We start from the raw sequence: 106560 nt of genomic DNA, 5'->3' as shown, positions 1-106560 counted from the left end.
CTTCAGTGGGCCAAGTCAAATCTGATATTGTTTTACCTTTTATTTGGTGTGTGGAAGGTGTGCGGAAGAGGGGGTAGTCTTATACGGCGAGTATATAGCAAACTCTGTATTTTGAGTGGAAATGTTAGGGGGTCATCTTATACGCCCAGTCGTCTTATATGCCGGCAAATACGGTAATTTTATACCAAAGATTGCCATGTATATATACTTATGCTTTAAGTTAACATAAAATGTTTGATTATTTTATACACAAATGTGCCCCTTTTGTCCTTAACTAACATTTTGATTACCTGTCCACCTACTGGTCCCCATAACAATGAATGAGAGAGCATGTGCTCAAATACTTTGCCTACCCTTTCGCATAGCTTCAGTTATCATGAAAATATTGATGTCTTTCCAAACCTCCTTTTTTAAGACTGCTTATGGGGTGCTTCTGTTTTAGTGTACAAAAAATAAACTTAATATCCCAAACCGTATTCTTCCCCTGCACCCCATCTCAAGCCTCCTCCTGCTCCGGCATTTCTTATCCCAGTGGGCCCATCCTACCCATAGGAGGACTTTATCCCTGATTTCTTCTTAGCCCACCACCACTAATCAATTCCTGAGGGACATGTGTGTATGAGAGAGAGGACTCTGATCTCTTAAGAACCTTTCACATCTATGTACTTCTCTCTAACCACAACATCACCCTTGACTCCAGGCCACTATCAACCATCTCCTAGATTATGACAGTAAGCTCCTAATTGATCCCTCTGCTTCAAGCTTGTTCCGGTTCAATCATTCTCTTTCCCACAAAGTGACTTTTTAAAAATGTAAGTATGATTGTGCGAATTTTAATCTTGATTAAAATTCTATGGTGTCCCTTTGTTCTTATAATAAAGTCCAAACTCCTTAACATGGTTACAGAGTCCTGCAAGATTGATTCTCTAATTATGGCTCCAGCTTCAGATATTACAATTTCCCTTTTACACTCTAAACTCCAGCTAGAATAAACTTCTTTCCCTTCTAGAGACACACTAAGCGTGTTCTCACCTCCTGGGCTTTGAATGAACTCTTCCTTCCTCTTGGTACACTCTGCTACCCATCACACCCCATCCCCCCAAAGAGTATCTTCTCCTGGATTTCTTCCACTCCTCCACAAAACACCTTCAGGACTCCCATTGCATCCTCATAAAAGTTCCCCAAACACCCTGCACCTTCTTTTCCATGGCACTTGTCACTCTGTGTTGTGATTATCTGCTTATAAGGGCCAAGGCATTGTCTTGTTTGTTGCCATACTCCCAACCCTGATAAAAGAGTGCTTTCTTAGTAAAGGCACGTTGAATGCGTGATCAAAGGAAAGTGTCCCCGCAAGTAGCCCAGTCTAACAATGGAACCTCTTTTCCTGGAGGACAATCTCCTCACCTTCCTTGAAATCTTTACTTCATTATTGCTCTTAGGACTGAATACTCTAGTACTAAGACTATTCCCAAGGGCTTGCAAGGGCAACATATCCCGAAATTTCTCCTCACAATCTACCATTCCTCCTACATCAAGAGAATAGCTTTCAGCACCCTCTTTTAGCATATCATTGAGCCAGCCATGACCTGGAAATGACAAGTTTTTATTTTATAGCCCTACAATAAAGCCATCTGTCATCAATAGTGGAAGGCATAGGATTTCATCTAATCCAAAGGATTGTATTTTCTGTGAGACATAAAACATTCTTGCATTCATTTATTTATATAGTGTGAACTAAGCACCTACTATGTGCCTAGTCACTGGTCCACAGTCAGACAAAAAAAGAGATTCATTATAAGCACTAGACTTACTTTTTTGATGAGACACGGCATATTGAAGAGAAACTGAACAGTTTCACCAGGCTGGGAACTCAACATTCGTCATCCTGAAAATCTGACATTAAGTGAACTAATCAGTTGTGATGACTCCAGGGACAAAAACAGCAGAGATGGGTTAGCTTTCACTGAGCAATTCCTAATCTAGGCCCCCTTATGTGTCTGTTCCAATAGCTTACTAACTGGTCTCACAAAGTAGCTTAAACTGTGGGGGTTTTAATTAATTGCCAAATTTTTAAAATACAGATTTATTTGAAAAAAAAATTTGCACATGGCCACCATTGGCTGACAATACTGTGGTTGACCCTTTGAATGGGTCAATTTCTCTCCTATCCCCACTGAACTGTTTGAGTCACTTTCAAATCTACTTGAACCATGCAGGCTTTTAAGATTGTGACTCTTTGTCTCACGATAAAGTCTAAAGTCAGCATAAAAGGCCTATTCAGCCTGTACCCAGCTCACCTCTCCAGCATCATCTCTCGTGTATCCCAGTGTTCTAGTTACTCTGAGTTCATGGAAGATTGTCACAACATACCCAATGGGTTCCTATCTCTCAACCCATGAGCATGCTGTTCCGTCTGCCCAGCCAACACCAGTTTTTTAAGAGTGATAAAAAGGAGTTATGGGGGCGTGGGGAGCAGTCATGAGAGCAAGCTGTAGAAAAGGCTGCAGACTTTCTCCCCAGACAAGGCACTGGAAACGCTATCCTGCATTAGGAAGCCACAGAACTTAGCACCCATCTATGCTGAACCCGTGCGTAGCCTGAATCAGCAATCGAATTGGATTGAGAATGAACGTCTCCATTACAGGACCAAGTGAAGGACTCATTGGCCTTGCCTGCTGGCTTTGCATCTGTTTTTCTTATCACTGCACTGAAAAAGCTGACAACAGCCTGGTGTTTTTTGGGTCATTACCATGATGGGTCACGGCAAAACTCTTTCGGCTATTTTGGGCAAAGGATAAAGGAAAGCAGAGAAGGAGCAGAGAATAGGTGACAATTCATCCCACGGCAAGATCAACTGCACCATTAAGCTTTCTTTCCTCTAAAGGCACAAATTATTTTCTTTGTTCAATATACAATGTAAAAAAGAGTGTCCTTCATTCTAAATGTAGGCAGCAGTTGTGAGTCTGCCCAGTAGAGGGAGGTCTCTCACCTGCTTACAAAGATAATATTCATTATATAGTACACTCAGATTTGCAGGGGAAAAAAATGAACTTGAAAAATGGCTTAGTATAAAACCACTCCAACTAGGCTTATTGTTGGCTGAAGTCTACCTAAATAGAAAAGACAGAAAAGGGAAGCAGAGCAACACAGCACTCAAGCTCCTGGAGAGCCTTGCAAAGTTCTCTTCAGTCCAAAGTACCTCGGCTGCAGGAAGATATTAACACATAGCCCAGTCTGAGGGTAGAGTGGCTAACAAGGACCCAGGTCTCCAGCCTGGGTCCAAGCTAATGAAATACAAAAGGATTTCTATGTTCAGGGATGGTGATCAAATGCATTATTTTACTGTGGGATATATCCTGTGAATAAACATTTTGAATAATAACATCCTGACTAGCACCCAGGATTCCGAACCTACACAACCTATAGAACACCACCTCCTAATCATATGAGTATTTTAATATTGTCTCCTGGTGAATTAAGCTGACGTCATGAAGTCCCAAGCCAAGGTTTAGAACAAAAACTGGCCTAGTGGCTTTCCTAGTCCTTTTCTCCACAGGTTTTAACCCTAATTTCAGCCTCTTACATCTTGTTTCTCTGATGGTGAATAAATGTGAACCAAAAAAGAAGTAAACTCAAGAAAACATGCACCAGAATAACAGAGGATCGCTGCTTCCTAAAAATGGGCACGGCTTTTCTACACTTTTAGGTGCCACAGTCACAGTGCTTGAGGCCTAAAGGACTTTCCAAGGGCTTGTTTCAAAAAGTGCTTGATCATTATCTGCCTTTAAAATCCTTCCTCTCCAGCAGCCGAGTGGCTCAGTTGGTTAGAGTGCTTGCTCTGAACAATAAGGTTGCCAGTTTAACTCCAGCATGGGATGGTGGGCTGCGCCCCCCGAAACTAGATTGAAAACGGCGACTGGACTTGGAGCTGAGCTGCACCCTCCAGAACTAGATTGAAGGACAAAAACTTGAATTGGAGCTGATGGGTCCTGGGAAAAACACACTGTTATCCAATTAAAAAAAAAAAATCCTTGCTCTCTTTTTTAATGATGGGGCTAAGTTATACCCAAAACTCACTCTACAGGCTGTTTCCTCAGGACCTATCAAAAAACGTCACACAGAAATACCATTTTAAAAAAGGTGTATTTTTTTTCTTTTAGAATGAAAACTCCTCAAGAGCAGGGACAACGTTTTCTTGCATGTTCTGTTGTGCCTAGTACACTGTAAAGGCTCAATAAACATTGATGATGATGGGAAAAAGTGCTTGAGGACAACTTTAAAAACTTGGTAGGCTCTGAAATATGAAAAGAGAATTACAAAACAAAATCGAAATTTCTACAAACACCGGTCTAGTCCTTGCTATATTCCAGGCTCTGTTCTGACAGCTTCTCTCTTATTAACTCATTTGCTCCTCAGCCATCCTTCTGTTACTGTTATTTCCATTTCCATGCTACATTTGGGGAAACTAAGGCACGAAGAAGTCAGTCACTCTGACAGTAAGTGGTAGGACCAGGATTTGAACCCAAGCATCTGGTTTCTGAGTCCTTGATTCTGAATCTCTAAGCCAGGACATTCCTCTAAATAATACATCTTTAATTCAAATAGCTACAAAATGGAACATTTTGTCACCTAGAAAACTGCTCCAACACAGTTCTCAAGCTGCATATATATTATATTTATTGAGGGATGTAGTACGTTTACCAAAGTTTGATGTGGTAAAAGTAGGAGGGGATAAAGACTGCAAAAGTCTTTAAGTGGCTCCAACCCGAGGCACTGAGAGCCCTAGGAGCCTCCGTGGAGACCTTGAGTAGAAAGTGGCAGAGTTACAGGAGAGAATCACTGCTGAGACTCGAGCCTCTGTGGAGGCATCACCCCTTGCTCCGTGGCTGAACAACAAACTTGTCAGTCACCCTAGACTAAGAGTTGGCAAACTACTTCTGCGAAGGACCAGACAATAAATGTTTTAGGCTTTGTGGGCCATACAGGTTCTGTTGCAAATACAATAGTCCTCCCTTATCTGTGGGGGATACATTCCACGACTCTCAAGGATGCCTGAAACCACAGATAATACTGAATCCTATGTATACTATGTTTTTTCCTGTGCATACATACCTATGATCAAGTTTAATTGATAAACTTTAAGCAATTCCATGGCTAGAAGATTCATTTTTACCGTAGATCTTAGCAACCTCAGCATAAATTCTTTTCTTTCCTGATTAAGTCAAGGACTATATGACCTTTTCACTTAAAGAAAGGAGTTTCTCTTTGGCATGTCTGAATTGCTAGCATCACTACTCTTGTGAGTTGGGGGCATAATTAAGTAAAATAAGGATGACTTGAACACAAGCATTGCAATACCACAACAGTTGATCTGATAACCTAGATGGCCACTAAGTGATGAATAGGTGGGTAGCATAGACAGCGTGGATATGCTGAACAAAGGGATGGGTCACGTCCCAGGTGGGATAGCAGCATGAGATTTCAACATGCTACTCAGAACAGCGCGATTTCAAACTTACTCATTGCTTGTTTCTGAAATTTTTCATTTAATATTTTCAGACCATGACTAACAGCAGGTAACTGAAACCCTGGAAAGCAAAGCCACAGATAAGAGCAGAGGACTGCACTCAACTCTGCGTTTGTAATGCAAAAGAAACCACAGATAATATGTAAATGAACGGGCCTGGCTGGGTTCCAACAAAATCTTATTTATGGGCACTTAAACTTGGATTTCCTATAATTTTCATGTGTTACAAAATATTCTTCTTCTTTTGATTTGTTCAACCATTTAAAGTTCATTTAAAAACCATTCTCAGCTCATCGGCCATGCAGACCGGCGGGCAGGATTTGGCCCTGGCGTTATGGAGTGTTTAGCAAGTCCTACTTGGAAATCAGGAAGGGTGAGGTGGTAGATGGGGAAGGGAGAGGCCTGAGCACCACCTAGAGGCCAGAAAATCTGATGTCACTCCTAGGATAATGACTCATTTTGGTAAGCTAAACTAGTACTGTGCTTCTCAAACCTGAAAGTACAACAGAAATTTGCAGGGTACTTGTTAAAAAGACAAAGTTTCAGGGCTCATCTCCAGAAATTCTGATTTAGTCATATGGTGGTACCAGGGATCTAATATTTTAAAAGAATATGAATGGGTAATTCACAGAACTCTAGATGGCTAATAAACATGTGAAAAGATGCTGAAAATCACTAGTAATCAGAAAAACGCAATTTCAAATAACAAGGCACCATTTTATATACCAGGGTGATAGAATTAATATAGCTGATAATACGATGTGTTGGCAAGGATGGAGAGAAAGGGTGATTTTTCTGTGCAGATGCTCGGAGTGTAATATTTTCCATTCTCCAGGGAACTCTGGTACATGAATCCACAGAATTTTGTACTGAATACCAGAGCTCTAACAGTTATGCTATTTTAAATAATAACTTATTACTGATAGCTGGTCTTATATATTAAATTTAAGTCCTCAGGTGTCTGTCATAACCTACCCTCCTCTCTTGCCTTAATCGAATGGCTTTCCAGTCTCATCATATATACAGCTTGCAATCAGTCCCTTCTCTTAGCTGGGTGAAAGTGGATGGGTCTCCACTATTAAAAACTATATGGTCACAAGATGTAACATACAGCATAGGGAATATAGTCAATTGTATTGTAATAGCTATATATGGTGTCAGATGGGTAGTAAATTTGTTGAGGTTATCATTTTGTGAGGTGTGTAAATGTTTAATCATTATGTTGTTTTGTACACCTGAAATTAATATAAAAATATGGGCTGGCCGAGTGGCGCGATGGTTAAAGAATTGGCTTGGGATGCCAGAGGGCCCCGGTTCGGATCCCACATATGAGGGCCAGTGACACTGCCCTCTACAGCTAAGATTCTGAACAACAGCTCAACCTGGAGCTGGGCTGCCATGGGTCGCCGACGACAGCATAGGCTGCAGCCCCTGCTGCAGTAGGTTGCCATGGGCTACCGTATGTAGCCAGCAGCCAGCGTGAACGGCCAGCAGCCGCCGTGAGCGGCTGTCCAGAAGCCTGTGACTAATCTGCCTTGCCCAGGAAGAGCACAATGATGGTGCCAACTTGGGCCAGTGAAGCAACGTCCTCCACAACTAGACTGAAGAACAAAAAACGACAGCAACTTGTCTGTTCTCCTTTCCCCAATTCCCCAGTGCTCTTCCCATCCCCCCAATTCCCCAATAAAATAAAAATCTTAAAAAAATTAATATAAAAATAAATAAATAAATGAATAAACAAATAAATTAGTTAACAATAATAAAAAAAAGAATTCAAAATGCAAAAAAAAAAAAAATTAAGAGAGAGCTGGGACCCAGGATCTGGAACATGCTTACAATGTCCCTCCTAGCCTTGCTGATGGGGTATGTTGGCACGCACTGAAAACAATGCCAGCTCAGGGAACACTTGACACTCTGGCCCTGGTCATTGACACTCTGGCCCTGGTCATTGGCTAGATCAGTTGCCAGCAGTCTCTTACTGTCTGGATGACGCAAACCAGAGTGGACTCCTTTCCCAAGGCCTCATGCCGGTTCCTATTGGGTTGCTAAGAGAATAAGCTGAAAACTAGAGGAAATTCACCAAAGTTGCAGTAAAACTTATAGAGAAACACTAAAGGATAGGTTTTTGGGTTTGTTTTTATTTATTTTTACTTTTTGCATTTTCCGCTCTTAATTTTTTTTTATTTGGTTTGGTTTTATTTATTTATTTGTTTTTTATTTAGTTTGACGTTTATCCCCAAAAGCTTGGATTTTTCCAAGGGTTGCTGGGTCTGCTTTGCATATATCGAAGGATCTCTGAATACAAGGAGAATATGGGTCGGTGGCTGGTGTGCTGCAGTCAGGAGTGGAAGGTGCTCACCATTGGAGCACCAGCTGAGCCTGGGTGATAGCCTTTTCAGTTTGAATTTTTAATTCATTGACATTAGATTCTTGAAAGACCAGCTGATATTGTATAAGATACACGGACTCCTAGAAATTGTTCACATTTAATTGTCGGGAATTGTCTAAGTGCAATGTGAGGTGTATTAGTATGATGATTTTAGATATTTGATATCATTGGATTTTCTCATTTCCTTGTTTGGCTCTTTTTTATTTCTTGATGACTGGGAGAGTGCTAAACCATAAGCAATGTATTTCCCACAGGCCTCTGAGACATTGGGGTCAGGCTAGAAATCTATTAGAGGACACATCATGTCCTAAGAGAATCCTTTTTTCACTGGCCTGATGCAGTGTGGTCTTCAGCCTTCATTAAACACCAGAACCACCTTGGGGGGGGGGGATTTTTAAACAGCACTGATGTCCAGCCCCCACCCTAGGCCAGTTAAAAGATAATGCCTGGAGAGGGGCCTTGGACATCAGTGTTTTTATAAGTTATAGGGTGACTAAATGTCCTGGTATGCCTGAGACTGAGGGGTTCCAATACTAAAATCAGGAACGTCCTGGGCAAACCTTGGTCACCCTGGATGAAGTTATGACTCCCTTTGGGACCACTGCCTAGGGGTTCTCACCACCCTATTGCACCCAGTATAGACCTTTCCAATCTTTCTCCCTCATGGGATTCAGAACACCTGGGGGTGAGGATAAGGACCTGGAACCTTCTGATGCTGTTAACTGTTACCTAACTAAAGGTTGGGAACAAGATATTGGAAGAGGCAATAAACCGCCTAAGGAGATTGGAAAAAGAAAATGGATCCACAATGCCTGTGACGAGAGAGCAGGGGCAAATTATTTGAGATTACGTGGACAGGAGAGTGGTGAAGAGAGATTCTTAAAAGAACACTTTTTCCTTATTCTTACTTTTTCTTACTGCTTTTTATTAAGATTAGGGACTCCCTTTGCAGATCGGATACTTTGGGTCTCCTTGGTGTTGCCTCTCTCGGGAGAGTCAGGATTTGTTTGCTTTCAGGTGTTCTGTCCTCGTGTGCTCTGTGTGAGGTAGACAGGGGGGCCAGCTTGTGCGTGTGGTGGAATCAGCTCTGTGCCACATCTGGGCTCCATTATTTGTACCTCCCGGTGGGTCACTTTGGTCTTCCCCGAAGCCAAGCTGGACTGTTTGGAATTTATTGCACTTCAGTGTGCCATATAAAAACTTTCATATGAAAACAACGTGTACCAATATTAGGAAGATTTATAGAAAACATCAATGCACTTGAGGCGAAAGTGAGTTGGACGAGGAACTCAAATTTAGAGCCATGGCTCTTGCTGTCAATGGATCGTGCCTGCCTGGGAGGGCATCCCCCGTCCCTTAGAATAGAGCCTTTGGGACGGTATGTTGGCCATGGGCCATGTTCTCCTCTTGAGACTTGAATACATTTTCCTAAGTATTTTCTGGGCATTGGGAAAGGAATCTTCTTGGTACAGAGACATTAGAATCCCTGGGATCCAAGTAGTAGATTTCCCAGAGCTCATGAGCAGGTCCTGTATGCCACAAAATGCAAAAATTACACCCCTGAGGGCAAGCAATTCTGAATCAGGGCAAAGACTGTATTTGCAGACACACTTCCCAGTTTTCCTAAAAATTTCTCTTGTGCTTATTAAGGGATACAAATTGTTAGAGTGAAAGAAAAGGGTTAAACTGGGAGGGGATTATGTAATGGGGGGATGGTTATTAGCACAAGCTTTTGTACAAATTTCCTGTGCCCTGCACTTAAGATGTCACATGGCCTGTTCATGACAAGTGCATGGTAAGTGCAAACGCAGATAGAGCTTCCTGGTATTCTGCATAGATGAGCCATATCTGCCCTCCACCTTGAAGGTTCTATATCTGGAAGCCCAACAAAGTTGAGTTTATATCATATTCCAGACTCTATTCTTATTTTCTTATGCATTAACTCATTTGACCCTTAGAATAGCCCTACAAAATAAATGTTATCATCTCCATTTTACAGAAGGAAACTGAAGCACAGAGAAGAAAAAAAAAATTGCCCAGAGCTAGATAGCCAAGTGGAGGGGCCCAGGTTCAAACCTAGGCAGCTCCTACTTCTGGTCTGTACCTGTTCTTGCTAGACTCCAAGGCCCTACCTCTTAGTAGAGCATAAACTCATCTTCTGAGAATGAAGTGAGGCAGGCTAACTAATTTGGTGAATGTTTGGGATGAGAGTGGAAAGCTGAGAGAGGGGGAGATCTAACTAGTGTTGTTTAAAAAGATTGTGGGGCATCTGGAGAGCAGGAGTTTGCATGGAATTGAGAGGCCAGGACAGGATGGCCCAGGAGAGGGCTTGCATTACAGGCTTTGGGGGCATTTGGTGGGGGAGACAGAGGCACCTGCTCTACAGATCCCCTGGGTTTATCCTGGTGAGTTTAGACTGAGGTTCCAGAGTACTAGCCCCTGGTCCTCAGATGCTATGATATGGGTTGGCTGGGGCCAAGTGGGAAGGGGGAAGATAATAGGGAGGGAATGGTTCTTGCCTTCATTTCCAATGTGTGTTCTTACCAAGAATTGCATGAAGGATTGAGCACCAGTGAGGCAGGAAAGAGGCATGGGGTAAAGAAAGCCCCAGAGATAATGATGCTTTGGGGGCTGCCCACCAACATGCCTCGAGTTTCAAAGAACATGTTCAGCACGAAAACAGATTTGTTCTCTACCCACCGTCATATATGTGGGAGTTGAAAGCAGAAGATTTGAGCCAGACATTGGTAGGAGCACCCCGGCCTCTCCATAAAGTATGGTGCAGGCCTTTTGTGTATGTCCTCCCAGCCTTCTCTGACACCTGGCTGTTTATGCCAGCAGAGATGGCAGTGTGGGTCTGGGTTTGGTTAATGCCTCAGGGCAGGGGTTCATGTGGTGATTTAGGGCAGGAGTCAGCCAGTCTTTTCACTGGTGACCAAAGACAGCCTTAACTGTTTTATTATTATATTTTAACCATGTCACAAGTCAGTGCCCTGTCAAGAATGTCACTTTTGACCTGAATGTGAAGCCTGACCCCATTCATCAAGATCCCCCTTCAAGCTTCCCCCCACCAAGAGGCCAGGCAAGATTTCTCCAAGTGTGGTCTGAGGACCACCCACAGCAGAGAGACCCTGCTCCCAGCCTCGGGCTCCCTGGTGCTGGGCCGGGAATGTTTACCGAGTCCCCCCGTACGCTCCCAGGCACATTCCAGTTTGAAAACCACTATTGGAATGTCCTGACAACTCTCCTTGTTCCTTAATGGATTCTTCCTTATTTCCTCCATGGCCTGTAGTCATGCACTTACCAAAAGCCGTAAGAATGTAAGATCTACAAGGAAAAGCAGATTTGTCTATTTTGTGCACTACGTATCCCAAATTCTTAGAAGAGCTCTCACATAGTGGTTGCTTAATAACTGTTGGTTAAATACATGAAATGTTTTTTGAATGCTCACTCGTGCCAGGCAAAGTGCTGGGAATGCCTGAGCAAACCAGACAGGCACAGGCTGGCCCGTGTGGTTTATGGCCCCTTGTATTTGGGGAAGGCTAGTAGGTGGACAGCAGACTCGGCTGACTAAAGAAACAATTATAATAAAGCGTGAAGAGTATTATGATAAAGGGTGGTGAGAATAATAGTAGGGTTTGTGGATGTGAATCTGAAGGCTACTGAAGAGAGGGAACGGTCTGACACCCCCATCTTCATCATTCAGGTGATGATAGGCCCCTCCTCGTCCTAATACAGACACGTGGGAGCTCATAATCTGTCAGACCAAGAAGACTCAGAGGACAGGGAAGGTGGAGGTGGACTGGGCACCATCCATGGGAATAAAAGGGATACAGCAGAGTGTGTACAACGATACACAGGATGCGAAGGTGAGGGCAGGAGTCTGGGACCATTTCTGCTTCAGTGTCAGTGGGAGGTGGGACACTTTCCCAGTCTCCGTGGCATCTGAAGCCTCACCCAGAGTCACAAGCAGCAACAGCCAGAGAGCAAAAAGGAGGTGGGCTTGCTCAGCGTGCAGCAGAAAGGGGAGTGTGGGAAGTTTAGATTCCCACGGTGCAGCCAGCAGCTAGACAGGTCGAGAGAAGACAGGCCATGGGTGACAGTTTTATGGCCAGAAATAAGCGCGAGTGTGGAGTCAGTGTCAGAGGGAGAAAGAGACTTCAGCATGGTGTGGCCTGTCCACCTCACCCCGTTTTCCCTTTTGCCTTCATCTTGGTGTTCCATCTCTTCCCACAGGCAGGTTCCCTTCTCTTTATTTTGAATAAAAAAGAAAACTGACATTTTATCCTTTTGCTCTCTTTTCTTTGACTGTCAACTATGAGAAATCCTCTTTTTTTTTTCCCCCTTGGCTGCTAGGAAATTCAGAGCTAAAGTCAATGTCCAGTTAAAATAAAATAACAAGATTTTTCTAGGCATTTTGTAATTTTTTCTGTTTCTTCTCTCTCTCTCTCTCTCTCTCTCTCTCTCTCTCTCTCTCTATATATATATATATATATATATATATATATATATATATATATATATGAAATTTCTATTTTAACAGCTGCACTGCAATTGCTTCTATTCCTGAAAGCTGCCTTAAATTTTCTGGCAGTTTTATGCAGATATAAATTACGAATAAACAGAACACATGTGTCTCTTAACCCTCGCCGTGACTACAGTCATACTGCTGTGTAATCATGGCCTCTTCCTTTGGCCTTTCCCCAGTCTCCATAATCCTCCTTGGTTACGAGTCACTGCAGGCACCAGCATACTCTTGGAACCTCTCACTTCCTTCATTTTCTCCTCCGTTTCCTGGCCTTCCTCTGGGCTCCCACCCCTGCCTTGACCCCGAAGTTTAGCATTTAGCTTTCTGCCCTGGCTCTGATGCCTCACTCTGTCTCCCAGATCTTGGCCACCACGACACCTGTTCCACTTGAGTGGGATCAGAGTCACCTTTCTGTCCACGACAGGTTCCCCCAGGGAAATCAAGCATTCAGTTAGGGGAGACCTAAGTGGGCCTTAGTTCAGGGATTCTTACGCTCTGGCTCCCAACCCCAAGCAATGAAATAATGTAACCAAGGTCTCCCTTTGTGTATTTCTGTCCTGCTGCTTGGCAAATGCATGCTCCCTCATTCATAACTAAGGCTTTCAAGCCCAGCATCGCTCATCTTGCTGTTTGACAGTTGTGCCTTCCAAACCCTTTGAATCTTAAATTAGTGTCATGACGATGTTATGATTCATTGCTCTTAACTCTCTCTCAAGATTGTAGTTGTTTTTTTAAGCAGCTTTTCCATTAAGGTGGGAGAGCCAGCAGAGAACACACACATGTGTCGGCCCAAAAACCTCAGCTCTGTGGGTGGTCCAACCTTGTGTTCCAAATACAGCCCCTGAGAAGGGGAGAGAAGGGAACTTGTGCTTGTTTATCCTTTCCTAAAACTTAATTTTCAACGGATATCAGTATTTGTACATATGGGTTATAGAGGCTCCACTCTTTTTCCTTTCACTAAAAGCACAGTAACAAGTTTTTGAAAGGAGTGCAACTGTCTGTATGCTATACTATTCTCTGAGTTCTCCGATCTCAAAGATAAACTTTATCTTAGACCAGTTGGACTATTGCTATTCATTTATTCAACAATTGTTGAGAAGGTTCTGTTTTAGGAACTGGGAATACGGCAGTGAACTCCTTGTGGATCTTATATTCCAGTGAAAAGAATACAGGCAATAAAACATGTATACATGATGTAATATTGGATCATGCTTAGTGTTATAAAAAATACGAAGATAATTTTAGAAAGAATAATCAAGGAAGGCTTCTCTGAGGAGGTGCCATTTGAGCAGAGAACTGAATTAAATGGCCCTTCCCCCTTCTTTTGTTCATGGCAGACATTGATAAATCAGAGCCATCCATTCTTTTCCATGGAGCCATATGCGCCTTCTCTCAGCACTCCAGGCCATCACTGCCATTGGGTTGATGTTAACATGCATGCTTGGGCCTATTTTCCATCCTGTTCCAAAACACCTTCTTTTCTAAAGCAAGGAGGAAAATGTAAAATAGAAAATGATCTAGGGACCAGATTTTACCCATCCTTGCTTAAGAGCCTGATGATGTAGGATCGATTGTCTTCTTCCCTTTTCTTGTCATAAATACAAGATGTATCTATCTCTTTGTAGTGTTCATTTTGTATGTTTGAGCTTATAACACAACTGTCGAGTGTTCTGTGACCTGTTCACATTCACTGGGCTCTGCAGCTCCCTAACTACCAGCCTTAAATCATGGATGTTGTTATGCCAGGGGCATATACTCAGATTTCAACCTGAAGCACATTGTAAATAGCATGTTTTCCCTGGCAAAATCCATTTTCACAAATAGAAACATTCTATACATATATTAGCCAATTTTCATTTTATTCATTCATTTCTTAAGCACCTACTAGGTCCAGACACAGTGTTAAAGATGGATAAGATAATATCTTACTCAAGTCTTACACAAATGCCAATGAAGAATAAAGTGCTCTATAGGGGGAGACCCAAATCTTATCTTCTTGTAGTCACTTTTAAGACTATAATCCTACAAATTGCCACCTTAATGATAGCCAATGACTTCCAGTTGCCAACCCAGTGGCAGTATTCATTCTATTTGACTTCTACTTGACACTAAGAACCATTTCTTTCTTCTCTCCAGTTGCCTCTCTCAGTTCCTATGACTAAGCATTATTCTGCTCTTTGTTTCCTCCCATCCTTTACATTTTTTCTCTTGGGGATCTCAGTCACTACCAGAAGGTTAATATAATTTTTGTGCAAATGAGTCTCAAATATTTATCACTGGTTATAACTTCTCTTCTGAGTTACAGTCCACAAATATATCATTCTGGAAACTGAGATTGTAGATATTTTAAGTCAAACACATCACCACTGTATTTACCAGGATCTTTTGTATTGCAAATGACAAACCCAACTTAAAGTAATTTAAGTGGGGGAAGAGCAATATATGTCCATATGTAACCAAGAGAGAGCTCAACCCAGAAACTCAAATGGTGTTGTCTGAAATTGAATCTCTTTTCTTCCCTTCTCCCTTCCCTTCTCCTTCCCTCCCTTTCTTGTCTCTCTTCCCCCATCCCTCTTGTTTGTGTGTATATGTGTGTGTTTGTTGATTTCATTCTTTCTGAGTCAGAGTCTCCCTATTATTATTATTATCTGTTTATATCACAGCTGTCTTAAGCATTAGGCTTATTGCTACTGCCTTAGTAAACTTACAGAAAGAGAGAACTTCTCTTTCCCAATAGTTCCATCAAAAACCCTACAATTGAATTTCATTAGGCTGACTTGGGACACTGGACATTCTGCAATCAATCACATAACTGAAGTGTGGAAATAAGCTAATTATTATTTTTTTAATAGAACAAGGAGTTTATTACTCCCATTCAGTAGTTCCTAGGGGCTTTGATGTTAAGTCATACATAATTCAAGAAATACCAGGAATCTTAATCTCCATGACCATCTTTAATACCACCTCTACAGGGATGGAAATATACTAACTATTGTTCTAAATCTTTGGAAGCTGTGGATTAGCTTCAATCACATAAACTGTAGTCTTCTATAGAAAAAAATTGAAAAAAAGGAGAAAGTATGTTGAATTAGCAAACACAACAGATATCAACTGTAATCCACCACCCCTCAAAACCAAATATCTCCATTGATTACCTTGTTTCTGTTAAACAAGATAATATATATAAACCATTATGTAAAACTAAACTGTACTCCCCAAATCTTGCTAATATCACTACTACTATTTTAATACTATTACAAGTTTAAATAATTCAGACTTCAACCCTCAGACCCTTCTTTGATTTTATCTTCCTCTGCATTGTCCCCCATCAATGTTTAATCAGTTTTCAGATCTTCTTAATTATGTATCAAAACTATTATAAAAGTCTTCTACCTAAGCCCCTTTCCACAAGACTCTACACTTTCTAATCCAGATTAACATTTTTTGAAGCATGTGCTGATCATATAACTTTCTGGTTCATAAATCTTTCCTTGCCCTCCATTGCCTGAGGACAAATAGCCAATCTTATTAGCCAATTCTCAAAGACTAATCTTCCAGAAACTAGATCTAACCTACTTTTCCAGATTTACTCCCCACCACTTCCCTAAATATGTCCCATGCCTCTAGCCAACTGGAACTATTCACCACTCCTCATTCTGCCTCTGGAACTTTCTCTGGCTGTTTTCTACAAGCAGGATGCCACCTCTTCCTTCTCTGTCAACGTCTTCACCACTCTTGGAGCCCAACTCTAGGACTTCTGTGGGTATTTCAAAAAGGTGTTGTTTCGTAGTCATGAAAAATGATTTTGAATAGATGGAAAGCCTGGATCAGGTGGGCATTTTCTGCTAACCTTGAATGACAGATATCTATCTTATAAGATTCTCTCATATTTGAGAACGCTTTATTTACCCGCAAAGAACTTCGGTAAACAAGACATAACCCAGCATGCTGGGTGTATGGAGCACCAAAAAGACATGGAGGTAAGCATTACTGATAACTAGAATGTACTGATAAGGCTGCCCTTCCTATGAAAGAAAGCAAATACTATGAGCATATGCTATTCCCAAACTGGCTAGGAGGTGTCTGCTTTAAGAAAAGATGGCTAACGAGTGTGTATTTACTTTGAATGTGTATTTATTTGGCCTTCCTGTGTCATTCTCCCTAAGACTGAATACATCAGGTATATAGAGATAGCTCCCATGGCCATTTTCCCTAGCTGCCAGTGTTCTCCCCATCCTTGAAACTTCTAGTACTTTTCATCTTTTAGTCTTATCCTTATCATATTATACTTTGCAAAGTGCTATTATGTACTTTCTTATCTCTTCTAGCAGACTGAGATAGAGGACACAATTATCCTGGTGTCTTGAACATAGTAAGTCCTTAATAGACACTTGTTGAAATGATGACAGCAAAAACTCCAGAATCTATGCCAAGGAATCTCAGGGGTAAAAAAAAATATGTTTTATAAACATTCCACTCTTTTATAGGTTTTCCTCATATTAATAGAATCTACAAATATAACCAAAGATTATTTTACTTATGTATTCATTTTCACCAAAAGAAGACCTTTCCCCCCATTGGCAACTCAAATAGCATGGCAAAAAATAACTCAATAACAATACAATTAGTATTATTGCCTTGTATAGCAATAGCAACAACACCAAAATTGCCTCTGAGTTTCAAAAGAGCTTTAGGGTGCTAAAACTTAACATTCTTTTATTCAACACATATTTACTGAGCACATATTAATGCATGGCATTGTGCTAAGAATACTGAAAAGACAAATTTATTGACCTCATAGAACTTAGACTCTACTGGAGGAGACAGACAAACAAAAAATTACCTGCCAAATACCCCTTTAAGCAGTGGGCACATAGAACAGTTAAACTCAATTGATAAGTTGCCTACCTTTCTATCTGCAGTATCTCAAGATTGGTCCTTGGGGCTCTGTTTCATATCCAACTAGGGAACACCAACATTCTTACAATCCTTCACTCTTTCAGAGTTAAGTGAAGGGGCAGAGTTGGACACCTGCATATCAAAGAGGCCTTTAGCAGCACCTGCTGCCTTCCTGGTCCCTAGAGAAGTCTTGCCTATGGTCCCCATCACCTAGAAGGAACTGGGGATTGTGGGCTGCAGGCATCTTGGGAAAAGCAACATTGTGGATCATTGCACCCACATGCAAGTTGGTTCAAAAAGTTTAAAAACTAGTCAGATATTTGGAGAGAACCTCTAAAAGCAGCTTTGTGTTTTCATGCTTTCATATTCATATTGTTCATAAATAATTTTAAATTATAGGATCTGTTCCAGGATGGATCCAAATTTCTGAGAAAGCCTCAGGAATTCCATGTACTGGTATCTCTTCCAAGGCCTGGAACACAAGCAGGAACTGAATCCAGTTTAAAATTTCAGTTTTAATCTGTGTTTTGCATTCAGTTTTAATGATTTAAGGAGGTGCTCCCCATACTAGATTCTACAGAGTCCTTGTTCCAAGGAATGCTAATTGGTAATCTGCAGGACATAATTTGAGAAATGTTGTCTTAAGAGACATTGGTCTGTTTAGTAAATAGTTTCTGGAATATGGACATAATTTTGAATTCTAAGGGCTGTATCTGCAAAAATGACTGGTTGCCAAGGATACCACTGTGTGCAAATTACAGAAAACACAATGAACAGATGGATTCTTAGTCAGAGGGAGGAAAATTCACCTGAACTTAAGAGGCAGGTAGAGATAAGTATTCTGATTGGAAGGGAACTACCAGGGTTTATATGATTGACAAAAACACACCTTTATAATATTAAGGGCTTTCTTTCTTTCTCTTCTTCTGCCAATGGAGACATCTTTAAAGTTCAGATAGATAGGTACTTGGGTGGAGGCCATTTGAACCCTGAGGCTAGCTAATGCAACTGTGACTCATCTCCCAGGTCCTTCCTTCACTTCCCTTCCCTTGACTTTCAGCCTCATTTCCTTGAGCAGTTCTTCTTTCCCTAACAGGTTACAATTGAGCTGTCCTTTGGGTGCCTTTTCCAAATGTTCTCTAAACCATCAGTCTGCAATCAGCTGCATGTCCTGCCCTCTAAACTTTCTCTCACAACTTTACCTCTCCATCTTACCCAGCTTGCCTATAGGAACTCACTATATTTTGTGAGATTCCATGGTGAAGCCTATGATTCTTCTACAACCCAACGAGCACAGGAATGATAAATGAATAGGTTTCCTGCTGCTGTTATATTGCTGCTATAACAAATTACAAATTTAATGGTTTCAAACAACACAAATTTATTATCTTATAGTTCTGGAGTTCAGAAGTCTAAAATGATTCTTATGGGGCTAAAATCAAGTTGTCGGCAGGGCTGGTTCCTCCTGGAAACTCTAGGGGAGAACCTGTTTCCTGGCCTTCTCCAGCTTCTAGAGGCTGCTCAGGTTCCTTAGCTCATGGTTGCATCACTGAAAGCTCTGCTTCCATCATCACATATCCTGTCTGACTCTGACCCGCCTGCCTCCTTTTTATAAGGACCCTTATGATTACATTGGGCTCACCCAGATAATCCAGAATAATCTTATATCTCAAGATCCTTAATTTAATCACATCTGTAAAGTCTCTTTTGCCATCTAAGATAATATATTCACAGGTTCCAAGGATTTGGACATGGACCTTTGGGGGTCATTATTCAGCCTACCACAGTAGGGAAAGAGATAGAGTTCTGCACTAATCCTATTCTCTATTGATATTTCCAGGCCATCACTCTACAACAGGTGTCAGTAAACTTTTTTCATAAAGGGCCATATAATAAATATTTTAGGCTTTGTGGGCCCTGAGGCAAAATCGAGGCTGTTGTTTAGGTACTTATATAACCATTTTAAATGTAACTATTTTAAGGTGTAAAAACCATTCTTAACTTGCAAATGGTACATAACCAGCTAGTGGGCTGGATTTGGCCCATGGACTGTAGTTAACCAAATTCTGCTCTCCAATCTCTTATAAAATACTTCCCTAGAAGCTCGTACCATTCAACTAAACCATTTTCACTTTAACTTGCCTTTGTCACTTATGGATATCCTGGTGACTCTTTCACACATATTGATGAATCACTCACTTGGAGAAGTATCCAAAAAAAGCAGGAGCAGCCTCTTGAGTTCTGGATATGCAAAAGTTTAATTCTGTAAAGTAACAGTGACATCATAAAGAGAAAATATATTTCTGTTCATGCATTTCTTCTTTCTATCAAAAGTTCCCCATTCAGGGGCCGGCCGAGTGGTGCTTTGGTTAAGAGCTGGCTTGGGACACCAGAGGGCCCTGGTTCGGATCCCACATATGAGGGCCAGTGACACTGCCCTCTACAGCTAAGATGCTGAACAACAGCTCAACCTGGAGCTGGGTTCCCATGAGTCGCTGGCGACTGCGTAGGCTGCAGCCCCTGCTGCAGTGGGTTGCCATGGGCTACCGTGTGTGGCTAGCAGCTGCCATGAGTGGCCATCCAGAAGCCAGATACTGATCTGCCTCGCCTGGGAAGAGTGAAATGATGGTGCCAACTTGGGCCAGTGAAGCAATGTCCTCCACAACTAGACTGAAGAACAAAAAGGACAGCAACTTGTCTGTTCCCCTTCCCCCAATTCCCCAGGGCTGTTCCCATCCCCCAAACCCCCAATTAAAAAAAAATTCTAAAAAAAAAATGTTCCCCATTCAGAAATATATTCTTCCCATTCAAGGAATTCACTTGCAAATATACAGATACTACAAAGTGTTTTCCCTTTCAAAGGCATATGTAAGATTTGGTGTTGTAACACAGTATAAGGCATCAGATACTTTCCATGGAAAGACCAGAGACTGTGGAAAAAAAAAAGAAAAGATTTTTCAGGAGTACAAAATAAATTCTTTAGTTCATCACTTCGTCTTTTTGACTATACGGAATTAGCGGTGATTGCATAATCCTGAGTCTGAATGGACTCCCACATGTGGAGCCTGGCCTTGATCCCAGGGAAATTTTTCTTCTGAGAGCCTCAGAGGCTCCTTGTGTTCTTCAAATGGGAGCTGGAGGTGCATGTAGGTCAGTTTTAATTTTCTTGTTGCCACTGTGAGGCCCAGATCTCTTCCTACTGCTGAAAAAAGAAAACCAAAAAGGACCAGACGGCTAGGAAAAGAGACTTCCATCCAGAAGTTCCCTCTCTCAGTGACTGAATGATGTTTTTTTCCTATAGAAAGGAGATTTTAAATACAACTGAGGGTCAAGTGCCTCAGATCCAGTGAAACTAAGATGATCATGAAAGTAGGAATAATAAAGAATATATGTTGTGACTATTTTGGAAGCACAAGAGGCACAGTCCAATGGTTAAGCTTTAAAACTTTTTATTTGTTCAAGCCTGAGGGACTAGAAAATTGGTAACCAATGAGGTTAAGAACAGCCATTATAATTTCAAGAATGAATATCCATTCCTTATAAACTTATAAGAACTTTGTAAGACTCAATGCTGAATTGAACTTAGAAAATACAGTGAAAGCCCGACCACATGGTCACATATGAGTTAATGTAGAAGATGGGAAAATCTAAAGTTGAAAGAGACAAGGAAATGGTTAACAGTAAAGAATAAATGAAAGTAGACCTTCATAAACTTAAAATCATCTTTGTCACAAATAATTAAGGCTTTGGGGCTCTGTAGAACAGCACAATGTAATAGGCTCTGTCTCCGATGGCCTGAGTCTTTGTGTTACTTTATTAATTCAAAACTTAAAAATATTCATGAATTCTTTTTTAAAGATTTTATTGGGGAATTGGGAGGGGAACAGACAAGTTGCTGTCCTTTTGTTCTTCAGTCTAGTTGTGGAGGACATTGCTTTACTGGCCCATGTTGGTATTATCATTGCGTTCTTCCCGGCTGAGGCAGTCGCCATTGGACAGCTGCTCACGGGGGCTCATGGAAGCTCAAGAAAGCTCACGCCCTCTGCTAGTCAGCCCCACTGCAGCCTACGCTGTCACCCATGACTCACAGCAGCCCAGCTCCAGGTCGAGCTGTTGTTCACCATCTTAGCTGTACAGGGTGCAGCGTCACTGGCCCTCATGTGGGATCTGAACTGGGGCCCTGCTGCTTAGAGCTGGAGTACCAAGCCAGCTCTTAACCAATGTGCCACTCAGCTGGGCCCTCATGAATTTTTAAATCAACAATTAATGATAAAGTGAAGTCATGATGCAGATTTTCAAGAAGACTTAAAGAGACTACCACCTTGCAGGTTGATACTTCTGATGTTATATATTTTTTAGTGTTAAGTCTAATATTTAGGGTAAGGAAAAAATGTATCCTGATCTGTAAAGACTGATTTGAACTGATAAACAATAAGAAAATTGACATCCCTTTTCTGATCCCAATTTTCAAGAGGAGTCCATTTTTCAATTTGTGCAGTCTAAAAATAGGTTGAGAAGATGAGGAAAGGCATTGAAAAAAGAGGCGAATTTTCCTCTGCTCCAGGCTGATTAGAAGAGTAAGTTTAACTGCTTTTATCTGCTAGAACTACCCCTTTGATAAGAATGATGATGAAGCTTCTGTGAAAGCTGTGACAAAAGGCAGGAAGTATTGCCTGACCCATTTTACTTCAACAAAGTGGATACAAGAAATGTTTACATGCAAATAAAATATTAGAATGAAGGGGAAGAAGTACCATGAGAAACATATAAATAACTTTGAAAATTTTTAGCATGAAGAGAGAAAAGGCAAGGAACATGTCAGCTTTGAATCTGTTATGAATTATTGAAAAGGGAGAGAGATGAATATCCTTGATGACCATAAAGTAACTCCAAGAAGCATAAGAGCTTAAAACTATCCTTTCGTGACAAAAATTCTCAACAAACACATAATAAAGGCCATATATGACAAACCCACAGCTGATATCATACTCATTGTTGAAAGGTTGAAAACCTTTCCTCTAAGATCAGGAACAAGAAAAGAATGCTCCTTTCACTACTCTTATTCAACACAGTACTAGAAGTTCTAGCCAGAGAAATTAGAAAAGAAAAAGGAATAAAAAGACATCCAAATAGAAATGGAAGAAGTAAAATTATCTCTGCAGATGACATAATCTTATAGAAAACCCTAAAGACTTCACAAAGAAACTGTTAGAAATAATAAATTCAGTAATGTTGCAGGACACAAAATCAAAATACAAAAATCCATTGTATTTCTATACACTAACAACTAACTATCTGAAAAAGAAAAAAAGAAAATGATACCATTTACATTAGTGAATTTTATCAAAAGCAATAAAAATTTAGGAACAAATGTACCCAAGAAAGTGAAAAATCTGCTCATGAAAAACTAATAAGACTTTGATGAAAGAAACTGAAGCAACAAATGAAAAAATAAAATAGCCTGTGTTCATAGATTGGAAAAATTAACATTGTTAAAATGTCCATACTACCCAAAACCATCTATAAATTCAATGCAATCTTAATCAAAATTCCAAAGACATTTTTCACAGAAATAGAAAAAAAAATCCTAAAATTCGGGCCGGCCGAGTGGCGCGATGGTTAAGAACTGGCTTGGGATGCCAGAGGGCCCCGGTTCGGATCCCACATATGAGGTCCAGTGACACTGCCCTCCACAGCTAAGATGCTGAACAACAGCTCAACCTGGAGCTGGGCTGCCGTGAGTCGCCGGCGACAGCGTAGGCTGCAGTCCCCTGCTGCAGTGGGCTGTCATAAGCTACCATGTGTAGCCAGCAGCCAGCGTGAGCGGCCAGCAGCCGCAGTGAGCGGCCGTCCAGAAGCCGGCGACTGATCTGCCTCACCCGGGAAGAGCACAATGATGGTGCCAGCTTGGGCCAGTGAAGCAACATCCTCCACAACTAGACTGAAGAACAAAACAACAGCAACTTGTCTGTTCCCCTTCCTCCAATTCCCAGCGCTTTTCCCCTCCCCCAATTCCCCAATAAAATCTTAAAAAAAAAAATCCTAAAATTCATATGTAACCACAAAAGACCCCAAATAGCCAAAGCAAGTTTGGGCAAGAAAATCAAAGCTGGAGGCATCACACTTCTTGGTTTCAAATTATATTACAAAGCTATAGTAATTGGAACAGTATGGTACTGGCCAATGGAATGGAATCAAGAGCCTAGAAATGAACCCAGGCATATTTGATTAAGTGATATTTCACAAGGGAGTCAAGAATACTCAATAGGGAAAGGACAGTCTCTTCAATTAATGGTGTTGGTTAAATTGGATGTTCACATGCAAAAGAATGAAATTGGACCCCTATCTTATACCATTCACAAAAATCAACTCAAGATTAAAGACTTAAATGTAAGACCTGAAATGGTAAAACTCTTAGAAGAAAACATAGGGGAAAGCTTCTTGGCACTGGTTTTGACAATGAGTTTTTGGATTTGACACTAAAAGCACAAGCAACAAAATACAAAAGAAACAAGTGGGACTACATACATCAAACTAAAAGCTTCTACACAGAAAAAACAATCAACAAAATAAAAAGACAACCTATGGAATGGGAAAAAATATTTACAAATCATATAACTGATAAGGGGTTAATGTCTAAAATATCTAAAATACTCATATAATTCAATAACAAACAAACAAATAAATAATCTGATTTTAAAATGTACAGAGGACTTGAATAGACATTTTCTTTCCCAAGGATATACAGATGGCCACAGTTACCTGAAAAAGATGTCCAGCATCACTAATCATCAGGAAAATGCAAATCCAAACCACAATAAGATGTCATCTCACACCGTTAGAATGACTATTATTAAAATGACAAGAGATAAGTGTTGATGAGAATATGGAGAAAGGAAAACCTGTGCACTGTCAATGGGAATAGAACCTTGTATAGCCACTTTGGAAAACAGTATGGAGGTTCCTTAAACAGTTAAAAATAGAACTACCATACGCTCTAGCAATTCCACTTCTGGGTATATACCCAAAGGAAATGAAGTCACTATCTTAAAGATATATCTGTACCTGCATGTTCATTGCGGCATTATTAACAATAGCAAAGACATGGAATTAACCTAAGCATCCACTGATGGATAAAGAAGATGTGGCATATACTATGGAATATTGCTCAGCCATGCAAAGGAATTCCTGCCATTTGTGACAACAATGGGTAAACTTTGAAGGCATTATGCTAAGAAATAAGTCAGACAGAGAAATAGAAATACTGCATAATCTCACTTATATTTGTAATCCAAAAAAGTTGAACTCATAGAAATAGAGTGGATTTGTGGTTCCTAGGGCTTGGGGTGGGAAAAATGGGGAGATGTTGGTCAAAGTACAAAATTTCCGTTATAAGATAAATATCTTATATTCATCTGCATATCTGATGTACAACATGGTGACTATAGTTAACAATTCTGTGTTGTATACTTGAAATTTGCTAAGATAGTAGATTGTAAATGTGAATGAAGGATGTGTCAACTAATCTTATTGTGGTCATTCTTTCACAATATATATGTATATTAGATTAAAAAAAAAAAGGAACTTAGAAGTAGTAAAGGAAAATGGTTCCCAAAATAAGAGTGTTATTCTGACCTATAGAATTCCCTCTAAAGATTTAGGATCAATTTTACTCATGAAGAATGAGTTAGGAGTAAGCCTATCTAGAAACAGAGAGTTGGAACCAGCGACTCAAAGAGTCCTCCAGGAATTAATTTCATCAACATTTCTCTACTCACACAAAGCACAATGTACAAGTTCCTGGTCAGTGGGTGGTCTTTTGTGTGGCCATTTGAAGCCCAGGGTCTTTCTATTTTATGGTTCCACCATCCCCTTAAGCCACAGAATTCTCTGCTTGATCTAGTGCACCAAATCAGCACATAGGGAGAAAGGGAGTATAGGGGGTCATGTGGAAGGCAAATTCAAAATACAAATATCATTTAGGGAAGCCTGCTACAGTCCATTGGGCAGAACTTGATCACATGGCCACATCAAACTACAAGGGAGACTGGGAAATGCAGTCCATTTATGTGCCCAAGAGGCAGAAGAAAGAGTGTTTGGTGAATACACCATAGTCTTTACTACAGTTCAATAAATAGTTGCTGAAAGCATATGATGTGACAAGCTCTGTGCATCCTGCTGGGACCCAAGATAAACATAATAGATTCCCTGCCTTTGAGGCACAGATGGATAATTTCACAACAAGGTAATGAAAGCAATGATCATAGCAAGCACAGGATATGTGAAAACTTAGAGGATGATATGTAGCGCAGCCTGGAGAAGGCGTGGAAGTCTGAAACTCTTGTGCTGAGCCTTTAGGGTGAGTAGAAGAGGGGGAGAAAGAGATTGGAGAAAAGATATTTTAGGCAAAGCAACGATATGAATAGATCATTCTGTGTGGAAGAGGACCATAAGCAATTGAATATTGTTTGAGTGAAAAATGGGCACAGAGGGGCAAGAGTCATGAAGCTTCGGGGCCCTTCATGGGGAGCTGGCATGCTCTTTAGAGGCATTTGGACATTTTAAATAAGCAACAGGAGAAACTAGGGGTTTAAAAGAGAGATAGACACATGGAGAGCTACACATTTAATAGAAATCACTGTAGTATCAATATTCAGGATGACGCTGAGGGAGGCAACACTTGGAGAACAGTTTGAAGGTTTTTACAGTTGTCCAGATAATAAGGGCTTGAACTAGGTTGTAAAAGAAAGACTGATGCAAGAAATATAGATAACTTAAAATTGGGAAGATTTGTTAACTTAGTTATATGTGAGGTTTAAAGGAAAATAAAAAACCTGGAATCAGTCCCAGGCTTCTGACTTGGGCAACCCTGTAACTTGTTTTGTCATGAACTGACAAAGAAATATATGCCTATAAAAAACATAGATACAGCAGTAGGTGTGGGAGAAAGTGAATGCAGTTTGAAGAATTGTACAGTGATGTACTGTGTAACAAACCACCTCTCAAAACTTAGTGGCATAACCGGTCAAGATGGCAGAGTAGAAAAACACTGTGCTTGCCTCCTCTCACGACCACATCAAAATGACAACTGAACTAAGAGCAATCACTGAGAACCATTTGAAGTCTAGCTGAACGTAAGTCCTATAACTAAGGATATAAAGAAGCTATGTAGAGACTGATAAAAGGGGCAAAGATGCAAAAAGGGCTGGCCCCACACCCATATATGGTGGTTAAAATTTGGGAGGGATACCTTGGTTGCAGAGATCCTGTCCTGAGGAGTGAGGTGTTACAGCCCCACACCAGGCTCCCCGCCCAAGTTTCCAGTGCTGGGAAGAGAAGTCCCCACACCTTCTGGCTGTGAAAACCAGAGGAGGTTGTGGCTGAGTGACATGGAGGGCTTCTGGAGTCCCAGGCATTCATTTTAAAAGGTGCACACATAGATAGACTTACTCGCTGACGGGCTTACTCGCCCTGAGCTTTAGTGCTAGAGTAGCTGCTCAAAAGGCATCAGGGACATATGGGAATGAACTGGCTTCAGGGTGAGGGCACCTTTCAAGGTGGAGAAGCACCTTTCTCTCAGACAGAAGTGCTGGCAGAAGCCTTTGTTCCTTTGTTGAACCCTCCCTTGCACCCTATGTGCAGACGCAGGTGGGCCCCATATTGGAATCTCCATCAACCCTGCTAACACCATTTGCTTTGTCCTTGTGATTCCTGAAACCCCACTCCATCCAAACTTGGGGCTCATCTAAGCCACTTCCAGTGGATTTTCCATAAAAAATGGCACATCCTGCAGAGTTACCTAAAATGTGAAACTGCTTGAGTCAAGATAGAGAAGGTAACATTGGAGGTGTTCCTATCTTTGGCTGAAAAGCTAGAATCCTTGGTATATGGAAGTGAAGCACTGGGTTAAACTGTTACCTACTGTATTTTGTGCCTCAGGCAAAGCCCTCACCACCCTAAAAATGGGAACTTCATGAACTTGGTAGAAAGGTATTGGGATATTGGAATGAGAATTGGGAAAGCAGCGTGTCCCAGAACCTTCCCAAACACCTCCCCCACTGCAGTCCCATAGTCCCCGCCATGGGGATCAAATCCCTCCCTGTTGCCTGCTTTGGATGCATCCTGGGGATGGATGAAGGCAGCTCCCTGAAGTTTCATTTTTCAAAGAAACAGAGACCAAGATAGACAGTATTCATCTAAAGCCCAGGGGAGTGGGATGATTCCTGAATTGCTGTCAAGGGACTGAAACCACAAGGGTGGGAACCCAGATTCAGAGACGCTGATTTAACAAGATTTTTGGCAGTTATTACAGTCAATGAGTCTGCCCCAAAAGGTGAGGCCAGCCGGTGGGGGTTTCAAGCAAACTGTATTGCCCCCTTGGCAAGTAGAGATTTGTGATTGTTCACATCTTAAAACAGTCCTCCAAGCCCCTATCTGAGGGAGTAGGTTGCTAAAGTAGTAGAGACCCCAGCCATCTCCCGGCCATCCTCTCACCCATGGTGTCAAAGCCAGTGGACAGGGAGACCCTCCCAGTAGGCAGGCTCTGGAGTATCCGGACAGGCTAAGAGAAGGGAGCTGACAGATAAAACTCACTATTTCTGTCCTATTAGGCTGGAGGCTGCTTCCTCCTCTGTAACCCATTTCTAAATGTGGTGCAGCCCTGTTTCTCTCTCTTCCTTCCCTACCAACTTCCCCTCTCCATATGGGGCCACCATATTATTTCTAGCTTTGGGTAAGTCTTCTATTTTTCTATCTGCTTAACAATCACTCAGCTGTACTATGACCATAACATACAACATAAAGAAAATGAAAAGTCCCTAGTCACACCAGGGCCATTTCTCCATTCCCCAGTTTTTCCTCTTCCAATTCTCCAATTATTTGAAAGTCCTGACAAAAGGCCAAGTGCACATATATAAAAGGGCTGCTGTTTATGGTAACCAGAGAGACAGACATGAAACAAAAAAGATTTTATGCAACATTTATTTTTTTATCCCATCCTAATTTTGGCTTTATTCCTCACCTCCCATTCCCATTCTTTTCTAGGCAATCCAAACTTGGATTTTTCTTTTTTAAACAAAATGTTTGAAATCATGATTATCTAGAGTCATAACAAAATTTTCTTGTCTCCAAAAGGGAAAAAAAACACAGCTTTTATTCTTATGCAGCATGTTCAAACATGCATATTAATAGATATCTTATAAACTATTTAAAATAAAACCCTTCATCCTTTGAGGTTACTGTCATTGTCTAGTTCACTGACACATCTCCCATAATACATTAATTCTATTCATTTTCATGAATGAGGTGGGAACTATATTAAAAATTGGATTTTAATCCCTGAGGTGCCAGTTCAAATGGACGAGGTTGCCATTGCAACACAAGATTTTTAAAAATCAGCCTTAAATAATAAGCATGGCTCATGCTATTTGGATCAGAACCACTTCCACAGCATGGAGTCACTTAGAAAATTGCATTTACTGGGTTAAGTTCACCCTGCTGTTCCTAGCCGCCCTCACGCTATGACCACCTTTCCTTTTGTAAAGGAATAACACATAGCAATGAAGTCTGTAGAAACTCTGAGATCCTCAGAAATCAAGAGAAACCATAGTCCTGTTTCTCTACTCTCCATCCACATGGTGGGAGAGGGTTTTTCAGCACCATTCCAAGGCCTGGAAAGGATGATGAACCAACTGGGTTTTTCTACTGCTCCATAAATTTCATCACAAAGGAGACAACGGGGGTGGTTCTGCTTATCAGAGGAGCCAGCAGTAACCTTAGCAGAACTGCGTTCAGCTCTCTGTGCCGACCCTCCCTGAGGCCCCTCTCCCTTCCGGGGGCCTTCCAGCAGTCCTGCCCCTAATAGTAGCGGTTCAGGCTCCTGGTCCCCGGCACCTCTGGCTGGCCATTCATCCAGATCTCCCTGATGATGCGCTCCCGCTCCTCCAGACGCTGCGCGCGCTCCAGCTCCTCTGCAGATGTGAACACGTTCTTATTCAAACTCCTCTCGAAGCGGCGGTGTCTCCGGACAGAGATGTCAGATGCTGTGTCCGAGCTGCCATCCTCGCTGTCGCTGCTGTCGCTGCTGCTGTCTTGGTCCTGCAGGTACTTCTTCCGGGGACGCCGCCGGCAATCCGTGTGGCAAGAGATCCTCATCACCAGGGCAGCCAGGGTGAGGACCAGCCCGATGCACACGCCAGAAACAAAGTACAGAGCTGCTCGCTCAGGGTTTTCTGGAGGAGGAGGCAAAAGAGAGCATTTGAGAGAGGACAACTCCATATGCAGAGAGAGACTATGACTCCAGCCTACCTGGACCTCTCTCACCAGACCCCAAAGCGTTGATGGTTACAAATAGTGCCTTCCCATGTGACAAACTGCAGAATGTATTAAAAAATGTAACTATTCACAAATGGCAAATCTGGGTAAAGGATGTATGGGATTCCTCTACTATTCTCTCAACTTTAAATTTGAAATTATTTCAAAATCCAAAGTTAAAAGAAAAATAGCACCTATTATAAGCAAGCAACTATGCTTACATGTCACCTGATTACGAGATGCATCTGTCTAAAGCCTATTTTTGCCTATACTAGAAAAATCTTTGCTTCTGAATTTGTACCCACAACTCCTTGAATAAACTTTTAACCACAGTTGTAGGCAGCTTCTTCTTCTCCTTCTCCCCCTTCCCCTTCCCTTTCCCCTTTCCCTTCTCCTTCTCCTTCTTCTTCATGACAAATTTATAAATAAAACCAAGGACAATGGTCTCTTTTATTCTAAATATACTATCACAGGCCTTGTTAACAAATGTAGGCAGCTTCTAAGAAGCCCCCAAGTCCTGGTATTCACTCTTATGCAAGCCCTTCCCCTTGAGGGCTGGACCCAGTGACTTGCTTCTAACAAATGGAATGTGGCAAAAGTGATGGAGAGGTCCAAGGTTAGGGGACATAAGACTGGCTTCCAACTTGCTCATGTTCATTCTAGCTTTTCTCAGTTGCTTGCTATGATGAAGCCAGCTGCCATGTTGTGAGCTGGCTTTACATCGCAGAGAGGCCCACATAGCAAGGAACTGAGCGTGGCCTGTGCTTAACAGCCTGCAAAGAACTGAATCATGCCAATAGCCATGTCATTGAGCTTAGAAGTCAATCATTCCCTGGTGAAGCCTTGAGCTGACCAGAGCCCTGGCCTTGAAGCAACCTTGTGGGTGACCTTGAATCAGAAAACCCAGCCAAGCCAAACCCAGATTCCCTACCCACAGAAACTGAGAGATAATAAATGTATATTGTTTTAAGTCACTAAGTTTTGAAGTAATTAGCTATGCAGCAATAGATAATTTATACAATCACAGATTGAAAGCCAAGGTAGGCATTTTGAAATGACCTCATCAAGTTAATTTGTGGGTAAGGAATTTGAGCTCTTTCTTGGTGAGAAAAAACAATCATTCTGTTGATGAGGAATAGGCTTAGTGGGCCCTGTGATGATCTCTGTATGATGTACTCAGTAGAATGGAAGCCTTTGGGTGAACAGCTTTCTCTTTGTAGGTAAGCGTGAGAACATGGTGACATGCCTAGCTTTGAGTCACAGGGCATTGTCAATCTGACAGGACCCACGATTGACATGAACAATTTAGTTTTCCATAATCTATATTCACTGATAAGTATGAATTAAAATACTCATTGTTTTGTGGGTTTTTAAAGGATATAAGTGGGATCAGATATGACACATATTTGTTTTTCAAATTTAAGAATATTTCTTAGAGAGATTTCCAGATATGTCAACAGCATTCTTTTTGCCTGCTGCATAGTGTTCTGTAGCATAAACCTATCAAAGTTTATTCAATCATTTCTTTATTGATAGCCTATAAATTGCTTCCAATTTTTCACTATTATGATCAATGCTAGAGTCAATGTCCTTGTGTCCTTGTATCCATCTCTTTATGCACACCAGAATTATTTCTACAGGTTAGTTATCTAGAAATAGAACAGCTACATCAAAGGGCATAGGCATTTTGAAGTACAATGTATTCTAAATTATACTCAAAAAGTCTCTATCGGTCTAAACATAACATATTGAATGCATATGCTTATGATCCCGTCTTCTCTCTGAAACCCCCACCAGTATTACAGGGATGTGAATAAATGTAAGTCATAGGTACAAGGAGAAGAGTAGAAAAGAAAAGAGAAAACATGAATAGTCAATAAAAGAGTAATCAACATACAATGTAAATACTGTGAAAGGGAGTGACATTAGCATCACGGCATGTTAGATATCCCCACCTCTTATCCCACCCTTTTTTTAAACAATTAATTAGGCACCCATCCATAAACAAAAGCATCCCTGTGGAAGTTGTATGATCCAACAACATATGCCAAGGGACCTGGGAGGAGTCTCGCCCACCTGTTCATCTGATAATAGGCAGAGAGAGAACCTGCCCCAAACCTTCCCAGAGCAGTTGGGGAAAAAACTAGAGTGCTGACTTGGGCAGATGCCCACAGAAGAAAGAGAATTTGTAAATCCATCCCTCCAGAGTAGAGATTCCAGCACACCATTGGAGCAAACATACAAAACGAGTTGGGATTCAGCAGAAAAGGAAAGAGAAACTGCCAGCATTGCCTCTTCCCCCAAGGTGACACAGCAGAGGACGGAACTATCCTGTGGTGATCTCTCCACAGGGGGAAAGGAGAGCAGTGTGTGAGTGCCCGGCTACCCCAGCTGTGCTGGATGCTTCAGGATGAGCCCATTTCTCTCCAGTAACACCCAGAGTGCTGAAGCGGGACCGCCACCACTGGAGGTAGGGAGGATATTGAGAAAGAGGCAGATAAGGAAATCAAGAGGCATTAAAGTGACATGATTCCTGCTGACTTCACCCACAAACCTCTGAGAGGACCTCAGCCAAGGATCTACCCACTAGCTAGTGGGCACCCCCAAAGCCCCAAGTGATAAACTCACACCACCCCCAACTCTGCAGTGGCTCCTTGTATGAGCTCTAAGGTTGGCAGAAGAGTGAGTTGGGTAAATGGAGTGCCATCAGAAAAACAAACCAGGATCTGTGGGCAAGAGAAAAATCAGAAACTTGAGCTATAGCTCCACCTTCTGGGAAACAAGGAAGAGTTTTCCAGCAGCCAGCCAGGTGAGTTCTAAGAACCAGAGAAGACATAAAAATGTAAGAATTCTGCCACAAAAGGGAACAAGAAATGCAGAGCAGGTATAGAAATACAAGATCAGAGAGAATCCCAGATATAACAGGATCAAGTTACTCCATCTGAAGGCAACTAGTACAAATTTGAGGAGGGGTCTGCTCCATCAAAGGCAAAATCAGCAAAATAAAACTACAAGCAACATAAAGAAAAAAAAAGTCATTGCCAAAAGATAATAATCCTTCAAATAAGTGAGCTTAAAAGCACAAAATCTTGCAATATGCTGGATAATGAATACAAAATAGCTGTTTTGAGAAAATGATAAACTACAAAAAAAAAACCCAAAAGACAATTCAACAAAATCAGGAAAAAAATACATGAACAAAATCAGAAATTTAGCAGAGATAGAAAATAAGTAAATAAAAACCAAACAGAAATTCTGCAGCTGAAAAATTCAATGAATTAAATGAAAAGGTCAGTAGAGGGAATCTTAATTGGGATAGACCAAATGGAAGACAGAATAAGTGACCTAGATGACAGGAATTTTTGAAATAACCCAATTAGAGGTAAACAGAAAAAATGAAAAAAAAGTGAAGAAAGCCTACATATCTAGAATTTAATCAAATGTACAAATATTAGCATAATCAGGGTTCCAGAAGGAGAATGAGGAGGAAGAGATGAGAATGTTTATTTAAAGAAATAATAGCTGAGAATTTCCCAAACCTGGGGAGTCTTAGACATTCAAGTTCACAAAGCTAGTATATCACCCTTTTATTTCAATGCAAAAAGGACTTCTCCAAGATGTATTAAAATGAAACTGTCAAAAATCAAAAGGAAAGAATCTTAAAAGCAGCCAGAGAAAATATTATATCCTCCAAAGGAACCCCCTTTGTGCTACTAGCAGATTTCTCAGCAGAAACTCTACAAGCCAGGAGTGGGTGGAATGACATATCTTAAGTGTTGAAAGAAAAAGAACTGCCAGCCAAAATAACTCTATCTGGCAAAGTTATCCTTCAGATGTGAAGGAGAAAGAAAGACTGTTCCAGAGAAACAAAAGCTGAGGGAGTTCATCACTTGCCTTGCAAGAGGTGCTGAAGGGAGTTCTTCAAGCCAAAATGAAAGGATGCTAACTAGTGACATGAAAACACATGAAAGTATATACAACTCACTGGTGAAGATAAATACAGAGGGTGCCAAAAAAAAGTATACACATTTTAAGGAAGGAAAACTGTATTAAAATTGTAATACTCAATATATACTGATAACAAAAGATGAATACAAGTCACATTTGACTTCTGCAATTACAAGAGGTGTTCAAAGTGGTTACCATCAGTGCCCAGACATTTCTGATTATGGCGAACTACTGCTTGAGCAACATTGGCCGAAGTGTCCACTTGTATACATGTTTTTTGGCACCCCCGGTATACAGTCAGATTTAGAAAGCTCTAGTTCTGTAATAGGATGATGTATTATCCACTTAACTATAGGATAAAGGTTAAAGGAAAAGAGTATTAAAAATAACTATAACTACCATAATGTGTTAATAAGTACACAATATAAAAAGGTGAATTGTGACATCAAAAATATAAAGGTGGAGTAAAAGGGTGGAGCTTTTGTATGCTACAGAAAAGCTTTCAATATTTCACCAATGAGAGTGATGTTAGCTGTGGGTTTCTCATTTATGGCTTTTACTATATGGCAGTACATTCCTTTTATACCCTGTTTGTTCAAGGCTTTATTGTGAAAGGATGTTGTATTTTGTCAAATGCTTTTTATGCACCTATTGAGATGATCTGGACAAAGAAGGATATGAAATCACTATCTGAAAGAGATATCTGCATTCCCATATTCATGGCAGCATTATTCACAGTAACCAAGACAGAGAAACAATCGAAGTGTTCATCAACAGAAGAATGGATAATGAGAACACGAGATATATATTTGTATATGTGTGTGCATATATTGGGTTGTCGGAAAAGTCATAATGTATTTTTTCTATGTTTTTTGTTGCAAAAATGCATCATGACTTTTCCAACAACCATACACACACACACACACACACACACACACACACACACACACATATATATATATGTGTGTGTGTGTGTATATATATATATGTATACACACACACATACACACACACACATACATACAATGGAAAATTCAGTCATTAAAAAAAGAAGAAAATCCTGTCATTTGCAATAATATCAATGGAACTTAAGAGCATTATGCTAAAATTGAGATATATTAACAAATACAACTACTGTATTATATCACTAATATGTGGAACATAAAAAAACTGAACTCATAAAAACAGAGTAGAATGCTGGTTACCAGGGGTTGGGGGTTAAGGAATAGGCAAAATGTTAAGAGTACAAATTTGCAACTCGTAGATAAATAAGTCCTGGAGCTCTCATGCACCGTGTAGTGATTATACACAACAACATTGTATTATAAACTTTAAAGTTTCTAAGAGACTAGATTTTAATTGTTATCACCACACAAAAAAAGAGATAATAGTTATGTAAACATGAAAGAGGTGTTGCCTAACACTATGATGGTAATCATATTATAGTACATCAATGTATCACATTAACACATTGTTACCTGAAATCAACAGTGGTATATGTCAATTATATTGTAATAAAAATAAATAAATGAATGAATGCAGTGAAGAAGGCTGAAAGTGAACTCTGTCCAGTTGATACTCAGCAAACACTGAGAGGACTGAGGGAGCCCAACAACCCAGCAGGGAAGCTGACACACCACCTGTTTTATTACCAAAATTAAGTACTACTGCAGAAGCATTAAGGGGAATCTCTAAAAACACAAAGGTGATTGGAAAAGCTAAGTTCAGATATGGGGATCTGAGAAGGCTTTCTAGAAAAAGATTCCCAAATCTCTTCTTTCCTTCCTTCCTTCCTCCCTCCCTTCTTTCTTTCTTTCTTTCTTTCTCTCTCTTACCCTATCCCTCCCTCCCCTGCCCCCATCCACCCATCTAGTCTACCTGTTTTCCTCCCTCTTTCCCTTCTTTCCTTCCTTCCTTTTCTCATCCCACCCTTCCTTCCCTGTGAGTGTGTCTCATACCCTGCCCTCACCCCCACACAGGTTATCTCTGAAGATGGTTACTGAACTGTCTTGGGAACCACTATTCTCCCTCTAGCTTAACTAGTCCACCCTGTCCTGATACCTGATCAGAAAACATCCTCTTTTGCCTATAGGAGCCTCAGACATAGATTCCCAAAGATGCCCCATAGAAGCAAGCAGAGATGGCAAGGGAGTTTACGGGGCCACGCCAGGTCCCGAGCAGGTGAGTCAGGGCCGATTTTCAGAGCTGATATAATTTGTGCTGTTCCTCTTCATAATGCTTCTGCAAAGATCAAAACTGTAGCTCTATCATGGTTGTTTTTTCTCTCCTCTGCTCCAGTCATTTCCTCTTGGCCAATGATCCGCCCTGGTCTCCAGCAGATCCAGACAGCTGTTAATTGCCCAGGAAGCAGAAGGGGGAGGGCTATTGTCGGTTGTTTTCCCTCAATAAATAAAAATAAGTGTATTGCTGTATCTTGCTTCCTGCAGGGTCATTGTTTTCCTGGGCAGGAAGAGGCCCTATGTGGAGGTCCGGGGCTAATTTCATTTGCACCCTTGGAGGTCAGATCATGCCCAGCAGATTCTGCAGGACCGAAGAGCAGGTCAGCTGGTCTCCATGCATATGGAACCTTTCTCCTGCCTGGACTAGTTGGCCCCAAAGCTTGCAGTCCCTTCAATGAAAAGGAAAAAGTTTTAAAAATAGGCCTTGGGGCCAGCCACGTGGCGCGTTGATTAAGAGTTGGCTTGGGGGTGCCAGCCGAGTGGCTCAGTTGGTTAAGAGCATGAGCTCTGAGCAACAGGGCCGCCAGTTTGATTCCTACATTGGCCAGTGACACTGCGTCCGAGCTGAGCTGTCGCTGAGCTGCCAACAGGTGGCAGGATGGCTCAGCTGGTGTAACAAGATTGCCTGTTCGATGGTGGGCTATGCCCACCCGCAACTAAGACTGAACTCAGCACCTTGAGCTGAGCTGCCACCCGGATGGCTCGGTGGATAGAGCATGCACTCTTAATAACAAGGCTGCCAAGTTCGACTCCTGCATGGCATAGTAGCTATGCCACCTGCAACTGAGCTTAGAGGCCACTAGCTGCCAACGGGCAGCCAGATGGTGACTGGCGCCCTCCACAATGAAGATTGAAGAACAACTTGGCTGATCCCCTTCCCCAATTCCCCAACACTGTTCCCCTCCCCCTAATTCCCCAATAAAATCTTAAAAAAAAAAAAAAAAAAGAATTGGCTTGGGACACCAGCTCTGAGCAGCAGGGCCTCAGTTCGGATCCCACATGAGGGCCAGTGATGCTGTGCCCTCTACAGCTAAGATGGTGAAAACAGCTCAACCTGGAGCTGGGCTACCATGAGTCGCCAGCAACAGCATAGGCTGCAGCCCCTGCTGCAGTGGGCTGCTGTGAGCTACCATGAGTGGCTGGCAGACAGCGTGAGTGGCTGGCAGCCGAGTGAGCTGCCGTGAGTTGCTGTGAGCGGCCGTCCAGAGGCCGGTAAGCGACTGCCTCACGGGGGAAGAGCGTAATGATGATACCAACATGGGCCAGTGAAGCGACGTCCTCCACAACTAGACTAAAGAACAAAAAAACTTGTCTGTTCCCCTCCTCCAATTCCCCAATAAAATCTTAAATAAAAATAAAATAAAAATAGGCCTTAAAGATAGTAACGGGGCTTGTGTGGAATAAAGGAGTATTCAGCATAATCTCTTCTCTGAAATCTTAAAGCACTGCAAGGATGTCTCGTTAGGGGATCTGCCCCTCCTCACAGAAAAGCAAAGACTCCCACTAACACTTCTGCCTTCTGTGAAATGCTGGAGGAAGTTTCCTTCTTTGCCCTCCCATCCCTGACTCATTCTTCCTCAGGAATAAGGAGCATTGGAAAATCATTGTCCCCACCAGGCTGGCTCTGATATATGTTCCTTTGCTTTCACTTCTTTCATCTTCCCTTAGCCCTCTGAGCTGCAGCAATAAGCATCCCAGAAGAGGCCTTCCATCACCCTACCAACATCCTAATCTACTCTCTTCACTTTTCTTCACTTGTAGTGGGACAGACCTGCCGTCCTATAGTCCTAGGACTCAAGGGGAGCTAGGTAGAAGCCCTGACCCATTCTCTGATCTGGCTTCAACACTGCAGACGTTGATACTGTACTGACGCTTTTCCAGCACCTTGAGTCTAGAAGGGAGGAAGAATATGATTAATTAGCCCTGCCAATTTAGGCAGCACTTTATGTAGTTGTATTATAATTTGTTATGTAACCATTATCTTTCCTACATGACAGTGAGAAATTTGAGGGCAGAATCTATGAGTCACCGGATTTCCAGAGCATCTAGCACAGTGCCTTGCTCATGGTGCATAGCTCACAAATGTTTATTGAATTAAATCATGAATACACAATTTCTAAAAGTCAAGTTAATAAATTTATTATACATGGACAAATATGTATATAGATGCATATATGCGTATATATGCAAGTGTGCATATAAATATGCGTGTGTATGTATATTACAATGTCATAAAAGGTGTAACATCTTTCTTCATTGGTCCATCATCTTCCCCTCAATCAGCCTAACAATGGCTACAAACTATTCTATCCCGTGAATGCACCACAGATTACAAAAACAGTTTCCTACCTTTGGGTATTTAGGTTGACGCAAATTTATTTAAGTGCAACATTCAAATAGTAGGGATGGAAAAAAATTTATAAAACCGCCATAATCTCACAACCTGAATATGCAGTGTAGTGAGGTGAGTTTTCTCCTGTTCCTTTTTTCTTTCATATAAATATGTAAATATTTATATTTACTTGGTTATAGTCAGAATATATACGCAATTTATATATTTTTCATCTGGATATACATTTTGTCTGTTTTGAAGACTATTTTTTAGAGCAGTTTTAGGTTCACAGCAAAATTAAGAGGAAGGTACAGAGATTTCCCATATACTACCCACTCCCACACATTCATAGTCTCTCTCATTATCAACACCCCCTGCCTGACAGAGTGGTACATTTGTTTAAATTGATGAGCCTACATTGACACAATATACTCACCTGAAGTCCATAGTTTGCTAGGGTTCATTCTTGGTGTTGAATATTCTATGGACTTGGACAAATATATAAGGACATGTATCCATTATTATAGTGTCACACAGAGCATTTTCACTGCCCTGAAAATCATCTGTGCTCCACCTATTTGTCATTCCCTCCAAGGATACATATGTCATACTATGTGTAACATCTTTCTTTATTGGTCTATTGTCTTCCCCTCAATCTGCCTAACAATGGCTAAACAGTATTCTATCTAGTGAATGCATCACAAGTTATAAAAAGGTTTCTACCTTTGGACATTTAGGTTGTTGCACATTTTTTTTAATTAAAAATAATGATGGAAGAAATACTTCTGTGCTTAACACTACTTCCTTCCTTTTTTGCTTATTTCTCTTTCATTTACTGCCTTATCATGGATTCTCAGAAAAGGAACCTCTGTGTCAAAAGGATACATATTTTTATACCTCTTGATACACACTGAAAGTGGCTTTTCAAAAGTGGTACATTAATTAATCTTGTCATTAGCTGTGTACGAAAATATCACTTTCATCAAACCCTCTCAAGGAGAGGACATTCCAACTGCTAATTTTTCCCCCAAATTTTATAGGTCAATAGTGGTTACTTTATTTATTCCACAAAAAATTTACAATGCCTTCGGAGCTAGAGATATCAAGGTTCTCAGCACTCACAGAATTCCCAGTATAAAGGGGAATAACATAAAACAGAAACTACAGTGCTTTCTAAAATCCCCAAATTTGTGACTATCAGCTGGGTTAGACTCCCTCGCTGCTGAGACACTTCATTCATGGCAATCTCAGGAAAAGTGATTCATTTTCTGGCTTACTACTACCCGATCAACACCACTGTACTTGCAAAAATATTGGTTAAATAATAATGAAAAACTGATCCCCCAAAACTTCTGCATTGAAAAAAAATTACTGTAAGCAAAGTCAAAAGCCAAATTAGAAAAAATATTTGAAATATATAACAGAGACAAAAAAAAACTAATATAGGGCCGGCCGAGTGGCGCGATGGTTAAGAACTGGCTTGGGATGCCAGAGAGCCCCGGTTCGGATCCCACATATGAGGGCCAGTGACACTGCCCTCTACAGCTAAGATGCTGAACAACAGCTCAACCTGGAGCTGGGCTGCCATGAGTCGCCGGCGACGGCATAGGCTGCAGCCCCTGTGGCAGTGGGTTGCCATGGGCTACCCTATGTAGCCAGCAGCCAGCGTGAGCGGCCAGCAGCCAGCGTGAGCGGCCAGCAGCCACAGTGAGCGGCCGTCCAGAAGCAGGCGACTGATCTGCCTCACCCAGGAAGAGCGTAATGATGGTGCCAACTTGGGCCAGTGAAGCAACGTCCTCCACAACTAGACTGAAGAACAAAAAGGACAGCAACTTGTCTGTTTCCCTTCCCCCAATTACCCAGCACTGTTCCCATCCCCCCAATTCCCCAATAAAAACCTTTCAAAAAAACCAAAAACCTAATATATAGAGAGCACCTAGGAGGAGCATTAAGAAAAAGGACAGCAACCAATAAAGAAAATGGACAAAAGATATAAACAGTTCACAGAAAAAGATATAAATGGCATTTAAACATATGAAAGGATGCTTATTTAAAGCAGGGGTTGGCACACTATGGCTTCCAAGCCAAACCTGCCCGACTACTGTTTTATTATTGGCACAGAGCCAAGCACATTCATTTATGTTTTGTCTATGTCTGCCTCATGCTACACTGCAGAGTTGAATAGTTAAAACAGAGACTATACAGCTTGCAGAGCTGAAAATATTTGCTATCTGACCCTTTACAAAAAAAGTTTGCTGACCTATGACGTAGAGAAACAGAAATTAAATGACATTTAGATATTATTTTTCATCTATCAGACTGTCAAAAATCCAACGGTTTGAAAATACTGTTGCAGAACTTTCTCATACTTCTTATAAAGAATAAATTGATAAAACTCCTTAAATTGCAAGTTGGTAATATTTATCTTAATTAATAATGTATATACACTTTGATCCAGCAATGCCACTTTTGGGAGTTCATTCTACGAATGACTTGAACATGTATGTATGTGACGGTTATTTATTGCAACAACTCTGTTGCCTTGTTTGAAAGGGTCTGAAGCATTTCCACTGGCCATCAATAGGAAACTGGTTAAATTGTGGTTCATCTATACAGAGGAGCAATATGTAGTTGTCTAAAAGAATGAGTAAGTTCTCTAGACACAGATACAGTATATCTGCATGATACATTGTTCAGCGAAAAAAAGCAAAGTACAAAACAGTATGCACACGGTGCTATGTTAAAAGGGGAGAGGATGAGATTAATCTTTATATTTTTTTACATCTGCACAAATAACTCTGGAAGGATGCAGAGAAGCCTGGTGATGGGTCAAACTTGGGGACTGAATGGAGGGGGCAGCTCTGGGGTAATACTTCTCACTATGTGTCTTTTAATATTATTTGATCATTGAGCCATGTTCATGCAGTAATGTATTCAGCATCTAATATGTGCCAGGCACTGTTCTAGGTGTCGAGGATATAGCAGTCAAGAAAAGGAAAAAAAAAAAATCTCTGTGCTCCTGGAGCTTACATTCTAATAGAGGAGATAGATAGTAAACAAGATAAATAAAATAGGTAGTATGTTAAATGGTGATAAAGAGAAAACAGGAAAAATAGGTAGGAGGATATGAAGTGCTTAGTGTATGCTGGAGGTGAGGAGGAAGAATGACCAGAGCAAGTCTTGCGGAGAAGGTGACTTTTGAGGAAAAATCTAAAGAAAATGGAAGAGTGAGCATGGAGAATGTGTTATCAAGTCAGGACATTAAATTAAAAAGAGCAATCATTCCATTTAATCTTTCTAACAACCCTATTAGAAGCTTATTAAAAGAATTATTAATATTAATGAGATTATGACCCTCATTATAAATTATTATATTATGCTCCCAAGGAGTTGCTTGCAAATAGTTGAAACAAGAAATGCTAACTCCTCCAATAGAAGCGCTGAGATAGAGGGAAACAAAATATGTGTGAGGAGAACATGGATGGACACCTAAGCTAAGGTGCAGAGTGAGGGGAGAAAATGACACTGAGAGAGTTCTGAAGACTGGGAGGGAGTTCATCAGTCGAGGACTGGAGGGAAGAACTCTTAGAAAAATAAATGGATGTGCAAAAGCAAAGAAGTAAGTGAGAAAAGGCCTGGCAAGTGGTTTAAAAAGACTGCAGTGAAGTCTTGGTCAGGGACAGCTATAATTAAATAAGGGCATGAAGATGTTAAGGTCAGACACTAAAAGCCCTGGGAAGCACATAGGAAACGACAGATTGGCGTACCTCAAACCATCCCCAAGGCCCTTCTCTCTTGCTTCCTTTACTCTAGAGCATGTTTTGTTCAACTTTGGCACTTGATATCTTGAACCAGTTCATTCTTTGTTGGCAGGCGTGGGGGCATGGGGGGGGATGAGGAGAAGTCATGTGCATCGCAGGATGATTCTCCACCAGCTAGATGCCAGTAGCAGGCCCCCCATACCTCAGTTGTGACAACCAACAATGTCTCCAGATATTGCCTGAAATCCCCCTGTAGGGCAAAATCACCCCTGGTTATAAACCACTGGTTTGGGGGTTGAAAAAGCTAAAATTCTCATTTTTCCAGCCTCCCTTGCAGCTAGAGATGGCCATGTGGCACAGTTGTGACCAGTGAAATATGAGAGTAGATCTGCAGGAAACTCCTTCCTTTTACTGCCTTCTTTCGATCTTGAATGAAAGCAAGAACAACAGCAGCCCTGTTGCAGCCATGAGATGACAATCAAAGAAGAAAGGCCATGAGAATCACAGAGATGTTGGTTCCTACCTACTTGAGTCAATGGACCAATGCTAGCAACCACCTACCTCCACACTTCCTATTATGTGAGTAAGATCCTATGTGTTTAGGCCACCAAGCTGAGGTTTTCTATTGTTTGCAGCTGAAAACAATCCTAACTGTGAAACCATACCAAAGCATTTCGATTTTATCCCAGAGATAATGAGAATCCACTAAAGGATTCTAAAAAATAAAAAGAATTGGATTATCACATCCATAGTTTGGAAAGATCATTTTGCTACAAAACACAGACTATGAAGCAAGATTGGAGGCAGGGAGACCATGGAAAATGCCATTATAGCAAGGCAGGCAAAAACATAACGGGACTAAACCAATTCAGTAGTGGTAAAATAAAGTGGAGGGGACACATTTGAGGGACATTGAGAAGCAAAATGGACCAATCCTAAGCAATTGGATATGGGCAGTGAAGAAGATGTATCAAAGGCTAAAAATGATATCTTTGGTGTAGGTGATGCCCTAGGTGGTACACAAAAAAAGGAGCAAATTTAAAGAGAAGGACAATATTCCATTCTAGGCCAGGTTGAATTTGAAATGCTTATGACACATCCAAGTGGTAATGTTCAAGGCATTTAAACACATGGCTCTGAAAGTTAGAAAACAGTAGGGTACTGGTGATTTTTTAAATACATGTGTGATAGATTTCAAAATTTTGTATTCCAATAAAATAACATAACTTATTACAAAAGTAATATCAATGAAGTATAGAATACTTTAAAACATAGTTAAGCACAAGAAAATTAAAAACACACACTATACAACCCCAGCATCCAGGTATCATTTCCAGTAAAATATGGTTACATATACATGTGAATACACACACATAAATGGGATACTGCATATGCTGTATGGTAATGGGCTTTATTCACTTAACCGCATATCATAAACATCTTTCTACTTCAATTAATATTTGCCCATTTTTCTGACTTTTTTACTATTATAAACAATTCTGATGAGCTCAATTGTCCTCATAGTAAATTTTTTGCCTGTATCCCTAATTATTTCCTGAGGATAAATTCCTAAATGTGGAATTGCTGACTAAATGGCATGTGTGTTTTTAAGGTTTCTGACAAATGTGTCTAAGTCATTCTCTAGAGAGGTTGTAGCAATTTACAGTCCCATCAGCACTTAATGTGAGTATTCATCTCCCCACACTTTCTCCAAAACCAAAGTTATATACTTAATCACTTAAGAGAACTTGGTGAAATAAAATGTTAACCTCATTGTTGTTTTCATTTTGTATTGGTTTAAACGGCTGGAATTTGAGCTGTTTATGTTTTATCAGGGATCTGTATTTTTTCTTTGGCAAACTGCTGATTCTTGTCCTTTGTCCACTTTTCTTTTGGTATACTTACCTGTTATTGATTTGTAAGAACTCTTTATATGTTATAAACTTTAACCCTTCTTCATCACTGCTACAATTTTTCTTAGTTTGCACTTGTCATTTAATTTATGGCTACATTTTGATAAACATATTTAGAACCATTGGAATGGTCATGGTTTGAACTGGCTATTGTGAAGAATGGGAACAGGATGGATCCAAAAGCAAATAAGAGGAACCGAAGCACTATTTGAAAGGTTCAGCTGAGAATGAATGCCATGAATTTCTAATGACTTTAACCTGTAAAGATGTAGCCATATTTGGCTATTGGAGTGCAGAAGGAGAAAGCAGGATTCACTTAGAGTTAGGATTTGCCTGTTGGTTTAATCAGAGGCTGGACAAAGGAATAAAAGAGTTATGCGTATGTGTATTAGCAAGTGTGTTGCTGAAATGATGGGCTGCATGGAATAAGATAAGAGGTAACTGCTGTGCTGGAAAGAAATAGGCGGGGTCATGAGCTTCCATGTAGTTGAAGACCAGACAAAGCCTAACGAGCATATGAGGGAGCTACAAGATTAGGAAATTTTCTATAATTTTCTTCTAGCATACTTTTTGTTATTGTTTCTGATCCATTTATTCTGTTTTCTTCTTTTAAAACAATGATTACTTTTATCTGTTATATTCACATTCATACTTTAACAATTTCTTTATTCATTTTCTTTACAGTCAGGCAGTGTTCCCTATCACACTCAGAATAAATTTTCAGTTATCAAGTCTATTGATTGAATCGAACACATTTTATTTTACCCAATCTATTTTCCATTTCATTGCATTCTCTTTTAATCTTAGCCCATGCTTAAGAAAAGCATTGTCTTCCTACACCCCAAGAAATATTTAATTCTAGAATATGGAGCAGGAAGGAGAAAGGTTGGAGTGGAGAGAAAAACAGAGCTATGCACTATTTCAGCTTTAACAAGATCACAAGACACACAGTAAACACCAGACCATTCAATGAGTTACCACGCTCAGCGGTCACAACTCAGAGTCATGCTGGCCAAAATGGAAAACTGCCAGGTACCTCCTGTGCTGAGTCGAGTTCCAAAGTCCAGTACCCTATTTGCTCTCACAGGAGATATTTTCTTGCAACAGCTGATTTATAAGTATCCTTTGAGGCCTTGGAAACTTCAGACCCTCCCTGGCACTCCCATTTCATTTGGGGGTGTCTTCACTGTAGAGTTGAGGGAACCATCATTCAACTGCTTGTGAAAACATGATACCAGAGTGTCAAACGTCTCTTTTCCAGTGCCAGTGTTCTTTCTCCCAAGAATAGCTTTGAAGAAAACACAAAGCTGGGATTTCTCTGATGGATGGGTGCTATCTGCTCCCCTGCACTGATAGCACCTGAGGAAGGAGGCCCCAGGCACCAGGCTTCCTGTGGAAGGTGAGGAGCTGACTGAGGACCTGGGCCTTTGGTGATCCAAGAAAGGAGAAGCCTGGATTTGAGACACGTGCAGACAACATGTTGCATCTTGCCAGACACAAAGGAGCCAGCCAGGTATGCCCGGAGAAGTCTTCCTTTCTAAAATCAGGTTGTACGGCACACAAGATCCTCTCACAAAGAGAAGCCATGAGCTTCCCTTATCTTCGGCCCTGGCTCAGATTTTCAATTGTAAATAGAAATGCCAGGTTTTGTGTCTGAACTCTTAGGTCCCCGCATATGAGCCCTGCCTAGAGAACTAGAAAGTAAAAACGTAGTCCTCGCCTGGAGGCAATCTAATCAGATCTTCAGTTCCTTCCTTTTCATATAACATGTAGAGAGACATCAGGTGAAACAAGCAGAGTAAAAACAAACTCTCAAAAAATTAAAAATTCCACTCCTGTAGCAGAAAATCAGTTTGGTCATTCAAGCAGGTGAGCATTTGCATTTTTCTTTATTTTTTTATTTCAGCTTGATTGAGGTATATTTTCATGTATTTTTAAATGGCTCCTCTTATATGAAGAATATCTGTTCTCAAGAAATAATCTTAAGGAGAAAGAAGGCTATCTTCCTAAAAGAGTACAACTTTGGACCAAGGATGGGGCAAATATCAGACTCTCCCAGACTCACATAGCCTGTCTCCCCATGTCTCCCAGAAGGTTATCAAACACCTCACACAGCCCCAAACACAGGCATGCCCCTCCCTGCCACACACACAGGATCTGGATGGGGCTGAGATAGTCCACTGCACAGATAGAGCCAAGCTGAGGATACTCAGTCCTGGCCTTTCACATCAGAGTTAAATGCATAATGACAGAAGCAGACCATAGCCCCAGGCTACTTCATTCACTCACTTAAGCCCAAAAGGAAACCAAACATTTTCAGCAAGATAAAGCTCTTAGAATCCCTAGCCCCATTTGCCAAATTAGAGAACCCATGCTTAACTCTCAGACCCCACGACCTTTCATCTCAAAACTCAGCACATCAGAGCCCATCAGCATTTCTCTCCGGAATGTGTCCCTGGCCCCAGCCCCAGGCCTCAGCCCTGGCCCAGCCCCATCCAGACAACTACCTGAGACAAAGGAATAGGCTGCTAGGATGTTGCTGAGTAAAGCCATTTCTGCAGGCTCCCAATCACCGGCTCCGACACCGTGCTGTGGCAGAAGCGCGGCCTCCACGTGGCATCCGGAGCGCCTCCTGGAGAAGCTGGAGCTGGATCAGTGGGGCCCCTCCCTCTTCTCTTCTGTTTGGGAACACAAAGTGAGTGATGAGAACACATTCTGCTTCCCTGCAGCTGTGTGCCAGGTAGCCTGGGCTCAAGACTGGGAGCCAGCTTCTTAAATTCCAGCCAGCCTTCCCAGCCAGGGATCTGGGGTCTGATCCTCTCTGCTCCACCCAGCTTCTTGGCTTTCAAGGATGCGGCGCCTCCTTACGTCTCTGTTTTTCCTTTCTCCTTTCTCTTCCCCACATCCTCCCAACTTCCCATTCAGCACTTCTCCGGCACCTTTTCCTGCTACTTTTTATTGCATTCTCCCTGTTTGCCTTGGAGGCACAGCCCATTGTCCTGTTAATCACTGCACTGTAACCCCAAGCCCGGCCTGCTCCTCACCTGGCTCTGCTCCCATGCACTGATAGCACCTGTGTGCTTTGATCCCCTTGCCTCATCCCACGGGTCACCAAATGTGTGCCCTTGGCAATGGGTCTGAGTTGGCTACTCCAGCCCTGCTGACATGGCCACAAGGACTTGGGAGGTCAGACCTGCTCCCTGCCCCCAGCTCCACAACTCCACCTGTGACTGCAGTGGGCCAGCCAAACACATCTGCATCGCCGCAGACTGCCCACCGGCAGAACTATGCCACCCGGGCTCAGACCACAGACTTAGAATCTCAGTGTTCAGTGTCTGGGGGGGGGGCACATTATCTCCCTAGCTGCAGGATTATCAGTACTCAGTTCATTCAGAGAAGCCCTCACAGAGAGATCCTGAGGATGGAAGGGGAGACAAGTGGCAAAGATCTTGATGACACGTATTTAGTTCAGACCCATTCACTCCTAACTATCCCCACTCATTCTACCATAGAGCAAATCTCATTACTTCATTTCTGGAAAATTTACAACAGTCTCCTTCCTGGTCCTTCTGCCAGCATCTACTTCTTGCTCAATCTACCACCCACTCTCATCAACAGGGTAATCTTTATAAAGTACAAATTTGATCACCTCACTCCACAGCCCAGTTGTTCAACTGATCCCCATTAAACTTCTTAATACAACACATACCCACTTCCACAATATCTGACTCTTACCTTAGCTCCTAATTCATCTCCTATCTAAGTCTACACCCATACACATACACAGAGATACAAGCATGCTTAATGTTCCAATAATATCAGATTTTTTTTAAAGATTTTTATTGGGGAATTGGGGGATGGGAACAGTGCTGGGGAATTGGGGGAAGGGGAACAGACAAGTTGCTGTCCCTTTGTTCTTCAGTCTAGTTGTGGAGGACGTTGCTTCACTGGCCCAAGCTGGCACCATCATTGCGCTCTTCCTGGGCGAGGCAGATCAGTCGCTGGCTTCTGGACGGCCGCTCACTGTGGCTGCTGGCCGCTCACGCTGGCTGCTGGCTACACATGGTAGCACACGGCAACCCACTGCCACAGGGGCTGCAGCCTTGGCCGTCGCCGGTGACTCACGGCAGCCCAGCTCCAGGTCGAGCTGTTGTTCAGCATCCCAGCTGCAGAGGGCAGTGTCACTGGCCCTCATATGTGGGATCTGAACTGGGGCCCTCTGGTGTCCCAAGCCAACTCCCAACCAACACACCACTAGGCCGGCCCCAGATTATTTTTAATTCCCCAAATACACCAAGCCGTTTTATCTGTCCATGCATTTGATTTTGCTCTTCCTTTTGCCTAAAATGCCTCCCTCCCCGTATCTGTCTGGCAAGTGCGTCCTTTAGAGAGAATTCAAAAGTCCTATGGCAGTCCCAAAATCCCAATGACTTCTTTTGCAGAAATAGAAAAATCCATACTAAAGCTCATATGGTGTTTCAAGGAATCCCAAATAGCCAAAAGAATATTAATGAAAACCGAAGTTAGAAGTCTCACACTTCCTGATTTCAAAACTTATTGCAAAGCTACAGTAATCAAAATAGTGTAGTACTGGCATAGACAGACATACAGATCAATGGACTAGAGAGCCCAGAAATGAACCCTTACATATATGGTCAATGATTTTCAACAAGGGTACCATGACCATTCAATGAGGAAAGAACAGTCTTTTCAACAAATAGTGTTGAGAAAATTGGTATATATCTACATGCAAAGAATAAAGTCGGACCCTTACCTCATACCATACTAAAAAATTAACTAAAAATGGATCAAAGACCTAAATGTAAGAGCTAAAACTATAATACAAAACCCTTAGAAGAAAACATAGGAGAAAAGCTTAATGACATTGGATTTAGCAATGATTTCTTAGATATGCCACCAAAAGCACAGGCAATATAAGGAAAAATTGATAAGTTGGACTACATCAAAATTTAAAAGTCCTGTGCATCAAAGGACACAATCAACAGAGTGAAAAGGCAATCCACAGAATGACAGAAAATATTTGCAAATCATATATCTGATAAGGGGTTAATATACAGACTATATAAAGAACTTCAACTCAACAACAACAAAAACAACCTGATCAAATAAATGGGCAAAGAACTTGAATAGACATTTCTCCAAAGAAGATATACAAATGGCCAATAGTACATGAAAAGATGTTCAACATCACTAATCACTAGGGAAATCTAAACCAAAACCATGAGATATCACCTCACACCCAATAGGATGGTTACTATAAAAAATAAAATAAGGGCCGGCCGAGTGGCACGTTGGATAAGAGCTGGCTTGGGACTCCAGAGGGCCCCGGTTCGGATCCCACATATGAGGGCCAGTGACACTGCCCTCTACAGCTAAGATGCTGAACAACATCTCAACCTTGAGCTGGGCTGCTGTGAGTCGCCCTGGACGGTGTAGGCTGCAGCCCCTGCTGCAGTGGGTTTGCCATGGGCTACTGTGTGTAGCCAGCAGCCAGCATGAGTGGTCAGCAGCCGCTGTGAGCAGCCGTTGTGAGCGGCCATCCAGAAGCCGGTGACCAGCCTCACCCAGGAAGAGCGCAATGATGGTGCCAACTTGGGCCAGTGAAGCAACGTCCTCCACAACTAGACTGAAGAACAAAAGGACAGCAACTTGTCTGTTCCCCTTCCCCCAATTCCCGAGCACTGTTCCCAGCCCCCAATTCCCCAATAAAAATCTTAAAAAAAAAAAGTAAATAAAATAAAAACATCCCTCCAAACAAACAAACAAAAAAGAAAATAACTGTTGAAAAGGATATGAAGATACTGGACTCCTCGTACTGTTGATGGAAAGGTAAAATTGTGGAATCGCTATGGAAAACAGTATGACAATTTCTCAAAAAATTAAAAATAGAATTACCATAAGACCCAGCAATTCCACTTCAGGGTATATACCCAAAAGAATTGAAAAGAGGAAGTTGAACAGCTATTTGTACATCGATTATTGTGTAGCATTATTCCCAGTAGCCTAAAGGTAGAATCAATCAAAGTGTCTATCCACAGATGAAATAATAAATAAAATGTGGTAGATACATTAATGGATTATTACTCTCAGCCTTAAAAAGAAAGGAAATTCTGACACATGCTACAACATGGATGAACCTTGAGGACATTATGCTAAATGAAGTAAGATATGACAGTCGCAAAAGAACAAATACTTTATGCTTCTACTTATACAAAGTATCTAGAATAGTCAAATTCAAAGAGACAGAAAGTAGAATGGTAGTTGTCAGTGGTTGGGGGAATGGGAAGTTATTGTTTAATGGATACAGAGTACAAAGTTTCAGTTTCGCAAGATGAAAATTATTCTGGAGATGATGCTGGTGATGGATTGCACAACAATATAAATGTACTTAATGCCACTGAACTGTACACTTAAAAATGGTTAAAATGGTAAATTTTGTTATATGTATTTTATCGCAATTTTTAAAATTAATAATAATAAAGTCTAAGTAAAAGATGTTAGTATACTTATTAAAGAAATTAGAAAGTAATTGTAATCTATTACCTTTACAGATTAACAGGAAAAACATATCACATCAATAGATGAAAAAATGTGTTTGTGTAAAATTATATAAAAATCCACGATTAAAAAAAAAAAAGTCTATTGCAATAAAGCTCCAAATCCTCCAGACTCTTTTCTTTGTCTATCAAAGTATCCAAATATTCTTTTAATATTGCACCTGTGTATTATAATTAGAATTAACTGTTTACATGTTTGTCTCCCAGACTGAAGAGGCACCTTATAAATCCTTGTTACCCCAGCACCTAACATGGTGCCTGATGAAAGGAGATTCTCAGTAAATCCTGGCTGACTGGCTAGATGAAACAAAAAAGAATAATTAGACAAGAGCTTTGTATGCATAAGTCTCAGAGCGTATTTCTGAACAGGTCTGAAGGTGAGCCACCTTGAAGATGAAAAGGATACCAGGGCTGACTGGCTCTGAACAGGGTGCCAAGCAGAGTAGGACTAAGAAAGGGCCACATGCAAGATGGAAGCTGTACTGTGGCATGGAAGCTTCCTGCAAGCTGCCTCATGCCCCCAGGTGCTAATGGAAAGGGCTCCAGAGGCAGAGGCGAGAGGTAGAGTGAGAAAGAAGGCAGGCCGAGGGTAAGGAAAGACAACATTTGGATACTCTCTATCCTAAACAGCAATCAGGAAGACTCTCCATGGCCCACGTGGCACAAGTCAGCCTAGAGCAGGGGTCAGGGCATCTTTACTATAGAGGCCAGAAAGTAAATATTTCAAGCTTTGAGTCACTATCTCAACTACTCAACTTTGCCATTGTATAAAAGCCACCACAGACAACATGTATTGGGTTGTCAGAAAAGTCATGACGTATTTTTTCTCTGTTTTTCGTTACAAAACTGCATCATGACTTTTCCAACAACCCAACAAACAAACAAGTGTGACTGTGTTCCAATAAAACTTTATTTCTGAAAATAGGTGGTAGACCCAGTTTGGCCCATGGACCATCGTGGGCCGACCTCTGGCCTAGTTTTTATTACTCAAAGTATGGCTCAAAAACCAGCAGCATTGACATCACCTGGGAGTTAATTAGATCTGCATAATCTTAGGTGCCACCCAAGACCTTCAGAATGAGATATACTCATTTTACAAAATGCCTACTAGAGTTTGCAAAGTTTTGTGCGTCACCTCTGTGACCCCCTTCAGTCTGAGCATTAAGATACTGGAGGGGGTTCACGCAGTGTCTCCTTTATAAATCTGATCTGGGTAGGACAGCAAGGCCTTGCTGGCCTTGCCAAACAGTCATTTCTCCAGGTTACAGAGCACCTTAGTGAGGACACAGGGACCGAGGTCAGGACTCGGCAAAAGAGATTGTGTTCAGGATAGGTGCCAATGAGACAAGATCTGCAGAAGTTAGAGCAGTGATGAACCCCAGAGCCAAACTCTTGTCCCGAGTCCTCCCTTAATAGTGATGGATCAGCTCCAGGTAGCTGTGGACACTTTCCACTGGCCTTCTGATTAAAACATTTGTGCATCTCTTACTATGATGGTTAATTTTATAAGTTAACTTGACTGGCCACAGGGCATCCAGGTTAAACATTATTTCTGGGTGTGTCTGCGAGGGTATTTCCAGATGAGATTGGGATTTCAACTGATGGACTCACAAAAGTAGATCACCCTCCCCAATGTGGTTGGGCATCCTCCAACCTGCTGAGGGCGTGAATAGAACAAAAGGTGGAGGAAGAAGGAATTTGCCCCTTTTTTCTGCCTTACTGTTTGATCTGAGACACCCCATCTTATCTGATCTTCTCCAGCCCTCAGATGGGGCTTTACACCATCCACTGCCCTGGTTCTCAGGCCTTTGGACTCAGTCTGAAACTACACCACCAGCTTTTCTGAGTCGCCAGCTTGCAGATGGCAGATCCTAGGACTTCTCAGCCTCCATAATCGCAAGAGCCAATTCCTCATAATATGTTATTTAAGATGTTATCTTAAAATGTGTATACATTTTTTGGCACCCTCTGTGTGTGTGTGTGTGTGTGTGTGTGTGTGTGTGTGTGTGTGTGTATACACATATATATGTGTATATATATGAAAAACTATATTAAAATTGTAATACTCAATATATACTGATAACAAAAGATGAACACAAGTCATGTGTATACATTTTTTTGGCACCCCTGGTATGTGTGTGTGTGTGTGTGTATATATATATATATATATGCATTCCATTGGTCTGTCTCTCTGGAGAAACCTGACTAATACATCTACCAATATAAAGGTAAGGGGCCTGAAGCACTCATGCACCCCCAAAAACAATTTTGTGTTCCGTTCCTCAAGGAAGCTCCTTATTACTGGCTAGCTCCTATAACAGTGATTCTCCACTCTGGGTATTTTGTCCTCCAGGGGACATCTGACAATGTCTGCAGACATTTTTGGCTGTCACAGTTGCAGTGGGGGTTGATATGACGTCTAGTGGGTAGGGTTCAAGGGTGCTTCTAAACATCCTACAATGCACAACAGCTCCCTACAGATAGCAAAGAGCTATCTGGCCCAAAATATTAATGTATTGAGGTTGAGAAACCCTGTTTTAGAACAAACATCATTACTTCACTGACCAGTCTAAGCATTCTCAGTGTTTATGAGCCTCATGCACATCACCAATATAATACACTCCCAGCAGCCTTCATCAGGACACCATAGGTCCAAGGCCTAGGCCAGCAACTTAATGATCCCAGTGATCAGAAGTGAATGGGCTCTGGGAGAACAGCCACCTTAACCAAGCCCTCAAGAGAACACATCAACCACTATCAGCTCATTAATTCATAACTAGAGAGCCACCTGGCACAAGATCTAGATCAGATCGTCTTCTAGACAAGTTGACCCTGGGGATTATCTTGATGAGGACAAAATTAGGACGAAGGAGTTGTATATTCTCAAAGCCTGGCCTTTCTTCCAGTGATAACCCATGGGATTATTAATCCCACATTATTCTAGGGAAAAATCATGTCTTAGAGAACACTCCAGGGCCAGTCAATCAGCATTGCAGCACACTCTTTTTGAACAGAGCCTACCAATACTTATTAATTTTACTCTCCAACAGCTTTCTTTCATCCATGACCCAAAGCTCCTTTGCCGAATTACTGACAAACTGCAACACGACTGAAAAGAGATAGCTTCTTTCCATGATTTACATCACAGAAATTTGTCTTCCTGAACACATGCTGGTCTCTTGATGAAGAGAACAGCCTGTCTTATGAGCACCACCTCTTAGGCTGAATAGCTAATTGCATGCATTGTACGCTGTTTTTCACTAGCTTTTATTTTAGGGGTAACCTCATTTCCACTGCTGCAAATTCATTTTCTCTGGAACCCATTTATACCAAGTGGAATCACTGAATGTATAAATGAAATGTGCCTGGTGATGATACATTTCATTTTAAATTGCAGTAGCAGCAGTGAGCATTCCTGGTATTAAGCGCCCATGCAGGGAACTATCTTATTACATAGTATGCAGAAAGTGGTAAAAAAAAACAAAACCCAAAAATCTCATTATTTCCTTAGCTACCTGGGGAGAGGTGTGCTGTCAGGAACAGAGGAGTCTCTGGCAAGAACAGTTCATCCCGGGTGATGTTGGTCTCAGGCAGTACAGGTTTTGAATCTTGGTTGGCTCAAGTTGGCTTCTTAGGATCTGCAAGAAAAGAGACATGGCACAAAAATCATCAGAGGGCATCACAAGCCCAGATCACATCATGCATTAGACCTGGTGTCGTCATGAGTGGCTAAGGAGATCAGCCTTGGTGACATTTATCTGGATCCCTGAAGAGATGGAATACCATCCCCGGAGAGGATACAGCCCGCTGCCAGAGTATAATCTGGAACTGGAACCAGCCAGCCAGAGAAACCAGTCTTCCCAGGTCATGGCAGAAAGGGAAGCAAGGGGTAAAGATCAAAGACACATGCTTCCGTTTCCCCCCAGTCAGCCAAAACCCACAGAAGAGCTAGAATGGGAAGTGTCCACATGGCCCCTCTTCAGTGAAGCTTTCAGGCCAGCCTTTCTGGAACAGGAAGGGAGGGGATTTGGTTCCCAGACATCAATGCCCAGATGAGCCATGAAATGAAGTCTCATGAAGTCTGTGTGGGCACCAAAAAACCTGGAAATGCTGATATGTGGATTCCCACAGCCAGTCCCTTTCATTGAGAAATTTCAGGGCTTCTTCTTACTCAGCTAGGGAAGCCACTGGGGCCCCTGAGAGGCCTGGATCCCACACAGCTCCTTTATGTTGCCAGCTTCATTTAGAAGTGTGTAGAAATCAGTCACAGAGCTCACAGAGCCCTGAGCAGTCCCTCTGCACCACACGTACACACTCATTCATTCATTGTCACTGCTTCCTGCTGACTCCTGCAGCATCCGACTGCTGCTGGTTTATTTACATCTTTATAGATACTTATCCCAGCTGCCTCTGCCTCACAAAGGACTTGAGACACCTTCCTATCTTCATTTTACTGGTGAAGAAATTAAGGGCAAGAAAGAAAAGGAAACTTGAAGCACAGGACCAGTAGTTCTTTAGAGACTCATGTGCCAAAGCATGAAAGCAGCTCTTTGAGATGCATGCACCCTCCACTCTACACCAATTAAAACCACCCTAAGGACTGACCCCAGCATGGTCACACAGTTTGAGATGCAAAGGCGTCAGTGGAAAATAGCTCCCACATCACAGGATGGGGAGAGGATACACATGGCCCAAGAGAAATGACTGAGCAGAGAGAAACTCAGTTTTCTCTGAAGGACTGACAAACACCTGTGAATGACATAGCCAACATACTGGCCTGCCAGTTGATGGGCTTCCTTTACTCTGTCAACTTCCCCTCCAACCCACGGCAGCAAACCATTTCCAGAGACATATCCTTGATCTTGTAGTCACTTGCAAAGTATCAACTCTGAAATCTGGGCTGTGAACTCTCTAAGGACAGAGACTATGTCTTCATTCTCTTTTTTTCCCCAGACTCTCCCACAGTAAGTGCACAGAGCTGACAATGAGTGACAGCTAGATGAATGACTCACACTGAGATATCCCACTCTCCAACAGAAAGTTCTATCCTTCTAGAGGAAATTAAAGAGAAGACAATGTTTCATCTGGGGAAAACTTGGAGGAGATTCTGAGAGTTTTCTTTTTCCATAATATGACGAAATTATACAAGAGAAATTGGACTTTGTGTGGCACCAGGAAACAGAACACAGGTTGATGTAGGGAAAAGGGCACAAGCTTCAGCATTGAGTAGATGGGAGCTTAAACCTGAGCTCCACTCTTTCCTATCTTAAGACTGGACAAGTTAATTGACTCTCTGACTTTCTGTTTCTTCATCATTAAAATGAGGCTTAAGATGCCAACCTCAATCCATCAATCAGCATCTAAGCAGAGAAACAGAAGCTGCTTCAAGTATTTGCAACAGAAGGAATTTAATGCGGGGAACTGGTTGCATTGATAAAGTAGAAATAGAAGTTGAAGGTGATAGGGAAGCTAAGATTTGCAGGCTACTGCAATAGATGACAAAGCCAAGAGTTTGACGGAATGAAGGGAGGAAATAGTGTTAGCAGAGAGCCAGGATCACCAGGACAAAGGAAAGAGGCAGTGTTACCCAGGAGCCAGGGTCATCAGGAGGAATCTGGAGCCATGGAGGACTCAAAACAGTGGGAGCTGAAACCATGGAGAGGCAGACACTACTGGAGGAGATGCTTGATGAAGAGAGAGGGAAGATATACTATGGTTTCCTCCTTTCCACTCTCCCCAATTTCCCACTGGTGCCTCCATTGGCCAAACCTAGAAGGAAGTCAGAGCATCCTTGAGCCTGCGAAAGGCAGCCTCCAGGTCAGCCCCTCTATCCAGGGCAGAGCAGGAATCAGAGACAAGCGGACCGAGGGCTGGCATACTCACAGGGCATCTGAGGATGCAGAACATGTAAGGCCTAGCACATAAATGGTAATCCTTTTATGTGCCAAAGTTATATGATGGTCATTTTGAATGATATTTTCTCACTACTTTATATCTGAATATATAGAAACACAAGTTTGGCTCATGCCACATGGACTCTGCCAAGAATGCTTATTTTTTTCCAAATGAGCAGCATATCTGAGAAATGTGAAAAGCAGCCCTGTCCTAACATTTCACTGTATAAAGCAAATGTTGAGTTTCCACAGCTGCTGGCTTCAGCCTACCCAGAGGAATAGTTTTAGTGAAATATTAATCTTTGAGAAAGACACTGGGGTAAGACTACACAGTAATCCAACCAGCATGTGCAAAATTTATTTAGTGTTGGCCAGGAATGGATTTAATTATGTGAAGTCTTCAGAACGAGAAGAAAGTGATTGAAGATGTTTGACTAAATCACAGAGGCTCTGGATGCTACCAGCTCTCTCCCCAGTTTCAGTGTATTTCCACAGCCCTCAATCCATAAACACAAAGAAACTCTCAAGGAATGGGAAGATGGCACTGTCAGAACCAAGGTGTGACCAGCGGCAAAAACAACGAAGACAAGAAATATCAGCACCACCGGTCCAAAGACCCCCAGTGTAGTATGAAGGTCAGGTGTCCAGTTGTGGAAGAACAGCCAGGGTAGAAATGAAGAAGGGGTGAGACTCCAAAGGAGTGTTCAAAACCTGGAAGGCAGGATGCAAGATGCTTTCATCAGTGGTCATAGGTGAGTACAAGGTGCAGTGTGTGCTGTGCACCTGCTGGACAGTTCACGTTTCCAGGAAGTTATTGATGCGGTCTTAGTGTTGAATTTGAAGTAGCACCTGGGTATAAGAAGGAGGCCAGGGCCCATCCCTGAGGATAATACAGGCACTGGAGACGGGGCCTTGCAGGAAAGAGTTGAGCCAACCCTATGGGACCAGAAGCCACAAAGTGTCCCCTAGGTTGGTGGAACAGATAGAAAAGCCAGGGAGTTATCTTTAAAGACTAGCTGTTAGCCTTTGGGTTCTGTCCATGGGTATCAGAGCCCTGGCACCAGCCTAGGGGCAGGGGTTTCTGTCCTGGAAAGGCCTCTACAAGTGAGAACATCAGAAAGGGGACACAAATTTGAAAAGAAGACAAGCAAAAGCTGGTCCTGTGAGGCAGAGCACATGGCTGGGGATGGACAACAATGGCCTCATGACCAGCCCTAGGTTGGCCCATCAGGGCTGATCCCTGATATCTATGCCCAGAGGGTCAGGTCTCAAGGATTTAGTGCTTCAAGTCAGATAAGCCTGGGCAATAGAGGAGGGCTGGTCCTAGCTGAAAGGGGAGTCTGGAACACTGAGGTTGGATGAGGGCAGAACGGGATTCTCCATTTGGATTTCCCAAAGATCTCTCCAGCCCAAAGTGTCCTAAGTTCATTCCCTCCACCAATATGCTTCCTTTTAATTTCTAAGCCTCCCAATCACTCCAGCTCAAAGTTGGGGGTCACCAGGGACCCTTCCTCTCTCTTGCCCTGAAAATTCAATTCTCATGTCCATTCTAACTCTCCATCCCCGCTACCACTCACCTAACTCAGGAGTTCCTCCCTTTGCTTCTCCCTCTACCCCAATATCATGTATTGGTACCAGATGGAGCATTCGGAATCTCCTCTAATAATGCCACACCTCTGTTCTAAAATTGTCACCTAACAGTAAAATTCAAATATGAGCTGTAAATGTTAGCTCTTCATGGGTTCTTCCCAATTCTTCCAACACAGTCCAATGTCTAAGCAAACGGAAGAGCCCTCTTCTCCATACACTTCCTACCTGAGTCTACCTCTGGGTTTTGCTCTTCTGAATGCATTTCTCTACATGATTGCATTTCTGGGTCCTACCCGCCCTTCAATATCTGTGTCACATCCTATCCTGCAAGAACATTCTATGATCCCCCCCTGCATACATAATTGTTCCCTCTTTTGGACTCCCATAATCCTGTGTGCGAATCTTTTGCAGACAGTAAAAGTATGTGCTTTATACATATATTTGTATTGGGCTATGGGCTCTCTGAGAATAGGGGCCTTACATCAGATTCTCCTTCATGGAGGAGGCGTAGGCAGACCCAAGAATGCTGAGTTTGGCCAGCTTGAAAGAAATGTGAAGAAGTTTGGGAGAATAACTTGGGAAAGGGAGATTAGAGTAATTTGAGATCTTGGAATGATAATTAAAGACATTTCAGAGTCATCAGCGGAAGTATGAAAATAGATGAGGTAACCCTTACAAAGAATAACAAATATAAAGGAAAGGCCCATGGCTGAACCCTGGAGAAAACCAGTGTTAGCCGCTGGAGAAGGAAGAAATTGTCATGGAGACGGGCAGGAAGTGGTCAGACAGAATCACAACCTTCATACCACACTGGCATGGAAAGAATTTCTGCCCTGTTGGTCAGCAACATCAACATGTGCTTGAATAAGTCTGACAAAATCCTGTGTGGCTTTCTCTCTAGAGCTGCATGTAGGGCAGGACATACTGGCAGACCAGTGGATCCTTCATCCAGGCCCTTATAAAGGCGATCGATCCGCTTGCCATTTTATCCCTAACCAGTGTTCAAGTAACGGCTTCAGTCTACTATCAGTGGGGCCTCCCAAGTCCAGCATATCTGGGGCATCTGCAAATGTGGACTCACAGAAATAATGCCCAACTGAGGAACACGCAAATGGGAACAAGAAGATTCCTGGTCCCTGATGCTTTTCTGTTTCGGCCTACGAGCCCCAAGCTGACTTTTAAGTCTATTACAATTACTAAAACCAGAGCATAAGCACAGGGACCCTGAGGAAGTCAGAAGGGTGGATCAAAAGCCCTGACTACAGGGAGTCTGAAAGCCCAGCGCAGTCCCTCCTGGAACGGGAGGAAAGAAACATTTTAGTTAGTGGGGGTACCAGCCTTCCTTGGTGGGAACTGTGTGGATCCTTGAGGAGGCAGGCAGCTTCCACTTGAGACCTTCCTGATGTCTCCTTACCAGGGGGACCTACCATATTTGCCGGCGTATAAGACGACTCAGCGTATAAGACGACCTCCTAACATTTCCACTCAAAATACAGAGTTTGTTATATGGTCGGCTGTGTGCGATTTTGCGAGTGTGGTAAAATCGCATAACAGCAAAATCGCATAACAGCAAAATCGCATAACAGCCGAGCATACACCCAGTAGCACTGCTGATGCCTGAACGGTATGTGGAATGAAGTGGGCGGGCATCGGGAGGCCACTATGGCATGGGGCAAGCACTATGGGCAGTCTATCTGAAGTGTACCTGGCGTATAAGACGACCCCCCACTTGGAGGCATATTTTTCAGGGCCAAAAAATCGTCTTATACGCCGGCAAATACGGTAGTCCCACAGCCACACTGGACCTGCTCTGTGCTCATTCAATTCAATTCAATGCAGACAAACTACTGAACACCTGGGACGTGAAAAGCCCTGAGCTGGGCAGACATTCTTCTAACAGGGAGGCCCTCCCAAGCCAGCTCTGTGACTTTCCTGAAACCACAATTGCCTTATACCTTACTCCAATACAATGGAGCCCAACCCATTTGTTTCAAGGGTTCTACAAATGTTTGATTTAAACTACATTTAAAAAAAATACTTTTTAAACTGTAAACAGACCCATTTAAGTGTGGGATATGCCAAATTTGAACAATCATAGACCCCAGGAGCTACAGATTAATATACTCATACCCACTTCAGAATAAAGGTTCTGTTGCCAGCACCGTGAATATGTTTGAACACACATAGATATGTCAATAGCTAGGAAAGCTATAGTTCCAAAAATGTCGTTTAACCATTCAGATCCATGCAAGTCTTCTCATGCTGTGAAATCATACGAGCAAGTAGCCAGCACTACCCTAGCTCAGCTAAATGCCAAGCAAGGCTCAGGGATCCCCATGCTCATACAAAGATGAAATAATAAACTGTACAGTAATAAGTGGCCACATAACACGTGGCACCATGGAAAGTATTACTGGTAGCTTTCACACTTGTTTTATTCTTAGAGTGCTTGGCAGGCTTTCAAAAATTCAAACAAGACCAACTCCAAAATGCAGGGCCATGCTGTTACCACTCCTCCTATAGCCGGTAAAGTGTCAATGATGAAAATGACAACTGAATTTTTGACTCAACATGCCAAATTAAAAGGTTTTTTTTGTGTTTTATTTTTTGCTGTGTTAAAGGTTTTAAGTGATTACTAGAGAGAATGAGGCACTGAAGTTTTTAAAAATAATTTCAATAACATAATTAACATCTCATAATGGCACAATCTATTTAGGGAAGTATTATTCTGTCAAACAAAGATATAACTTGGTTGAAAAAGCTGTTCATCTATTCCTTTCAATTAGATCCTTTATAATTAAAGAATGCAAACAGTAGTTACATAGTGTTAGTCAGTCAACATTAAAATCAAATTTTCCTATATTCCTCTTTCAAGTTTCTGGATCTTTTAGTCAGAATAACCTGAACCTGGAAGGTATCCTGTTTAAAAGTGCTGTCACTTCCAATGTCTAGCTGTCACAATTCCCTCAAGGCATCCAGCCAATACCAAATACATGGATGCATTCTGAGTAAGGATGCGAGGAGGCTGCAGCTGTCATCCCAAACCCTCAATTTCAAATATTCATACTCGTCATAACAGTCGCATTGGTTTAAGTAACTGTAAGTTATAAATTAGGATTAACAAATAAAATTATAATATATGGAACAAAATATTGGTTTCTTCTGTTTTACTCATTGATACTCCATGTCTGATTTCATTTGGAGTTTTAATGCTAAAAAAAATTGAAAATCACTATGTTGTTCAATACATGGGTGAAACCCAATGTATTGAACAGGAAGGGGTTAAAAAAAACCACATCTTTTTGGTTATAAACGAAGAAACTAGATAGGAGTTAGTGTGTTTCACTCATAGCCCCAGGTATAAACTTTGGGCTCAAACAAATGCTGGTTGAATTAATCAATAAAGCAGAAATAGCATGTCCTTGCTCCTAGAATTGAGAGAAAGGAAACTTTGGAAATGGGGACACAGGGCAGGCCATAGAGGAAGTTTTGCTTTTCCCATGAGAACCATCTTCCTATAGGCAAATGAGGCCTTTCTTTGTGTGAAGCGGGACAGACCAGAGATGCTGGCCAGTGGACAACCACATGTGGCCACTGACCATTAGGGCCAGCATAGCTGAGGTGTCAGCATAACGAAAGAATGTCATGAGCAGTGAGGTCTCTGGAAAAGTTAGAGAAAAAGTGGTGACCAGGCATATGATTTTGAGGGCAGGAAGCCAAGGGAAAACTGCACCCTAGAGAGCAGAAATAAAGCACAGACTGGGAATCATTCATTCATTCATTCATTCACTCATTTATTGATTAAGCACCTATTAATACAGGCATGATACTAGGTACTGGAGTTATGAAGATGAACAAGCCTCAGTCAAGTGTCTCTTTGTGTGTGTGTGTGTGTGTGTGTGTGTGTGTGTGTGTGTGTGTGTGTGTGTGTCGGGGGGGAGGTATTGTTCAAAGGGGGGCACAGGGAACGAGAGAAAATTTGGGGGGTGCAGGTGCAGTCGCTCCAGAAATGAGTCTCAAAGAAGAAACAGGACTTAATTGAGTGGATAATAGCTGAGGATGGTGGAGGGGGAACACATTCTAACAGAGGGAGCATTCGTGCAGAAAGACAAGATTTGAGGCAGAAGACCGCATAGTTGGGAAAGAGCAAGCAGATAAAAAATGGGTGTAGCACAAAGGGAAAGGAGCGAACAGCAAGAGATGAAGCTGCTGAAGGGGCCTAGTGCGCTCTGCTAGGAAGCTTGGACGCTTTCCTGTCAGCACTAGGGAGCCAAGGGGGACACTGTGCTGGGGACAGCGCAGTAAGAATCTGCATGCACACTCCCCTTTTCGCTTGTTTCACACTATTTTCTTGTGAGGCCTCCCACGAGAACTCCCTGAGAGCAGCAAGGGTCGTTTTCACCTTTTCCATCATTATATCCTCGGAGCTTAGCATATTGCCGGAATGCAACAGGAACTCGACACTGACTGTCATATGAACTAATAAATGAATGAGCGAAGGGCGAAGTAGGGAAAGGAGAGGCTAGGAGCACAGATGCAGTGAGTGTGGCCTAGAGAACACTGGCAGGTGCACAGGCTAAGTTATATGATAAACTATGAGTAAACAGACACAGAATCGCCATGTCCCAAGCAGCACATGGAGGAACTGGACAGGAAAATGACCACAGATGAAGAGGCCGTGGAGTAGGATCTGGACTGAGTCCCCATTTTGTCACCTCAGTCTGAGGAAGCCATCTGACTTCTTGAGAAAGGGCTGTGCTATGGGTCGAATTATGACCCTCCAAAAAGATGCTGAAATCCTAACCCGAGTACCTCAGCATGTGACCTTATTTGGAAATTGGGTCTTTGCAGATTTAACCAAGTTAAGATGAGGTCATTAAGAGTGGGCCCTCATCCAAAATGACTGCTCTCCTTATTAAAAGGGGGAATTTGGACACAGGCACAAACAGAGGGAAGATGATGCAAAGAGATGCAGGGGTAAGACAAAAATGCCTAAGGCGACCACAAGCCAGAAGGGAAATGGGGGACAGGTTCTTCCCCAGTGCCTTCAGAGGGAGCCTGGCCCTGCTGATACCTTTTCTGGCCTCCAGAACTATGAGACAATAAATTTCCGTTGTTCTAAACCACCCAGTTTGTAATACTTTGTTATGGCAGCCCTAGGAAACTAATACAGGCTGGTAGTTAAAACAGATCAACAACTGCGGCGGACGTTGATATTTAGCTCCTCAGCAGGCATTCGTTCCTCTGTGCTGGAGGAGCCTCACGTTTGCTGTGTGTCTATCCTCCTTGGCCCAAGGTGTGGGTCATACGATTGATTCACATCATTCATGGGGGTCTCTTTGCCATTCCATTTACCAAGTGACCCGATCCTGGCCAATTAGGGCTCACTAAAAGTAATGCTATATCCATGATATAGGATATTTCAATGCCTCTAAAGTCCTGTTTAAAATATTCAGCACAGGGGCGGCCGGTTAGCTCAGTTGGTTAGAGCACAGTGTTCATGACACCAAAGTTGCCGGATCGATCCCCGCATGGGCCACTGAGTTGCACCCTCCACAACTGGATTGAAACAACTACTTGACTTGGAGCTGATGGGTCCTGGAAAAACACACTGTTCCCCAATTCAAAAAGAAATTTTTTTAATTAAAAAATAAAATAAAATATTTAGCACAGAGGCAGTCTCTATTTGAACCTAAACAGACACTAAATTAATGATCAGTGGGGTTACTAGACAATGTCATGGAGAATGGTAACTGAGTTTCTTGATCACACTGGTCAGATTTGTCCTTTCAGACATTAACCTTGACCTCCAGGGTTTAAACCTACACGTTTCCCCTCATCTGATACTATTACTTCAATTTGACAAACATCTCCTGGGCATCTATGTTAGGCAGTGACTAAGATAATGTTCTGATCCAGGCACTTAAATTCAGGGATTTCCTAATCCATAGCGTAAGACCATACTGTCTTCTCCATATTGTAACATGAACAAAAGCATCAGGTTAGAATGGTAAGTCCAGGTCTGAGTTTTGCTGCATGTCCTTTGTCAAACACAGAATAATGTCACACCTAAGAGCTTTTGCAGCTAGAACTCAGGTCCACTCCTTGCTATGCCAGAAATGTACTGGAAACCTTAAAAGGCTAGATGGGTCTTAACAGGGACAGAGGGGAAGGAGAGGAGCTGTACAGCAAGGAGGGGAGAAGACTCTACATTTTAGGAATGGCACAGGCGTTGACGCCAGACCTGAACTCAATCTCAACTTCGCCATTGATCAGCTATGTAACTTTGGGCAAACAACTTACCATTTAAACTTCAGTTTGAAAAATAGGAAACACAATTTAATATTCTTAAGAATTCTGAAGAATTCTGCTTAGCGATATGATAATCTATGTAATTCACCCAGCATGGTGTCTTGTGACCAGCAGGCAACCTCCCAGGATGTGTGTGTGGTTCTGACTCACACGTCCAGAATGGTCACAATTTTTTTTCTTCAGTGGAAGAATAAGTCCATGGAGCATGAAGGAAACAACTAGACATCTTCCCATCAAATTGGTCATGTAATTCCTGTCATTTTTACCTTGGAGCATGTCACAGACCATTTCTCCCTATGGTCCCTCCCTTAGTTCCCCTGAATTAAAGCAACAGCTCCTAACTGGGCCCCCTACCTCCATTCTCTCCCCATCCTCCAATCCAACCTCCACTGAGGCCCCAGAATTATCATTCTTGAGCAGGGCTTGGTGAACTACAGCTCACAAGTAAATCTAGCCCATTGCCTGTTTTTTGTATATAAAGCTTTATTGAAACAGGGCCACACTAATTGATTTACATACTGTCCACGTCTGCTTTCACACCACAGTGGCAGAACTGAGTAGTTGAGACATAGCCCGCAAAACTTAAAACATTTACCATCTGGTTCTTTACAGAAAATTTTGCTGGACCCTTGGTAACTTGTTCTAGAACGCTCCCCTTGGTAGCTCATCACCCCCCCAGTGCTTGTCTCACAGATGAAGTCTAAGCTGTGTCCGTTGGCCCTTGCCTGTCTTTCCTGGCTCATCTCTCACTACTCCCCTGATGTGCAGCCTAAACACCATCCTCAATGAATGAGAGTCCTCCAAACACACCTGGTTCCCTTCACCCAGAACACCACCGCTCCGTTTCTACATACACAACTCCTATTCATCAAGGTTCTTCTTAAATATCCCTTCCTTTATGAAGCCTTCCAGAATTGCCCCCTCAGCCCTAGCCAAGGATCAGCCACCCTTCCCTTAGACGCGATATCTCACCAATAAGTGGTACGGCCTATACAGTAGAGACGGGTCTATATATCTATCTTCCTCAATAGACACTCTCACTCTAGCCTGCCCTCTTTTGTTCCCTTCCAGGGCACTCTGATCTGTTCCAGCAGAGCACCTACCATAGTTTGTAATCATGTGTTTCTTTGTGTATTTATTTCTTTAATGCTTTTCCCTTACAACTGTGAGCTCCAAGACGGCAGGAATTAAGACTATTGGATTCACTACCACATTACCATCACCTGGCCTAGAGCCAGCCACATAGTAGTTGTTAACTTTGGTGAATGAATGAATGATTAGATGAATGAGAAAAAGAAAGATTTTATGAATGAATCAAATACAGATGAAAGAAACTAAGGTATCAAAGATGTTACTTTCTGAGCACGCCAGATACTGTCTCTCAGACCCTTTGACAGCCCCATAGTCCAGAAGGTTGGATGGGCATAAGCACCACTGATAACTTTGGAGCATGTATGAGTTTGCAGGCCTATGCACTCATTCTTGGAATCCATGTGGAACGTTTACATAGCCCTTTCCCCTGAGAGCAAATTCTGATCCTGTGGAATTGGAATAAAGCCACATGTAGGATTATATCACTGAGTCCACATTTGCACTGACCCATGCAATGTCCCACCATGCAATCCTGGAGAAGGACATCCTCCACTCCTGGTCTACTAAGGAAAGATGGGCAAGACTCCTGCAGCTTCATCCCTCTGCCCCTAAGGAGAGTATCTGTCTGTCCATCACACCCACACCCAGCCAAAGGCACTCCAAACCATGCCGACATCCAGGTGAGGGACCGTGGCGAGGTGGGGTGGGGAGAGGGTGAGGCTTGCCTTGCACAGCATCCAGTACCAGGGGAAAATTGAAGCTTGAAATGTGATCCTTGAAAGATGCACTGTTGACTTTTCCCGATACCCAAAGCTCAAGATCAAGTAAATAATTCAGCTGAGTTGCTGGTTCATATGGAAAATTACATTAATATATATCCTAAGGCCATTTCCTGTGTGGCCTTTCTGATTCTGGTCAGTCTTTTTAGGAGAGCCCCATCCATAAAGGCCCTTTGTGAAGGTGTGCGCATTTCATGGGATGTTTCCAAGAAGAGCAGAGATGTCCCTTCAATCAAGGGAAATTTATGAAGTTGGCAGCCAACCCCTAATTCTAGCCCTGAGCCTCAGGGATGTCAGCATGATAAACAAAGGAAAGCTGAGTTTCTTGTTTAAGTCAAGCATTGACCCTTTGTGGTATCTATCTCTTGTCCTAAACAAAAGAATCTTATGTATTAAAACACAGAGAGATTGTCTTTGCACTAGATAAATACATCTTTTCAGAGCCTGTTGGACCTATGTACTTTATACCTGGTAATAAAACATTTATAAGGAAATGCCAATCTTTCTATTATTAAGAACTTAAATGACAGCAGCTAAATCATGTAGGGTCATTCTAAACACAGGTTTGTCACCCTGCAAACCTCCTTATAATGTGTCTTCCATTTCCTATAAGACCCAAGCAGCTCTCTGTCTCTTTCTACAGACTCACCTTCTCCCCAGTCACCTTTCCCTCTGCTCAGAGGATCAGGCGGCATGTCCAGTTCAAGGCCAGTGTTCCCTCTCCTCCCCCTACCCACCTGCAGCCCACCCTCCACTGTGCTCTGTTTTCTCTTTCTCTCCTCTCAAGTCTTTGTGCCACCCATCATCCTTACCACCCTGGTGTCTGCAGATCACCCAGCATGCTGAGCTTTCTCAGACAATGTTTCAAAGACAAATTCAGAGGAGGGCGCACTGTACATGACTTGGATGTGGTCTGGATTTCACATGTGATAATTCACCATTGGGCACTGTGAAATCAGTGTGTTTCTACTCTACTTAATAAACGCTGAGGATCCAAAACAACTATGAGGTGCTTCTTAGTGACTTCCAACCATCGACATGGAAGCTGCCTAGAACATGGGAAGAAATATTTCAAATCCGTGTGGAAGAAGAAAACGAACATAGAGATACTTCTCCCGGTGTGCACAGCGCATTGTGGCCCCTTTGTGGGGGCTCCTCTGGCTCTGCCCCTCCCCATATATATGAGTGTATTAACAGGTCTTTACCATCTCCAAAACATTCCCTCTGCCTAATACCTCTCATTACCATCTTCTCTCTTGTTACTTTCATAGCCAAGCTTCTGGAAAAAATTGCTTATGCTTGACATCTCTACTTCTTTACCCCACCTGTGTTCCTCAACCCACCTCATCTTTTAGACTCCCCTCACTAAGTCACCAACAGCTTCCTCATTCCCAAGTCCACGGATATTTCATTTCTTAGTGGATCTCCACATCACTTAATGCGACTGACTCCTCCCTCCTGGAAACGCTCTTCTCCCATATTCCAGCCTCCCATTTCCTCTTACTTTCCTGCCCAGCCCCCGCCCTTCTTGCCTTCACCAGGTCCTCTCCTTTCACTCCCTCAGGGGTCAGTGCTGCACCCCTACGTCCCGCACTCTCAGAGGAGGTCTGGCACAGACACTGATCGCACAGGCCCTGGATCCTGACTGCCTGGGCTAAAATTCTAGGTCTATCACTTATATCTGTATGACCCTGAGCAAGTCACTTACTATAGCTGTGACTCAGTTTATTCACTTATAAAACAGGCATGATAATAGTCTTTCCTGGCCATGATTATTGAGAGGGTTAATACACACACAGAGTATTTAGAACACACAGTACACACTCAATTAGCATTAGCCATTATAATTGCTCTTCCCATGCTGCTTCTTCTCCTTGAACAACTGAGCCACACCATGACATCATCACCTCTTGTTAGAAGTTTGCATGTGAATCTTCTTTAAGACCGCTCTCCTGAATGTCAAACCTACAAAACCATTTGCCCACAAGTCATGTCTCTCTGGCCATCCCAAAGGTGTTTCAAATTCACTGTGTCTGAAACTGAGCTCATCATCTCTTCCTGTAAACGCTCCTCCTCCATTACCTCTTCAAATGAATAGCCCTTCTATCCTTCCTCATGGTTGCCCAGGCCAAAATTCCAGAGTCATCCTGACTCCGGCCCCTCCTTTACTCCCCCGCTGGATCAGTGACCAAATCAAGTTGACTTTATTGACAAAGTATTTCTTGAATCTGTGCCCAATTCTCCACCCCTATTACCAGTGTCTTAGAACCTCATTATTTCTCACCTGGGTGAGCTAAGTGATCATAATATTAAAAATAATATTGGCCATTATTATCACATGCCAATTATGGATCAGTCACTTTAGCAGACACTTCACTTACTTCACGATAATCCTGACCACTGTCCAAACCATCCATTAGTGGGGGAATTAGAGTCCCTAGTTTCAGATGAGAAGACAGAGGCTCAGATACATTGAATTAACAGCCTAAGTTACACAAAGACATTGTGGGGCTGGGATGTAGACTGGGGTCAGTCTGACTCTAAACCCCAGGCTTTCCCCACCCTATAAAGTGCAATGGTGTCCTGTCTTCCTGCCACTTGTCTTATCCCTCTCCGATATCCACTCTTTTGCCAGAGGGGAGGTCTATTTTTATAATGAAATTCTGACCTAGTCTCTCCTCTGTGTGAAACCCTGCAGTAACTCCCCAGTGCCTACAGAATAAAATCCAAATGCTTCAGCTAGGCTCTTCCTCATGTGGTCGCTTCATCCATTTACAGATCTGCTTCCCTTCTCTCCAAGCACACCTCACTCCCTTCCTTTCTAAGAGCACACCATGCCTGCTCACCTAGCCGTGCTGTACATCTTGCAGGTCCCTTGCCTAAGATGTCTTTCTCCTCTCATCAGCCTGGATGCCTCCATTCCAGCCTCCTAGACCTGGGACCCACCTGTTGTCCAAGCTGAGTTTAGTTGGGTGTCCCTCGTCTGGATACCCATGGCATTCTGTGATTGTCTCTAGCATAGCATTTTAGAGTGGGGCCACATTCCTCGATCAAGCACCTACTATGTGCCAGGGTTCCCAGTAGGCTCCAGTAATTTGGGTATCAACAAGATATATGCATATATCCTGCTTTCAAAAAACTCACTTTAATGAGAGAGATGGGTAGCAAATTACTTCATTACTATGTCTGATTCCTATCTCCACAATGGATTGCTGAGGTTCTTGGACAGGAAGAGTATCTCGTTCATTTCTGTGTCCCCAGGACCTAGAACTGTGTTTGGCACTTAAAGGTGTCAGTAAACACTGACTGACAGCTTGAGCTGAGCAGACACACAAGACCAATAAGCTATCCCTGTGAGCACACAAGCCCACCCACAGGGACACTGCACTTTCATGTGTGTCTTTAACAGGCTCTAAATGTCCAAGTCATTGTTTTCTGCATTTTCACAAGGTCCTCACAGTGTACCCTGCAGTTCTGACATGCAGCAGGCTCTAATGTTGGAGAATTTGCAGGCCAACCACTCCGCCCACATAACTGACCTGCTGAGAAAGGAACGAACCAAGTCCTCACAGCAGGTAAGTGGCAGTGTTGACACCCCTTCCAGTGTTCATCCTGCCCACCCACAGGTTCACTGTTGCATTTCACAGAAGCAAAGGAGGGAGCCGCTGTCAGAGGTTGCTCAGCCATGTGGCACAGGGGACAGGAGCTGCAGGAAAGTAATGCGCACGTCCTCCAGTGAGAGGCCCTTCCCGAACCCTCCCATGGGTGGCTGTGGCCTGTCTTGTCCTAACAAGATGAGCTAGTGAAAGGACAAGCCAGTCATGTTTGTTTCCATGCCCAGGGGAAGACGGCTTTGGGCAGCCCTTTTGATCGGGGTCCCTGCAGAAACAAGATCCCCTGAAATCTGTTCCCTGCAGCGACTGCCCATCTGAGTGACACAGACAGGAGGGCACAGGACAAAGGGAAGAGGCTTAAGTTACAGCAGGTGTTTGGTAAAAAGCCTTCTTTTCCTCACAAGTTTATGGTGACTTCTCCGCTGAGCACCATTTCCGCCTCCTGTCACCGTGGAGGACAAAGTGCAAGCTGTCCGGATGATCAAAGACGGGCGACAGGAGGAAGGCAGAGGTGCTGAACCTCAGAGTGGAGCGCTCCTACCTGCCCAGGTCAGGGCCTCAGACACCAGGCAGGGGCAAGGGGAAGGGAGGGGGGACAGGAAGGAAATGGCAGTTCCCACCCAATCCCCACCCACCCACACACCTGTACTTCCCTCTCTGAAAACTAGATTTTCTAAAGAGCATCCTATCTGATGATGATAATATGACCATCCTGAGAAACTCTGCGGGAGGGGTGAAGGGCTCCGAGTTCCGTGGCCTAGATCTGATCCCAGGTCAGCCTTTCTGCTGTGGTTGGGACCCTGTTTCTTCCTCTGATACCACCTCAGAGGGTGGCTGTGGGGACCAGTTTGATAAAGGTACATAAAGCCCGTAACATGGGGCCTGGCACCTACCCCCAGTTTTATATTATAAAATATAAAATGGCCACTATTACAATCTGCCATGAGGAACCAACTGTAGGATCACGTTCCCTGGAGGGAGAGTGTTCAGCAGACACCACGCCTCCCTCTGCCTCCATTCCTGACTCCTGGCTGGACTGGGTCTTCCTCTGTACCCATATCTTCTCTGTCATGGCACTAGCCCACTGTGCTATGTTGGTCTGTTTTCTTATTTATCTCCCCATTGAGGCCATCAGCGCCTTGAGGGTCGGAAAGTGACTTTCATGCTAGAACATTCATTCACTCATTTGTCAGTTACTAAGCACCTCCTATGTACCAAGGGCTCACTAAGTGGTGAATAAATGAGTGAAGTATGGGAACAACCTGTAGAAGCACCTGTATCGATCAGCCAATCAACCTGTGGTGAACCCTATGCAAAGGTTTTGGGTTCAAAGAGAAGGGCTACAAATGTGAACTCAATTCCCAGGAAATGTGTCTATCTTGACAGTTGATCTGCTGGGTCACATAATGGAGTTCATGTAAAACAGAATTGATCAATATCTAGCTCTCTCTGTCTCTGTCTCTGTTTCTCTCTCTCTCTCTCTTTCTTTCCCTCCCTCCCTCTAAGTCCTGAGAAACTTATCAATTACTTAGCAATTCACCCAGACTTTTGAATGCTCTAAAGGTAATGTTCAAAACCCTAGACTCTGAAGGGGTCATCACAGTTCATCTACCAGGGCTTTGAAAAGAAAACAAAACAACAGCCCCCAACCACTGAGCGCAGCTTTGTTTGTGACGGGTTTCTTTGCTTATTGGAGACAATGTCCCTCCCTAGGCCCCTGGACTCTAGTTCCACTGACCCAAAAGGAAACAGGCCAGCAAAGACAGGAGGCAGAGCCACCATTTGAAGAGCTTGGCACACCTGAGCTCTAAACGCCCACCCCATTGTCTCCCAATATAAGGAGCAGACCCCTGGACTGCTGAAAAGTCCAAGTCCCCTTGCTAGGCCCAGCTCCAGTCCCACCATTTACGTCCTCATCTGCCAGGCCCTTTCTTGGCTCTGCACCATGTGCATGCAGTTTCCTGTCTGTAATAGCCATGATCGCCAGTCCTCCCAAACCCAGCAAGCTCCTACTTCTCCATTACGACTCAACTCAAACATCCTCTTCCCTCTGAAGCCCTTCCTGACTCCTCCAGCAGGGGCAGTGGATGGTTCCTTTGAGCTCCCAGTTCTCCGCTCAGGCCTCTCCTATTCCCTTTAACACACTCTGATGACCTGTTCACGTGTCCATCCCATGTCATGGACTGTGACCCTGATGACAAGGACTGTGCCTTCTTCATGTTTGTGTCTCTGGCACCCAGCACAGAGCTACTCACCTCCCATGTATTCTAAACCCTCCCTAATACCTTAAGATCCCATCACCACTCTAGTCTAGTCTGGTCTAGATCACACGCCCCTGATAGCACCAAACAGGATTTCACATAGAGTCAAACAACAGAAGTCCATTTCACAGGAAACACAGCCCAAGATCTTACAGGGTAAGGTGTCTTTTCCTAGAACCAGACACACAAGCAGGAACCAGCTTCATTAAGAATCTGGTCAGTTAATGGGGCGGCTGGGTGGCTCAGTCGGTTAGAGCACGAGCTCTGAGCAACAGGGTTACCAGTTCGATTCCCACATGAGCCAGTGAGCTGCGCCCTCTGCAACTAGATTGAAGACAACGACTTGAGCTGAGCTGCTGCTGAGCTGCCAGTGAGTGGCTGGATGGCTCAGTTGGTTAGAGTGCATGCTCTTAACAACAAGAATGCCGGTTCGATTCCCACATGGGATGGTGGGCTGCGCCCCCCGCAACTAGATTGAAAATGGCGACTGGACTTGGAGCTGAGCTGCGCTCTCCACAACTAAGATTGAAGGACAACAACTTGACTTGGAGCTGATGGGTCATAGGAAAAACACATTGTTCCCCAATAAAGTTAAAAAAAAAAATCTGGTCAGTTAAGAGGTGCTACCCAAGATGACAGTCAACAGAGTATGACATCAGAAGTGTGGGAACCTGGCCCCAGGCATGACATTAACAACTGGGTCCTGGGTTAGTTTATCTTCTGGGCCAGGCTATAAAAACCTCAGTGAAAATGCAAGTGATGCCCACAGATCTTGGGTCTTTTACTCCAGTCATTAGCACTCTAGGGGAGTCTGTTTCTCAGATCAGGTAACTGGTGACCCAGGAGACAGGATGATGCCAGCAGGCAGTAAGAGTCTGGGTCTAAGGGGGAACGCAGTGCTACATGGGGTCTGAAGGGTCTCTGATATGTTGATGGACAGGGAAGTCCTCACCCTGCTCCACTCTCAAAAGCAGCCTTACTAGAGTACGTCTGCAACCCCTAACAAAACCGAAAGGCCTTGCACACACCAGGTAACCTCATCCCACTGAAGTTTTGGGGACAACCTGCCAAAATAAGCTAATTCAGGGGATCACAGCTGTGCAGAGCAGCTGTGGAGGAAGCCAGAGTACACAGATGTGCAGGTATTTGCACAAGGCAGTCTGGCCTATTGAGCAAATGGCCAAGGGACCAGCAAGGAGTGGGCTCAGCTTTCAAAGCCAGGGCTGCATTCAGGAAAATAAAAGATTCCAAGTTGGTGAAGTGATCAACTGTCACCTAGTATCCGGTGTCACATAGAGGATCAGTGACTGGTTCCAAACTTTGTTCTCCAAAACCTCATATGGGTCATTAAATTCTCTCACCAAGGTTTGTCTTTAATTTACGAGTGTTTCTCAAAACACTTGGTGAGAAGGCATAGTCTACATCTGATCAAGTAAAAGGTGGGAGGCCCAGCTGGTGGCATTCATCCATCCATCCCACATTCACTGATTGATTTCACCAATATTTATGTGCTAGGTGTACGCTGAAGGGGGCATGTGCTTGGAAAGGACAAAACTGGAGTCAGGTAGCTCCTGACCCCAACTCTGCACCTCTCTTCTCCAGGCAGTTGTGTTGACTCCATACCCCATCCCTAAATGGTTAATACTGTTCTGACCCTGACCAGGCACACGTAAGGCTCCGTTTAGCATCAAGTTCATTGGTGCTGACCTGGCACTATGACAGGGGACTGGCCCCAATGTCCTGTCCCCCTGTGGCTAAGGGCAAGGTCAGGAGGAGAGGAAAGGAACAGGAGTTGTACAAATAATGGCACGGGCTTAGATCACAAGCATTGCAGGTAGAAAACCCAGTGGACTTTAGCTCTTCGCAATTCAAACAACAAATCTCAGCTCACGTTTACTGAGCACTGGGCTAAGCCCTTTATCTGCATAGTGTGAAGAGTGTATGTTCTGCAGTCCAGATGTCTGTATGAATCCTGGCCCTACCCCTCATTAGCTGTGTGACTTTGGCCAAACTGCTTAGCCTCTCTGTGCCTCCATTTCTTTTTCTGCAAAATAGGGTTATACCAGTACTAACTTTAAAGGGTTGTTGTGAGGATGAAATGAGTAAAAACACAAAATGCTAAACCTGAACCATGTCCTAGCACAGAGTAGGCACTCAGTACTAAAATGAATAATTAGTATCCCATTAATTAGTCACACTAGTGTGCAGAGAAGGCAGGCTATGTCTTCCTATTTTACTAATAAGGCTTTGAGAGACTGAGTCAATCTGCTCAAGGTCACAGCGTTAATAAGTGGCATCGGAACGCAGGCAACCTGACTCCAAAGCCCACAAGCTTAAGCACCACCGCGAGCATGGCACAGTGCTAGGTTTCAGGGACACAGAGACCCACGGGGCCGTGACGTAGAGGTCCCTATACAGTGCAGTACACACTGCAAGAAAGATATATTGAGAAAAAATGGAGGGAGGAGGCTTGGGGTAGCAGGGGGCTGTCTGCAGGACCTGAAGAATGCTCCACTCAGAAGGGAACTGGAGCTCTAGCCTCCAAAAATGATGAGGAAGTTGCCAGCCAAGGAGGAGGAAGGGCATTCCAAAAAGTCAGGACCCAGAATACCCAAAGAAGAATGAGTTGGATGGTATGGTGGGCGCATAGAGGAAATGGCATAAAGGGAGGCTGGTAAGATCAGGTGAGGCCAGTCATGAATAGCTGTGTGTGTCCACGTCGGAGGTTAGATTTTCTTCTGTAAGACAGTGATTGTTGAGCTTTAATACGCATAGGATCGACCTTCAGTGTTTGTAAGACAGGTGCAGATTCCCATCCCTTCTGCTGGCACTGGGGGACAACAAGGGTATTAAGGCAGTGTAGCAGCATGGCCTGCTGGGGTTTTAACAGCAGAATTCTGGCACTGGGATGAAAGGAGATTTGGGGACAGAGGCTGGTATAATTGGTCAAACTGGAGCAGATAAGAGGATGAGAGTTGGAATAATAGGACTCTTAGTGAACTGCTACACAATACCAGGGTTTCTCAACCTCAGCACTATTAACATTTGGGGCCAATCATTCTTCATGGTGGGGGGCTGTCCTGTGCATCATAGGAAATTGAGCAGCGTCCCTGACCTCTGCCTATCAGATGAATAGCTTCCTCCCCCACCTACACACTGACAGCCAAAAATGTCTCCAGACATTGCCAGATGTCATCAGTTGGGACGCAAAATCAAAACCCTAATTGAGAACCATTGCTTTAAATCCTCCCATCCCCGCTTTAGAGATGAGGAAATCCAGCCACAGAAAGGTACAGAAAGGCCTCAGTCAGGATTCACACCCTGGTGGTCTGGTTCCAGGGCCCCGGCTCTTAGCCATCTAGCTTCACGGTCCTTCAGGGAGAGAGACTCAATCCAGCCTTCTGGGGCAGATTTGGTGACAGACTGGATGAGGGGAGGAGGATGAAAGAGTGAGGTTCGAAGGTGAAACCTGTGTGCTTGCCATTGAACTGGGAGAATAGAGTAGGTACTAAATAAAGCCTCTGGATTTGAATAGCAGCAAGATGTACTAGCTCAAAAAGAAAAAAGCCCGGTCCCCCAGAAGTATAAGCCAGCAGTTGATGGTGGGTTCCTGCTCAGACTGGACAGAGGAGCCCTCTGTAGGGCTTGACATGGGATGTGTTGTACAAACCAGGTGATACCCAAATCCTGGCTGGCCCCCTTCCCAGCTGTGTGGCCCTGAGCCCTTTACTTAACCCCTCTGCATCTCATTTTGCCCATGTGCAAAATAGTAATAGAAGTGCCTACTCATAGGCTTGATGTGAGAACTTTGGCCGTTAACATAAGCAAAACGGCAAGCTAACTCGATGTGGTTGGCCCTCCTCGCCTTGGAAACCATCTGTAGTACTCCACGCCCCTTGTGCGACTCTTAACAAGTGCTCCTCCCCCCAGCCCGAACCCAATCTTTGGGAACCTCAGACAGAGCGGCAAGGAGCTGACTGCACCCCTCTCCACCAGCAGAGAGTCCCACTGAGGCGTTAGGGGGCGCCAACAGCCTTTTTACTCCCAGTCCGCCCTGATTTCGGGGTTCTGGAAGTCGCTAAAAGCTCGCGGCGAGCTGGGTGCCTTCAAAGGAGCCAGGTAAAAAGGAGTTCAAAGTGAGCCGGGGACATTTCAGGCAGGTCCGCACCGGGCAGGCCAGGGTTCAAAGCCAGTCACGGCCACAGGCCGGCCAGCTCAGCCCCTTCTCCGGGAGGCAGAGGAGCGGAGAAGCGCCGAGATTTGGAAAGCACTCACTCCCGAAGCCAGGCTGCAGAGACAGGGAGCTGAGAGTTGTAGGATATAGAGAAAAAAGCCGGGGGCGGAGGAAGCAACAGCAAAGTCAGAGGAAGAGGAGGCAAAAAGAAAGCGCTGGAAGTGGAGTTCTCTGGGGTACCCAGCCTACAACACCTGGGCAGGGGTCAGAAACAAAGCAGCGGATTCAGGTCAGAGTGCTCTGGCTGATTCTGCAGAGGGGGCGCTGCGGGGAAGACGGGGCCCGCTTGGGGTGCCGGGCGCCCCTGCGCCCCAGGCGCGCTCTCGGGCGCCGCTTACCTTCGCCGGGGCCGCCGGCACGCACTTCCGGGGACTGTGCGCGGGGTGCGCGGGGCCGAACCGGGGACCTGGAGCCGATCACTCAGGGGAGGACGCGACAAAGCGATGCCCTGGGCTTAGGCCGGCGCTGGCATTTAGGAAAGAAATCCCAGGGGAGAAGCTGCGGGGGTGGGGGAAAGGGGGCGGCACGGGGCGCGGGGTCCTGGCCTCGGAGCTCACGGGCAGCCGCGCCGAGCCCCACAGACGCTGGAGGAGCCCGAGTCAGTGGGAGGAAAAGGTTGTCTCATTTCCTTCGGTCTCCCCGCTCCTCCGCCCCCTCTGCTCCAGACCTGCCCTCCCTCTCCCCCGCCCCCTTCCCCAAGCCAACGGCCCATGTGGGCGCTGGGAAGACGCGAAACCTGAACGGCTGCAGCGTGCGGCACCTCCCTCCGCGCCAAGTTAGTTCACGCTCCTTAAATCCTGCCTGTCTCCCGGTGCTTCCGACTGTCTCCAGCGCCCCGGAAGGCTCCCCGTTGGCGGTGCCCACCCTGTCCCAGAGCTCTGGCTTTTCCCCCTGCTGGGACAAGCCCAGATTTTAAAAAGCAGACCTTCAAGCTCCTGCCAGCATCCATCCTCTCATTCCTGTCCCGTTGCCTACTTTTGAGCCTGTATTAAGCCATCCGACCCAGACAGGAAGTAAGTACTCACTTGGCTAAATTTGATCAACTTTTTTTTTTCCCAGTAGCGAGTTTAAAGCCTGATGCATAATCTCAAAGGAATGTTCATTTTGATCAGAAGGAGAGCAGCTGAGGTCTTAGTTTGGCCTTGCTTATTCAGAGTTAGGGTTTTGTTTGTTACTTTAGTGACTTTTCTGAGAGCATGATAGGCGCTGAGCAGGGCAGAAACGAACCAGAAGGGCATATTGTTCCTAGACAATCGTCATAGGTGATTGGTGCAGGCAGAGAGGAAATCCAGGGATGGTGTGGTCTCTTAAGAGATCAAGGACTGGAAGGACTTTCTTCGGAGTAAAAACAACATGGGCAGAGGCAAGAAGGAATGAGAAAGCCCCATCAGGAGGCAGTCTAGCAGAGAACACAGCCAGGATGGGGAGTGATGGTGGGTGAACAGGGAGGAGAGTGGCGAAACACTGCATCAAGAGAGGATAGGAGCTGTAGGGAGCCAGCCAGCGGTGGGATGGAATTAACAAGACCTAGTGACCAAGAGTCTGTAGGGTGCCGATGAGGAGAGAATGAAGGGAAAAAGTAACTTCCAGGCCTCTGGCTGTAACCGGAGTAACCAGTGACCAGCGGATGACCAGAATCCCAGAGCACCTCCGAATGTGGTCCAGGGATTGGCAGTATTAACATCAACTGGGAGTTTGTTAGATATGGGGACTTTCCAACCCCATTTAACGTATTGAATCAGAATCTGCATTTTATCAAGATCCCCAGATGAATCCAGTGTGCATTAGCATTTTGAAAGCACTGCGAGGACACTGCCTATATATTAGAGTGTCTGTATAGTAGAAACACCTGGAGAGCTTTAAAAGACACTATGAGGCCTGTGTTCCACCCACATAAATGCTTACTTAATTGGTCAGGGGCGGGGCTCCAACATCAGTATTTTTGAAATGCTTTCCTGATGATCTAATATAGTCAGAGTTGAGAACCACTGTTCTAGACTTATTCAAGAGCTACTTTATTAAACCTTGAAATACAGCTCTTCAGAAAGGAAAAGAGCACCTGTGTGTGGATGAAACCATACTGACAAGTTGTATCCCTAATACAGAGGCAACTGTGGGCTGGAAAGGGCCTCTGTTTCCTAAACTAATCTGGGAACTAGATTTTAGTCTCTGATGGCCACGAAATGACTCTCCCAAACTTGGGCAAGTACTCCCCACAGTTTCGGAGGGAGAGGCAGTGTTGAGAAATGGGTTTTCCTGGTGTAGCACTGTGTGTGCTAGTGCCAGCCTTGTACACAGACATGCACGAACACCCGAGATCAAAGGATTATGTGCTGAACACAGGGCTACACACATAATTGATGCTCGATAAATGTGTACTAAATGAATAAATAAATAGTGCACAGATGCCAGTAGGTGACATAGACTTTCCATGGACTGGCCCAAATCCAGAACCTATTCATTTGCCCCTTAAGCCAGAGAAAGAACAGTGCCCTGGCCCACGCACATTGCTTTAAAACTATTGATTTAAAACATTGATTTAAAACTATTATGTACTATTAAGAATTGCTAACATTTGTTGAATGCATAGTACACACCTGGCATTGGGCTAAATGCTTTGCTTAGGGTCTCCTCATTTCATTATAATTATGAAGATACTGTTGAACCCTTACACTCCAGCTGGTTTCAGGAATCACAGATATGGAGGGAAAGAGCTGCCGTCTAGGGCAGCCTCTGCCTCTGGTTGTGCAGCTGGATATAGGTGGCCAGAGAGAGACCTCTTGGGGGTCTTACAGGTTGCTCTCTAGAGCATGCATCCTTGCACAGAGACCACTTTTGAAAGAAGGGTTTTGGAATGACTGTTCCGGGGTCCTACAGAAATAGATGTCCCCAGAAGCTATCTCAGAGGACCTGTGGGCTATATGGTTAAGCCTTGGAAAGGGACGCCTCAAAGCTACCCACTTTGTGGGTGCATGTGCATGTGTGTGTACATACTGCCTTTTAACAAGAGCCTCTTAGGTGTCAAACCCTGCGCCAGTCCTTTACACATATATTTCTTTTAATTTTCATAGCATCCTGACAGGTTAAGTACTTTCTTCTTATTTTATAAATGAGAAAGCTGAGACATCTGTCATGAAGCAAAGATCTGTTTGTCCCTGCATCCCAAGTTTCTTAAATGGCACGCTTTACTGCCACCACTGTCCACGCCTTTCACCACCCCTGCCCCCCCCCCCCACCTTGCCCCTTCCACGGAAAGGAGAGCCCTCATTTCAAGTCCCATTCACTTGTTTATAGTTATACAACATCAAAACTATGCCCCATTTCCCCACCTATAAAGTAAGATGTCCTTGATTGCCCTGTTCCTCAGCTTCTGTGTGTGGCGTGACACTCCATAGCCTGAGAAGAGATGGGAGGAAATAACACATAGACTGTTAAGAGAAACTGAATGTACTGGGGAGAGTTATCCCAAGATGAGGGGGTCCAGTACTTCACTAGTAGCACAGCTATCATAAAAGAGGAAATCATCTATTTTCCATCTCTAGGGGGACATAATTAAAGAATAACATTACATAGCAATTCAGACTTTAGGTCAGATGTGAGAAGGGACCTTAAGCCCCCTGAGCCAGAGCAGGGTAGATGCTCAGTCCGTGGCTCCCTTGTGAAGCTGCTCCCCACCCCATGGTCCCATAGAGTCTGCTGGACCAGCCTTAAGGCCGTGGTGGATGGGAACACAAGCAGGGTTGAGATCCACAGGACAAGCCGGGCAGGGGCAGGGGCAGCAGGGAGACATGCGCACACAGCATGCAGCTCCAGTTACAGCCAGGGCTGGGGAATGAGAAGCGGAAAAGCGTTCATCCTAGGAAACCAGGATCTGAAGGAATCCCTCCATGCCTGTGAGCTGGGCTCGGGTGTGAGCGCTCTTGCTAATGTGGATGCCCGCAGGCCTGAGCCACCCACAGAGTGTGCAGGGCTCCATCATCCCCCACCCCCCACCCCAACGCTGATATCCTGGCCAGCAGCACTTCCAACTCATGGAAAAATTCTAGTCCCCCGAGCCCCTTCAGTTAGCACAAATCTGGATCAGTACTCCAGCAAGTCAGAAAGCCAGAAAAAGACACAAAGGTGACATGGTAGTTTTAACTCTCAGGGAAGGGAGGCTGTGGCATTCCTTCAGCAACACAAATGTCACGATGCCAGGATTTGATAGGAGGATTCCTATGTCCACATCATCGCTGAGCTCCATCAGCCAGCTTTGACAAGGACCCAGACACAGTTTTGTGGCTTCCACTTCCCATACTCCCACCCATATTTGCATGACAGTAACTTGATGGTTTTACACAAAGCTCATGGTGGCAAATTCTTACTGGTACTGGTTCTATGCCTTAAACAAAAATACAAACTCGGTTGTGGGAACTAAGGCACAACACTCAAAGGAGGACAACAAAACAAAGTGGGGCTACCAGCCAAAGTAAAATGAGACCTTCAGACCCCTATGGTTTTACCTCAAAATGATGAGCTGCTGAAGGCACCCAGGATGCCTTCGATGAAATGTCTATCAGTGCAGTTCAGTGTAACTGCCGTTTCCTGGACACGGCCTGCCCTTCCCAGGGAATTGTCCTATACGCCATAGGCAACCTGCATATTCCACTCAGCCCTCACCTGGGGAGTGTTTTGAAATAACAAGTTGGGCTCCAGACCAGATCCACTGAATCAGAATCTCTAAGGGTGGGGCCTTTTTTTTTTTTTAACGTCTGCAGGTAATTAAAACATGCAGTCAGGGTTGAGAACCACTTCTGTAGGAAATGCAGATGAGAGGTTTACAAAACAATAAGGCACTCAGTGCAACAGTGGATGATCTCCAAAAGTCATTAGGAAAAGAAAGGTATCAAAATCGCTCCCTTGTCCAAAGCCTGTTAAGACAATGCCAGGCTGACAAAAATCCTTGGATTTATCTCAGCCTTGAGTGAGTGAGGTCATCCCCGCATGGTCAAGGGTTCGGAAATCGTGTTCCATCCCAAGAAAGTACAAATGATTGAAACCAGAATCCTTGCCCTTCTCCTGTGGCACTGCTATTTACAAGAAGCCTTCAAACATCCAGTGCTTATGAATTCCAGAAGCAGTAAATGCTCTCCAGGAGCGTCAGAGCAAGGCAGTCATGTAACCCGAATAATGAAAGACAAAGGAAATTGCCTCATGGACCGATGAGAGGCTAATGGATGTGCAGACAGAGACACCAATATGTCACCGTTAATGATGTCACTTTAAGAAAATCAGGAGGCCAGGAATTTTTTTTCAATGTTTTGCCCTATGGTTATTTTATATTTATATATCTTAGCAAAAATAAGCTTGAAAACAAAAATGTGTACTTGTTTAAAATATTAGTTTGGGGATGCAGGACAATTCCTTTCTTTTTTTTTAACCCACTGCCTCACTTTTGCTATTTTATTCCCTGGCAAAGTAATGGGATTTCTGTTAAAGCCCATGGATAGCCATTAACCAGGTGGCATTTAAATTCATTCATTCCACAACATTCATTCCTGCTGAAGTGAGACTAGTCATTTGATAGTTTTAGCTACTAACACCTCCTAGACACCAAAGGTCAGAACGCAGCACCGAACATGTACAGCCCAACCTGTCACCAATTTGTTTGTTTGTTTGTTTGTTTTTTGTTTGTTGTTTTTTTTTTAGCTGAGCCATCCTGCCACCTGTTGGCAGCTCAGCGGCAGCTCAGCTCGGGCCGGACTCGAACCGCTGTTGCTCAGAGCTCAAACCTTTGAGCGAGCTCTTAACCAACTGAGCCACTCAGCCGGCCCTTGTCACCAATTTTTTACAAGGTCCAATGGATGCCTTTAATCACCAAGTAAATCAATGTTGATGGTTATGCCCCCTCTGAAGTTCTAGTTTCCAGATGTAGACAACTAAAGTATAAAATCCATGTTCACCAGACATTCTCTTCCTTTTCAGAGAGCAACATTGTACCTGTACGAAGGAATGTGAAAGACTGCTGGGAGCACCATTCAGTTGTTCCAATGAAATTTTAATAGAAATAAGCCCAGGGAATATAAGCACACTGCTGAGGACGCCAATGTTCTAACCACCTCCCCAACCTTTCTTAAAATGTTATGTGCCCAGGGGGACTGCGATAATGAAGAACAAGCATTAATTAAGTGTGTCTTCAATGTATTGCAAAGTGGAGGCTTATCTCATTGAATTATTTCCTCATGGTCCCAGTCTGAAGAGTAGAGATCTAAATACTCTGGCTCAACCACTTTGTCTTGCTCAGGGTAATAGAGTAGAGATCAAAATATTTCTCTAGCCAGTTGCTGCTGCCCAATACAACATTACCTTTGATTAATGACAGGTTTTAAATCAACATATTCACCAGTTAAACTATAAACATAGCTGAGTGTAAATTTTGCTGCTTTTCTTTCCCCTCCATTTTCCGTAGGGAGATTTTCATGCCCAGCTGGACACCGTCTCTGCTTTTTCATCTTGGCTAATGAGGTTAAATAAGCATGAACAGAACTTTAATAAATCAACCACACAAAATGTAAAAATGAGAGGTTTCAATTATAAAAAAAATTGCTAGTAGTTGTTCTTTAAGAAAACACAAGTTAGATTCCTGCCACAACATACAGGACCTTAAATAGCTGTCTACAAGATAACTGTCTATTTTTATATTGAAAATACCATTGACTGTCATTACAAAATTGAGAAATCCTGCTGTAAGTAATTTTAGTCCCATGACTTTTTAAAAAAATTACACTTCATATGTAGTAAACTATTAAAAGACATTTTTTAGGGGAATAAGAAACATGAGTTCAACAGAAAGTAAACTTTGAATTAAAGTAGCCTCAACCTAGCAGCATAATGGAACTGAACACTGAGCTGTATCTCAGTGCTCCATGATCAGGCTGACTGCAACCCATCCAAATTCCTCAGAGACTTCTTTCCTGTAACTCTGTGAAAGGTGTGAGCTCGTGAAATTAATAGAGTGATTTGTTCTGGAAAACAAATGGGCCAACACAGAAGAGAAGACAACACATACCAAACAATTCATTTCTTTGAAGGGTGTTCACTAACTAAAACAGATGGTCGTGGCAAGGGGTGAAACTTCTGAAAACCCCACAGAGCATTCATTTAATCAGTTCTTTAATTCATAAATGTTATGGTAGCAAGTGCTGGAACATGGTGTCCTTATGCACAGGTGGGCTAGATCTGATTAAACCAAATGGATGCCAATCTTTCCGTTACCCCAGTGCCCAAACTGCAGTGATTTCCATTCCTTAACTGGTATCTGCTACCAGCAACCTGTCAGCCTCCTGTGTTTGGACACAGCTAATGGAGTTTGGGATCCACTTTGGATGTGAACAAGGAGTCTAAGATTATGGACCTAACAGAATAAGTCATAAATGAAAGTCTCATTCATTTGCTTCACCAAAAGGTCCACACGGAATCCTTCCAATTAACCAGTATGGTTAATGTAGTCACCCTGTGATCCATTGGATTTATTCGTGATGGTTTACTATATAGGAGCTCCCCTTTATCCAGTTTCACTTCTGTGGTTTCAGTTACCCGAGGCCAACCATGGTCTGAAAATAGTAAATGGGGAATTCCAGAAATAAACGATTCCTAAGTTTTAGATTGAAATGCCATTCTGAGTAGGGTGATGAAATCTTGCCCCTTCCTGCTCCATCCCACCCAGTTAGGTGAATCATCCCTTTTCCCAGCGTATCCATGCTGTATACACTCCCAGTCCATTAGTCACTTAGTTATCAGATTGACTGTTTTGGTATCACAGTGCATATGTTCAGGTATCTCTTATGTTACTTAATAATGGCCCCGAAGTGCAAGAGTAGTGTTGCTGGCAATTCACATATGCCAAAGAGAAGCCATAAAGTGCTTCCTTTTAAGTAAAAAAATGAGTACAGTACAAGATATTTTGAGAGAGACCACACATTCACATAACTTATTACAGTGTATTATAATTGTTCCATTTTACTCGTTGTTAATCTCTTACTGTGGCTAATCTATAAATTAAATTCTATCCTTGGTATGTATGTATGTACAGGAAAAAACACATTGGGTTAGGCACTATCTATTATTTCAGACATCCACTGAGGGTCTTGGAAAGTATCCCCCACTGATAAGGGGGGACTACTGTAATGAGATGTACAAAGTGACAAAATTGCCACACAGATGTGTGACCTCAAACCCCCAGGGCACACGGAAGTTTGGTCAGGTCAGAGGGTCTTCTTTATGCCTCAAGCCCCTGCTTGCCAGACCTTTCTTCCTTCCTCCACTCCCTCTTCGCTTCTCTTTGATCTTTTCACTGCCTTCTTCCCCTTAACCTTGAACATGCCTAAAACTGCCCCATCATTTAAAACACATTAATAAATTATTATTAAATAAATCTTTCACGTGCTGTACACATTGATAGATATTCTTCTATATCTTTCTTTTCGTAACCAAACCTCAGACAACAAGGTGCACTTGTCATCATCACTTTCTAAGCCCCCATTCAATCCTCAGCTCACTGTAGTCTGGTTTCTGTTCCCAACACTCGACTGAACTGCCTTCATGGAAGTCACTAATAGCCTCCAAATTTCGAAATCCAGAGACTGTCTCTGAACTTGTGTGGTGACCTCTTGCAGTACTTTCCGCTGCTCACCACTTCCCTCTTCACAAGCTCTCCTCCCTTCCCTTCTGCGCTTCCCCATTTCCTAGCTATGCTCCTACCATTGTGACCACTCCTCCTCTGTGACCTTCCTTAACTGGCTTTGCTTCAAAACAAATGCATCTGTTCATGTCACCTCCTACAGGATAAAATCTAGACGCTTTTGCATGGTATGCTCAGCCCTTCGCCCCTGCCTGCCTCTCCCACCCATCCAGTAACAACCTGTCTGTCTTCTGCTTCAGCACATCAGCCACTTTACCGTCTCCCAAACATGCCATGCTATTTCACGCTTCTGTACCTTTGTACAGAACGTTCTTGACTCCACCCCCACCCCTGAAGAATTCCAGCTCATCTTGTAAGACTTGGAACAAAGGCAAGCAATTCTGAAAAGGCTTCCCTTCCCCCAAATAGAGGCAATGCTCCCTCTAGTCCCCTGTATCCGTGACATCTGTGACATGTATTCACCGTGAGCTCTGCACCATGTCGCCTCACCTGGATTGGAGTCCTGTGAGGGTAATAGGTGCTTGTTCATCTGTCTTGAGTTTGGCACAGTGCCTAGCACCTAGTAGGTGCTGCTATATGATTAGGGTGCAAGAAACCTCACACTTCTTTTGTTTCTCTAAATTGAATTTAATTGGCCCTGAGCTCTCTATTCTCTCCCTAGGGAAATTTAATCTCAGTCATTATTGGAACATGCCTTCTCCCTAGGGTCAGGAGGAGGTTCCTGGCGACTTGTACCATACAGAGCATGCAAAGAGAGCCCTCTGGACTCTGTCTACACGCATCACCTCATCCAGGTTTATTGTCCAAGCCTGCAATGGAACCACAAGGCAGGTTCTTCTGAGGCCTGAGCCTTGCGGATTCCCCCCCCCCCGCCTCCCCACAGGGGTTCTCAAGGCCACAGCCCTTACTATTTAGTCATTCCTACCCCACCCCCACCTCTCCTACCCCTGTTGTGGGTGCTGTGGGAAAGCAGGGCCCAGGCGTTCACACCTCATGAACATACCCAGGGATCCTGCTCTTTCTGCCCTTTTCAGGGACCCCCTTAGCCTCTGGTCAGGCTGTGCACCCTCAGAAACCCAAAGGCCCCTTCTTGCCCCAGCGCAGTGCAGCACAATTGCCCCCCGTGAGGTAGGCAGCTAAAACAAAAACAGGAATAAGATGTCTTCTACTAGAAAGTCTGTTTTCAGCCCTGCAACAAGAACAACAACAAACCCCAAAGACAAGGGCACACCAGGGTCTTACTACCTTCTTGAGGCAGAGGAGAGAAGAATACCTATAGCAAAGAGAACAAGACACAAAATAGTTATCTCAATAAACTAGCCTGCCCCATAATCTTCAATGAATTTGTTCAACTACTTAATTAAAAGCAGTCACGTCCATGAAAAAATATGAATTGAATTGCTCTCCCAAAGAAAGACACCTCTTCCTGGCAGCCCTCTTCACTCAGCCTTAGTCTCCTCATTCCTTCTCTGGGGAGGGAGGCCTAATATCTCTGAGATCCTCCCATCTGTGGCCCAGGAACGCCACTCACATGGCCGAGTTTATTTGAGCTGCCGACTTGGATTGCTGACATGGGCATTTGCAGCAGCTGCACTAACCCACTTTCTCTCATGGATGATTTTAATCTTTTTAATTTTTGCCCAGCCTGTGAGAAAACTGAAAGCCTGGTGGGAGGGGGCCGGAGATAGAAGTTGCAGGTCATGAGCTGAGTGGTGGTTAGATCCTAGGGGAGGAAGCAAACGCGTGTGTAATCCTTTCAGGAAAATAGTATTACTGGAGAGGAGAAAGCTGCCAATGTAACTTTGTTCCAAGAATAAATAGCACATTTTTCCTCAGTGTTTACTTTTCTCTCTTTGATCCCCTTGAAGCCCACTGGAAATGCCTGGCCAGCAATTTTGCTCCCTTCCGAGGCTGGGGAGAAGGAGCCACAAGCACTCTCTTGAGATTCCTCAAATGGAGGCGTAAGTAGGGTTCCTGGACAGGGCTGGAGCCACGGGGCCTGCGGAAGCGGGGGCTCTAGACATTTCAGTGAAGTTTAATCACCACAAATATGCCACAGTGTTTCCAAACAAGTCATTGTGATGCCCAGAAGCTGTTCAAAAGGAAATACTAATGGAGAGGGCCTATGACCAAAGCCACTGGAAGCCACGGGAGTTGGAAAGAAAAAGCCGAGCTCAAGTGGGTTAATGTTTAGCTCTGGTCCCAGGCGGTGGTGACTGCCTGCACTCAGCAAGGCTGAAGCGAGCGTGCCCTCGCCGTGGGGAGTTATGGTTCAAATGCTGTAGAAACCGCAGCCTGCAGTTACAAAGTTTTTCCCCTCCTTTCCAGATAGCTTCATTCCAAGGAGTTGCAGGCAGGACAATACCAAGGGCAGATAAGGGCCTTGGCATTAAACAGACCTGCATTTAGCTCTGGTTCTTTCACTGACTGGTTGTGAAGTCAGGCAAGGTAAGGACTCGGTTCCCTCATCTGTCAGAGGGGAATGATAATTATGATAGGGTGGTCATGAAAAATATATGCACTAATGCACGTCAGCTTCGCATCATACTCGACTCTGTGTTCAATCCATGCCAGTTCCCTCCCACCACTGCCTCCCCACAGGATGTCACTTAATCAGAAAATACTTACTAGGCACTGATTAATGGTAAGATCAGTACCAGGCTTAAGCAGAAAGCCAAGACATATAAAACCCAATGGGAAACTACATAAAAAAAATAACTAATCAAGTCTGGAAAGTGTCAAGTATCAGGTGCATGTGTTGTCATAGATAAAACTACACAGGAGGCACCGATCAATGGCCAATGCTGGCAGTCGGTCCTACCGGTAGCTAGGGGAAGCTTTGTGGAGAGGGCTGGGCTTGCTCTGGACAAACAGGCAAGGAACAACCAGACATATTTTGGAAAAGCTAATAGACTTACTTTGTTTCATAGGATCCCCATAGGGATATTTTGGAGAACATTTGGAGGGGAAGGTAGGGACTGGTAGATTAAAATGATGGCAAGTTCTTTGTCACTGTCCTTATTGAGAGGTACTCTTGACTTCTCCTATTCTGGACTCTGGGCTGGTTCCATGACTGAGTAACAAATAGAACATAGCAGAAATAATGCTCTACCAGTTTTGTACCTAGACTTTCAGAGAATCAGTAACTTTCACTTCCTGCTTCTTGGAACTTTTGCTCTTTAAACTCTGTCTCTGAATCCAGCCACCATGCTGTGAGAAGCCCAGACCGTATAGAGAAGCCATGTGTAGGCTTTTTTGTCAAAGTCTCACCTGAGTTCCCAGCCAACAGGCAGTATTAAGACCAGTCATGGGAGTGAGCCACCTTGCCTGTTCCAACCCAGTCAAGCCCTCAGGTGACTGCCGTTGATACCATATGGGGCAGAAGAGCCACACAGCCGATCCCAGGCAACTCACAGAATTGTAAGAGATAATAAAGTGGTCCCGGGAGTGATAATTGAAATAGATCATTGAAATAGGAAGGAACTTGTGGGAGGCCTTGAATGCCAAACTCCAAAGTCTACACTTTGTCATTGTCATCATCATCTCGGAAACCATTAGTAAATAAATGGTTACTATGTGCCAGTCACTATGTTGTAAGATTTTAATATATTTAAAATTTTTAACCCGCTTATAAACCTTTGGGCTAGGTGCTACTTTCACATTTACTAGTCAAGAAAACTATAAGTTAGGAAGCCTTAGAAATTTGCTCAAGATAATACAACCAGAAAATACTAGAAATGGGATTCAACCAGTTACATTCTGACCACTCTCAAACCTGTCATCTTCTTCCTTCAAAGAGAATAAGCAATCAGTATGCTGATAATCTTGGGAGATACAAACAACCCTTCCAGGAAAATTGGCAACCAGTTTGCAAAACACAAGCTGTCAGGGCTTGTCAAATAATTCCAGGCAAGAAAATAGTAATGGGTCTAACTCACTTTATTTGGTGACTGTATAGGTACATGAGACAATTTGGAAAAAATAAGAATTGAAAGTTTAAATTAGGGTTTGGTAGGAAAATGGAAGCCACTGTATTATCTCTTTCTGCATATCACTCCCCCCACCACCAAATAAAAAGAAAAAAACTTAGTAGCTTATGACAATAATAATCATTTACTATCTGTCATTGTTTCTTTGGGCCAGGAATTTGGAAGTGGCTCAACTGGGAAATTCTAGTGTGAGATATCTCAAGAGATCAACTGGACATTAAGTCATCTGAAGAATTTCCTGGAACTGGAGGGTCAGCTCCAAGACAGCTCATTTACACGCTTGGCAAGTTGATGCTGGTTGTTGGTGGGAGGCCTCAGTTCCTCATTAGGTAGGCCTCTCCAGCAGGCTATTTGAGTGTCCTCATGACTTGAAAACTGGGTTCCCCCACAGCGTTCCTTTCAAAAGGCCAAGGCAGAAGCCACAATGCCTTTTATGGTCTAGCTTCAGAAGTCACATACACCATTTCTTCCACCTTATTCTGATGCACAGGGCCATCCTGACTCAGTCTGGGAAGGTACTCCACAAAGTCATAAATACCAGGAGAAAGCAATCACTGGGGGACCATCCTGGAGTCTAGCTACCACATTCCTCAATCTATTCCAAGTACTAAAGGCTTTCCAAAAGATTATTTGAGTCCTTCACATCTGTTTGCAGGACTAGGAGCGAAGGTCAAGGAGGCCATTTGTGATGATCTCAGCTTGCATCACCATCATAAGAGGTTCTGAAGAGCTCACTTGAAAGCTGCTTCAAATATCAGAAAACTTTGAGAAATGCCTACCATTCATCTCAGCCAGCAACTCTGAAATGAGAGATTCTCTAGAGACTACCACTGGCTGTCTCAGCTACTTACAGTACCAAAGAGTCATTCACTAGCGAGTACCCTGAAGCTGCAGAGAGCCTCACACCTGCTTCCAGAGAACATGGTTTCTCCTATATGTCTGCCTTCCAATTTCATGCAAATGCTTCTCATTGACTAACACTACCCTAGGATCATAGAGAAAAGGGGATTCTGGGAAATGTAATTTCTGGTCTCTCTTCAGTGACGTAGAAAGTCTGTGGAAGCAGGTGGTAGTAATACTGAGCTGACTACAGATAATTCAGCCCAGTCTTTGGGGGTCTTTCAGTCAAGGAAATATGTATAATACTATGTATTTTGGCTTGAAATTCACCCTTATACTCTGAAGATAATAATAAACAGCTTAAAATTTTTTTAAGTCAGAGAAGACATACTCACAAGATAAACATTTCCACAAATGGGATAGTAATGAACAGGGGCTGAAGCCATAAACCTATGGATCCAGAAATGGGCAGAGAGGGTTATAATTCTACTTCTTTAGAGATGTTATGGACCGAATGTTGGTGTTCCCATAAAATTCATACATTGGAGCCCTAATCCCCTATATGATGATATTAGGAGGTGGAATTAGGAGGTGAGGCCATGAGGGTGGAGTCTCATAATGGGATTAGTGTCTTTATAAGAAGAGAAAGAACAGAGCTCACTCTTTCCTGGAGCACATAAAGCAGTTCTGTGAGTATACAGTGAGATGGTGGCCATCTGTGGGCCAGAAAGCCTGTCCTCCGCAAGAACTAAGTCTTCAGGCACCTTGATCTCGGATTTCCCAGCCTGTAGAACTGTTTAAGTCACCCAGTCTATGGTATTTTAATATAGTAGCTGGAGCTGATTAAGACAAAGGATTTTAACTCCTGAAGGGTGATGGGACTCAAAAGCACCCTGTGCCTGACAAGAGACCAGAGCTGGGATCACTTCATGAAAGACATTACTAAAAACTGAGATCACATCTAGGGCTATGTCTTCTTAAAGTGGAGTATCTCTGGCCCTATTCTAAGTGTTATGTCATCAATTGCCCTTGAAGTAGAGAAAAGCCTTATATGCATTATCTTCTCACTGAAACCCATACTTCCTTATATTAGTTTTATCTTTTTAATGCCCCCCCCCAAATTATTTCACCAGATTTACCAATATATTTTACTATCTTGCCTTTTTTTCTTACATCCTATTTCTTACATTCTATGAATGTACTTTTCTTCTTGCTAAAGTATATCCTTTAGTAACTTTTTCTTCAAGGGTCTATAAAAGGTAGATGCTCATATTTTTTACATTTCTGAAAATATCTTTATTTTCTCCCCTCTTGTACAATAATTTAATTGGATATAGAATTCTAAGTTGGCAGTGATATTCCTTCATAACTTTGAAGATATTATTCTGTCTTCTGGCATTTCATTACTAATGAAATGTCTTTTGTCAATCTAATTGTTCTTACTTTTCTTTCTATTAAATTTTAACAATTTTTTTCTATCCCTCATGTTATAGAGTTCCCATTATGTTTAGTTGTAAGTTTATTTCATCCTGCTTAGCACCCTGTATGCTCTTATAATCTTTAAACTCATGTTTTTCTATTGTTCTGACATATTATTACTTCTAATATTGATTTTCTGCCATATGCCATTTCCTTTATTTTATACTTTATTTCCTATTTAATTTGTGTTGGAAACTTTTTGTCTGCTTTCCATGTCATTTCATCCATATTTTGTATCTCTTTAGTTCTATAGCTTTCTGTGTGATTGCTACTATTCTATATCCTAATTCATCAATTATAAAGAGTTTTTAATCTAGAGTTTATCCTATGTATTGATTTGTATTTTAAATTTTGAAGAATGTACTGACATTTTCAGGATTTCTGTTTCTTTTTAAAAAAAATCATGTCAAGATTTTTCCATGTTCAGGATTCACATCTAACTTGTTTTTATTTCACAATTCCTTATTCTTTTTTATGGATATTATTCTGTCTCTTAACACTTTGAATAGTGTATTCATTTATTTAATAGCCTCTTATAGAGGACCTGGAGGGTGTTGTGCTGAGTGGAGTATAAAAGACAGGGAAAGACAAATGTAATGTGATTTCGCTTATGTAGAATCTGAAAAACAAAACAAACAAATCAGAAAAAAATGCATAGATACTGAGAACATTTTGATGATTGCCATCTAAGAGGGTGTTGGAAAGGTGAGTGAACAGGGGAAGGGACTAAGAAGCACAAATTGGTTGTACAAGGTAGTTATGGGGAGGTAGGGCATAACATAAGGAATATAGTAATATTGTAGTAACTATATGGTGTCAGGTGGTTACTAGATTTATTGTAAATAATATATGGGAGGAGATATATGGTGATATATGGGAGGAGAATTGGGGGGCAAGGTGAAAAAGGTGAAGAGATTAAGAAGTATAAATTTGTAGTTACAAAATAGTCATGAGGATATAAAATAAGGCGTAAGGAATATAGTCAATCATATGGTAATAACTATGTTTGTGCCAGGTGGGTATATAAGAGGTTCAAATTTCCAGGTATAAAACAAATAAGTCATTGCGGTGTAATCTACAGCATAGGAAATGTGGTCAATAATATTGTGATAGTGTGGTACGGTGTAAGATGGTTGCTGAACTTATCATGGTGATCACTTTAAATATATAAATATTGAATAACTATGGTATACACTGTAGAAGCTAATATATTCTATGTTAGCTATACTTTAATAAAAATCTTTGAAAAGGAAGTAAAATGTCAAAAAAAATTGAAGAGCTTTTTTTATCAGAGCGTTTGAGAACAACCGTAATTGAGTTGGTGGTCCTGATGGGTCAGAGAGCTCCATATCCTGCAAGAACCATGCTGAATGCCACCAACCTGTCAACTTCAGCTCCCTTAAAGGAGTCTTCTTGTTTATAGAGCCTACCTAGTTCATACGTTGACCATAGCCAGGTCAACCCATGGGTGAAACTTAGGAAAACCTGGAGAGAGCCAAGTGGTTCATACTAACCATACTAACTCTGAAACTAAAACATGTGTTCCCATTGCAGAAGTCCCTCAGCATATGGGAGCCCCACAGATTTCACTACCTAATCTAAATGGTTCCCAAATTCTTTCTATACTAAATTCTAACCCTAATTGAGTTGGCAGTGATAAGTGGGTTCCAATTAAGGGAAGTTAATTCTCCAGTCCCGAAATCCACAGCTAGTTTGCTGAAGGTACATGCAGAATATGATCAAGGAAGAAGTCAGTAATTTCCAAGGAATCAGAGCCAAGTGGAGATTGACAAAATAATATCCAAATTTTCAAACAGGGAAAAATGTGGATCCCAACAATTATACCAATCAGATGGAGTCTAGAATGTGTTAGTGACTGTGAAAATACGAGTGAGGGCCAATGTTCACATGAGTTTTGGAATCAGGCAGGCCTTTAAGGGCCGGCTCCGCCCTTTAAGAGAAATATGATCTTGACAATTTACATAACATTCCTGAGTCTCAGTTTCCTTTTCTGTAAAATGAGGATTTTTTTTAAGCACATAGTTGTTTTTTAAATATTTTTTAAATGCCTTGTGTTATAGAAATCATCAACATTCATAAAAGTAGTCATATAATGAACTGCCTCTCTTCCCCCCTTCCTTTTTTCTTTCCTTTTTTTAAATTTATTAACTTAATAATTTGGACAAGACTCATTTGGGGGGAAGATTGTATAACTCCGTCATCCTAGCATTAATCACTCTAACCTCATTATCTTCAAACTGCTTTCTACCTCATTTGTAGTCACTCCTCGATCTCATAAGTAGGAAATACCCATGACAAAAAATGAGGAAATTAATACCCACCTCATAGGATTTTTTGTGAAGATGAAAAATGGTAATGAATGTAAGGCATTTAGCATTGAACCTGCACATACCAAGTGCTCAATAAAAAGTAGTGATGATGATGATTTATAAATAATGTTTAAATCCATAAGCTTTACAAAAGAATGCAATGAGCACTAGGGACTGGGAAAGATTTATTAATAGTTGTTTCAGACTGATTTCATTTAATTTTTGTTATTAAATCGATAAACCAAGGAAATACTAGTAACCCGAATCTGTCCTTATTTTATTAAAGCATTTAGCAGAAGTCATTATATCATATTTTTGTACTCAAAACGATATCATGTTATCTATGAGGAAGAATCTTGATCTATGAATAATTGTACCAAGCCACTAACTCTGTGTCAATCTTGAGGGTAGTCAAGGTGTTTGTGTTTGGATCAATTCATAGTAAAAAATATGCACTTAAGCCTCGATAGAATCGAATTGGCACAACCTGTATTTTATTGAAGATAATAACTGTATAACTTTTATTATCACCTCCCCTAAGGAGAACATTTTGATTTTATTTAATTTCTCCCTGAGAGAAATTAAATAGTACTAAGGAATAAGATTTTTGTTGGGTAAGACTGAACTTTGGGGAGCACAAACCATTGTGAGGTAGAGATTTTTTTAAAGATTTTTATTGGGGAATTGGGGGGATGGAAACAGCGCTGGGGAATTGGGGGAAGGGGAACAGACAAGTTGCTGTCGTTTTGTTGTTCAGCATCCTAGCTGTAGAGGGCAGTGTCACTGGCCCTCATATGTGGGATCCGAACCGGGGCCCTCTGGCATCCCAAGCCAGTTCTAACCAACGCGCCACTCGGCCGGCCCGAGATTTTTTTCACTAGTCACTCCCACTGAGAAAGCATGGGTTAAGATCGGATAAATAGCCACACACTTTATTTTATTTGAATAAGGAATATTCAAATTCATATTACATCATCAGCATTTCCTCAGGTTAATACCAACTTTTATTTGGTGTTAACATTTTATTTGAATAGACACTTAGTGTGAGCCAACAAGGAGATACAGCTGCTGAAGGAGGTATCATAGTCATGGGCTGTGTCAAAAAGTCAAGTGTTGAAGATAGTAATAGTGGAAATTCTAATGTACTTTTTTTTGGTGAGACTTCCTGAGTGCTGATCCAGTTCTAGACAGCTAACCATCAATGAGGTTCTGACAAGCTGCAAGCAATCAGAGTTCTGAAGCCAAATATCACACGAGAATCCAGATCATATATGAGGAACCAGATCATAGAAGAAAAACTCGAGGGACTCAGAATAAATAGGCTGAAGAAAAAGAAATGTATATGGAACATGACAATTATAATCAAGTATTTAAAGGAGGAAAACAGGGGGAAAATTGTGATTCAAAAATCCCACCCACAGCAAGGCTGCCATTTATAAGTCAGGGTAAAAGGAAGACATTGTTAGCTATGCAAGGACCCAGAAAACACACAGCTCAGCTTCCTTTCTGAATAAGCAACTGTCACCATGTTCTAAAGTGTAACCCTAAATGCAATATAGTGTCCTAGAACAGACATCAGTAAAACACTGGGGAAATCTGGAAAAAGCCTATACATTAGTCAGTTATGGCACCTATGTCAATTTCTTAGTTTTGTTAAATATACTATGGTTATGTAAAATGTTTATTCAGATTTCCATGTTTTTCTCCTTTAAATATTCTCCTTTAAATATCGTTGGTGAGACTTCTTTTGGAGTTTTGAGTTCTAGGCAGTAAACTACTAACCTAGGAAAATAATTTTAAAAATCCATATGCACTAAGATAATCATTACATCATTATGCACACTTGTGAAAATTTGGAAACAAAATGTTCAACAATATAGGAGTTGTTATATTACGGTACATCTCTATGATTTAACGTCTTGGAGCCATTACAAATGTTTATAAAGTTGGTATTAACATGAGGAACTGTTTATGAAGTAATATGAAATTTAAAAGCTGGATATAAATCTGAGTTGTAACCCTAACTGCTATTAAGCGATTATACAATTTAACCAAATAGAAAAAAAGATTAGGGAAAAAAAAGACACTCGAAACTAATACACATTTTCTCTGGTTATTAGTTTCTTTATCTTTTTCTCTATTTGCTTGCTTCCTCTAGTAGGTATGTATATATTACTTTCATAATAAAAAAATCCATAAAAAGGTTTGAGCTAGTTATTATGTAAACAGTTTAGAGGTCACCATTGCTCCTCTCTCCCCTGGGCTTTGTCTGACTATAGAATGTTTAAAGGACTGAGAATAAAAGTCTGAAGATTGCACAGCATAAAATAACTTATAAGGATCTTTTTTTTAAGAACATGAACTATGGCTTAATCATATTAGAGCTGGAAACAAAACAAAACAAAACAAAAAACTGTCTACGTGCTTCCAAGCAGTCGCAAATGGCTTAGAGGCAAGAAAGCCATCAAGATTGAAGAGTGTGCCAAAGATACTTCAACTGCTGATGAGTGTCCCGTATATAGAAGGGAAACAAAGCTAGAGGGGGAGGGATTAGACTCTGTCACAGGCCTTGGACAAAAAAACCAAAATTACATTTTAGTGCAAACAAATGTTCATAAAATAAGAGTGGCAATAATCCAAGCTGAAAAACATATACTTAAGGATGGCATTTATCCAGAACAAAGATTTAAGTCTCATTATCAGAAATGCTTCATGTAACCATCAAATACAGAGCAGAGAAAATCCAAGTCAGGGAGCTGAAACGCCACAGGCAAAACACCCGACACAAAGTATACAGGGATTGCATTGTATCATGGAGAGCCTTCCTTGCGTGAGCCAGTCATTTCCTCCCCATGAGGGTTCCTTATGCAGTGCTGATGAAAACAGGATCTCATGCACAAAGATGAAAGGGAGCATCATCTCATGGATATGGACAAATGATACCAGCACCTGCACCCATCTTGCACAACCCTCCTCAGTATTTAGGAATACTGAAACTGGGGCCAGAGACCAGCCATGAATCAGTAACCCTCCAAAGGCACCCCATCCAGCTGCACATTTCATTTTTCCAGTGATGGACCACATATATGCGTGGACTGTATACAAGTTTTACTGGCAGTCTGTTCGCAAGCCAGAAATAGGGGTTTGTAGCTTTAATGCCAAAGAAAATCAAGGCACAATTTAATAAATGTTGCTTCTATAAAACATTTTATAAGCCTGTTAATTGTAGAACTGATATCAAGAGGCTAAGTTGTTATCACACTTATAGAATATATTCATAGTTTAGTCTACTATGCATATCTCTGTCTCTAAAACTGCAGAATTAGGGCTTCTTACCAGTAGATATGATATACTTTTAACCCCAACAGTCCCACTGTTAAAGATGATATTCTGTAGATCTGAATATCCTGAAGTTTCCAATCCAAGAGCAGCTACAGGAACTTAAGGAATAATTCACATGCACTAAAAAAATCTGGGTCTTCTAATATTTTGAATTAATTTCCATGAAATATCTACAGTTTGTACAAATTTATATTCCTTCTAAACTTGGGGCAGCTTGATAAAGGAAAGTATGTCCGGTTTGAATCTGAATATTTTCACTTTTTTCAGTAAATTTGAGGTACTCCTGACATTTTCCCCCTGCAGTTTTAAGGTTAATGTGTTCAAATGTCATGTCATTTCACCAAAGATGTAAAATCCTCTGAGCCATCAAAAGCCTGATAAATGGGGTCTCTCGGGGCATATTTATTTCCTAAAATTCTTGACCTGAGAACAAAGTTCAGTGACCCTCTTCCGATGACATTAAGTAGAATAGACTTTAATTCTCTGCTTCAACTTATTTGAGTATCTCTCAAGGTATAGTCAGGAAAAAAATTCAGCCGTGCTCACTCTTTTTCTCATCATGTAAGAAAACTTATACAAACATTCATAAAGAAAATTCCCTGATTGAAGATTCATGGAGGCTGGGATCACCCACCTTCTCTGTTAACATAAATGTAGATGCCAGTTCTACTTTTAATTACAGTGGTTCATCTGTGACATGTGAATTAAATTTTTCCAAGGTATTGTATATATTAATAGGGAGGGGTCACTCCAGGATCAAATAACACATCTACTGAAACTCACTGAGGCACAGAATTGATATTTTTGTTCCTTTCCCATTCTCATATGTGGGAGGAAGTAATAGAGAGCCTGGGTCCCTGCAAGTGAGAAAGAGAATGAAGAAATTAAGGGCTGCTTGCTAAGGCCCACCTTTCATGAATAGGATTTTTCCTGTCCACAGGCAGCAAGGCCTGCTCAAGGAGAAGTTGCAAGGACACATATTTGTCATGGGCATGAGCAACTTACAAAAATATTGCCCCAAGCCATAAGCCACAAGCCACAAGCCAAGGTTGTTCTGGGATATTTACGGCCTATTTGTTTTCACTTTATTCAGCCGGTTTGTTAGAGGACAGTTTTGTTCCCAAAGGACTTATTAGTTAGTGAAGGCTATAGACATGTCGCAACTTGAAAACTGACTAGGATATGAATATGTAAATTATATTCAAACACAATTGAAACATGAGCTCAGAAGTCAGGATAGGGCCTTTGAGAAAATTCCAGTAGACAACATTATACTTGTACTGTCAGAGATAAATTTGAAGATAGATTTTTTTTTTAAAAGCTTTCTGGGTTCCTTCCTTTTATTTACCCTCTTTAGCTTATATAGTCTAATACAACTATGGCTAAATGAGAATATTTACATTTATGGGGAAAACCTTCTAATCTTCCTCTATTCTTGATCAAGAGAATCATTTAGTATTTCAGATGGAATATATCCGACTGAAGAGTATAATAGAAACCGGGTAGGATGACTTCTCATCTTCTGATTCAAGATGGCTGACAGATTTTACCCGGTAACCTCTCCCTTCACTCTAAATTCTTAGAAAGGATGATCCGCTCTGAAAAACAAGATGATGTGCCCTCAGGGGACCCGAAATCAGGAAAGAAATCACTAAAACATGAAATGCAGGTAGGATTGAATTGAAGGTAAAAACAACCACCAAAATTCACACAGGAGAGGGTAGCTACAAAAGATGAAGCAAAGACAGGGCACAGCCCTACCAGGAAAGTAGAGAAAAAGGGGCCCTGAACTCATTAACAGGGCTGTTATATAAGGTTCCACAGTAAGAGCCACAAGGTGTGTGAAACCCTTCCGCTCCTTCAACCTTCCCATCTTCCCACTCATTCCTCCTACTTGGATTGACCCACTTGGATCCGGAAGCAAACAACAGAACTGTCTGTGCTTAGAGATGAGCAATCAGCATGTGTGCTTGGACTGAGAAGCAAACTCTTGCCTTGGGCATCTCACGGCCCCTTGCAGGTATGAGGAGCTCTCCTGCCTAGAAGCCTAATTATTAAAGTAACACACCCAGCAGCAATTTGCTCCTCCCTAGGCTTATTATGCACACTAGTATACAAGTGCAGCAGCATGCAATGCCTCCCTCCGACCTCTCACCCTATCCTGTGCAGGCTTGCGAGCAGGTAATGCACACATTGCAGTTAATGGGGAAAAACAAAGAATCACTCACAGTCACAAATCATTAAACATTTGACAAAAGCTAACACCTTTAAAAAGAGGGAATAGAAGAACTTGACTAATGGAAAACAGAGGTAATTAGGTGACCAGGAAAATACAACCCACAAACCAAGTTAAAAGAGACATACTCAGAAAAGAATTGCCATGAATATTACAGATAAAGGAAGAGTGTACAGAATATATAAAGAACCACCAATAAATCAATAAGAAAAACAAACAAAAGATTCTAAAGAAGTAATTTATAGAAGTAAGAACATAAAAACAGTTTAATTTCACTATTAATTGGAGAAATGGTAATTAAATGGAATATTGCTTTCACCTTTGAGATAAAAGTTTCTTAATATAAAATGATGGCAAAAATAAGGGGAAATGGCTGCTTTCATGTAATGATCCAGCCAGTTGTGGGGAGATTGAGGAGGATCTATTGAAATAAAAGTTTCAGATCCTTTGACAAAGCCATTCCATTTTTCTGTATGAGCTCTAGAGAAACATTGACATATGTGCACTAAGTCACAGATATAAAGATATTTGTGGCCACAATGTTTGTAATACAAAATCTTGGAAATAACCTTAATGTCTTCAAATAGGGAAATTATTAAATATACTATGACACATCCATATTATAGAAAACAAACAAAACAATAAGATTTCTCTACACTGATATGGACAATGCTAAGATATGTTATTAAGTGAAGAAAGCAGTTTGCGGACAGTACATACAAAAACACCATGTATGTAAAAAAATTAAAACAAAAAAATAATATATAATTTTACAGGTACTTATATGCATGTAGATATGTGTATAGAAATTTGAAGGGATAAACATATAATTGATAACAACAATCCATCCTGGGGAGGAGAATGGGGAATGGGAGATGGCAAGGAGAGATTTCAGCATTATTTGCAATATTTGAGTTATATATATTTTTTTAAAGATTTTTTTAATTGGGGAATTGGGGGGATGGGAGCAGTGCTGGGGAATTGGGGGAAGGGGAACAGACAAGTTGCTGTCATTTTGTTCTTCAGTCTAGTTGTGGAGGACATTGCTTCACTGGCCCAAGCTGGCACCATCATTGTGCTCTTCCCAGGTGAGGCAGATCAGTCGCTGGCTTCTGGACGGCTGCTCACTGTGGATGCTGGCCGCTCACGATGGCTGCTGGCTACATACGGTAGCCCATGTCAACCCACTGCAGCAGGGGCTGCAGCCTACGCCATCGTCAGCGACTCATGGCAGCCCAGCTACAGGTTGAGCTGTTGTTCAGCATCTTAGCTGTAGAGGGCAGTGTCACTGGCCCTCATATGTGGGATCCAAACCGGGGTCCTCTGGCGTTCCAAGCCAGTTCTTAACCATTGCACCACTCGGCTGGCCCATGAGTTATTTTTAACAGAATATATACCCATATTACCTGAATAAAAGATTAAAGCTTCTAAATTCAGAAACCAAATTTAAATATAGATCAAGTAGAGAGATAATTATTTGTTAGATGATAAGGAAAACCCACCACTCAGGATACCAAAAAGCACTGGTGACTGATTTTGCAAACAAGATAAAAGAAAGCAGTCACTCAGTTTATGTTCTCCTAAGTAAAAGAAAAATAATCAATGACAAGTTGTACTTGCATAGATACAGCCCCACATGCTGGCTCAGGAGACAACATAGCACTTCCTCTCTTTGGATACCAGGGTTCTCAACTTGTCTACTACAAAATGAAAGAAAAATGATCTCTGAAAGTAAAGTCTTGATACAGAGCTCACCTTTGCTGAGTGTATGAAACCCACACTCATTTTACTAATAGATTATCTCTCACCACTGGATTTTCAGAAAAATTGGAAACATGCCTTGTAAGACTGCCTTTTGGAAAGACAATATTCCACAAAGTATTTTATACATTTAAGTAGAATTTTTTTTAACTTAGTTTATGCCCCACTATTTATAATGATCAGATAGGCAAATAAAAACCATTGCCTTTCAACTGATAACATCATGTTCTCAACACTTAGTGGCTGTTCTGAGAATTCTGATAGGTCCCAAACCAGTTTAATGGGGGGAAGTGTTCTTTCATGCAAGAATGGGGACAGAACTTTGTGATTCATAAGCCTTTAAAGTGGAAAAACATAAAAATTTAAATCATTTATGGGACATGCTCCTTCCCAGTAGACACAGAAGAGAGAGGTGACTTCATAGTGATAGGCCTGCCATCTCTAGCTATATCTGTCACGTTAGGGTAGATTATGCTACAATAACAAACATCCCCCAAATTTCAGTGGCTTCAAGCAATAAAAATTTATTTCTTGCTAATATCATATGTCTGTTGTATGTTAGCAAAAGAAGGCCCTATATATCATTGTCACTCAGGAGCCCATCCTGATAGAAACACCCCCATCCAGAACATTGCCACTCATAATGCAGATGGAGAGAGAGAGGATTCTGGAGGGTCTTACATTTGTAATAAAATGCTCTGGCCCAGAAGTGACACACATCACTTCTGCTCATTGACAGAGTTATTTATACGGTCCCACTCAATCACATGGGCCAGGAAATATAACCTTATTATGTGCCAAGAAGAGAAGAGAGCTGTATATATTTAGCAAACAAAACTAATGACTGTCACATTAGCCTGGTGCAAGGAGCATCAGAGAGAGACATCTGCATGGAGGATCCGAGGCCAGCACCAAGTTAAATAAAGGGCAAGTCTGTTAAGAATTTGGAAGCTCAGGTTGGGTAACTAGGGAATAGAAATAATTCATCCTGCCCAGGAATCTTAACATAAATAGAAAAATTCCAGTAATGTCCAGTTTAGGATAATCTGTGCCTGTAGATAATGCTGGCTAGTTCTCCCAATTGCTCACTAACAATTTACGACCAGCAGTTTCGAAAGCTGGCTGATGGCTCATCAGAATCACCTGGGGAACTTGAAAAACTAGAACTGTCTGGGTCTCACTCCTAATGATTCTAATTCAATATACAGCTGGAATGGGCCTCAAGAATCTATATAATTAACCCTCAGGCCACAGAGATTCTTGTGATCATTAGGATTGGTGACTTATTTTTTTTTTAAGGAGGGTGCAGCTCACAGTGGCCCATGCGAGGATTGAACCGGCAACCTTGGTATTATCAGCAACATGCTCTAACCAACTGAGCTAACTGGCCACCCTAGGTTTGGTAACTTTTGCTGAAGATATTCAGTCCAGCAGTCTTCGTGCAAGGTAATGAGCGAGCCTCTCCAACTTGACAGACACTGAGACTGGTGGATGACTTGAGTAACCCAAAGGGAGCCACTGAGCACCAATGCACTAGAGTGAAAGAAATGCTGGCTAAGGGCCATAACCCATACTGCTTGGTCCTTGTTCTGATCATCTATGGCTACATAGCAAACTATCCCAAAAGTTAGTGGCTTAAAATAGCAACAAGCATTTCATTTGCTCATAAATCTGCATTTTGGGCAGGCTCTGCAGAGATGGCTGTTCCTGTTCCATGTCTTTCCATCAGAGGACTCTTAACTGGAGGTGGAGGGTCCATTTCCAAGTGGGCCACAAAATGCTGACTGTCAGCAGGGACCCCAATTCCTCTCTACCTGTATCATTATGGGGCTCCTTGGGCATCCTGACAGCACGGCATTTGGGTTCCAAAGAGTCCATATTCACGGAGCAGGAAGTAGAAGCTGCCAGTCTCTTTAGTCCTGAGTCCAGAAACTGGCACAGTGTCACGTAGCTCTCTATTAGCTAAGTAGTCACAGAGCCTGCCAAAATTCAAGGGGAGGAATATAGTTCTCACTCTCAATGGGAGACATATCAAAGAATTTGCAGCCATCTTTAATCTGCCATAGTCCTTGCTCTGCCCTTTGGGCCTCAGGCTTCTCACCTGTGAAATCAAAGAGCGAAGTTGGATTTCTTTAAGGGCCCCGACAATCCCCCAAAGGCTATGAGTCACATGTTTTGTTGCATGATTTGCTGATGGACAAAGAAGCACCAGTCTGTGAGTCCATGCTGTTTGTAGGCTGCACACGGTGACAGATGAACTCAGCCTGACAGACATGCATAGATCACGGGGCAGTGATCACCCTGCTCACGCAGCTTCCTCTTCATTTCCCACTAAACTCACTGTTTTTCTCTCCGATGTCAAAGGCAGATTTTAATTTCCAGAACCTGACAGCAGCTGCCCTGAGGCTTCCTAACCATCCACATCATTCTTACTTATTGTCTCATGGACAAAAATTCATAAGCTAAACATGCAATGAGAGAACAAGAGATTTCAACACCAGATTGGCAAAGCTCAGGAGTACAATGAAGGGCTTCAAGGAATGAGCTTCAGTACCAGACAGTCTGGGTTCAAACACCCTTAACATCACATTCTAGCCGTGAGACTTTGGGTAAAATGACTTCATCATTTTTAAATTTCATGTTTCTGTTTTAAAATGAGGACACGAATAGCACCTACCTCATAGACTTGTTGCAAGAGTTACTTGAGATAATGCATATAAAGCACTTAGCACAGAACTCAATCCATAGCAGGCACTTGATAAATCTTAGCCATTGTTTATATTAAGTCATAATGCAATACTCTGGTCCGTGTTTGTTGTGTATTTTCCAGAACCAGTGGAGATGGATCTTTCTGGAGCAGGCAGTGTGAGGCCTAGGACGGCCATACTGCAGGCCTAGCCACTGACCACTGGCCTTCCCATGGGGGAAAGAAAAGATGGCTGCTGCGAGCATCTCAGTCCTGCTCACCCAGCCTCAGGGTGGGAGACCTGCATTAGCTGAGCATCACTGGTCGGTAATTTACTGATCCCAGTGTGGACAAAGGGCTCACCTGCTAAACTACTCAGAGCCTTTGTTGAGTGCCTATCACGAGCCTACCAGGTGCTGGGGCTACAGAGCAGCCAAGGCCCCTGCCCTCATGGAGAGCATATTAAATGCACTCCTTTCAGAGTCCCTTGGCTGAGGCATTCTGGTCTGCCCTGAACTTCAGTCTCACATTCTAGGATCAGCAACTTTCTCTGATACCTAAAAGCTGGCTTTGCATCCTCTCTTAGGGGTGGGAGTGTGCGATTGGAAGGGAAAGGCTGCATACGCTCTGGACTACACTTTTATGACCATATGAGAATATTTGGATGAAGCAGTCAAATAATTCCTCAGTGTTATTACAAAGCTGCCAGCTCATTTCTGAAGAAATGCAAAATACAAACAAGCCAGCCTTGTTTGCTTTATCAATGCTGTACTGTAGTGCTGAGTTTAGGGAGGCGGCTGCCCCAACAACATGTAATGGCCCTACTGGCTCCTTCAGGAGATGGCTGCAGGGTTCCAATGCTTCCTGAATAAGGAAGAAAAGCCATGTTGAACAGGGGAGAAAGATTCAGATATGAAAGAGCCAGGCAACAGGAAATGCAGCCTGGTGCTTCAGTGGGCGATAGTCAGCTCTCAGCAAAGGATGAACACAGGCCAGCTCCATCACGGCCATGCCCTCAGAGCCCCGAACAGACACATACCCTCTGGCCCTTCCTTCTCAGCCACCTCCTGTATGGGATCCTCTGCCCCTTGCAGCTCTTTAACCATGACTTTCCCCAAGGTTTCTCTTCTCAGGCTGCTTACCTACTTGCTGCGATCACCCCGTGCTGTTGTCTCTTTGCTAGATAAAGATACGCAACTCAGGCCTCTCCCCTGAGCCCTCACTCATATCTATCCAGAGGCCTCTTGGACATCTCCACCCAAGGTCCCATGACTCTTTAAACTCAGTGTTATGGGTTGAATTGTGTCCCCCCAAAAGATGTGTTGAAGTCTTAACCCTCAGCACCTGTGACTGTGACCTTATTTGGAAATTTGCAAATATAATCAAGTTAAGATGAGGTCATTGGGGTGGGCCCTAATCCAATATGACTGGTGTTCTTACCAAAAGAGAAAAATATCATATGAAGACAGAGCCACACAGGTGGAAGGTCATGTGACAACAGAGGCTGAGATTGGAGTGATACAGCAGCAAGCCGAGGAAGGCCAAGGATTGAGCCACCACTAAAACTAGAAAAAAGCAAGAAAGGAAGGGTTCTCCCCTCCAGGTTTCAGAGGGAGCATGGCCCTGCTCATACCTTCAGTTTTGGACATCCAGCCTCTAGAACTGTGAGAGAATAGATTTCTGTTGTTTTAAGCCACTCAATTTGTGGAATTTAGCAGCCCTAGGAAATCAATGCACCCAACATGGCCCAGATCGATTTTGTTATTTTCTACCTTTTTCAGGCATGCTTCTCTTCTGGTATATCTTATTGTAATAAATGAAGCAAGTTGCCAAATCAGAAATTTGAGAGTCCACTTGGACTCCCTCCCCATCGCCACACCAGCCCATCAAGCGTGGAGTCGTGTCAACTGGACTTCCTTCGTACTTCACTGATCCTTCCTCCTTTGAGCCCAGTCTCTGCCCTGGGTCAGCCCTGGCAACTTCTTCAGGAGAAGACTGTAGTAACTTTCTTTCCATTCTGCATACTTGGCCAGTCTCCCTTCATCTGACATCATCCCCTGCCCCCAGCCTAACCCATTCTGCCACTGTGATCTAAAACCCTTCACATGACACCCTTGCTTAAAACCTTCCTTAGTAGTTCTGCCCTATAAAATCAAGACTCAAGGGTGTGGCCTGCAGGGACCTTCATGAATGATTTGGGTTCCAGTATAACTACCTCCATTTGTCATCTTTCATATACTCCTTTCCCCAACCTCGAACTTTATGCTCAAGCAGTACTAAATCTCTTGAGGTTTTCAGAAACTGTCATGCTCTTTCAGGCCTCTCTGCCCTTGCAGGGGCTGGTCCTTGTGCCAGAAACATCATTCCATCCTCTTATTTTCCTGTAAATGACTATTCATCCTTCAAATCTCTGATTAAATGTTTTCTCACTGGTGAAACCTTCTAGACTTACCCCAGGCAGTTTTGGGTAGCTAATGTTCCCTCTGTCCTGTAAGGATACATTTTCATTTTGTATTATGACTGGGCTGTTTACATGCCTGCCTGTCTACCACGCAATTTTGAAGATACAGACTGTTTTCTTCTTTGTATCTCTAATGCTTGGCATTCATCCATTTCATTCTTTCTTCCTTTATTTATTCAACAAACATTTATTGTATTTTGCATCTACAATGAGCTAGGCAAGGCACTGGGGACACTAGGAGGAATGCTATTTCTGCCCTCTTGGTATTTACTGTCCAGTCAGGGACTAAACTAGTTAAACAGGCAATCACAGAGGAGGCCAGCAATGCCACCGGGGGCATGGGCATGAGATGATCTAGGAAGAGGTGAGCAGGTACAGTTCCCAGTCTCAGGGATTCCCATGGGAAGGGAGGTCCAGGTGTGTGGGGAGAGCAGAGAGCTGTCAAGAGTGCTCCTGGTCCTGCACAGCTGGGGAACAAAGGGAAAGGGGCGGAACAAAGGGAAAAAAGTCTGATGCTATATGTGGACCCTAGGTCCCAGGGCTTTGTAAGTTC

The 106560-nt window shown here is 42.7% G+C and overlaps 1 protein-coding gene and 1 long non-coding RNA gene across 7 annotated transcripts; one reads left to right on the top strand and one right to left on the bottom strand.

Annotated features, from left to right (window-relative positions):
* Positions 1–28307: 28307 nt before the first annotated feature.
* EVA1A (eva-1 homolog A, regulator of programmed cell death) lies at positions 28308–78815 on the bottom strand. Of its 5 annotated transcripts, none has more exons than XM_019633529.1 (4): positions 77129–78815; positions 53943–54065; positions 46357–46527; positions 28308–29573 (listed from the first exon to the last, which is right to left on the bottom strand). In XM_019633529.1, the coding sequence occupies exons 3-4, from the start codon at positions 46400–46402 to the stop codon at positions 29200–29202; spliced, it is 420 nt and encodes a 139-aa protein (XP_019489074.1). In that variant the 5' UTR covers positions 46403–46527; positions 53943–54065; positions 77129–78815; the 3' UTR covers positions 28308–29199. The 5 variants fall into 5 exon arrangements, with proteins under 5 accessions (XP_019489074.1, XP_019489073.1, XP_019489072.1 ...); XM_019633528.1 differs by lacking the exon at positions 77129–78815 and adding an exon at positions 76940–77023; XM_019633527.1 differs by lacking the exon at positions 77129–78815 and adding an exon at positions 76542–76858.
* Positions 75928–91774, top strand: LOC109377250 (uncharacterized). 2 transcript variants are annotated; one of them, XR_002122842.1, is made up of 3 exons: positions 75928–76088; positions 86752–86844; positions 89027–91774. It is a non-coding gene; the product is annotated as an uncharacterized LOC109377250 (long non-coding RNA). The 2 variants fall into 2 exon arrangements; XR_002122841.1 differs by lacking the exon at positions 75928–76088 and adding an exon at positions 77125–77216.
* The last annotated feature ends 14786 nt before the right edge of the window (positions 91775–106560 follow it).

The sequence above is a fragment of the Hipposideros armiger genome, unplaced genomic scaffold (genome assembly GCF_001890085.2).
Source record: "Hipposideros armiger isolate ML-2016 unplaced genomic scaffold, ASM189008v1 scaffold_1340, whole genome shotgun sequence".
NCBI lineage: Eukaryota > Metazoa > Chordata > Mammalia > Chiroptera > Hipposideridae > Hipposideros > Hipposideros armiger.
This window is presented reverse-complemented; position numbering and strand designations above follow the sequence as displayed.

What these genes read in the sequence shown, in the direction of transcription:
- EVA1A (XM_019633529.1), bottom strand. Translation starts at nt 46,402, where the DNA reads ATGGCTTTACTCAGCAACATCCTAGCAGCCTATTCCTTTGTCTCAG. An exon ending in AGCCTATTCCTTTGTCTCAG is followed by an intron (nt 29,574 to 46,356) that starts GTAGTTGTCTGG and finishes CTCCTCCTCCAG; the next exon opens with AAAACCCTGAGCGAGCAGCT.